This window comes from Petromyzon marinus, chromosome 75 (assembly GCF_048934315.1).
Source record: "Petromyzon marinus isolate PM22_M1 ecotype Great Lakes invasive population chromosome 75, UKy_Petmar_22M1.pri1.0, whole genome shotgun sequence".
In the NCBI taxonomy this organism is placed as follows: Eukaryota; Metazoa; Chordata; class Hyperoartia; order Petromyzontiformes; family Petromyzontidae; genus Petromyzon; species Petromyzon marinus.
Window position 1 is genome coordinate 1,831,212 of NC_133741.1, and position 144,179 is coordinate 1,975,390.

General features: G+C 45.5%; 2 protein-coding genes and 1 long non-coding RNA gene across 3 annotated transcripts; 1 reads left to right on the forward strand and 2 right to left on the reverse strand.

The window, feature by feature from the left end:
• Positions 1-8,647: 8,647 nt before the first annotated feature.
• Positions 8,648-70,153, reverse strand: LOC116957483 (P2X purinoceptor 4-like). The gene is made up of 13 exons (XM_076056257.1): positions 69,787-70,153; positions 66,194-66,309; positions 60,339-60,486; positions 56,365-56,436; positions 37,185-37,254; positions 36,093-36,189; positions 34,929-35,009; positions 29,304-29,445; positions 26,932-27,053; positions 24,529-24,619; positions 21,116-21,181; positions 18,082-18,153; positions 8,648-10,040 (listed from the first exon to the last, which is right to left on the reverse strand). Exons 1-13 carry the CDS (start codon positions 69,814-69,816, stop codon positions 9,978-9,980), a joined length of 1,170 nt encoding a protein of 389 aa, XP_075912372.1. The 5' UTR covers positions 69,817-70,153; the 3' UTR covers positions 8,648-9,977.
• A 27,124-nt stretch (positions 70,154-97,277) lies between these two features.
• Positions 97,278-115,065, reverse strand: LOC142907131 (deoxynucleoside triphosphate triphosphohydrolase SAMHD1-like). The gene is made up of 6 exons (XM_076056258.1): positions 112,280-115,065; positions 111,055-111,194; positions 110,779-110,811; positions 105,285-105,386; positions 102,969-103,073; positions 97,278-100,511 (listed from the first exon to the last, which is right to left on the reverse strand). The coding sequence occupies exons 1-6, from the start codon at positions 112,395-112,397 to the stop codon at positions 100,491-100,493; spliced, it is 519 nt and encodes a 172-aa protein (XP_075912373.1). The 5' UTR covers positions 112,398-115,065; the 3' UTR covers positions 97,278-100,490.
• On the forward strand, positions 107,283-140,403 carry LOC142907132 (uncharacterized). The gene is made up of 3 exons (XR_012930820.1): positions 107,283-107,955; positions 129,220-129,359; positions 136,900-140,403. It is a non-coding gene; the product is annotated as an uncharacterized LOC142907132 (long non-coding RNA).
• The last annotated feature ends 3,776 nt before the right edge of the window (positions 140,404-144,179 follow it).

Consider the following 144,179-nt stretch of genomic DNA (forward strand, 5'->3'; position numbering starts at 1 on the left):
GCCTCCTCCGCCCTCGTCTCAGCACACACCGCGGGTCGCCGTGATAATGCGTCCGCGTTTGCATGCGTCCGCCCCGCCCGGTACTCGATCTGCAGGTTGTACTCCTGCAGCTGCGCCAGCCATCGGGTCATCTGCCCCCGCGGTTCCTTGAAGGTGAGGAGGAACTGCAGAGCATAATGGTCCGTGCGCACCCGACATTTCCTGCCGTACAAATACGGCCGAAACTGTTTACACGCGAAGATCACTGCGTACAATTCCTGACGGGTCACACAGTAGTTCAGCTCGGCCCCGCTCAGGGTCCGGCTGGCGTACGCAATCACCCGTTCCATCCCTTCCTGCACCTGCGACAACACCGCACCCAGCCCGCTGCTGCAGGCGTCGGTGTCCAAAATAAAGTTGGTGGTAAAATCGGGGAAAGCCAGTGTGGGGGTGTGTGTGAGGTGGTCTTTGAGGGTGGTGAAGGCCGTCTGGCAGGCCTCCGTCCACTGATAGCGGTTCTTGGGGGAAGTGAGTTGGGTGAGGGGGCGTGCAATCTCGCTGAATCCCTTTACAAATCGACGATAATAGGTGGCGAGCCCCAAAAATGATCTTATCTCCGTCAAGTTTCTTGGCTGTGGCCAATCCACTACGGCGCGTACCTTGTCCGGATCGGTGCGCACCCCCGCCTCGCTGACGCGATGTCCGAGGTACCCCACCTCGCGCTGTGCGATGTAACACTTATGCGGCTTGAGCTTGAGATGAGCCGCTCGCAGTCGCTGGAACACCTCCCGTAACCTGGACCAGTGCTCAGACAGAGATCTACTGAACACGATCACATCATCCAGGTAAATCAGGCATTGCTCCCACTGCAAGCCCCGCATCACCAACTCCATCAGCCGCTGGAACGTCGCGGGCGCGTTGGTGAGCCCGAACGGGAGTACTCGAAACTCGAATAGTCCCATCGGGGTGGTGAATGCGGTTTTTGGCCGATCCTCCTCCGTCATCTCCACCTGCCAGTACCCGGACGCGAGATCGAGGGTGGAAAAATACCGCGCTCCGGCGAGGCTGTCAAAGGTGTCGTCGATACGCGGTATGGGAAAGGCGTCGCCGAGGGTGACTGCGTTTAGTTTGCGGTAATCGACGCAAAAACGGGTTGACCCGTCCTTTTTCGTTACTAGTACCACCGGGGCAGACCAGGGGCTCGCCGAGGGCTGAATTATGTTATCGCGGAGCATGTCCCTGACCGCCTCTTTGATCTGGGCACGTTCGGGTGCGCCCACGCGGTACGCGGGGAGCTTTATGGGTCGGGCGGCCCCGGTGTCGATTTGGTGCTTAACGAGATCTGTGCGACCCACGTCTGAATCGTGTTCGCTGAACACGTCGGCGTACTCCCGCAGTAACCCGCGTAGCTGATCGGCCTCTCCCTTGGGGAAATCTGCCCAAGGTACGTGTACCGCGTCAAGAAGGGGGACGACCTCGGCGTGGGGAGTCGGGCCGACTCGCCAGGCCAGGTCCTGGTGGTCCTCGGGGCGACCGGGGTCCTCCGCCCAGAGTGCGAATACCGAGTCGCTGGAGTGGCGCGCGTGTAGGGGGTGCACGGTGGCTACTGTGGTGTGCCGTCGTAGTATTGCTGGGGTGCCGTGGGGGTTAAACACACGCATAAACAATCGGCCCCCATCGGCGTTTACCAACGTGGCTGACCCCACAACCCCGTATCGTTTTGCCAACTCCGGGTGAGGAGTTAGCATTACGTCCCCCGATGGTCGGTGCGCGGGGTCGGTCGAGGGTGTTGCCACAGGCACCAGCATCTCGGCGAGCGGCCCGATGGTGACGGCCGTCGTCAGGGTAGCGGCCATGGATGTGAAGCGGGGGCGATTCGGCTCCCGTCCCAGGAATGGAATCCGTTCCCCGCTGCCTTCCACGGTGGCGCACCGCTGTCGGGGCTGCACGTTGAGCCCCAGCTTTTCCAGGAGGTCGGTACCTGCGATACACTCGTGGCACAGCACACTCGAGACGTAGAACTCCTGAGTGCACACCTGGTTTCCGAGACGGACCTCGAGGGAGATCCTTCCCAGCAACCCCATCCCGGCTCCGCTCGCTGTGTGCAGCGCGCAATCCGGGGCCTGCAGGCGGCTCACGTCAACCCCGAGCACGCTGCAGTGCATGGTGCTCACGAGTGAGGCTACGGCCCCCGTGTCCAGTAAGATCCGGGTGCGCTGCCCGTTCACCTGTCCTTCCACCAGTGACGTGGCCCCCGTGATTCCTGCTACCAGCTCCCGTAGCCAGTCGCCCGTCCTCACCGCATCCTTGGGTGTTGTGGCCGGGACCTGTGTGGGTGTCACTTGCTTACCATTATTATTATCGTCGTTTTGTTTCGGGACCTCGTTGATTGCACCCCTAGGTGGTCCACCCTCTAGGGGGCGTTGGCGTTTAACCCCGGCGCCTTTCTAGCGCGGGCGATCTGGGGACAGTCCCTCACCAGGTGCCCTCGCTGGTCGCACAGGTAGCATGCTCGGGGAAGGGCGGCGGCCCCGTAGGAGCCTCCCCGCCCGCTCCCTCTTTCCCCTCCCGTACGCCGCTGCCCAGACTCCGCCTCTATTCGGGCTACCCTCCCGGCCAGCCCTCCCAACTCGGTCTGAACCGTCTCTACCGTAGTCTGCAGCATAGTCATATGTGCCCGTACTTGGGTTACCTTGTTGTCCACTTGGGTGACCTTGTTGTCGATCCCCCCGATGCCCGCCTGTATCCCCGCTACCCATCCCGGGGTGGTCTCGCGGGATACCGGAAGCTCCCTTCCCCGACCCCCTACCGTCCTGGCGAGCTCTTGTTCCTCCTCTTCCTCCTCGGTGGACAGACTTGCGATGGTGCGCTCCCGTCCCAGTCCTCGGAGCTGTGCGCGTTCGCTAGAAATTCTTTCACATTTGCGCGCGCGCTCGACAAGGGCATCAAAGGGGAGGCGCGTACAGTTCACGTCTGGCTGCCACCACGCCGTGCGTGTTAAGTATCGCTGGATTTTCTCTGCGGCCAGCTCCTCAATCGCTTCCGTGGTGTACCTCGGGCGTGCGATCTTTGTTAGCTCACGCACATCCTCGGCATAATCGCGCAGGTCCTCGCCGGGTTGGCGACGGCGTGCCTCTAAGGCCGCTTTTGCCTCCTCCTCATCGCGCGTACCGAAACGCAGATCAAGTCGGCGCATCAGCTCCTCTAGCTGTGTCTGCGCGCTTGCGGGTAGGGCTTCCACAAAATCGGCTGCCCGCCCATCCAGATTCATATTAAGTTGACGTAGCGTCTGCGCGTCCGTCCACCCATTAATTTCCTTAGCCCCTAGGACGTTGCGGGCAAATGCTTTCCACGAAGGTGTACCCCGGCCAGTGAATATATGCCTTATTTTCGCGTGGGGTAACGCGGGGGTTCGTACCGCTTCTGACGCCAAACTGTTAGGGTCGCCGGCCCCCGGGATCTCTCCCGCCTGCGACCCTGTCCGCGAAGGACCAACGCTCCCAGACTCCCCACTAGTGTGGGAGCTGCCGCCGCTGCACTCCTCACCGGGCGGGGAAAGGTCGCCGCGCTCCTGTTCCCCCCCCCTGTGCTGTCCCCCCCCGAGTCCGGGTTTCCTGCCGGTGAGGCATCGCCCTCGACCGCCCTGGGGCCCGCTAGCGCTTCGCCGGCACCCGAACGCGACGCTCCACGCCCGCGCAGTCCCACGCACCAATCACACGCGGGTAACCGGGGGTTAGAGGTCGGAGGGTAAGCGACGTCGTTCGTACCCACTCCGGCGATTGGGGGGATTGGGTTAAACGCGTTTAAAGGGCTATGCGATGGGCATGCGTGCGAGATGGGTATCCGCTCGCAACGGGGGAGTCCGCCGCCGACGGTTTGTAGCGCCCACACCCCACGCGGCGCCGCTCCACACACGCGGCGACCACCGCGAACAGCGAGCGCACCCACGCTTCCACTCTCTTTCCACACCCTCGCAAAAACCACACCAGTCCGTTATGTAATCGCCGACGATTTATTCCACCGGGTCGGCGAGCCCTTATTTAACCGAGTCAGTCGGGATCGGCGGGGCAGGACCAATCTATCTCTCGATAGTCGGCACTATACTCTACCTGTCCTTCTCCCCTTTACCCTCTCCGGTTTTCTTCTTAAGCTAAGTCCCAACTCCCTCTTTCTCTCCCTCCCTTACTCACGGTTCGCCGTCACTGCCGGCTGGTCCTCGCGGCGCGTCGATACGTCCCACGGACGTTCGCGCGGCTGGACTCGGGAGTTGACGGGCCTGGGGTTGACTCGAGTAGCCAGAGAGCCTTTTTCCTTCGCCCTGACCCGCTTTATTCTTTCTACATCAAAGGGGCTACCTGGTGCCGACTCGCGGGCCAATCAGCTCGTTGGGATCACCCGCCAATCGGTAGGCCCATCTGTATCCCAGCATCCCCCGGGCCGTTGCTTTCAGCGACGTCCGCATCTAAATTTACCTGCTCAGCGGCCATCCAGCCAGAGGGCGACCCTGCTTTCCCGCCGCTCGTGGCTCTGCCCTCCTCCTTACCTGCCCTGCCGACCCGTGTGCGTGAGGTGCGTACTAACCGCGGTGGCGGGGCAGCCCCGCCGTGAACATGTCATTTCTACTCAAGTCACGGCGCCACGGTGTGTGTTAGCGTCGGAGGAGACCGTCCAATTCCCTGGCCGCAGGAAACCGTGAAGATTATCCCTTTACGAGGGCTTCTGGGTGAAAACCTGTCGGCCAGGGTGTCTCCCCACGCGCTCTAATGGTGAGGGGAGTGCGTGCGTGTGTGTTCCGGTGGGGGGGGGGGTGGGGAGGTGGTGGGGTGGAGCAATGTCGGCCTCGTCGCTCGGGGCGGCGAGATCGCAGGTGGGCCACCCGCCGATCGGCTCCGTGGCGGCGGCATCACAGAACTATCTGGCTTTTTTACTAGTACAACTGGTGCTCCCCAGGGGTTGGTTGATGGAGAAACGATAACCGCTCTCAACATCTCATCTGTAGCTCTAAGGATCTGCTCTTTTTCTGCTGGTCCCACTCTATATGAATTCTGTCTAACAGGTTGAGCATTCCCTGTTTCAATATGGTGCTGCATCAAGCCCGTAAAACCAAGATCATGTGGGCCATTACTGAAAACGTCTTCAAATTCTAGAAGGAGACTTTTAAAACAGTTTATTTGACCTTGAGTCAATTCAGGGTTCCGTTGAACGATTTTCTCTGCCCAGGGAGACCCTATCCCATCCTTCTCTCCCTGTATCCCCGCTACTACTGCATCTCATGAATCTCAATCGCTGGGGAAATCTGCGCAATTACCGTCCCTTCTCGCAATATAATTGCCAGCTCTGACGTTTTTAAAACTTGCATACATACTGTAGCTGCTGGTTCCATATTAAAATGGTGTCCACCGCCGCTAGCAAATATCGACTGATTCTTGGCCCCAATGGTGCAATTATAATTGCTGTCTGCGCTTTAGGTGATTAATGGTGATCGATATCACAAGAGAATTAACACCTGTGCTAGCGGCGGAATCGTCATCGACTCTCCCACCAGGGCGTGTACTCTGGCGGCCTTTCCTGTATCCACATCAGGCTGCAAAAAATATATCATTTTTCCTGATGGCATCTCAAAATAGCCCTGGTCCATGGTTATCTTAATGGGTAGCCGACTTTAAATAATCAGTACCCATTAGACATGGTACTGCTAGGGAAGAGAGACCAAAACAGCGTCCGTAAAACATATTCCTCCGATATGGATGTCTGTGTTAACGTTTCCCACAATCCTAGACTACAGCCATTAGCCTCCACAAATATATTGTCAACTGGTTCAAGCCAATGTTTTTTTATGCTGGTAACATATCAAACACGAGTGGAGAAATTATGGTTACTGATGCTCCCGTGTCCACCAACACCCTCACGGGATTTCCCTCAATCGCTCCCGCCAAAACTGATGTTCCCGTAGGTTGCTGCTATGACCCGTCACGCTAACTTTTTTCCACTTCACCCTAGATGTTGGCTCAATTTGCCCTGCTTTGTCACTCCAGATCGCCGTGATAGAGTGGTATGCTGGTGATGATGGTGATGAAGGTATTGGAAATGAGGTGCATGTGTGTCTGGCCGGGTGTATGGGGAGTCGTGACTTGCCTGGCTCTTGGAAAGTCCCGCGATGTTGTCCGGAGCTGCCTTGGTTGTCTCGGATCAACTTCCCCTTGGCATCCTCTCGCGATGTGGCCCGGCCATCCACAGTGGTAGCAGTAGATCACCGCTTGGTCCCGGATTCCTCCGCAGTTCTGCTATGGTCACTGCTGCTGTAGTTGGCGCCTTGGATTGTTTAACCCCCGGATGGCCGCTGCCATCTCTTCCAAGGTCACCTGCAGATCACCCTCCATGCTGGGCTTTGCGGCGGTCCTTGTTGTCGCTGTCCCCGTCGGCTCCGCTGGTCCTCCTGCTCATCCATTCTCCATCACTCTTGTCACCTGTGTCACTACTTCACATGGCGCCCTGGGTTCTTCATGTGCACAGAGAAATTTAGCAAATCGCATTGAAGTTTGTTTGCTCTCTGGCATAATCAGCAATGTAATGCCGCTTTGGTCGAGGAGAGTTTGCAGCCGCTCCGCCACCAGCACATCCCGGGCCACCTCGTCCATCCTCGGGAACGCCACACCTGCAAGCACTAGCAAGGTGCTTCTGTAAACCAACGGCGGCTCGCTCTCTCCCCTTCTCAAGGCCGAAAATCGCTGCCTTGCACTGGACGGAGGACATCCCTTCACAAGCTTGTTGGAGTGTGGTGCGTTGATTTTCCGGGATCGTAATGAAGGCTGTTAGCATTCCATCATCCAACACCATAGTCAGTGCTTGTAGCGCTTCTTCATCACTCCATTAGCTGACTCTTGATAGCTGCTTCAAATCTTTTGATAAACGTCATCCAATCGCTTCCCATTGCCTTAAATAATTTTAAGGGTCCCAGCCTTTTCGTATTCTCCTTCACGGTAATCGAAGTCTGTAGCACAGCTTCCAGTTGCGGTTGAACCAGTTGATCGGTTCTCTTGCTCCTCGCCGCGTGGTCAATGGTGGTGGCGGCTCTGGCTCAAGCCACACAGCACCTGCTCCCTCCTCCTCTCTTCTCTTCATCGTCATCACCAGTCGATCCACCACTGAGGTAAAGTGGTCTAATCTCTCTGACATCTGCGGCTAATTTTCCTTTTCTGGCGATGCTGGTTCTTGGGTCTTTGGCAGGGCCTCTACCTCCGTCGGAAACTTGGCCATCAATGGGGTCCGGCTCTCGCTCTTATTTTCCGGGTCTCGAAAACCTGGGGCACTTGGGATTGATGACTCATCTTCATTAGGAGCTCCTTGGCGAGTCTTTCTCCTTAGACTTGTTGACGAAATCCCACCACTGCCACCAATGTATAGAAGCTCCTTCACAGGTTCCATTTTTTGGACAATTTGTTTTACAGTAACGTATTTACAATGTGAGAGTATAACTAACACGTTTCACAAGACTATGACTATCTGCAGCCCTGCTGGTTTCCACTAGTTTAACTTGGACAGTCTTTCTTGATATTTTCCACCATGTAGGTCTCGAACAGTCGGCTCGGTGTTTCCACGATGTCAATCTGCAACATTCAGTCCCAATGTTGCCCCTTATATACCCGCTCGGCCACGCGCTGGTAACTTCTAGCATTTTCCCCCGGTAGATTCTTCCAGCAGACACAACCATCTTCTACTTCCCTTCTCGTACCTTCCCTCGTACAGTACCCTGCACCTGTCTCCACTGACCCCACTATAACCCTTACCATGTGCAGTACCCTACATATGTGTAAAGTTGCCGACACAAGTTGCTACTCTGAGCCTTTGTATTTGGACCACAGCACGAACACTCGGCCCGGGCTTCTTTTCTTGATGCTTGAGACTCGTACTATCCCCGAACGTCCCCTCCCCGTGTGCTGTCCCCTTTTTATACTCCCTGAGCCCTCTTTCTGGAGGCTTAGTTCACTCCACTTCCTTCATCCAATCCTCCCCCTCCTCCTCTAACGGTTGTCAACCATCACCCCTCTACTGTCCACCCTCGCTTCCTGCCTTTTAGGTTCCAATCAATCCTCCAATCCCTTTAAACCTCGCCTCCCAACCAATCACTCCGGAGGCCTCTCTGCACCAACTGGAGGCCTTGGTTGACTTCGTTACTGTCCGTTTGCATGTATGCTTGTTTTAGGTAAGTGGTCTGTTGCGTCGGTCATTACATATGTATGAAGGAAAGTCCTTACGTTCTATCTCACTGGACAAACATCGAGAGAGAAGAAATAAAATCCTGTGGCGATGAGCCAAAAATCACACACATTGTTTAAAAACCCGTGGTTTAAACAGTTTTGGAAGCTATTTTAGGATGCGTTTTTATTGAGCATTTAAATACAGCATTACAACTCACTCCTGTTAAGAGAAATGGGTACCCCTCGTGATCTGTTGAGGAAGGGCTTTAACACTTTGTTTTTATAGGTTTGAGGGCACGGCTGTAGAGCTTGTAAGAAATTTTACACGTTACAGTAGAGCAGTGATTTTTCTTTAGGTGGGGTGCATCACGCACCCACTGGGAGTGCGGGATGCCCTATATGTGGGTACAATACATTGGCAGATTTATTTAGAAAGGTAAATAATCGAAAACAGACATTAAGCACGGACATGGAAGTCAACATTTTATTTGTTTAATCGAACTCTATGTATGTATTAACATTGTAAATTTGTGTACAATTGAGAACCAAAGGGGTGCAGGCTGCAGTAAACGTTAACAACCACTGCTGTAGAGCATGTGTGAAAATGTGTAAGATTCTTCAACCTTTACAATCAATAGATTATCTTACAAAACTAAGACCATGGAAGTATTTCAGGAGAAAGAGGCAAATGCCTTAGGGCAATGTTTTTTCCAAGGACTGGGAGAGTGGCTCAAAGAAGGACGGCCACCTTTTAAAAATGCTTTGCCGCTCTGAAAAATGAGCTACGTAATGCTTTAATTCTCATTAAAAAATACATTTACAGGGACTCCTCTACTTACAAACATTCGACTTACGAACTTCCAGAGATATGAACAAACCCGTCTAGTTTTATGTTCGGACCGAGGGAAGTAAGTTCAACTGCCGTGCAATAGATGGTGGTGGTGGCATCTTTATCTGCAGAACATGAAGGACCAGTGGCATCTACGTCTACAGGAGAGTATACAACTTTAAAAGTCATTCCCCGTGTTTAGTGTACATGCCGTACAAGATGTTTCGAATCGAAAAGAGTAAAGTTCAACTTACGAACACATCGACTTACGAACAGATCTCTGGAGCCTAATTCGTTCGTAAGTAGAGGAGTACCGGTACTTTCTTACAGGTACCTGGACATTTTATAGTGTATGGTGTATGTGCGTTTATTGTTTCCTTTGGTGGTTAGGAGCAGTCTGCACTAATATAGAGCATTTCTAATTCTGTTAAATTGAATACTTGTTTGTGTCTGTTATGTCGTTAAGGAGTATATAACTCACGTACATATGCAACTGTAACTGATATGAAAAGTACAAGGCAGTATATACAAGCTTTAGATTGCAAAACAACCCCGAATGTGCCAGCTCTTCTTATATATCTAAAGATAAGCAATATTTAGCCTGGATAAGTGCTTGGATAGGCAACACACGCAAACAGCAGGTGACGATAGTCTGCTGCTGGCATAAGCGGTGGGCAGCAGCGTACAATTCATTGGAAATCCATTATTGTACTGTACGGACCCCAAGATATATGCTCCTCACCTTCAACCTGCACTGACCAGCGTGGTGAGGGATGATGGGCATGGGCATTCTTTGATCCAGCAATGGATTAACAAAAAAAGCTATCCTGATGCATAGCAAAAATAAACATGCAATATATAGAGTACGTTATATGTATTAGGCTTGTGCTGCAAGACGTTGCTAGAGTCGACTATATGAATGGATAAGATCGTCTCGGCATTTGAGAAGTTAGACGTCTGACTGAGGATCTCTAAATGGCATTTTGCAGGCGTTCAATCTCTGGACCTTTGCCATTGCTTGCTTTGGGGTCAACCTGCAAAGCAACAGAACAAATCTACGTTTAAACGAATGTGAATATGATAACAACATACAAATTATAATTTCAAAATCATAATCTGTATTTATACTGAAGGAATACGATTATCTATCATGCTCTTTTTCACAGATGTCAAGTACGGGCACAGGGTCAGAACGTTGCAACAACAAACACACATACACGATAGGAGAGAAAAGTATAGGAAAGGTAAGCACATCACTTAAGACATACAAATACAACTAAACTATGTTACCTTACCAGGAAAGGCCCATCACTTAAAACATACAAATAAAACTAAACTATGTTATCTTACCAGGAAAGGCCCACTGAGCTATTAGCTTCTTTTTCAGAAGTGACCTGGCCACAAATGATAGCTCAATGAAGTGGCTTATCACGTGGAAATGTATACCGCCAAATAATCTCATTCATCTCAATGCATGTTTCTAAATTTACAGGGAAAACCCGGAGGAATAGGAGAAAAACATCCATGCGTCCAAGGGGAGAGAGACACGCAGACTCCAAAAATACAGCAGGTGTCAGAGTTAGGATACAACCCCCGACTTCCTGCATACCAGGCGGCGAGGAAGATAACATCTCCTAGCCACCGTGGCGACCCTTAGATAAATAAAGTACATAAGTTCAAATTCCAGAAGTGCATCAACACCGTGCGAGTCGTGGGGATTATATAATCACACTTCACCACTCTGGTTAATGAGGGTTGGTGAAGCAAGTTGGGGTGGTGTGATAGTTAGCACACTGCACAATGAACCCAGCGACCCAAGTTCGATTTCCACTCACAACCCAAAACACCGGTGATAGCGATGATCTGAACTGGTCCTGGGCCTCCTCCGCTAGGTTGACTCTGCTTCAAATGAGTACTTAGTGCGGTGTATAGACAACATTGTCACTGAGGAGACAAAGGCGGCCGGTCGCGGTGCTGGCCACCCACCCCCTTGTGTCTCACAGTGCCAGCCTTCATATGTGCTGCTCGCTAACAGCACTTGCCCCGACAGCCTGTTGAGGCAACAGGGGGGACCTTTGTCAAAGGGGAAGGGGTTGGCGGTGCGGGGACAAGAGCAAAATAAATTATCACTCGCCACTGCGTTTTCTGTCACCAGGAACTGAACTCAGGTCACTGGGTTCATAGCACAATGCATCATCTACTGTGCCAACGCTCTACAACATGCTAATGAGTTATTAATACGCATCTAATTAGACCATTGTTAATGATTAACTTTTGAAGGGTGCCTTGGTATTGCAAAGTATTAAAAAAAATGTTGATAGATTTGCTGAATAATAGTTAGGCACATTGTTAATGGACAGGTTGGTCCAGATGTCTTGTGACGACCCCCCCCCCCCCCCCCCCCCGGGGGTGCGAGGCATGGCCATAATTTTTGAGAAGGTAAATCATCGAAACACAAATTAACATTATACAGTATATATATTTTTTACGATGAGAACCAAAGGGGTGCAAGGCTGTTCTAAAACGTAGTATGTTTGTATACCAATGGGTGTGAAAAAACAACACCCTACCTCCTTGTTGGTGCCGGACGGCAAAGCTGTGGCGAGCATTGCCGTGGGGGGAGGGCCAATTTAGTTTGGCCATCCCTCTCATGGCGTTTGTAACCACTACAGTGGCCAAATAGGGGCTCTGGATGGGTGTGAGGGGCTGGTAACCTCTCCACCTTCAATTGTTTACCACTAAACCACGTGAAAAATATGGAACAAAGCTTGTGCCGGAGGCCCGGGAGGACAGGCGCCCATGACGTCTCCTGGCCAAACCCCATTTGACGGAGCCAGGAGATTGAATGCTTACCCTCGGGGCTCCTCCAGAAACTGCAAAAACTACTGCGGGTGGCCACGTGGAATGTTCGAAGGCTCACTGCAGAAGAGAAGCTGCTACTCCTCTGTCGGGAACTAGACCGGTACTGCCTGGATCTCTGTAGTATTCAGGAGGTCCTGTGGTCTGGCTCTGGCTCGTGCCACCATGAGGGGTGGACAGTCCTCTACTTGGGGCAGGAGACTGCCAAACAACAGGGAGTGGCTCTTCTTCTAACGAGGGGTAGAAAAAAAGAGAATGAAGGGGGCGTGGGAGCGTGGCGGTGAGATGTGGGAAGCTGTAAGCCCAAGGCTACTTTAGGCTCGCCTTCCCATCAACCAGAGGCGAGGAGTCATGGTCGTGGTTACTTATGCCCCCACCGAAGACGAACATCCATGGAGGGATGCAGGCAAGGCCGATGAGTCAGATGCCTTCTATGACCTCCTGTCACAGGTGCTAGCTAAAGTGGCTCCTCGGGATAAAGTCATCCTGTTAGGTGATTTTAATGCCCGAGTTGGTCATGATGCGGGCATCTGGTCTGGAGTGATTGGAAGGCATGGGCCAGATCAGCTCAGTAACAACGGGCGGAGGTTGCTAGATTGTTGTGCAGCCCATGGGCGTTTTAAATAGCAACACGCTGTTCTGGCATTGGCGCATCCACACAACATCATGGATGCATGCCGGGTCCAAGCAAGAACATCTGCGGGACTACATAGTGACAGAACAGCAGATGCGAGCCCATGTCCTTGACACCAGGACCTACCGTGGAGCTGATATGCCCACTGACAATCGACTTGTCATCTGTAAGATGCACCTGCAATTCTTCCACTCTGGGGGTGGGTGTATACCCAGGACCCCATTCAATCCCATAGTGGTCTGCTCTTAGCTAGCTGATGAAAGTTGCAAGCGAGAAATTCATCATCACTTGCAGCTGGGGTTGGCATCGCCCCCCACTCCTCCTGATGTCGAGGGGAAATAGGCAAGGTTTAGGACTGTGGCTCATGCAGCTGCAATGGCTATGTTGGGTACATGGTCCAGACCTCCCCAGAGAACATGGCTGATAGAGGTGTTCAGGCTGGCTGAAAAAAAGCGACAGGCCCACTCTCATCGTCGACAGCATCCCACTTCAGAGAATGAGGAGGCTTACTGCAGTCTTCGCTCGGAGCTTCAGAGAGCCGTGAGGCGCAGCAAGGATGGGTGGTGGTCATGGTTTGCAGATTTGATGAGCATTTCTGTGAGGTCCTGTGGGAGGGGAAATCCCTCAGAGTGGAAAACATCATGGGGCAAAGTGGGAATGACCCTGCTGAGGCTGCGGTGCCTCAAATATTGGAGGAAGAAGTCACCCCCTATGAGTGGCTGGCTGAGGTTCTATCTGTTAAGGAAGTACTGAAGGCAATCCAGAGTCTGAGACCAGGAAAGGCACCGGGCAGAGATGATCTCCAAAGCGAAATGCTGACGGAGTGTGGCGTTTGTGCACAGACAGCCCTACATGACATTATAATAACAGTCTGAACCACTGTACGGGTTCCGCAGGATTTGAAAGATGCCCTGGTGGTCCCCCTCTTTAAGAAGGGGGGCCACACAGACTCCTCAGTGTGCTGGGAAAGGTCCTGGCAAGGATTATTCCAGGCACGCTGAGAAGAGGCTTGTGGAACCCCAATGTGGTTTCAGGAAAGGGCGGTCCTGCACAGATGCCATATTTTCTGTCCATCTGCTACAGCAGAGGTGTAGGGAATTCCAATAAGACTTACGTCTCTGCTTTATTGAGCTGGTCAAGGCCTATGATACCATCAGTAGGCCTGGGCTCTGGGTTGTTCTTTGTGCTTTTGGAGTCCCTGTCTCTCTTCTTACGATCATTAAGAACCTTCATGATGGTGAGCGGGCCCGGGTAAAACTACGTGGCCGGGAGTCAGAGCCATTCCCTGTACACCTTGGGGTGCGACAGGGATGTCCTCTGGCTACCACATCATTTAACATCTATTTCGAAGCCTTCAATTGCTGTACCGAAGCAATTTACATCTGGTACAAATACAATGGGAGGCTGATCAATGCCCGGGTGTGGTCAAGGGATGGCTCCCTATTGGTCAACCATGTTACGTATGCCGATGATATGATAATTGCTGCTCACTCAGAGGAGGAATTGGAGGTGCTGTTGCTGAACCTGGAGCTTGCCACTAAGAGGTGGGCCTTACCATCAGCTTCACCAAAACTAAGCACCTGCCTGGGTATTTTGTACCATGGGCCACTCGACCCCAACAACTCCCAATTGGTGATGGGGCAGTTGTGGAGAGAGTGGAGAGCTTCCAATACCTGGGCAGTGTGCACATGAGCGGCTCTGGTTTGACAGCAGATGTTTTACTCCGAATCAGTTGAGCGGCATTATCTTTTCATCGGTTGTGTAATGCTATGTGGAAGCTACCTGGTCTGTCGCTCCACACAAAACTTCAGGTCATCTCGGCCACAATCATGCCCTCTGTTCTTTACGCTTCCGAAACGTGGACCCCCCTAATGGAACATCTTTGCCGATTAGAAACATTTAGCCTGGCCTGCTTAAGATCCATCGTGGGTTTAACCAGGCTGGATTGTGTGAGTAGCTATCAAATCTCAAATCCTTGAAAGATCTGGACAAAGTCCCATCGGTGAGCTCCTCTGGCAGGCAAGGCTGCATTGGCTGGGTCATGTAGTCCGCATGCCCAGCCACCGCATGCCTAAACAGCTTTTGTTCGGCCGGATTGAGGGGGCTAAACGGGCGCGGCATGGGCTATAGAAGAGATGGAGTGATGCGGTATGGGATGATGTGGAGCTAAGCGGACTTGCCCATGACTGGTGCCAGCGGTGTCAAGATCGGCCTCTGTGGAGGAGGCTTGTGAAGGACGCTACTGGGCAGTTAGAGGTAGTCGCCCTCCAACAACAACGGGGAGCGAACGAGTGGTGCTTACAACAACGACCGGAGTGCCAGGTGGCTAAAGCACAGCAAGGTGGCACAGTAGGGGGCACAAGAGTGGATCGGTCATTCATCTCAGTCAGTCGACCCGTGGCATCTGAGTCTGCCCCGTGACCTGTCAGCGGGCATTCGACACTTCACGTGGCCTCAACGTGCACATAACCTGGCACAAGTGCTGTGGTGACATCACCGCCACTTAGTGGTGAATGGCAGTTGTTGTTGTGAAAACAGAAATGAGGAAGCAAATGGAAAAACAATTAGGGGTCAATTAATTGGTGGGGTCAGACGACATCTGGACCACCACCCTATACTGTGCAACTCGTAGATGCGGCAAGCAGGCAAGGCTGCGTTGGCTGGGTCATGTAGCCCGTATGCCCATCCCGCAAAACTTTTGGCTCAACAGGACAAATGCTATGGCATTTTTTGGAGGACATGAGTCATATTTCCAATCTTGCAGAACGTGTTTTTGGTTTCAAGCTGGAGCGATGATGTTGGGTATGTTAGTCCAGAATCACCATCCTCGCTCAGCAGTTCCCTTGGAAGGTCATTCCTGCACTTGACTAGATCTGATCTCAAAGGCCATGTCACTCTCTGGACTTCCTCAACACGTGGCATGATGTTGATTGAGTTAATGGGTTTTTAATCGGCGAAAACATCACCTAAAGGATCAGAAAGTAAGCTGATCAGATCACAAGGGGTAATAAATCGCATCTACATTCTTCACCATAATGGTAGTGCTGAGACTAACTTGTTGATGGCATTCAACTGTTTTTGTGACCTTTTAAAGAAGTAATTGAAGGCATTAGACGGATCATCTTTGCAACAAACCTCCATAGATTTTTTACTTTGATGGGGACATAACCACGACAGCCCGGAACTCACAGCCTCCAATATCTCCAAATGTCTACCCCTCATGAGAACAGGATCTGGGAGATATTCACCAAGGGGCCGAGTACCAAACTCCTAAAACTATTCAACAAATTGCGTCAGCTGACATAAATTCCGTGAGACCATATGGGTGGTCGATATCACCCCTTACGTCTGATATTACTCACGTCCACACAACAGATGCTCTGGGCTTCCACTCCACATTTATAAATATGCGTTTGGGCTATTTGGATCATTTTGCTGCTATAAATGTCCAAATGATGAGCCACTTTGTTGAGCTACCATTTGTGGCCAGGTCGCTTTTGAAAAATAAGTTAATACCTCAGTGGGCTTTGTCTGGTAGGATGGGGATGGTTTAGTTGTTTGTGTATGTGTTTGGGTGATGTGTTTACCTTTCTTATACTTTATACTCCTATCGTGTGTATATTGTTTGTTATTTTTGTTATTGTAATGTTATTACTCAGTCCCCCTAGTAGACATCTGTGAAAAAAGAGCTTTACAGCTCATCGGATTCTTCCAGCCGGATAAATAAATATTCTGATTCTGAAATAAAACACACTTACACAGACAAAGATTCCCCATATAGCCTAAACACGTTGTTGGGGCAAGTGCTGTTAACAAGCACCTTCGTGACGATGTTGACACACCGTACCAGAACTGGTTCAGATATATTTCACTGGTGTTGGACGTGAGTGGGAATCTAACTTGGGTCGCCAGGTTCATAATGCAGTGCAGTAACCGCTCCCCACTATCACAAACAAAGACAACAATACCCCATATAGCCTTTAACAGCATATCATGCTTGCGGGCACCTATGAAGGTCGGCACACAAATACAAAGATCCCTCTTATAGCCTTAACAGACTGTTGGGGCAAGTGCTGTTAGCGAGCACCTATGAAGGCCGGAATGGCACACGAGGAGGTGGGTGGCCAGTACCACGCCCGGTCGGCTTTGTCTCCCCAGTGACGATGTTTACACATCGCACCAGATACTCGTCTGAGGCCGAGTTGACCTAGGGGAGGCCCAGGACCGGTTCAGAGAATCGGCACTGGTGTTGGCCGTGAGCGGGAATCAAACTCGGGTCCCCGAGTTCATAGTGCAGTGCACTAACCGCTACACTACCGCTCCTCCCACACACTCACGCAGAGCCAAACACTCTCACAAACATGCACACACTCAAATTCATGAAGATATGCACGCCTAATCACGTACAAATGCTCTTTTTGCACAAATACGCACTATCATGAAAACATACAAAACAACTTATCTTCGACCCATATCGCCTTTTAACACACTGTTAGCAAGCTAGCATGGCATCCGATAAATAGATACATTCAAAAAGTATCTCTCTAACATACGCACACAAAGATATTCCCATTCAAAGCAACACACTCGAACAATTACACCTGTGCACTCTCACGCATCCACAGATGGGAATTCGCACACACATTCTCTCACATTGCTATTTTAAATAAACCATACAACATAAATATACAACTTGCCTCGGTCATAGACCAGCCGCACGGATCAAGCGATGTCACAGTGGCCAGGTTGGGCCAGGGATTTCAATGCGGTCACGTTACGGCGATTGGCTGGTATGATTTTTAGTGATGCTGCAATCCTACAAACGACTTGACCCGCGTCCATATTTACGATCTAGGTGGGACCTGCAATTGCTACCTGGCAGATACATACCTTTAAATTCCTCATCAGTGCCTACCTTATTACAGGCCAATTAACACCTTATTGGTCACCCCTTTTCCCTTATAAATCTCAACGTTCATCCGACAAAGTCATATCACAAGGGAGAAACACAAACAAAAAATGCTGCCCGTATTGAAACGGCTGTATGCGGTATGGACATGAAAACTCAATTGTACGGTGCAAGAATACGGAGTAAACCGTATGGGTTGACAGGTATGCAGCTGTTGCATGTGTTCCTTTTACTCAGATGCTCAAACAAAGACAATGATTCTCCACATTTGCCTTTGAAGACTGTTGAGGCAAGTGGTACAAGCTCAACAATGATGGGAATAATAATAATACAATTGATAAGAGCGGGTTTTCATCAAGGATCTCAAAGCGCTGTACAGGACACAACAGCAGCACTCGGCATAAAAATAATACAAATATATTTTAATAATCATTTACTAGATCAATTAAAAATGTAATAAGCAGAAGCATCTAAATAGGTTTACACACCACACCAGGTACTTATTTGAAGCTGAGTCGGCTTTAAATATTTGGAGGGCTCAAGACCGGTTCAGATGTTCACCACTGATGTTATCCATGGCTGGGAATTTAACTTGGGGCAGGAATGTTGTAATACAGTGCTGCTATCCACTTTACCAAATCTTTTGCACATGCACGCAAACATACAAACTTACCGATTTATCCACGACGTTGCAGTTGTTTTTCTTCAAGTACCAGATGGCAAATAAGTTGAAAAAGATGACAAACTGGAAATATATGAATGGAATTATAAACAGTACTTTTCTCAAGATTTACAGTGAGTGGGAAGACAGACTAAGACCCCCCGTATAGCCTTAACAGACTGTTGGGGCAAGTGCTGTTAGCGAGCACAAATTAAGGCCAGAACGGCACACGAGAGGGTGGGTGGCCAGCACCACGCCCAGCCGCCTTTGTTTCCCCAGTGGCGATGTTTTTTTACGTACCGCACCAGGTACTCATTTGAGGCTGAGTCAACCTAGCAGAGGCCCAGGGGCGGTTCAGATAATTGTCACTGATGTTGGCCGTGAGCGGGAATCGAACTCGGGTCGGCAGGTTCGTAGCGCAGTGTGCTACGGCTCCCCACTCACTGTATATGTGTGTGTGGCAGCAGTATGTTGACAACAGGGTACGTAGCAAAATAATATGAAGAATATATATGATAATGAGCATACGACTTATGGCAGGCTCATGACGAGTGAACTGAAGCTTCAGTTTCATTTATTTGATATAGCTCTGTGAGCCATTCGGCTCTTGAATCGGGTGCAACCGCAACAAACAAAAACATGAACAAGAACATATTAAAGTAACTAACGCGCAAACAGAAAAATCCAGGAAAAAAACAGCTAAATCTTCCTGAAAAAGCATTGTCTATCAATGCTGTGTGAAAAAATTCCAGTGGGATGCAAGTCAAACAATAACAACCATAAGACAATTTAGGTTATAGTTATCAGTCTAACTCTGTACTACAACAAACAAATATGGCTAAACCAAAACGTTTTCGAATTCACCAAAATAAAGCTATAAAAGCAATGTAACAGTGATCATAGGAACTGTGATTGAAATTTTAAAATAAACGATAAACATTACATGTACTACCAAACTTTGCAGCCATATCTGGCTGCATGAGTCACTCCATAACAGCAGGAGTATCAGTAGGAGTATCCAAATTTTTCAATGCACCTTTAAGAACAGAACACTATAATCAAAACACAAGATCATACTTTGCAGCGGTCATCCGGAGAAAAACATGTGATTTCAGGCCACTGAATAGCAGTGGCAGCTAGGGGTGTACAACTCCTCTAGAGCAGTTTTGAGTGAAGATATCACAGATAGTAATCCAAGTTGCAGTTTATTGGCGATAGCATTCCAGACCCTGGGGGCATCAATAGTAAAGGCCCTTCCTCCAGTATTTGTATGGCAATAAGGAATTATGAAGCTGGTAAATGAGCGAAGACCTAAGGTCACATTTGTTGAAGAACGTTTAGGAAATATTCACACATCCTGGAATTACAGCCGTGCACAACTGAAATGCTAAATACAAAAATGTAAAAAGTTAAGTGAAATTGATATGGCAATAGCCGTAACAACATAGAAATGTGTAAGTCACAATATCATTCCAATATTGTAGCATGCTAATAGAGAATGGCAAAGTGACTGATATCAAGAAATGTACCCACATAAATATAAAATGGAGGTCAGTCAAGGTGACCTACTATTTGCAAAGTTATTCTGAGGTGTGAGAATATATTTTCCGAAAATTTGATCGTGTCAATGAAGGCGTAAATACTAATGGAGGTCCAATGGCAATCAACTGCAGGATATTTTAGAAGTGCTAAATCATGCGGGGTGCATAGTTCAAGAGATCAAGATAAATATGAGCAAAATCAAAGGTCTTATGCGAGAATTTTGCCAAACCACTGGAGATATTTGTCGAAGGGACAGAACGTGGATACAGTGAATCCATATATATGTATACCGAAAACAATGAATAAATTAGACGAACGATGAAACAATGAGGCAGACAAGAGGAGGCTGTCGTGGTTTGTGAAGCTGAACTTGACTATATATTTTATTATTTTATTGTTTCCCTTCAACGTGACTTTACCGAAAGAACCAAGAATAAGAATATGAAAATCAATGTTCGGATGTGCCTAAACTGCGTGCATACATGCACTTACCTACACACACAGTGGCGGTGATGTCGGTGATGTTTCAGTGAAGGTGACGTCTCTACGATGCCTGTACCAGGCCAATTTACTTTGAGGCCACGTAATTTGTGGAAGGCTTACTGGCTGGAGGTAACTCTACAGACCCAGGCGATGTATGGGCTAACTCATTGAGATGACTGATAGAGACACTGCATGTGCTCCCCGATATGCAAACCTGCTGCGTTTCAGCCGCAAGGTGCTCTGCTCACTGATGTAAATCAGAATTAGAATATGTATTTATAGTGGAGGATTCCGATGAGCTATAAAGCTCTTTTTCATAGATGTCCAGTATAAATGATCGCCGCTTTGCCCTCCATGGATGGTAACTTTGTTTTCCGCAGCCATAGACACGGATGATCACCCCACACTCCGTTCCACCCTGTCCAGTCTCGGTATCTGCAGCACGCTCCTCTCCTGGCTCCAGTCTCTCTCTCTCTCTGCATGCATTTCCTCTGTTGCTTCCAACCACTCCCCCAGAGGTCTGTCTGTGGACCCTTGCTAGTCTCCCTCTGTATGTCACCCCTGGGAGCTGTCACTTCTTAATTTACCTTTCCCCATCACTTCTTTGCCGAAGACACCAGGGCACCCCGGTGGCTAGTAGATATTACCTATCTCCGTCTGGTGTGCAGGAGGGTTGTGTGTTCGATCCCGACCGCTGACGTCTGGTATATTTGGAGTTTGCATGTTCTCTCTCCCCGTGGATTTTTCTCCAGGTCCTCCGATTTTTCCCTCCACATTTAAAATCAACGTCACGTTTAACGTATTTGGCTGCTATACATTTCCACGTGATGATAAGCCACTTCGTTGAGCTATCATTTGTGGCCAGGTGGCTTCTAACAAACGTTATATAGCTCAGTGCGGCCTTACCTGGTAAAATAAAACAGTTTTAAATAGCTTATTTGATTTTCCCTGACCTATAGTTCAGTTCGATCAGCAAATCTTCACACCCCTTACAGTACGCGTGTTGCGGAAAGCCACTCACCATGGAGCAAAAGGTGAACGCCGAGCTTAAGTAAAGCAACGTCGGTAAAGGGCTGACCTTCCAACCCTACGGAAGAGAAGAACAATGTGTCGACAGTTTGAGATAGGTGACTTGGCAGGACGGATGGTAAAAGTTCCACAGATGCAACTCACGCGTTAGTTGTATGCTGATGTTACATTGAAGCTAAAGCAGCACATGAGGTGCATGGATGAAACGAAACAGAATTGTCTCTTGAATGACCTCGAAACATGCCGTTCACTCCATTCATTTTGCTGGTCTGTGGCTGGGGTGAGTATATTTACGGGACCTTTTTGGCCAGTATAAAAGTACGAAAAATAATGATTCCTTGCGAAAGCTATATTTTTTGTGTTAACATTTTAAAACCCGTTTTATTGCCATACGAAGTATGGCAATAAAGCGGGTTTTTTTATTATTTTTATTTTAAAGTCATGCGAGTGTGATTTTGCATGCATTAATTTTTTCGAGTGTGTGAGAGTCCATTTTTGTCAATGTGCGAGTAAGTAACTTTGCACGGAAGATCTTTATGCGTGTGCGTGAAAGTATTTTTGCGTGGGTTTGTGTATGGTCCTCATTTAACGCGTAGTAGATTATGGTTACCCCGAGCCCTCATTACTTTGATAGAGCATTGTCTTTGAGCTGTACGCCTTTTGGTGTCCTCTGGTCTAGCACCAATTGAGACGAGGCTCAAAAGAAAGCCATATCTGGTGTGGACCAATCAGTTTCAAGGACAATACATATATTATCAGTGTTTTTTTTTTATTTAAAGCTTTCGTGACTGCAGCAATTCATATTCTTAGCTCTTTCGGTAAAGTCACGTTGAAGGGAAACAATAAAATAATAAAATATGTATAAAACAATAAAAAATTCTCACGACGTTTCGACCATAACACAAACGGTCGTCATCAGGTGTGAAAAACCAAAGGCAAGAAACATTTGAAAGAAGTGGCGGTTTGCATTTATTTATTTTTAAACGGTGTATTCATTTATATAAAAAACGTTAGCGCCATGGGCACCGATTTGGCAGTTTATTTAGAAGGACGAGTCCATATATGTTCTGAAAAGAGGAAGTCGAAAAAGATGGCAAGCTACCTTTTTTGGATGTCCTAATAAAAAAGAGACCTGATGGTTCAATGAGCCACTCTGTCTACAGGAAAGCTACCCATATGGATGCTTATCTGAAATCGGATTCCCACCACCATCCATCACAGAAGAATTCTCTCATCAAGACTCTGTACCATAGAGCCCAATGCATATCCGACCAGGAACACATAGGCAGTGAACTCAAGCACATACACCAAGCTCTTAAGGCTAATGGTTACTCCGACTATACAATCTGCAAAGCTATCACTCAAACCATGAAGAATGACCCTCTTGAGGAGCCTTTCAAAACCATCACTTTACCCTACATTGCGGGGATCACAAAAAACATCTCCAAAATCTTGAATAAACACAAGATCCAGGTCCGTTTCAACACATTACATAAAATCCGTGATCTGGTTCCATCTGTAAAAGATGTGATACTGGACATACAGTACCCTGGTGTCTACAAACTAAGTTGCCTCTGTGGTAGTAGTTACATTGGAGAAACCAAACGCCATGTCTCGGACCGCATTCGTGAACACAAAGCAGACCTTAAACACGGTAGGACCAACACCTCGGCCGTGGCAGATCATTGTTATAATTCTGTAGGCTCACATGACATTGACTTTTCCAAGACAGAGGTTCTTTGTAAGCCATCTGGCTACCATGAGAGATTCGTTCATGAGGCTATCCACATATACAAGCACAGAGACAATTTCAACCGAGAAGATGGATTCTGGCTTAGAAATCATTGGAAGGATTTGATAAACCATCTCAGGTTTTAATTGATTGTTCACGCTTATAGTGGCTTTTAGACAGCATAAAAAAAATTCGTCTCCCCCCTCCTCTTTTCAGAATATAGATGGACTAGTCCTAAATAAACTGCCAAATCGCTGCACGTGGCGCTAACGTTTTTTATAAATAAATAAATGCACCGTTTAAAAATAAATTTATGCAAACCAACACACCTGAAGACGACCGTTTGTGTTATGGTCGAAACGTCGTGAGAATTTTTCTTGTTTTATATATATTTTATTATTTTTTTGTTTCCCTTCAACGTGACTTTACCGAAAGAACTAAGATTATGTTTTATTGTTTTATATATATTTTATTATTTTATTGTTTCCCTTCAACGTGACTTTACCGAAAGAGCTAAGGATATAGTGTGTTTTTTTGCATTCTGACCACAAGTAATGTGGTTAATGCAGACATGATTCCTCGTAAAAAAAAGTTTCAGTTTTGGTGCCAGAAAAAAAGGGAAAAACTCTATTATCCTAGTAGATTAGTTCCTGAAAAGTGCCACGATAAGCGAACAACAATTTCCCCATAAATGATGTGATGGTAAAGTTTGGCGACATACAATGTACTATTACTCCTCATACCACGCAGTAAGATCGCAGGACAATGAACCGAAGGTACACCACTGTATCACTCTGCATCGCTGTCCTGCTCAGGCACACTGAGAATATAAAGTAATTCGTCACACTGACCGCTCAGAAGCCGCGTTATAAGCGGGCGCATTCCGCATTATAACAGGGCGCGTTATAATGGTGTGCGTTTCGTGTTATATAATGATGCGCGTTCCGCGTTATAATAGAACGCATTCCGTGTTATAATGGGCACGTTTTGCGTTATAACGGTGAGTGTTCTGCATCATAACGGTGCCCGTTCCGTATTATAATGTGCGCATTTCATGGTATAATGGTGCAGTTCTGCGTTCTGCAAAAGTGTTCCCGAATATAAGAAGTGCATTACAGGCAGGTTATGGAAGACCCGAATTAGGGAAATCCGACTTTATGGAAATGTTCCCATGAATCATAAAAAAAAATTCAACATCCATAAATGTTTGCTTTAGTTACGTAAGTGCAAATAGTGCAGCGCGGTGAGTTTGCAGATGAGTGCCACAGAGCGAGGCGTAACATGGCCTCTCTCAAGGTTCAATACTAGTATGGTCAGTATTTAACAGAATGTACACGTGACATCATCTCGCGCATATATAGATGCAGATCGCGTAGCCGTTGTTCCACAGGGCACAAACCTCGGGGACATTGCCAATATTCTAACAGCTGATCTCACTTTGACCATAATATAGATTTTTGTGGGTTAGCTCGCTTAAATATAAATGTGTCGTTAAACCTGCCACCACCCACAACACAGCCAATGAGTAAGGTTTGTCAAAAACGTGTCAATTCGTTACTTGTTCAGCACGAACTAAATGTTGTGGATTAACTCTCGAAAAAATGTACACATCACGAATGGCAGTAATGGGAGCGAGTGGGAGCAGGTCTAAAATTGTGGATTTGTATACTCACTTGGCCAGTCACCAAAATGTTGAAACGGATTCCAAAGGCCTTGACCAGCGTGCGCGTTTGAACATCTGTCTCCATTGACTTCACAGAATATCTGCCGGTGGAAGATTGTCAAGAGATCACGCAAATTGTGAAGGGGTGAGGAGGGCAAGCCAGTCGTTGTGGCAGTATGAGGGCCGTGATGAAATGTTTACAGAGTGGTCGCTATCTTGTGTCCACTTCCATGCCGATGGAACTTGCCACGCTCAGACCAACCCAACTTGCCTCCCGAACAAGCAGGTTGTAGAATCGATCATAGCTGCTGAGGACGGAGCGTTGCCTTCATTCCAACCTCATTTAAACTGGTTTCCAGAATACTACTGCTGTTTAATCAAATTCCTCACCCTTGTTAACAAATCGCTCCATGGTTCTGCCCCACCCTGTCTCACTTCTCTTATGTCTTACGCTATCCCATCTAGGCCCCTGCGTTCACAATCTCTACTATCCCCGCCCCCCCCCATCTGCTCAGTCACGCCTCTGCTCCTTTTCCCTCCTGCCCCCCCCCCCCCCCCCACTGGAATAAACTCCCACATTAAACAGGCAACCTCACTCAACAGTTTTCGTTCCTCCCTTAAGACTCATATTCTTTCAATAGAGTATCCCTCTACTACTTTCTGTCCTCATCCTAAAAACCTCAATCATCCTCCCCCTTCCCATTCATAACCTCGCTCCTCCCTTTATCACCACCCTCCCTTGCTATCTCTTCCCTTCCATGTGAACAATCGTGCAATCACACATCCCTATGTGCTATGACCTCACTCCAAGACATCTAGGGGTTATCACTGAAATAATCACTGGCCTCAAACCTCACATAATCCACATCTTTGTAAAGGCCAAGCAAAGAATCGCCCTGCTACAGCAATGTGCAGGGCCGACCTGGACCACCTCCGCTGATGCGCTGCAAACGGCTGCCCGAGCGCTGATCTACACAGCGGCACCGTATCCTGCTCCAGCCTGGCTCGGGAGCTTGTACACTAAACTCCTAGAGGCAGTGGTTCTTCTTAACCTGAGGTGCACGTCGCACCCCCTGGGGGTGCGAGATGCCCTTTCTGGGGGTGCGAGACATGGCCAGATTTTTTTTAAGGTTAATAATCGAAACACAAATTAAGCACGGGTACGTAAGTACACCGACTTTGTTTCATCAAACCTATGCGTTTATTAACATGATCGTTTTGTTTACGATTGAGAACCAAAGGGGTGTAAGGCTACAGTAAAGGTTAAAACCCACTGCTCAAGATGAACAATTTAATAACGCAATGTGCTTCATAACCAGAGCACTGAAAGCAACAGCAATCTCTGGGAGCTCCCTGTTATGACGAATATGACGTCACACCATATCTGAAGAGACACGCAAACTGCAAAGGAATTTCCACATTTTCTTCTCAGTGACAAGCTAACGACTATTCATCCACCAAGCCCTGAACAGTGTCGCTCACCACCGACTCAAGTCCCGATGCCCCTTCTGTGATCGTGCTGTCATCATCCTAGAATTTCACCAGAATCCAGTAAAATTCTGGCAATCGGAGTGGAAAAACGTGGACGTCAAGAATCAACACCACCTCAGTCAAGGCCCAAACATCACACCTCCTGGCTTTGCCATTTCTCGAATACACTAGTTAACCATCGATCACGTAAAAACATCATCACACCTCTGTGCACATCTTCTTCATGAATGGAACATGAAATACAAGCCACAGAGCGATTGTGGCCACGCAACCCAAACTATGGACCATAGAATAAACAAACCGCTGTAGTTTGTGCTTCTTCAATGGAGGAATAGCAAAAATACACACAAACTCTCCACTGAAGCCCTCTCATAGCGAACGGATCTTGGCATTGGCATTTCGCTCACGAACATATTGCCATACGCAAGAACAGAATATAGTTCGTCCAATAAACTCAACCTTCCCTGTGTCGTATTACATTTGCTAAGTTCCTCCATCCCACGTTGATGCCGCTGCTGATTGTTTCTCCGACTTGACATCCGTGGAATACCCCGAGTGCAGCCACCGATCCCCCTCAAATCCACTTACTCTTCACCCCCCTTGTCCTCACACGATCTCTCCACATGTTAAACGCTGGCATAAACCCGTGCATTATGTACGCTCTCTATGTGAACCACCAACCCTTGTCTGATGACGATACTGATGGTAATGATTATCATTAGCAAGTACCTGGGATTTACAGGATGATAACAGTGGATTGTATGGTAATATTTATGGTCATAATGGTGAAGATAACAGTAATAGTTTCAATGTCAGATTGATAAGGTATAAGAGAGATCTCAGCTTTATAACTCATTGGATTCCCCCAGTAAAAATAAGTATTCTGAGTCTGATTGCTGTGGGAGTGTAAGAGTGAACGCACCGGAAGTTGTATCCACGCTTGGTGGTGTAGTTTCTATCGAGGCGATGGAAGGAATATGCAGGGAAACACTCTACTTCGGACAGCTTGCAGTCCCAGGAGATGACAATGGCAATGATCCCACCCTGCAGGTGAGGTTAAACAATGCACGTATTAATTTATACTGCGCTTTAGATTCCTGTGAGGAAGCGTGGGTGAACGTTATTTCTTATGACTTACTATATCTTTCTGTAAAAACTCCATTCTTACATATGAGTGAAAAGTCATCATCATCGAGCATTATGAGTCAACTCTCTTGTCCAGCAATGCACTATTCACCCAGCACTTGTACTTGATCTTATCACATGGCTACAACTCCATTGGTGGACATCGCCTTTAGTGCATTCCCTTCTTGGCTACTACTCCAGTTATTCTCACACACCGGCCATTGTCTCTTTTACCAACCTATTCTCTCCAAAACCCACTTACCTTTCTTGACAGCCAAAATCATATATTTAACCTGCTTTAATTAATTTTTCTTCTTTGGTTCTTTCGGTAAAGTCACGTAGAATGAGAATAAAATAATAAATTGATAAAATAAAATAACACAATAATATTCTCAAGACGTTTCGGCCACAACACAAGCGTCCTTCATCAGGTCGCTTGTGTTGTGGCCGAAACGTCGTGCGAATATTATTGTGTTATTTTATTTTATCAATTTATTATTTTATTCTCATTCTACGTGACTTTACCGAAAGAACCAAAGAAGATGAATCCTTGCAGTCACGGAAGCTTTAAATCGAAATTTAATTTATTTTATTCATACATTGCTCTTTCTCTCTCAGTGTAATTGGAAGCATGCATATTTCCATTCTTTTTTGTGTACTATTCAGTTTGTTGTCATATCCTCTTCATCAATGTCCATTTGTTTCTGATCCATATATCATGACAAAATAAACGCTGATTGAACACTTTCTTTAGAGGCACATTGGTATGTTTGCTTCAATATTCAGTTTAGTTTTGACGATATGCACATCCTGGCTGACTTGCTTAGAGGCACTATGCATAGTAATTGTCATGACAAAAAGTACAGAGGCAATGCAGCAATGAATGTTCCTAACTGCCCTGTGTTGCTCACTACGTAGCCCAACAGCGGTGTTATACAGGTTGTTTAACAAAATAGACCCAATTTCAAAGCAGTATATTTCACGATGGCAACATGTTACAATTACAGAAAAAGTTACAAACGGTTTAATGAGTTATCACGTTTTACTAACCATGTTATAAAAGCTCTATGTGCCCTCCACTTGCTGTACGGACAACATCGAGACGATAGTTGAATTAGTCACAAACGCCTCTCTTCTCAAGTTTGCCTCTGAGGTGCGTGGTCGCCCTGTGCTCTTCCCCTTACATAAACAGCCTGTTTCTTCTAATTGTCGGTACTAATGACGAATGCTCTTTGACATTGGCGGATCAATGCCAAAACGCCTTTGAAACGCACGCTGCACCGAAATTACGGATTCAGTCTTGCTTAACTACAGAACGCAAAACACCTTGTGTTGCGGGGTCACCATCTTGCGAATGACTGAGGCTAGGGGCTGTTTGTGCGCTGTGAGAGGCATCTAGCGGTAATCATTTTAAACTCTATGCCCTGTCCTTTCAAGTGTTAAGAGTTTAATTAATGGGCGGTTCGTTGCTGCAGAGATATAGCGATTTCAAATCGGGTCCATCTTGGAGCTTTGGAGATCCGATGAGATTGGGGAATGGGGACATTCTAAATTCGATCATTGGTTTTTTACCCTTTTATCTGGCAACAAAACTGACACCTTTTTTTACAAGGAGTCATGTTTGCATTGACCACAATACCTGCGGTCCGAATGCAAACAAAAAACATAACTCTGATAATGTATGCACTGTCCTTGAAACTGATTGGTCCACACCCGATACAGTTTTCCTTAGAGCCTAGTCTCACATGGTGTTGGGACCAGATGACTCCAAAAGGCGCACAACTCAAAGACAACGCACCATCAGAGTATGAGAGCTCGGGGTAAGCATTTACACCATTGGAACCTCCTCTGCCAGTAGCAAAATATGATAATTGTTTTTTTAGCCTTTTATCTGGAAACAATATGTACACATTTTTATATTTTTTTACATTATCAGAGTTATGTTTTTTGTTTGCATTCCGACCGCAGGTATTGTGGTCAATGCAAATATGACTCCTTGTAAAAAAGGTGTCAGTTTTGTTGCCAGATAAAAGGGTAAAAAAACAATTATCATATTTTGCTCCTGGCAAAGGAGGTTCCAATGGTGTACATTCTAAATTCATTTGTCATCAGCATTCAATACGTTTCTCTTTTGACATAAACAAGTGTTGATGAATTATCATCGTTCACCTGGACAGACATGCTCGAGAAGCTGTGCCCTGCCATGGCAGTGATGTCACCGAGGCGGAAGATGGGGCATGAGGGGTCGTCACGAGGGTGATAACGGCACGAGGATAAGTCTTTGCCCTCCAAGTTGAGAGGGAAGTTTTCGCTGAGGAGTAAACACGAGGAGGCATGAATACACGCGCAGAACCTCAATTTACCTAGTATCTTATCATACATTTATAAAGCGTCTGAAACAAGGCACTGTACATTGAACTAACCATGGTACAAGATGGTTGGCGAGATGAAACAAGTTGAGTAGATGGACTATATGTGTCAAACGAGGTGGTGGTGACAATGCGTGGAATAAATGAAGATGGAAATGAGATGACTGGATTGATGGTGAGTGACCATGGGGAGTAGGGGGCATTGCTGAAATAAACTTCACATAATTTATTTGGATCGTATTGTGCATAAAACCTATTTTAAAGTAACCTAGGATGTTCTTGATTTTGTTAGATCATCCTTATAATGCATTACCTTAATATTGCACCTTACACTAGTGTACAATACATTCTGAAATCCCACCATTTAAGAAGTACAATTGAAGAGAGCACATCCAGTGAACGGAGTCTCCGGTATTTAAGCCCTCTACTGCTGCTGACAAATATCGAGCTCCACTCCACTCAGTGAAGTTGAGACTGTTGAACGTGAGATCACGTCGGGAATAAGTAAACAAACGTATTCTGTTTGATCGACTAGGCACACGATGACATTTTTCTTCTCACAGAGATGTGGATCTCCATCGTTGTTGGGTTCCGCCGGGCTATGTCTGTCTCACTCGACACGCCGCATCCGACCATCGCCAAAGGGAGGACCAACAGGCATGGTGGAGTTGCAGCCATTATATATATCATCATTTGGGCATTTATAGCAGCAAAATAATCTAAACAGCCCAAACGCAAATTTAGAAATGTCGAGTGGAAGCCCAGAGGATCTGTTGTGTGGATGTGAGTAATATCAGACCTCCCATACGGTCTCACAAAAGTTATGTCAGCTGACGCAATTTGTTGAATAGTTTTAGGAGTTTGGTACTCAGCCCCTTGGTGAAAATCTCCCAGATACTGTTCTCACGAGGGGTAGACATTTGGAGATATTGGAGGTTGTGAGTTCCGGGCTGTCATGGGCGCACCTCCCCTCAATCAACCATGGCGGAGTTGCAGCCATTACATATCACTACGTAACACAATTTTTGTTCCTGGGTACTGAGTGTTATTTTTTAATTGCTTATGTCTAAAAAGTATAGAAAATGGCTATTATTCCCCACAAACTTTGCTTTTGTGACCAGGACTTTATGTGAATGAAAGACAAAAATGCACACGTTTTCTCATTGAAAATAGGTAAATTTCAAAATATCACTGTCCTGGTCACAAAAGCAAAGTTTGTGGGGAATAATATCTATTTTCTGTACTTTTGAGGCATACGCAATTAGGAAATAACACTTACTACCCAGAAACCAAACACATTTTTCTTACAGTGTTATTAATGGAATAGATTATTAACTTTGATTTTTTGTCCTGGTCACAAAAGCAAAGTTTGTGGGGAATAATATCCATTTTCTGTACTTTTCAGGCATAAGCAATGAGGAAATAACACTTACTACCAAGGAACACTTTGTTTTGTTACATAGTGAATCATCAAAGACCCACTCACAAACAAGTTCGTCCCCCTACCTACAAGGCCGACTACATTAAAATCCATTCGTTTTTTCACCACCATACAGGTACTATTACTGTACCAGCTGGCTTCAGTGGTTGTCACTGATGCTTTCTTTTCAGAATTGACCATGTAGCTGGAAGTTCTGTCACTTTACAATTGCCACATTGTCATCACTGGAGACTTCAACATCCATTCGAAAAGATTGGATGACAGTGATGTAACAGGTCTACAAGGTATTCTTAGCAGCTTTCGACTGCATTCAACATGTGCCACTGATCCGAACACATAACGATGGTGAGACACTTCACCTCGTTATCACACCATCAGATCAGACCGTTGATTTAGTAAGAGTCGAGCCACCAGATGTCATCTCTGATCATGGTGTGGTCAGCTGGCCCTTACCTCGACACCAGTAGCCTCCAATTGCACTGAACAGTGAAGTGAGAGGCTAGAGCAAGCTGGATTCCTCCAGTAAAAATTAAAAGTGAATTTGATTCTGGATTGGGATAAGTTTCGGACTTATTTTTTCAATTCTGAGTTGTGCAGCATTTACCACTTGTCAGATTCCGCCAATGGACATTTTGACATGTATTATCATGTTCTACAGTGTCAGGCAGAGCAGTTTACCACAATTATAAGTCACCATCTGCCACCAGCAACTTCCTCCGTGAATGGACCAAGAGTTGTTGGGAATGTAGTTGCTTGGATTGATTGTGAATGCTTTGTGACATCGGATCTACCGTGAGAAGGAGAGGGCCTTCTCACTCAGCAGGCAGGAAACCCAAGGAATAATTGAGAATGGTAAATTGCCCAAAAATATATATATTAGTTGCAGTGAATCAAAAGCCTTCAGGGAGTTGAGAGCAAATTAAGATATCCAAATTCCTCCTGCTGATAAAAAAGCCAATCAACTTTTGTGATACCTTGTGAGGATTATGATGATAAAATGAGATATTTACTGGATGAAGGTACCTACCTGAAAATGAAACGAGACCCAACCAACGCCTTGGAATGTAAGACTATTGCAATAATTCCAAAGTTATTACCGGTCATTCCCAAGCAAGAGCAATACCTGAACAAACCAAGGGCGTCAAAGCCACCCAAGAATTTATGGGCTGCAAATGTTCACAGACCTGATGTTGGCCATTAAGACCCACGGTTAGTACAATAGGCTCTGCCTCATGCAAATTAGCACAATGCGTAACGAAAACAAATACAGCCATTCATCGGCAGTTTCCTCTTCATTCATTGAAAACTCAAAACTTCTTGTAAATATAATGAAATATATGTACAGGGTGTTTTTAAATTGATGGACCCGATTTAAAATCGCTATATCTCTGCAACCACGAACCGCCCATTAATGAAACTGTTACCACTTGAATTGGCGGGGCATAGAGTTTTAAATTATTACCGCTAGATGCCTCTCCCAGTGCACAAACAGCCCATAGCCTCAGTCATTCGCAAGATGGTGACCCCACAACACAAGGCATTTTGCATTCTGTAGTTCAGCAAGACTGAATCCGTAATTGCGGTACAGCGTGCATTTCAACGGCGTTTTGGCATTGATCCGCCAATGTCAAAGAGCATTCGTCATTGGTAGCGACAATTTGAGGAAACAGGCTGTTTATGTAAGGGGAAGAGCACAGGGCGACCACGCACCTCAGAGGAAAATGTGAGAAGAGAGGCGTTTGGGACGAATTCAACTATCGTCTCGATGCTGTCCGTACAGCAGGTGGAGGGCCCATATAATTTATAAAATGGTTTGTAAAACATATTAACTCATTAAACCGTGTATAACTTTTTGTGTAATTGTAACATGTTGCCATCGTGAAATATACTGCTTTAAAATTGAGTCCAACCATTTAAAACACCCTGTATTAAGCTTAAGCCGAACGATATTCTGGTAAGTTTTGATGTGACTTCTCTGTTCACGAGGATTCCAGTGAAAGAGTGAATTAAGTTACTCGACACTGGTAATGAACACAAGTTTACCCAAAGCTATCCCACGACTAGCTGAGCACTGTCTAAAGAACACCTATTTCTTGTAGAAATGTTATTTCTATCAACAAAAGGAAGAAGCAGCAATGGGCTCTCCTTTGTCTCCTGCAATTAAGAATCTCTACGGTGCGTGCGGTGTAGCGACATCGCAGATACCACAATGATGTGGGTGTAGTACCGGCCCGAGAGGGGCCCAGTACTCGCTGAATAATAGCACTAGATGGCACCACGCTTTGCGTGCAGTGCCGACCCTACAGGACAGGGTGTGTGAGTGCCGGCTGAATGATGAGGTTATGTGAGGCCATGGCACCCTGGTTGACCCGGGAGGACACGTGATCGGGTAAGTTGACAAAGGGGCCCCAAGAGGGGGCTGGGGGTGGTCACATGATTGGAACCCAGATCCTTCCCGAGGATTCTGGAAGGTGGACGTGGCCAAGGGCGGATCCGGCCATGCCACAGAGAATATAAGCCGGGTCCCGAGAGGTGGCAGGGTTGTTGTTCATCCTGGAAGAAACCCTTCGTCTACGTTCTCCGTTCAACGAGTCTCCAACACGTGCACCCGAGCCGAAGCTGTTGGTCCCGATCCATAGTAGCAGTTACGTTGTAATTAGTGTAGTTAGCCTGGTGGTCACTACCATAGGTTGTTATTCTGTTAAGGGGAAAGTTATCCCGTGTGTTGGAACTGAAGAAATGTGTTGCCTTCAAGTCTACGTCTACGACTCAGTTGAACCCATTACACATGGACAACTTTGAAGCAAAAGCAATAGCTCAAGTACACTAAAACCTTTTTAGTTGGTTTAGATATGTTGTCTGGCCACACGAGAAAGATGCACTCAATTAATTTATATATAAAAAAACTCTCATTTCTAGAAATGCTGCTCGAGTGGCTGAAACGGAAATATAACACATAGCGTTTACTTAAAGAAAATACACACTGACGCCTATCTGAATTCAGTCACACCATCACCCCGCACAGAAATTATATCTCAATACTCTCAAACACAACTGTTGGCAGTGCCAGAACACGCGTGCCAACAAGGACACTCCATTTGTTTTGGTATTGTTGAGGTTTTGTGCAAAACTAGTTACTACTGGTCAAGATTAATTAGGGCATGTATTGAAATTTAGAGAAACAAAAATGATATTAACTGTTCTGATAGCTACAGGCTGAGTGCAGCTTGGAAGTGTATTACCAAGTAATACGTACACTGTTTAATTGCATGCCTATACAGGTCACCATTGATTACCTGTGAGAAGCCAATAACAGGCAATGCAATTTTTGCACACAAAAATAGCAGGATGTACATATATAATATATACATAATACATAAAAATAATAATATGGATTAATAATGTGATTGCGTGATGTACATACATTACGTATATTTATTAACTGTTAATAACCCAACCAATGCTATATATCCATTGTAATTTATATGAATACATTAGCCCACGCCTTGGCTAATAAATTATGACATCACATTTACCCCTCTATTTAAGACCAAAACTGTAGGAAGATTTCTCCATAATTATGGCTGTTGCTCGATGATGCTGGTTGTAATTACCCATGAAACGTCATGCTACTCGAATTGTAAATGTTGTAGTGGGTTTACTCCCCAATAAAACAATGCAATGCAATGTTTAAATACAATTACAACATTAGGGGAACTAAAGCAAGTTGTACCAGGAAAGGCCCACCGAGCTATGTACCTCTTTTCAGAAGCAACATCGCCACATATGATAGCTCGACGACGTGGCTTATTGTACGTGAAAATGTATAGCATCCACGCAGCCACGGCGAGAAGATGCAAACTCCAAATCATGAGCCATCAGGGTCGGGATCGAACCCACGCCCTCCTGCGAGCTAGTTTACATAACGCATCGTATTGTGGAAATTGTATCGTCTTGAAATGTGCGCATGTGATTAAATCTCACCGTTCCTTGTTGTTCTTAATGAAATACACGTGGTTCTGAATGTAGACTGTGGCGTTCTCAGTGGCAGGCAGCAATGGTGGCCTGCATACAAGAACACACAACGGCCCTTTCAGACAAGGGTAGACACTTCTGTGGAAAAATTCTCACAGTGATCATCTGATAAGACAAATGCGAAACATGATACGGTGCTGTAATGATCATAAGCCATGATTAATCCACTGCTAGATGAAGGCCTTCCCAAGCAGAAGCCATCTCTCACATTCTTGCTATTTAAAATTCTATTTCACAACTGCAGATGAGCTGATTCTATCGCTTCTTCGCCCTGGTGGACATCCTCCCAAGCCCGTTCCCTCCCTTGACTTCCATTCTAACAGCCTCCATGACTTCCGAGCATGAACTTCTTAACGCTTCTTTGTTCACTCGTTAGGTTTTGCTCCATATGTGCCCACATTTATTTTTTAACTCGTACGTGACTTTTGCTTTGCTCGTTTAGCTGAAACCCAACTTTTAAGCATTCTGTGATGATGTACTCGAACATTTCCTGTTTGTTTTAACCGTGTGTATGTATGCATATGTTTATCCAATTCTATTATTATAAATAATCTTCCATCACTGAATAATTGTGTTGAAGACATTTGAAGCAAAAGACTAGAGCAGTGACTTTCAGTGCAGTACAGTAGAACCCCTCTGAATGACCACCCCGGTGAATGACTAATCTCTTAACAACGGGCCTCCATAGAGCCCAATGTGTTCGCTTACCCACCGTTCCCCTGTTAAAGACTGGCTGTGGTAGGTACAGAAAATATGAATTAATGCATTTATTAACCATGTTCTTTTAATTTTAAGTCTTTATAATGTTGTTAGTATCTTTATGTATTAATATCCATTGTTTAAATATTATAAAGTACGTGTTTTGGGTGAAAAGGGGTAACTTTCAATGATATACTAACGAATTAAGCCTTTAGCTTATATTTCCTATATTGGCTTAATGACCAAAATCGCTTATCGACCGTTTTTGTGGAACCAATTACCATCATGAAGTGGATGGGTTCGACTGTATTTGGACAAGGGACTGCCAAACCAATTTCAAACGGATCTTTGAACAGCATAAATGGCAGACTGGCCTCCCCTCTGCTAAGAAAGACAGCATGAGATTGTGCTCACTGGGGAGGGCTGGTGCGGCGTTCCACGGGGCACCAGCCCATCACCTCGCACGATTTGCACGTGGCGTCATAGCGTATGCACCGGCCTGTCTGAATTCCTATACTCGTCACACACAATAGAGACAGACCCATACACCACAACCATCAGAGAAACCTTCCAAGTTGTAAAACGAAAAATGGGGGTTTACTTAACGATTCATGTGGAACTCTCAACTTGTTCAATGCCAGGCTCAAGACCTCCCATTTTCCACTGCATGACGTAATAAATGTCTGAACTGTATTTGTGCAGCATCTTGAAAATGCATTGCATTTAGATGTTATGCATTGCAAATTATAGTGCATAATCTTTGACAGAAAATACAAGTCTATGAGCACCCATGAATAGCATTGTTCCCCTGTAGGTGATATTTTTTTATTACTTAACTAGGAAATTCTGGACAGGTGTCAACATCACGGAGTCTCACCACCGAGTAACTTCCTCAGAAATATATATTGCGAAATAACAATTTTTCAGTGGAAGTCTTTCCTCGATAGTGGCGAGATAATACTGAGATTTGGAGTGTGGTCGTAATGGAAAAAAATCATACTATAAGGTGAGTATCCATTTCATTGGGTCTGTAATTTCATTCAGTGTATTCCAGCTAAAAGATTTAAAGAAACATGATTGCCATGTTTGAGACATTGTAGAGCCCTGTGAAAATTCGGTGCATATGATACAACCTAATGAAAATGAGTCGTTCAGTTTTATTATCTAGCAGGGTTTGTACTCGAACGCAAAATAACCGACTAGTTTTGAAACGCACTTATTTATCTTCTGACGTGAAGCCAAGAGCACAATTGTAAAATAATGAAAATATGATATACATGCCAATAAGGTATAATGCTGGTATTTGAATTATGATACCCTGGGACCAGTTTCAAATTTACTTGAGTATCATCAGGTTTAATCATTAGGTCTAATCCCTGGTTCCATGTAGATCAAGTTTTATGCAATGCCTGTCTGTCTGAAATATTTGCACTGGATACCAAAAGCATGTCACGTTCATAAATGTCAGCCATAGTAGTGCAATAACCACGCAGTTCCCAGAATTACCGCTTCCCAGATGCTTTGAGGCGTCTCGAGTGCAGTCACCGTCATTCTGACACGGGCTCACACTGAATTTCTGCATGGGAAAATAAAAAGACAAATCATCCATGAAAATTCACGATAAACTAACGCTTGTGTTCACGTTGTTGATTTGTGGTCATTGTTTATTGCTCTTGCTTGCAGAGGGCGCATGCCTGTAATATAGCACTTTGGAGGAGAATGCTGGTCGATCACACACACACACTTGTCACATTCTTTGAGCCTAATGCTTTTAGCGTTGGCCAGGAGATAAGGATTGCAGCAAATGGATTTAATGCATGAGATTTAGCAGTCTATCGCATTGCTAAACACTTAAACATAGAGCTGGTGTTCCTGGTGGTCTACAAGGCTACTTACATGGGGTCCAGGGAAAATAATTAAAATTACAGCATTCTCATCAAGGAAACATACAATTTCGAATAACTGGTAGCATGCGCAAAATATAAGAGGTCCTCACACTCAGAAAGGTTGCTTTTAGTGGTTCGTTTGTTGTGCTTCCCACGCATCTCCGATTATCGCGGTGGGCTATGTACGGTGGTGCGAAAGAAGTTCAACATACACACATATGTAACGACTCAAACGACGAAGTACTAGGAGCCACTTTATTTAACACAGAATAATCTAGGTCCGGGCTTCGTGCTTGGAGTTGAAGCTGTATTTTCCCTCGAACGTCCCCTCCCCTTGTGCTCTGCCCTTTAATATAATTCCAGTTCCCTTTCTGGAATATTCCCCCACTGTATTTCCCTTAGCCAATCCTTGTCCTTCCCCTCTAATGGATTCCAACCATCGCCTCTGGGTTACACTTTCTTTCCTGCCTATTCTCATTCAAACTCTTTCCTCCAATCACTTTAAAAGCCAGCCTCCCGACCAAGTCTGGGCCTACACCAATCCCTGTGGAGGCCTATTTCGGTCAATTGGAGTCCTTGGTTTATTTTGAGTAACTGATAGGCTGTACATTGGCTTGGGGCAATTTTTCGGTAATTACACATACATACAGGATCAGTAGCAGCAGCACCTACAACTAGCACGGTTGGCTATGTACGGTGCGAACTAAGTTCAACATACATACTCCCCATAGACTCAACACTGTCCATAGACTCAACACTGCTCATAGACTCTACACTGCACTGTAGACTCAACACTGTACCTCCAATTAGCGCGGTTGGCTACGTGTGGTGTGAAAAAGTTCAACATACGAACATAGACAATGCAAATAATCGACATACTGCTTTGAATGACAAATGCAAGGTGAGGAGTTCAAATTCGAAAATTATGAGGAAATCTAATTTCTGATTCGAGGTGAGGGAGTGGGACAAGAGGCGGGTGCATGGCAGTGTGATGCGGCTGGATGTCACGGTTGAAGATGTGGCCTGCAGATGCAAAGTGTGGGTTAAACAGATTCATAATTGCATATTGATTGGAAAGGCAATGGCTATCGATCAAACGCCTTGGCGATATTTTACCCTCATTGCTTTTTATTGGCCCACCAGAAGAGTTTGGGATCATATTTTGAATCCAAGAAGGGATCCTGAAAGTGACATTATTTGCTTTGCTGAACTAATTTGATGCAGCGGTTCCACAAGACAAGAATAATTGGTCCAATTTGAGTCCAAACCCATTTGCTTAGCGAGTTAACAAGCTACGTTTTGAAGCAGATGAGCTGAGACATTTCTGAGTTAAACCTATCGGCTTGATTTCCCCTGACTCCAAACTTTTTTTTATAAAGGGCAAGTTTGTCAACTATAGAAGGGGAGGTATTTTGGGAGAAAGACCAAGTTGTGTCCAATATGGAAATTTTACAGATGGAGGTCGGTCAAAATTGGCAATGTTGCAGATGAAGGGTCGACGGTCAAAATTACTTAAGAGAGCTCTTAAATATACTGCATGTGAAACGTTAAACAGTTTTATTTGTAGAATGCCAAATATCGTTGAGCGGTCACTAAAATGATATCCAAGGATACCCACTTTTACAAACATGTCTGGATCATTATGATAATGGGGACATCAAGGGTGATATTAGGACACATCAGCGAAGAGATGAGTCGCGGGGTTCGTTTACATTAATATTTTAAGGCAACAGCCTCAGTCGGAGGATTGACTCAGTTCCAGTTCAAGACACCAGTGATAATCACTTCCTCTTTAGGTAACAGCAGAGATGGCATTCCGCAGAAGTAACAACGACATGGAAGCATGGCTTTTTGGTGGCGAGTAGCAGCACAAAAGGATGGCACATACAGGATTCTGGGGAGAGTTTATCTTCTGTGAGAGGGCATCGAGGTGATCCTGGACCATGGTCGAATGGATGGAAGAACATGTGATGTCGCAGCATACGCAGATTAGAATACCACCACCTTAATTCGAGAGTTTGTCGAGTCTAAAATAGTTGAAGTTATAAATACAAAGTCACATTGTGTTCTTCCCAGACGAGAGGCAAGTTTCGGTGATGCATACAATATCCAGTGAAGATTGTCCAGCATGTTAGAGGATACCATGTGTGGTCATATGTAGGATACCCAAGCCGGAACAATGTGCAAAGTCGGAAGCACTAAATTAAGAAGAGGGAGGAAGAAATGGTGTAGGCCCAGACTTGCATTATATCCCACCTATGAACAGGAGGAGCAAGACTCACAGCTTACTAATGCTTTTTCGATTACATAAAGTGGGCCTCCATCGCAGGGGTTTAGTAGAAGAGGGAGGACAGGTTAGGAGCGCAGACATTTTGGGGAAGTAACATTTAGAATCGTGAGATAGAGGGAATTCCCCAGGATGAGCTAGAGTCTGTCGCCAGTGAAAGGGAGGTCTGGACCACCCTACTCAACATGCTGCCGCCGCGACCATCACCAGGACAAGCGGATTGAGAAATGAATGAACGAACGAGATAGAGGTGTGGAAGCAAAGATTGTTTTCCGAAGGGAGAAAGGGACCTGCGTGGGGAGGAGTGGGAAGCTGGGTAGAGGGAATAAACAGGGAGAGAATGAAGAGGATCATGAGAAAAAGGCAAAGGAGGAGGGGTGAAGTGGAGGAAGGAATTGATAAGGGAGGAGCGGGAAGGAGATATGAGGGGCAGAGGGTTGGGGAAGGGTTTGACGGAATAAGGGGAGGAGATGATGAGAGCGATATTAATGTGGAGGAGGGAGGGGGTGAGTATGCAGAACAGAAATATATAGAACCAGGTGGGAGGACAAGGAGCAGAGAGATGGGTGGGGTCAAGTTATGATGAGGAGTGAGACAGGAGAAATTAAATAAGTGGAGTGAGGAGAACGAGAAAAACTGAGACTGGGCCCGAACAAGGCCTAGTCGCCACGAAGCATTTTGGGGGGCCCATGCGGATGAGGGCAAGAGGGGGGCACCTGACGTGGTGGGAAGGGCACGAGTAGGAAAGAAGCGGGTGAAAGAAGGGGGCGAAGAGCTGGTGGAGATGCCTGTGGCGCAGCTGGACAGAGAGAACCAGAGGAGCGGCGTAGTCAGGCGTCCACGGCAGTGATGGGTGGTGAATCGGTCATAATGCGTTACAAATAAAGCACGACATCGTGGATATTGCTCATTGTGAAGGTATACCCGGGTTTGAGGATGGCACTTAATACTCTGCACACGTTTTGCATTCTCCTTACACGCACTTGCCCCACTTCAGCATAATTGCAATCGTTATCATAATTCGCGTACTGCCTATGCACTCGTTTACACCCCTTTTTCCTGAACGCCATTTGCATTATCAGTTATATTATCATCATTAAATTAATATACAGCAATGCCTCGCCAAACGCAGAATTCATGTATACACGTTTTTTTTCATTTGTATACCAATTTACCATCCACTGGGCCTGGAAATGTGAGTATCCACGGGTAAGCACGGATCTGTTGCTGCAGTTCAACGCAGCGGTGTATACCGAATCGCAACCACATCGTTTGCTTGTTTGTTGGTTAAGTCACAGTGATGTTACTGCTTTTTACATTACATGCTTTCATTTAACTCACTGTCTGTTGTTGTATCCTCAAATATTGTAACTCAATTTTAACCCACGTCTCAATGTGGTATCGACTGCAAACTTGGTATAATTATGTCATTCTGATGACAATACTATATTATATCATAAAAAATATATTTAAAGAATCTTGTTTATATATTATGTTTTGGCTTGGGTCTAATTGTCCACGCTCAACTGACGTTGGCTGTAATTGGCCACGGTCCCTTACGTTATGGCAAGCTTCAGAGGTTGAACACGAAATTTAACACTCTTCTGAATTCGTGGTCCGCCAGGTAAGTGTGTAACTGTGTTGTTGACCTGACTGGTTGTGCATCACATATTTTTTCTTGGGTTTGTTGAATTCTCTTCTCTCATCTTCTTGTTGTATTTACCTCCGTGATTTGTTTTTTACACCTGATGAAAATCGCTTGTGTTGCGGTCGAAACGTCGTGATTGATTTGTTTTAATATAATTTTATGGTTTTCCTACATACGTGACTTTACCAAAAAAAACCAATAAGTACCTCCCAAAGTGTTAATTCTTTTCCTCCAGTTTACAAAACTTCTACAATGACATTGTTGGCGCCATAAGGTCTGCACCTGTCACCTGTAGCATAAAGATAACTCTTAGACATTTATCTCTACATGTCAGCAAAAACGGCGTTTGGGACAGCACTCCATTAGAAAAAAAAATACCTTGTAAAACTATTATTATTGCCGCTCCTACCCCATTATCGTTTTATCTTTGTCCTTTAGCTTCACATATTTCAATTACTTAATGAAACTATCCGTTATCGTTTGAAAGTCGCCGTCTAGTTCCCGAGTTGTACATTTTATAGAGTACTACCGTTATTTGTAGATTAATCACAGAGCAGCTGAGGAATCTTCACTGAATGCGACCACAGCCTTCGCGGCTCACAGTGCAGCCTGGCTGAAGGTGCTGCTCCCTGGGGCTTGTCAGATATGGACAGCTGCCTGATCAGCGGTCTTCGAGCTGTACACCCCGGACACAGCACACAGGAGCAGCCGACCTCGTCTCCCCGCCTCGTCTCCCACCGCTACCTTAGGCCTGCTATTTCAGCGCACCTGTGCTGGTGAGATGAACCTGCTGTTCAGCACACCCGTGCTGCTGAGAGAGGCCTACTGTTCAGCGCAGCTGTGCTGCTGAGAGAGGCCTGCTGTTCAGCACACCCGTGCTGGTGAGAGGGGCCTGCTGTTCAGCGCACCTGTGCTGGTGAGAGGGGCCTGCTGTTCAGCACACCTGTGCTGCTGAGAGGGGGCTGCTGTTCAGCACACCTGTGCTGCTGAGAGGGGCCTGCTGTTCAGCACACCTGTGCTGCTGAGAGGGGCCTGCTGTTCAGCACACCTGTGCTGCTGAGAGGGGCCTGCTGTTCAGCACACCTGTGCTGCTGAGAGGGGCCTGCTGTTCAGCACACCTGTGCTGCTGAGAGGGGCCTGCTGTTCAGCACACCTGTGCTACTGAGAGGGGCCTGCTGTTCAGCACACCTGTGCTGCTAAGAGGGGCCTGTTGTTCAGCACACCTGTGCTGCTGAGAGGGGCCTGCTATTCAGCACACCTGTGCTGATGGGAGGGGCCTGCTGTTCAGCGCACCTGTGCTGATGAGAGGGGCCTGCTGTTAAGCGCACCTGTGCTGATGAGAGGGGCCTGCTGTTCAGCGCACCTGTGCTGATGAGAGGGGCCTGCTGTTCAGCACACCTGTGCTGCTGAGAGAGGCCTGCTATTCAGCACACCTGTGCTGCTGAGGGGCCTGCTGTTCAGCACACCTGTGCTGCTAAGAGGGGCCTGTTGTTCAGCACACCTGTGCTGCTGAGAGGGGCCTGCTGTTCAGCACACCTGTGCTGATGAGAGGGGCCTGCTGTTCAGCGCACCTGTGATGATGAGAGGGGCCTGCTGTTCAGCACACCTGTGCTGCTGAGAGAGGCCTGCTATTCAGCGCAGCTGTGCTGGTGAGAGGGGCCTGCTGTTCAGCACACCTGTGCTGGTTAGAGGTGGCCTGCTGTTCATTGTTGTCCTCCACCAAGAGACACAGGCTCATACTCATTGTGGTCCGCCAGGCAAGTGTCTGTGTTGTTGGCCGACTGGTTGTGCATCACGTAATTTTTTCTTAGGTTTGTTGAATTCTCGTCTCTCTTCTTGTTGTGTTTACCTCCGTGCAGTTTGGCGCTCTCTATGTGTTGCGTTGATGTCACCCTATGTGCTCCCTCGCTATTTGTTTTTTACACCTGATGAAGATTGCTTGTGTTGCGGTCGAAACGTCGTGATTTATTTTAATATAATTTTATTGTATTTCTACATATGTGACTTTACCGAAAAAACCAATGAGTAATTTATGCAGTCACGAAAGCTTTAATTCTTTATTAACACAGGCTCATAGTCTGCCATTCTTGTACTTTATTTGATATTGTTATTGTCATAGTTAACAGACTTATCTCTGCTTTTATTAAGTTTGACATTTAGTACCTTTGTCAGCAGCATCCCCTTTCAAACTACCAATGCTATTAGCAAACTTGGTCTCTTACCCAGACTCAAGTATGTCCATAGGGGCTCTGGTCGTGGTTCTATTGAGTGGGCGCCATTCAGATGATTCAGCGCGTCACCTTTCGTAGACCGCTCCCCAGGTACAGAAAACCATCAGGATTATTACGACCATCAGGATTATTCCTATTGAGCGATGTAGAGAATTCCATCAGTTTTTTTTTTCCCGCTAAGATTGATCTCATCCGCAATACAATCTGCCGCTGATCAGGCAGCTGTCCATATCTGACAAGCCCAGGGAGTAGCAGCTTCAGGCAGGCTGCAATGTGACCCACGCAGGCTGTGGTCGCATTCAGTGAAGATCCCTCAGCTGTTCTGTGATTAATCTAAAAATAACGACAGAACTCTGCATAATGTACAACTCGAAAACTAGACGGAGACTTTCAAACGATAATGGGTAGTTTCATTACGTAATTGAAATGTGAAGCTAAAAGACAAAGATAAAACGATAATGGGGTAGGAGCGGCAATAATAATAATAGTTTTACAAAGTATTTTTTTTCTAAGAGTGCTGTCCCAAACGCCGTTTTTGCTGACATGTAGAAAGACATGTTTAAGAGTTATATTTATGCTACAGGTGACAGGTGCAGAACTTATGACGCCAACAATATGAAATTGTCCCATGGTCAGCCTCACAGCAAAGACTCCTTTAGTTCTGGATAGCTTTGCCCCAATTTCTTCCTCAGCCCTCTTGGAACTTGCTTCTAGGTTGAATTTGACCGCCTTCGATTAGGATCCCTGCGTTTCGTGGCTCCTAAACGCGTCATTGGAGACAGCAGTCCCAATGCTTACATCAATCATCAATTCCTCCTTTTCGAACGGCGAGGTCCCCGTGTCCTTTAAAAAGGCCCTGATGTGACCACTTCTGAGGAAGTCAGGACTGGATGTTGATGTATTAGCAAACTTCGGCCCAATATCTAACCTACGATTTCTTGGAAAGTTGTTGGAGAAGGTGGTCTCAACCCAGTTGGAACATTGGCTTGAGTCTGGTAATTTTTATGATATTACCCAGTCTGGCTTTCGAGCTAGTCACAGCACAGAGACGACACTAATTTGTGTGGATGATGACCTTCTTCAGTCCATGGATAGGGGACAGATATCTGCCCTTGTCTTGCTTGATCTCTCAGTGGTTTTCGACACAGTTGACCATGCAGTTCTACTACAGTGCCTGAGAACTATGGCAGAAATTGGTGGAACCACCTTGAATTGGATTGCCTATTTCTTGTCAGGTAGATCCTAATGACTGTCCATGGGTGCCCATGTGTTACCTGAAGGGTCCGTCCTGTTTACTGCTTTTCAACGTGTATGTTCAGCCCCTGGTGGATATTATCTAGAGGCATGACCTATGTTGTCACCAGTATGCCGATGACATGCAGATATGTCTTGCTTATGTGTAAACCTGCGTTGCATGTCTCTGCATTGTCAAAATGTCTGTCCGAGGTAGCAACATGGCTAGAACAAAATTGGCTAAGTCCAGACAAGACCAAGGTAATGATCGTTGCCTCTGATGCTCGATTCAGGGTGGGCCAGTGCAAGATCGAACTCCACTTATTAACTGGGATCAGTGTCACCCCTTGCCAAAGTACGCAGCCTAGGGGTTCTACTTGATCGCAGCCTAAACATGTGTAGAGGTGTTAACTACGCGCTGTTGCGTAACCTGCATTGCCACCAGGGCAGTGCAGCATTATCCATGGGTACAACGGTTGGGGTCAGCCGAGGTGAAACGGATCGTGGCCAGGGTTTGGTGCGAACCAATCAGACGGTTCCATGTGGGAATGTATGATTGGTTCTACCTGGCCACGAAGGGGTATAAGACGGGTGACCCAACGGACCTCGGGGAGTTCTCTCCCTGCACGAAGATAGAAGACTGGGCTGAAGCCTAGCTAGGACCCTGGACCAGCCTTTCAGCCCTTCTAAGGGCTAAGGCTCGGCATACCCAGTGGTCAGGACCCACCGGGCCAGCGGTGGGTCAGATAGCCTCCCCTAGGTCCTAGCCGGAGGACTAGGATAGCGGTAGACGTGTGAGTCCCGCCAAGTCCGGAGGTTGTACCTCCTTAGGTATCAAGGAGGTTAGCGGTAGACGTGTGAGTCCCGCCAGGTCCGGAGGCTGTACCTCCCTAGGGTATCGGGTGAGGGGGCCGAATATCCCTCTGTGTGTGTTAAGCGTTGTATAAGGAAATAATACAATAAACAGAGTGTGCCTCCTAAAGAAGTCTGCTCGTCCTTACAACACTACACATGTGTAGGGGTGCTATGGGGAATAAACACATGGCACGGGAAGGTGTGGTTCACCCACACCTTGGTGGCTACAACAACGTCCGCTAAGGCTCCAGTGGGTATAAAGTGCGGGGAGCCAGGGAGCTCGGGGCAGAGTGTGGGGCCCGAGGCTGAAGCAACCAGTGAAGAAAGAAGGCCAGCTAGGTGAGACCCTGGAACTCCTGTGACCGCTGCCCTTTTCAGGGCCGGCACAGCAAGCCAGTGGTGCGGCCCCAGAGCCCCAGAGTCAGAGTCCTTCTAAGGGCCGGTCTGGTCGGCGGGGTGCCGAGATCTGTGCCTAACCAGGGCCGGATCTGATAGCCTCCCTTAGAGCCCTACCAGGAGGAACTGGGAGCCTAGAGCTTAGGCTAGAGAGCCTGGGGTGTGTTCCTGGGTTATACGGGTGGAGGGGCCGCTACCCCTTCTAGTGTAACCCTTGTTAAGGTTTAAATAAATAGTGCTGCTTCTATTCTGCCGTCTCCGTGTCCTGGAACCCACTACAACTGGTGTCAGAAGTGGTCTTAAAATGGACACAAGGAGTACAAACCGATCACAGGAACCCCAGGAGGGGGACGGCTCGCCTGGGATTGCGCCAGAGGCCGCGGCCGACGATCCTGGGATGTCCCAGACGCCCCAACAGCAGCCGCCGCTGGAGGAGTGACCGCCGATGGAGGACGGGTTGCAGGCGGCTCACTCTCGACTGGCTGAGCTGCTGTATGCCGCGGCTTCCACGCTGGAGGAAATCAACCGCGCGGGGCTGCGGGCGCAAAGGCGGCAGAGAGACGAACGCCGTTCAACGGCCATTCCCGCCGAAACACAGCCACCAGATTTCGGATTTTCCGCCATGACAGTGTCCGCCACGGCGATTGGAGGGTCGCAGCTCCACGTGGACGCTGTGGGCCAATCAGCGGTGGTGACGTCATCACCAACGGACGTCCGCTGTCAGGACCAATCGGCGGGCGCATCGTCATCACCTGCGCGACCGCCGATGGGTGTCCCCAACCCCTCAAACACCGGTGGAGAGGCCGGAAATGGCGCGCGGCACCTCTCAGAGACGAAGCCATCGTTTCAACAACGCCTGCCGGTGTTGAAGGAGTTCGTTTCAGACGGCGGCGACTGGGGGGCCTTTCAACGCCGCTTTCTCGCTCATCAAGAGATGGCCGGCTGGACGGACAACGAGGCGTTGAGTGCGCTACCGGCCATGCTGGACGATGACGCCCTTGCTACGCTCATCACAGCTCCCAGATCAACGCGATCTACGCTACAGTCGGCGCTCCAGGTCCTCACCATAGTCTACGGGCCATCGTCGGACTGCCGCAAACTCTTCCACGAGCGGTGCAGGGGCCAGAAGGAGCCACCACTGGCGTATCGCACGGCTCTCCTGGCCCTCGCAAAGGCGGCTTTCCCGCGGATGGACGGCGAAGGGGTGGACACGATGGTGACGGAGAAGCTCCTGGCGTTGGCCCAGGAGCTACAGATCGTCATCGTCGCAGAGGACGACGCGGACATGTGCTCCTTGCGGGCAGCAAGACACATCCACGCGCACCTGATAGCGCAGCGTCGATCACCTCTCGTCCCCAAGGGCGCAGCTGCGGTGTGCGCTGGGACGCCGACCATCCCCCCCTCCGAGGAGGTCTTCGCGGCGGGTCGCCCGGTGGAGTGGAGATCCGGAGGGAGGCCGGCTCGGACCACACCGGATCGCCAGGAGCACCCCAAGGCGCTCATCACGTGCTACAACTGTGGCCGCAAGGGCCACGTGGCTGCGGAATGCCGGGCGCCTCGTCAACGACAGCCGGGACGGTCGGACGGCGCTCCAGCCTACAGGCCTCCGCATCGCAACCCGGCAAGTCGCGGCACCCCACATGCTCGGCCTGTGCACACACCTGTCCCCACCTCGCGCGTTTCGGTGTACGGGCCTCGGGGTACGCCCATTGGTTTGTTGGGTGGCGGCGGGGTCGAGAGGGTGCTCGGGCCGGGGCAGTGGACGGAATTGGCCCACCGCATTGTTGCTGCGTCGGCAGGCTCGTCCGTGGTCGCGGGTCGCATTGACGGGGTCGAGGTGCGTATCCTCGTCGATACGGGAGCTTCGGCGACCATTGTGTCAGACTTGATTTATAATATTCTTCCCGTTCAAAGCCGCCCCTTGCTCCCAGTCACCGTTCCGTGTTACGCAGCGAACGGGGGTTCGCTGGGTATCATAGGCCAAATTCGAGCACAAATTTGCATTGGCAATATCAAACTCTCCGGGCCGATATTAGTCTCGTCCTCGCTGGCGGTTCCGTGCTTGTTGGGGACGGACTTTTTGGGCAAAATGCCGATTAAAATTCTAATTGATCAGGGTTGCATCGAGCTTCCCTCGGGCCGACGGGTAACATTCCTGCCTTCCCCTGTCACCTCAAGGGCAGCGTGCGCGTCGATACAAGCGTTCGTCACTCGGACGGTGCGTGTACCTCCCGGGGCGCAAATGCTCGTGCCCCTTCGCTTGCATCGGCCTTTCGTGCCCGGTGTTCTGGACCAGGGAATTCTGTTAGGGCCCTCGAGGGCTGGGGAAAACGGGCCGGATCTGGTGGCCGCTCAAACGCTCGTTAAGGGGAGCGATGACCCGTTTATCCTCGTCCTTAACGTTGGCGTACAGACGGCCGTCGTTCCTCAAGGAACTGTGCTCGCACACGCGACACCGGTCCCCGTGGTAGACACGGTTATGGGTAATGTGGGGACCGATCCTCTGGCTCAACCGCATTCTGAGGGGGACGATAGTTGGATGGACACACTATGTTCGGGCACGAGTGATCTGTCCGACTCCCAGCGTGCCGGCCTACGCACCCTTCTGACGGAATTTTCCGATGTTTTTAGTAAACACAAATATGACATTGGGTGCACGAAATTGTTGCGTCACCACATTGACACGGGTGACAATGCCCCGGTACGCCAGAATCCTTTTCGGTTAAGTCCGGCCGAAAAAGATCATGTCAAATTGGCAGTGGATGACATGCTGGCTGCAGACATTATAGCCCCTTCCACCAGTCCATGGGGAGCACCCATAGTGCTTGTCAAAAAGCACGATGGGTCCTTGCGATTCTGTGTGGATTTTCGCCGCCTTAATAAGATCTCCGTGGCCGACGCGTATCCACTTCCCCGGATGGACGAATCTCTGGATGCTCTGGCTGGCGCACGTTTTTTTTCTACGTTGGACTTGTTATCCGGATTCTGGCAACTCCCATTGGATGATGAGTCCAAGCCAAAGACTGTGTTTCGCACACCACACGGCCTATTCCAATTTAACCGGTTACCTATGGGATTACACTCCGCTCCGGCGACATTTCAGCGCCTTATGGAACTGTTTTTGGCTGGCTTACAGTGGAACGTCTGTTTGATCTATCTGGATGACGTCATCGTGTTCAGCAAGACATTTGACGAACACCTTTTGCGCTTGCGCGCCGTGTTCCTCAAAATGCGTGCTGCGAATTTGAAATTTAAGCCGCAAAAGTGCCACCTGCTACGGGAATCCGTACACTATTTGGGGCACATCGTCAGCCGCTCGGGCATATCCACCGATCCCGCAAAGACGCAGTGTGTCAACTCCTGGCCAACCCCCACCTCGGTGGCTGAGGTCAGGAGTTTCATTGGATTTGCGTCTTATTACCGGCGGTTCGTCGCGGATTTCGCGACCATTGCTAAGCCCTTACACGCTCTGACGGCGAAGGGAGTGAAATTTCACTGGGGCCAGGAGGAGGAGGTCGCTTTTTGTTCCCTTCGCGACGCTCTCGTGCGGGCCCCTCCATTGAGCTACCCCGATTTTTCGGAACCCTTCCTGCTCGATACAGACGCCAGCAATACGGGCATTGGGGGTGTGCTCTCACAGGTGATCTGTGGTGTGGAACGCGTCGTGGCTTATGGCAGTAGGGTTTTGTCTCCGGCGGAACAGAGATACTGCGTCACGCGTCGGGAACTCTTGGCTATTGTATTTTTTATGCAACAGTATCGCCCATACCTGTACGGTCGGCATTTCACTGTCCGTACGGACCATGCGGCATTACAATATGCCTTGCGGGTGACACAGCCTTCGGGGCAATTGTCCCGATGGCTCGAAATCCTTCAGGATTATGATTTCACGACCACATATCGGAAGGGTGCTCGGCACACTAATGCGGATGCGCTGTCTCGCCTGCCGCCCGCCTCAGATTGCGCTTGTCTCAGGGGATCGGGGCGTTGTAAGCCGCCAGAGGATAGCCCCCCCTTAGATATCCCGGTTCTCGCTGCTGCCACTGAGGACCCCTTGCCTGAGGGTCCTGTCGGGGAGGGAGGTGCGGACTCCTTGCTGGGGTTGTCCGTTGCGGAATGGGGGCGCCTCCAGATGGAGGACGCATCCCTCCTCGCGTTGCGTCGTCGCGCAGGGGGTTCCGTGCGGGGGGTCGCGGGGATTGATTCGTACGGGCTGCTCCAGGGGCTCCTAATGCATTGGGATGGAAGGGCCTGCCGTCACAGGCTTGTGGTGCCATCCGCTTTGCGGGGTAAGGCCGTTTGGGCCGCACACGAGCGACTTTTGCACCTGGGGACCCACAAGACCCTTGCCGTGCTCCAGCTGGATTTCTTCTGGCCGGGTATGGCAAGGGATGTGGATGACCTCCTGGGTGCATGCACTCAGTGCGCCCAACGACAACCACCAGCGAAAGGCGCCTGCCCACCGCTACAATCTATCACGGTCTCTCGGGTTAACAAACTCGTCGCACTCGATATATTGGGGCCCTTCCCTGCGACCCCTAGGGGTAACAAGTACCTGCTGGTTGGCGTGGAATATTTCACCCGATGGCCTATGGCATGGCCTCTTGCTAACCAGTCAGCAGCAGCCGTTGCCGAGGCCTTTGTCCAGGGCTATGTCCTCGACAAGGGTGCTCCCGAACGGCTGCTGACTGACCAAGGGAAGAACTTCTCTGGCGTCCTTCTGCACGAGGTGTGTGCGCTTCTTGGTACGAAAAAGATTCGCACTTCCCCCTATCACCCACAAACCGATGGCATGGTGGAGCGGCTGCATAGGACGCTCACATCTATGTTGTGTCACCAGGTGTGTGACTCCCAGACCGATTGGGACCTTCACATTCCGGGGGTTTTGGCCGCCTATAGAATGGCTCCTCACGCGGCAACCGGCTTCTCGCCGTTCTTTTTGATGTACGGTCGCGACGTTGACCCACCAATTGCGAATCAGCTCCGCGTCTCGGAAACCAGCAGAAAATCGAAATTGGCCGACCACGTTAAATTTAATATCCTGAGGTTGACCGAGGCGCGGGAGGCAGCGGCCCAAAACTCTTCCTCTCGGCAGAAGGCCAACGAGAGGTTGCGATCGCGCCAATCACGCACACATGCGTGGAAGCCAGGCGATCAAGCCTGGCTGCACTGCCCTCAGGTGCCGTTGGCGACCTCGGCGAAATTGTTGCGGCCTTGGAGGGGCCCTGTGGTTATTGTGAAGGTTATGCGGCCGCAGTGCGTTCGTATCCAGTGGGGGAAACGCCGCTGGTACGTACACCCCTCGCGTCTGAAGCCGTTTGTGGCGCCGCGCGTCCCTCCACCACATTACACAGGCCGAGCATGTGATGTCTCCGCTGACTCCCGGACGGCGTCTTCGTCACCTGCCCTTGATGCTTCGCTAACTGTTCCACCTTCAGGCGCCTCAAGAATGACGGCTTCCAGCGCGCCTGCGCCACCCGGTGGGGACGGAGTTTGCCCTTCCGGGGTGACGGAAGACGGTGCACCTGCACAGCCGGTGCCCACTGCCAGGCCGACCGGACCCTCCCCCTACGATGGACCCGCAAATCGGACTCGCGCCAAAATGCGCCGCTTGTTGTAAAAATGGTTCTTGTTACTCTTGTTGTTCACTGTTAAGTTTTCTTGCTGCGTTGATGGGGGGGGGGGGGGTACAATGTATATGTGTATATAGTGTAATTTTGTATAGGTGGGTTGGGTTATTTATTGGGGTGTTCGTTCTTATGAGGCACGCACGGGTGGGGGTTTGTTGTGTTTATTGTTCGAGTATTGTTGCAGCCGGGACGGCTGCGGGTTACACGGGAGGGGGTGATGTAGGGGTGCTATGGGGAATAAACACATGGCACGGGAAGGTGTGGTTCACCCACACCTTGGTGGCTACAACAACGTCCGCTAAGGCTCCAGTGGGTATAAAGTGCGGGGAGCCAGGGAGCTCGGGGCAGAGTGTGGGGCCCGAGGCTGAAGCAACCAGTGAAGAAAGAAGGCCAGCTAGGTGAGACCCTGGAACTCCTGTGACCGCTGCCCTTTTCAGGGCCGGCACAGCAAGCCAGTGGTGCGGCCCCAGAGCCCCAGAGTCAGAGTCCTTCTAAGGGCCGGTCTGGTCGGCGGGGTGCCGAGATCTGTGCCTAACCAGGGCCGGATCTGATAGCCTCCCTTAGAGCCCTACCAGGAGGAACTGGGAGCCTAGAGCTTAGGCTAGAGAGCCTGGGGTGTGTTCCTGGGTTATACGGGTGGAGGGGCCGCTACCCCTTCTAGTGTAACCCTTGTTAAGGTTTAAATAAATAGTGCTGCTTCTATTCTGCCGTCTCCGTGTCCTGGAACCCACTACACATGTATGCGCAGGTGGTGACTGTGGTCAAGTCTGGTTTATTTAAACTCCACCAACGCCGTGGTTTGTTACCTTTCATTTCAGCTTGTGCCCTTAAGTCATTATCTCATGCATTTGTATCGACTCGTCTTTTACGCAGGGCTTCCACGTGTCTTGTTGAGGCGGTTTCAGTTAGTGATAAATGTGGCAGCCCAAATTCTGAGGCATGTCGCCTGTTTCGAGCACATTACTCCCATTATCCATGATCTGCATTAGCTTCAAGTAAGCCTTCACATCCAGAATAAGTTAGCTATGATGGTCTATAAAGCGCTGCATGGTCTTGGACCAATGTACCTGCGGGCCCGACTGATCAGTCATAGGACTGGGGTTGATACACTATGTTCTTGAGAGCATGACCTACTCTCCCAGCCTTGGTTCTTGCGCTCAACGCAGGGGGGTCTGGCATTCTCAAGTGTTGCCCCAAGATTCTGGAATGCCTTGCCAGTGGTGATCTGGCATGCTACGAGCCTCAGTATGTTTAGGAGGGAGTGCAAGAGTTAACATTTTCTCATGGCTGTTACTTAAATATGATTTCATTGTTTTTGCATTTTTACTTTAGTGTACGATATTTAGATACCCATTCAGTGGAGGTCATATTACATTTAAAATAAATACGGTTATATGGTTATAATTATGAATAACCCAACCAATAATGCGTATGGTATATTTTCAGATTAACATGATCCCTTGTAACGGATATGACGACATTTACCCCTCGTCAGATTTTTTCACCCGAAAGGCCCACAGTGATGACATCACCTTCACTCTATTTCAGACCAAAACAGGAGGAATTCCTCACAATTCTGGCTATCGCTTGATGAACCTGATTATAATCACCAGCGAAACGATATACTTGAATTGTAGATGGTTGTGGGTTTACTCTCCAACACACCTGTGTGCTGATCTAGTCAATAATTACCACGTTTTGTTTGCATGACAGCCCTTACTAATTGGCTGTGCCAGGCGGTGGTGGGTTTAATGACGCACTTATATTTACACGATCTAACACAAAAACCTTTATTTGGGGTGTACATAATAATTTGGCACATGTCATGACGGGAACTGCAAGATCCGACCATGTCCGTCCAGTATTCGCTGATTTGCATTGGCTTCTGGTTGCCGAACGAATACATTATAAGAGCACTCATTACACACATCGTGCTTGTTACAAATTAACCACTTTTTCTTGCTGATCTCGTCAAGGAGCATAAACCATCACATGACCTCCGGTCATACCCGCAGCAGCGACTTTTGATTGGCCATCCAACAAATACAGTCACTGCATCGCACGCTTTCAGATGCGCTTATGCGGGCATCTGAAACACTTCCTTCCGATATTAGGAAGCTACTGGAGCTATGCACTTTAACATTAATATTGAAAACGCATTCCTTTAGAACTGCTTTGTGTTGTTTGCTGTCCTTCCTCCACACCTCCGATCAGCACGGTTGGCTACGTACGGTGCAAAGAAGTTCTATACACATAAATACAAGACTGCCAGCTGAAGCATGAGTGCTGGCCTCCCAGCTGAAGTTCATTGGAGCGGATGTGCTGTGCAGACATCGAATCGGTGGACTTAGTGTAACAGGATTATGCAGGGCCATAGGCATGAGTGAAGTTCTGACTTACACCTCATGCATGTGGCTTTGTGTGTGGCACCATTTGAGGTGCTGCTTACATCTCCATTTTTGTGTTTGTCATTGTTTGCACTCACTGAAGTATAACACAAACTTTGACACAGAATCAAGTTTAAGATGAAGTAGGACATCGGAATACACTGAATCGCGGCTATGAAAAAATTGGACGTTAGCATAATATTGATTTATAAGTATAAAGGACAAGTTTTAAGAGCGATTTAACACAACAGTCTTATCGACTATATAAAGAAATGAATGTAACATTTTACGTAAAAATCGCACATCAATACCATTGTTTTGTATGATCTGTGAACCGAAAAATGTAATTATGGATAAAATCGTATATTTTCAAGATGGCTGCCCAATAGACTTTGAGCATGGTGCCTGATTGACTGAGCAGAATCAATACAATTAGTCTCGATTCACGATCCACAGGACCATATGTGGCCAAAGATATGCCCATTCGGCCAACGCCACGCCTACTTTCTTCCATATATGGGCAAATATCTGATGGGCGATTTCATTGGGTGTATTTTATAGCGCCACTGTACCTACCTCCTTGTCTGTGCCCGCCTCTATGCCTACCTCCTCTCCTGCCCACTCATCTGTCATTGGTGACCCAGAATAAAAGGGTGGAGTGGACTGAGCCCTCCACCTCCTAACCACCCCTTCCCTCATCTCAATGTTGTCATCATCATCATTAAGACTCTTTGGGTCTTTCGGTAAAGTCACGTAGATAGATATTTATTATTATTTTACTATCTACGTGACTTTACCGAAATACCCAAAGAGTATGAATCCCTGCAGTCACGAAAGCTTTAAGTCATCATCGTTAATGTTACAGGTGTAGTGTTTGACTTTACGCGGACAACTTCTGTCTTTCTTCAAACACCACTTTATTTACATCATTCAACATGTCCTCCACACTCCACAGTATCCTGGTCACAACGGCTCGCTCGCCGTACTCCGCTCGTCCCGCTCACCACCTTTGTCTCCCCACTATCACTTCACTTCTCCGCACACAGCGTCTTCGCACACAGCGAGTCTCCGTTCAGCAGCTCCGCACACAGCGTCTTCAGCTCCGCTATTGCTACGCTCTCTCCACTGCTAGATATTCTCCACAGCTCCTCCGCACACAGCGTCTTCGCACACAGCGAGTCTCCGTTCAGCAACTCGCACACAGCATCTTCGCTCCGCTACGCTCTGTCCACTGTTAACTATTCTCCTCAGCTCCTCCGCACACAGCGGGTCTCCGTTCAGCAACTCGCACACAGCGTCTTCGCTCCGCTATCGCTATGCTCTCTCCACTGCTAACTACTTCGTCTTGCTTCAGCTCCGCTAACGCTACACTCACTCCACTGCTAACTACTTCGTCTTGCTTCAGCTCCGCTAATGCTACTCCAACTCCGTTTCTCACTATGTCTCCAGCTCTGTCCCGAACTCTGTTTCTACTCCCGACGCCTCCTCGCCCTTGACAACAGCCACAGCCAATCACCGCCGTTGCTGATCCTCTGTCTAAATTGGCCCAACCGTTACCTCATCATTTCAGCCTTTGCACCTGGCTGTCCTAAGACGACCCACACTGTTTACGCTTTCTCCATAGGCTGACCCCAGATAAACCCACACTGTCCGTGTGATCATGCAATCGCGCAGTTTCCACAACACACCTTCATACTCCACTACACAGGTATGTAAAGGTAATGTAATTTTTACTTGTTTTATTTTTGTCACTGCGTAAGTACTGCATTTTTTCGGTGTTTAGTTAATAAACAGGCAACTTAATTAAGCTATGCTGAGTCTGACCATGCCCGTGGTTCCCATAACCCCTTATTTCCTCTGGGACCCCCGTACCAACCACGGATTTGCCTACCATGGCCTTTTCCAGGAATCTAACCCCCGCGGTTGGCAAGGGATTGCTGGATTTTATTTAGTCCCACCCCATTCATCTTGTTACACACAAAACTGCTTTCAATTATTACTTAATTTCCACTTAATCTATCCTCACACTGTTGATAATTATCCCAATGTGTTGCTCAATAATAATTTGGAGGAAGGGGGGGTTCACAGAAAGAGTACAGCACATAGGGACACACAGTGTGAGTGATCGCTTACCTCTGCACACTTCCCTTGTGTCTGGTTCTTGGTGACAATGAAGTTTGTCATCACAAAAAACGTATTGGGCTCCTGTAGGACATGTGACGAGGCAACACATTAATAGAGATGGCGTCATCCTTACTTCACAGTGACCACAAAACGTATTAATTAAAGTGCACTCTTACACTTAAAGGACACCTATCCAAACAGTAGCTCTTATTTTTGTAACTATGTACCGAGATTGTGCATCCCAGGATGTTTTATAGAAGTTAAGCTTGATTAATGAGAAAAAAACACATGTAAAAAAATATATTTCTGAGCAACAGACACGACACTCATTGATGCTTTAAAAAGTACAGCAGTCACAATACAATGACATCACTTCTCCATCAATGTGGACAAATGACACCAGTGACATTTAGGCATATGCCTGTTGATGAGGCCTGTGTGTCTCGGGAGACAATTATTTCGTGCCTTACGAGGTCAGCTGTGGGATTTGTAGTGCCTAGAATTACTTAGTAGGCCAATTCTTGAGTGGGAATCCTTACCACAACCATTGCAAGTGAATGCGGTGGCAGCTCTAGAAATGGTCGTTGCTTTACGTATATTTACGTAACTCTCTGTTGGTCTGCCATGCAGTGTCTTTTGCAGACATCTTTGAAGCACAGTACTGGGAAACCAGTGGGTTGTGTGCCTGATGCCAGCTCGCCATACAAGACATCCTTGTGTATTCTGCCATCTTGCATGCAGTGCACGTGTCCATGCCATCTAAGGTGACTTTGACTGAGTAGAGAGTACATGCTGGGAATGTTGGCCATGTTGAGGACTGAGGTGTTGGGAATGCAGTCTTGCCATCTGACACCGAGGATGCGCCTGAGACAGCGGTGGTGGAATGTGTTTAGTCGATGTTCTTGACAGGCATATGTTGTCTAGGACTAAGACCCATAGAGGAGGATGCTGAGGAGGACACAGGCCCAGTACACCTGTACTTTGGTGTTGAGAGTTAGGGAATTGTTCTCCCAAGCTATTTTTGTCAATCTGAACATAGCTGTAGACGTCTTCTCAATGTGCTTGTCAATCTCTGTGACACGGTAAAAAGTTGCAGGTGATGGTGGAGCCCAAGTTACGACCAATAAAGTTATTGTGTGCATTACCAATAACAGTTTTTGGTAATAATTGTGTGCATGTTATGAAAGTTTACAATTTATAGAAGCAAATATCAAAAATATATCAAAATTGACAAACCGAACAAAAATTATATTTTTGCCTGTAGTACCTGGCCTTAACTAATAATCTTAACAGGTACATTAACAATAAATTGAGGGTAAAGTTAGCACTTTAGATATCTTTACTGAACCGAAATACAAAACCACCAGTACTTGCCTCACCTGCCAGTAAATTATCATGAGCAAACAAGCTGCTAGAAACAGAGGAAAAACAGATAGCACCAATCTATTCCAGACTTAACTAAGTCACGTAAATTGAAGAACAAGCGTGAATAAATGCAAGAATATGTATGAAATACATGCCTTGGGGACAAACATACATTTTGTAGATTATTTATTGTATTAATTAACAGCCGAGGTGTTGGAATGTTTTATTTGTAACGTCCAGATAGGTTTAAAGAAAATAAAAAAACTACATTTCCATCGCAATACAAGCGACTGCTTGTGTTGTGATCGAAACAAATGACTGCTTGTGTTGCGATTGAAACGTCATTTTTTTCTTTGAACCTACAGTATATACGTGACTTTACCGAAAGTCCCAACGAATATGAATTCCTGCAGTCACAAAAGCTTTAACTCAAGATTTAGCTTCCAATGTTTATGGATGGGGTGTCTCTGACATCCAGGCCCATGACATTGGTCTTTTTCACGCTGATTGTCAGGCCAAGGTTGTTGCAGGCATTGACAAGCTGGTTGATGAGTGTCTGCAGACCTTGTTTTGTGAGCTGTCAGTGCGGCATCATCAGCGAATATGAGTTCTCTGATGAGGACTTTTCGGACTTTGGCTTTGGATCTGACGCGGAAAAGGTTGAAGAGTTTGCTATCAGATCTTGTATGGAGAAAGACTCCCTGTGTGAGCAGAAGTGAGGAAAATATGGCAAACAGTGTAGGGGCAAGCACGAACCAGTGCTGAGCACAGGAAATGCCTCTGAGGTCGTGCCGCTGTGCTGTATCGTTCCTTTCATGTGGTCATGGAAAGAGTAGATGACTGCCAGCAGCTTGCGTGGGCAGATGATCACTTTCAGGAGTTTGCTGATGAGGTCAAAGGCCTTTGTTAGATCGATAAATGCAGGGGCATTCTCTGTTCACGACACTTATCCTGTTGCTGATGCAAGGAGGAGAGCATGACGATGGTGGACCTTCCTGCTCTGAAGTCACACTGTGCCTCAGGATACGTCTTCTCAGCTAGTATCTGCAACCTGCTGAGGACCACATGGGCAAAGGTTTGTCCCCCGATGCTCAATAGAGAGATGCCGCGGTAGTTATTCCAGCCCCCATTGTCACCCTGATTTTTGTATCGGGTGAAGATGTTGGAGTCTCTCATGCCTTGAGGCACTTCACCTTCTTTCCAGCACTGGCAGGGACGTTTGTGGAGTTTCATGAGGATGGCAGATTTCGCATGTTTCAGTACATCAGTTGTGATGACATCCTGTCCCGTGGACTAGCTGCTGGCTTGTGAGTTGACGGAGTTGTCAAGTTCCTTCAAGGTTGGAACATTGTCCAGTTCGTGCATGGTTTGGTCGGGGCTTTACAGCAGCAAGGGCAGCCTCTGGCACACTGTTGCCTCGTCAGTAGAGCTCTGAGTAGTGTTCGACCCATCCGGCCATTTGCTCGTGTTTATCAGTGATGGTGGCCCCTGTGCTAGATTTCAGGGAGGCAGTCCTCCTGATGTTTGGACCAAAAGCTGTCTTGAAGCCTTCATACATGGCACGGATAAAGGCGAGTTGGATCCTACTGCTGAGGTTCAGCCAGTAGTTGGCACAGCGTCTGGCGGTCGTTTGAGCTGCACTGCGGGCAGCTTTCAGAGTGCTTCATTATTCTGCACTTGGGGTTTGCTTGTTCTTCAGGAGTGCCGTGCACTTGGCTTGGAGGATGGGTTCCAATACAGTCAGGTGTTCCTCAAACCAGTCTGTGTTCTGTCTTTGTCTGCTTTTCCAAAGGTGTTGATGGCTGCATTGAAGATGGCGTCTCTGATGCATTCCCACTTTGTCTCCATGCTTCCATCTGTTGTTTTGTGTAGGGGCTGCTCAAGGCTATGTTGGAATCCTCTGGAACACTAAACCGCAAGGCTTCTTCTTCTTCCCCCCTCGCACGTCTGAACTTTAAAACCTTCTCCCATCTATATTCCCCAAGCTCTTTTCGCCTTGCTCACTTGCATTAGCGACTGAACTCATATCTACGATACCTCCAATAATATTGCTTGCTGCTGGCGCCTTGGTACTTTGAGGCTATGGGACTGCACTTAGCAATCATCATTTAAAAATTACTGATGTTATTAATTTCTGCCATTACTTGAAATTATATATTACTATTTTACGTAACAAAATAGTTTTTGTCACTTAGAAAATGTTAATCTGGCGTGTATACAATCACTGTTGGAACCACTGAGACCTGTGGTTCAAATCCTTGTGATTAAGCCATCAGATTGGTATGAGTTCAGTCACTAATAACTGCGCAAAAGCCATATTTGTATTTGGATAAAAAATATTTTCGACAGATTCAGCTCTGAGAATGACATATTCGGTTGTTTTGCTATGTGAATAACTCTTTGCAGAAGCTATAAATAGATGCGCCACAGTGTCGATTACGGGCTCAGATGTACTTGTGCAATGCCCCCTTCCATAGGCCATTCTCAAACATGGAATGATGTCACACTGCTTTCTGTGACAATGCTCAAGGTGTTGGGGTTACATAACATGTCAATATAGAAAATCACAGATTGAATATACTGTAAATGGAAAAGCTAAATAAAAAAATAATACATACCTGGTCAGGCACGACGTAGTCGGCCGAGTCGAACGTTCTCACTCCCTCATTGGGGATATCGACTTTAGCCGTGCCTTTCACTTTCACACGGACAGCGCTGGTCACATCCTCATACTCTCGATAAGCATGTTCAAAACCCACTACATATCTGCAAGCACGAAATAAACACCATACTTATTAACATAATAATTAAGTATTATAAATATCCGGTACACTCTCAAACCATTTTTCACAAGTGTCCTGCATTGGATGTTTGATGGTATTACCAAATTACGACATCAAAACAGTGATTACTAACTCACCAATAGCTCATGCCTGCATCTGCTTGTTCCTCTCCTCCATACAAAAAAACAATTACTCTTCTCTAGCACCATACCCTGAATAACACATCACGTTATTATTACCTGACTCTCCCTCCTACATTATCTTCTCTGACCTAATTCTGATTTAATTTTGCGAGCACCGAAGTAAATTATACCCCCAGATTATTGGTGCCGCAGTGGCTAGGATATGTTTTCTCCCTTGCCAGATATACAGGAGGCCATGGGTTCAATCCCGACCCAGAAGCCTGCTGTATATTTGGAGTTTGAATGTCTCTCTCTCCCCATGGTCACGTGGAATTTTCTCTGGTCCTCCGGTTTTTCCCTCCACATTTAGAAACACACGTTTCGAGTATTTGGCCGCTATACATTTCCACATGATAAAACACTTCGTTGTGCTATCATTTATGGCCAGGTTGTTTCTCAAAAAGCTTCATAGCTCAGTGGGCCTTACCTGAAAAAATTAAATCGTAATAGTTTTGTCACACAGGAAAACACGATTAATGATGATCATGTGACCAAGTATACAGTAAATTATCTCTGCCCAGTACCCCCTTATGATTATCGCTGACACAATCATAACATATGTGCCTCCAATCTCCATATTCCTCCCATTCCCTAGGTTTTGGAGTACTTGCTTGAATCGCAGGCATAGAACATATCTAATCTGTCAAGTCATAGTGCTTTGCATTAGTTTTGTGTTTTTCGACTGTGTACTGCCATGTTGTCTCATGGTTGACTGGTTGTTGGTGTTCAGGCTCACTCAATGGTCATGGTATCGTGTATGCTTGGGAGTGATGTATTTTGTACTATTAGTCTCAGTCTGGTGCTGGTTGTTACTTTATTCAGAAGAATAGTTTTGCATGGAAGGGTTGTGCTTTGCGTCAACTTGATTCGGCATATTCATATCTAAAATAACAATCCCAAAATCAATTGGAGGTTGCCAAAGCCAATCTTAATTACTGACGCGGACAAATAGGCTTTGTCACCTTACAACCATATGAATCGGTCCGCGATATTTGTTTTCAATGCTTTGGAATTGATGATGCAGTTTCAACTTATATACTTTATTTATTTAAGGGGAACCACAGTTGGTGAGATGTTACCTTCCTCGCCTGGTATGCAAGAGGTCAGGGGTTCTATCCCAACCCTGACACCTGCTGTATATTTGGAGTTTGCGTGTTCTCCCCATGGTCGCGTGGATTTTTTTTTCTCTGGGTCCTCCGGTTTATCCCTTCAGATTTAGAAACGTGCATTTAGACTATTTAATTTGTTATGCTACTAGGAATGTCCAAATAATGGGTCACTTTGTTAAGCTATCAATTGTGGCCAGGTTGCTTTTGAACAACAAGGTTATCCATACCTCGATGGGCTTGTCTGGTACGATGGGGATGGTTTAGTTTTATTTGTATGTTTGGGTCATTTGTTTACCTTTCTTGTACTGTGCACTACTGTCGTGTTTGTATATTGATTGTTGTTGTAGTGTTCTTACCCGTTGCCCCTACTGAGCTTTATAGCTCATCAGATTCCTCCTGCAGGCTTAATAAATATTCTTATTGTGATTTGATAGTGTCGTTTAGGTCCTCAGTGGACATGTAGATATTCTTGACACATTTCCACCTGCATTTATCCAATTACCAATTCCCTTGGGTAAAAAAAAATATTGCATGGCAAACCCCGTCGTTTTGTTTGACACATCTCAATATGATAGTTTATTGAACTGTTTCACCATTAGTTATGTTTTGTAATATTCTTGAAACAAAATTAGTGTAACGGTTTTTAAACTAGGGCCAATTTAAATGAGTGGACAAACATATTGACCAATGTAGTTCTCTAAAAAGAAGGTTGCCGTTTCTGGCGTCATGTCTGTGAATGGCTATACTTCAACCCACTTAGAAAAAGCTACGCAACATTATTTTCCTCCGTTGTTTCCCATGGCAGGCCCAACATATCACAATATTTTGCATCGGTGAAAATTTTTGGTGTATTTAGTAAAACTATTGGTATAGTTAGGGGGCAATTGATGCTAAAAATCTTCAGCGGTTTTCTAAACGTCTGCACATCTCTATACATGTGTGACACAATACGCTTTGCACGTAACCAATGCAATGTCTAGGCTGTTTATACTGCCCTGTTATCCCCTTTTTAATGGGTCCCGAATGGTGTCAACCAAGTGAAGCGTCACTCTGAGGTGCTGGGCATTATTCTGCTACAAGAAGAGCTCTATCCACCCCTCATAGTCACAAGCTGTGAGCAGTTCACCAGCGTCTGTTAGTACTTGTTCACTCGGGATCTTGAATACCCAGTACCATAACTATATTTTGCAGGTAGGACGATGGCAAAAGTGAGGACTTCTGGGGACTTACAATATATCTTCCTAAGCAGGGTGGACACGGCACAGGGCAATAGATGAGGTGGGTGCACTACCATAGAATGTAGACGATGCTTCCTGCCAGTTCATTTTTTTTCCTTGTAACTCTAAAATTTGGACCTGTCCAAGTAGTTTGCAATCCATCTAAGCACTTAGGTATACATGAGGTTATCTCACCTGACTTTGTTCATAATAATCTAAAAAGAAAAAACAAATTGCTTAAGTTATCACATCGGCTTTTGTGACAAATATCATCCATAATACAGGTTTTTTTTCAGGTTAGATTGCGTAAATATAAAAATATGACACATCAATGATCTGGCCACATGGCAAAGATACACTTAACAAATTTCTAAATAATCTCAACTCGGAAAACCAATCCATTCAGTTCACCATGGAAGTGGAAGCTGACAGAACTCTTACCATTTCTGGATATTCTGCTTGGACGGGTAGAAATGGTAAAATAACACAGCGTTTACCGAAAGAAAACTCACACTGACGCCTATCTGAATGCAGTCACACCATCACCCCACACAGAAATCATCTCTCATCAAGACGCTTATACATCTGGTTTAGAAAGTGTCAGATGGTGATAGTCTGAGAAGTGATATGAAACATGTTAAAGAAGGGCTGCAATTGAACGGTTACAATTAATGCACAAATCAACAGGACATTGAATGCCAAAACCAAATCAAATAACACGACTGTTGAAACTGACCAAGTAATTACAATTATTAAAATACTGTACATTGCGGGAGTAACTGATAAACTAGCTAGATGTTTGGAAAAACAACAGATCCGAGTCAGATTTGGCATGGTACATAAAATACAGAAATTCATATATAGTACAAAAGATGTATTACTGAAGCTATCAATAGAAGGTGTGTACCAGATTAAGTGCACCTGTGGCAAATGCTATTTTGGGCAAACAGGACTAATGATCAGCACGAGCCTAAAAGAACACCAAACAAATATTAAATTATCCCAAATACAACTGTTGAGGAGTTCCCGACGACGACTCGGAGACGGTTTGAAGGCAAGGACTTTCGCCAAAGGTTTATTATAGTATATTACAATTACACAAAGGGTGTGACAACTTCCCAGGGGTTAGGGGTCCTACACTAAGTCCTGGTCCAGCCCGGCTAGCTCCGGTCTCTCTCCCTCGAGTCGGATGGGGGCACTAGCCAACCCCACCGACCGGGAAGAGCAGCACCTCCTACGGTTACCACCGGCTTGACTCCTGACTCTTCGTCGATCCCTCTCTACCCCTGGTTCCCTCTCCACCCTTCTCACTCTACCCGTTCCCATGGTGACCCCGTTTTCGTCACGGAGTCCCCCTTAAATACTAGAGACATGACGTCATCGAGCCGCCCAGCGCGCATGACGCCACGTTCCGTGACGTCATCGCACTGGACGACACACATGACGTCACGTCCCCATTTTACTCCTCTACACAACTGTCAGCAGTGGCAGAACACGCGTTCCAACAGACGCGCTCAATTGATTTTAATAATGTTGAATTTCTCTGCAAAACTAGTTACTAATGGCCTAGACTAATTAGATAATCTATCGAAATTGAGAGAAATAAAAATAATCGTAACCGTTCGGATAGCTACAGACTTAAAGATGCTTGGAAGCGAATCATTAAAAAATACATCGTTTAAATGCATACCTTAAACAGGTCATTATACTTCGATAGGTATTACCGTTGGTACAGCTATTTAAGTGTACACATGACAATGGACATGCATTGTCATTTATATGCATTCATTAATACCCCCCCCCCCCAACACACATTGCTCAAGAAGTGCTCACAATTGATGTCATGACATCTACCCCTCTATATAAGGAACGAAACAGGATAATGTATCCACCAATCTGGCTGTTGCCTGATTAAAATAGTTGTAATTACTGGCAAAACGTCGTAGTCAGATTGTAAATGTTGCAGCTTTGCTCTACAACACATTGGTGTGCTGTACCCGTAACGAATTGGCATGTTCTGTTTGCATGACAAACCTTACTAATTGACTGTGTCGGTAGGTGGCGGGTTTAACGATACATTTATATATTTAAGTCATCTAACCCCAAAAAAACCTGTATTATAAATTGCCTAATATATGTGGTGTGCTGGTAGTAGCATCCGCCAATTTCTGTGTGAAGTAATATCACATCTCTGCAAAGCAATCTCGTGTAAAAATAGGATGCCAAAGGTGACGTCAACTATGTGTTCAAACAGAATTGTACAATAATGTTTTTGATAAAAGAAAATGTAAAGTAGCTGAATTTTATAGGTGGCTAGCTGTGCAGTTTTGGTGATAGATGTATCTCATACAATAATGTGAATGGTTCAACATCGTTTATGGAGTCAGTGAAACATATTAGGATGTGAAGTAGATATCCGATAATGGCTGTATACATATTCCAAAAAAATGTTCTGGTTCCTGTAAAGGGTATTTACAGCACCAATAATAAACATGTTTATCAGGAAGAAAGAGGTATTCTTGAAAGGGGGTACATTTCTTTAAATCACTACTTTCAAATCGTCTAGACCAGTGGTTCTTCTTAACCTGGGTGCACGCCGCAAGCCCTGGGGGTGTGAAATGCCATTTCTGGAGGTGTGCAAGACATGGGCGGATTTTTTTAAAAGGTAAATAATCTAAAACACAAATTAAGCACGTGCACGTGAGTAAAACTACTTGGTTTAATTAAACCTATGTATTTGTTAACATTATACAGTTTTATTACTATGGCAGATGTAAATTATTTTTGTTGTTATAGATACAGCGTGATATTTGATGATTATAATTAACTAAATTGTTGCTTCTTAAAAGGATTATTTTTACGTTGCGATTATGATTTGCCCGCAATTTTTGTCTCGTATCTGTTATTTATTATCGATTTATTTTACTGACTTCTTGCGTACGTTGGAGAAGCGGCGGTATTGTTTTTGTTGATGAAGCCCTGTTTTTAGAGCTTCTTGGGCTCACAGGGTACTTCAACATAAACTGAACCGAATTTTAACGATTGAGAACCAAAAGGGTGCAAGGCTGCAGTAAAGGTGAAGAACCACTGCGTCTAGAATGATATAAAAACAGTTTAGCTTGCCTCGCACCATTCTCGTATCTGGGGTAGACGATAATGAAAAATGTATGTTGGAAACTTACATGAAATAGTATGCGATGATGATGACAGCCAATGCTACATACTTTGCAGGCTTCAACCAGGAGCACTCATATTCTACAGTTTGAACTATATCGTAACGGATGAAGACATTCTTGACCTGGAACAAAAAATGACAATTCAACGTTCACAATCGTTATTTCTCACTGAGGCTGAATGTAGAAGTGTCCAACAGGGTAGTTTGAGACCCTGGGATATCTGTTTACTTAAAAAATGCAGATGAGCCTCTCGGAGGCCAATGACACCCACAAGTACTGGGAAGGGGTGACTACACCTCGAGTGTTTTTTTTTATTACAAACACCAATCACCACACAATGACAACATAATCCCACAAATTAGATACATTAGAATAACACGATTTGCACAGACTGCTCCGGTACTGTGAAAGCTGTGAAAGTTGCCTCCCGAGATCAAGAATCAGGGTTTGATGACAGAACAGCTACTAAAAATAGACAGATAATATAAGGAAATCATATTCCAAGAAAAAGAGTGGAGATCAACACCAAGAGAAGAACCAGGATAGGGTCATTGGAAGAGCAGTATACAATTCAAAAAGGGCAACTTGTAATTGAGCTAAATGAAACATCAACACATTTCGATTTAAGTTCAAATAGATGGATTGAAACAGGTCGGGTCCAGATTTAGAATTATATTCTGTGGTAGAGAGGGTAGAAAGATTGTCATTAGCAACAGGAAAGCAACGCTCCATGACCAAGTTTGTATGAGTGAATGAGCAGATATTTACGTCAACCTACATCCATTTTAGAGATTGCAACTTTTCAGTTGTATCAGTAGTGGAACATTATGCAGTTACTGAGACAACAGAAGAGGATATCAAAGGGGAATTATTATCAAATGCAACAGTCGCGTTTATGCATGGTGCCCAAGTAGGACATCCTTCTACTCTTAGGGGACATCAATGCCGAGGTGAGAGGCAAGTATAATGAGTAGGGACGTTTACTCGGGTGGCATTATATCAGTGGGGGCGAATACTATTGCAATCAGGTTTGTTAAGTTTTGCAGCATAATTAGGTGAAGTATTTAGAACACCTTTTAAACAGAAGTCACGCAACCTTACATACAAAAAAATTAATGATGGTAATATGGAGACTAATGAATATATTGAAACCAAGGAACAACATGGGCCATCTAACCTTAGGACCAGAGATAAAAGTGCTGCAGATATTAATACAGAACACAAACTAGTGGTTGCAGAATTAAGACTGAAGCTAGGGAGTAAGTGCCCTATGTGACATATTACTAAGCATCTTAGGCATGCTTGCTGTACTTGCGTACTTGATAAACGTGTAGTGGGTCCCCATGGAGACTGGAGACGAAGCTTTTAGAGGCAACACGTTTATTTCAATAACTGTTACAATAATGCTATCGGTCCCTAACACAAGGGGTGATGGCCCCTTTACCCGCTACCTGGGGAGATATGGCCACCGGGCTTACGTGCCCTATCACTGGGACCACGGGCTCTCAGCCCTCCACAGCGTTGGTGTATGTGGCTTTTTCAGTAATATTTTGCTGTTTTTTTCCTGGATTTTCTGTTTGCACAGTCACATAGTCACTTTAAGATGTTTTCTTGTTCATGTTTTTGTTTTTTGTTTGTTGCAGTTGCACTCAATTCAAGAGCCAAATGGCTCACAGGGCTATACCAAAGAAATTGAACTGAAAACTGACCTAGGGGAGGCTACGCTGACTCGACCTAGCCAGGGTACGGGTCTCGACCACTGGCCCACGCTCGGCCCCAGCCCTTAAAAGGACGTCGGGTCCCGGGGGTCTCCAGGGTCCTAGCCAAGCTGGTCTTCAGTCCTTTTCTTCAGAGCACTGCCCCGAGTTGTCCTGAGGTCCGTCTTTTATATCCACCTCGGGGTCTCTCTGCCCTTGGTACCGCCCCTTTCTGGAACCTTCTAGGGGGCTCTGGAATAACCCCCCAAACCTTCACCTGGGGTCGGGGGAACTCGGCATCTCAATGGCCCGGCTCTCTCTCCCTATCTCAGGGTGGCACCCCCTACAGACTCATGCCCGCAACTACAGGTAAGTGTACATAGGGCGGCGTGTGCTATGTATTTCCGACGCTACAAAAGAATGGGAGTCAGCCAGTAGCTGAGACATACTGGGAAGGCTTTGAGGAAGTTGTAGTTGAGTCAATAGAAAGTAAGTAAGTATAATTGTGGATAAGTGTTCAAACCAAGGAAGCCATGAATAGGGCAGGGAAGTAGCAGATGTTGCTTTGTGAGGTCAATAGGGAAGAGCAGGGGAGGATGTATTCCAATATTCTTAGCTCTTTCGGTAAAGTCACGTTGAAGGGAAACAATAAAATAATAAAATATATATAAAACAATAAAAATTCTTACGACGTTTCGATCATAACACAAACGGTCGTCTAATGACGACTAATGACAACCGTTTGTGTTATGGGTTTGATGTCATGGCATCCTGGCAAAGGTTTGCTGGCATAATGTTGGACAGAACCAGTAGTTACTCAGTGGGAGCACGTTTCAGATGTGCCTGTTATTGTGCAAAGGATGTTGTTGATCTGGACGTCCAATGTCTGTGTGTGGGCGCTTAATGCCCAGACTGGCGGACAGTACTCAGTGCTGGAGTAGACCATTGCGACGGGCAGGTGTTGCGCGATGCGTGTGAGCAGCCGTGTGCACTCTATCAATGTGTATAATGCCAATAGCAGTTAGATGGGCCTATAACCTTAAGCATTATGTTTTGGTTTTCCAGGTTTAAGCAAGGTGATGACGTCTGCTGTCTTCCAGGCCCTGGGGATTGTGCCACTTAAATCGCCAGTCTTGGCCAATAGGTCTCAAATTCTTGAGAAATTCATGATAGATATTTTCCTTGCCTGCGACTTTTTTGGCTTTGCTGGCCCGTAGTGCGTCAATTGTCTGTTCGCTTGAGTACAGATGGGAGAATGGAGTTTGTTGGTAGGCTTCTCACGATTTCAGGGAGATCTTTGTGTACATATTGTTTGCGCCGCTTTATTATTGTGACTTTTGTACAGGCAAGAAATCGAGAGGTGATTTGGATGGCCATCACTTGCGGCGCCTTTTTTCTGGGCAATATGTCTTGTGGTACCATTTTCCCCGTGAAAGAAAAGTGCACGTATCTGTTCCAGTAATTGTATAAGGTAGTGCCATACATTTATGAAACTCTGTGCCTTTTCATGTTTTCATGGTCAACTCCGTGCCTTTTTATGGCCAACTCCAAGCAGTCATGTTTCAGCATCACGTGATTTCCTCGGCATACATTAATATGCACACACCCTGCAGTGAAATGCTAATGAATCAATATGCTTAATTAGTAGTGATCCATAAGTATCCATGTCAATCTGTCTGTCTTCTCGTGTATCTCTATCAACGTTTATTTCTCCCCAATCTATTTGTCTGTTTTTATGGCGTATTCTCTGTCTCACTTTTTTTTCATTTTGTCCTGTGTATGACTTTCTCAATATGTCACGCCCTCCTCAGCACTCCACGATGCTTCCACATCCGTTTTTTTTTTCACACTACCACTGGATAGAACATACACAAAAGCACCCTTTACCTCATCCAATACTACCTTTGGTCTTCCATTGCGTATCCACTCCATTTCCACTGGCTGTTGATGTCCTTAAGTGTTTCTAGAGATAACTTTGGCTCCAATATGATTGCACGCCCAGCTTCTTTGCAATCTAGGGGTGAAAATAAACATTGCATGTAAAAGACTTGCTCAAAATGCCATTGAATCAGAATCTCTATTTAGACTGAAAGAATAATCAAATGAGCGATGAAGCTCTTTTTCACGGATGTTCAGTATAGGCGGGTCAGCAAGTTACAATAACAAACAATACAAAAAAACTATAGGAGTTCAAAATAGAGAGCAAGGTAAGCAAGTCACGAAATCAATAAAAATATGTATAAAGTTAGATTTTTCAACACTAAATGCAAGCTTGGGCAAAGCAGCAAACAACGACAAAAAGGTCCCAGATCACACCAAGACAATATACAACCCCTCAATAAAATCGAACATTAAAATGTAACTATCGATGTACAGGATCAAAGTTACGAATCACATTCGCAAATGTGGTTGTATCCAGAACTTTTCCTATCATATGGCTGCTGATGTAGATACAGAGCAACAACTACAATTTCACAATCAGGTAGTCAAGCCAAATAACCGCATCAGGAGCAGCAGAGTGAATCGCTGTGATGTCTCCGTATTTGTTGATTGGGCATTGCGTCGTAATATGTTGTACAGTCTGTTCTGGATAACCACAGTCACACACTTAAGTATTATTTTTAATTTTACATTTTGGCATCAGGTATCCGCATCTACTGCCATGGTTTGTGCGGATGTGGCTTAGGGAGGACCATGAGCTTCGTGGAAGATCAAACCAAGGAATCTTCTACACTTGGTCTTTCACGAGGTGTTTGTGAGTTCTTTTGAACTCCATTCAGCTCTCCAAGCTTCATTGGGGTCGAATTTGCATTGTTTAAGGTGAAGTTCATGGGTTCAAAAGGGCTTACGTGACTTTCAGCGATGACGATGAACGTTATTGAGGTCCTGATGAATGGGAAGGTGACTGTATTCCTCGATTTTCAGGACTTTCCGGAGGGTTGCAGCATTGTGGTGGATGGGTGGGGGAGAGATTTGTGATAGCATGAGCAACCAGGGTGTTGGGGTCGACTTGAGGGTTCCACCGCATTGCTGTGTTCGGTTGGGCATAAACAAGTCGAGTGTGACGACTTCTGGTCCATACTGATGCACCTTATTTGGCTGCACAGCACACAAGGGCCATCGTTGATGTCCATAGCACTGGTGCTGATCCTCCTCAGCTTGTGCTTACCAGTTTCTGGACCAAGTTGACTCTTGTTTTTATCTCGACAGCTACTTTTTTACGTGGTCGTGAAAGGTTAGCATACGGTCCAGCTTCACTTATAGATAGGATGGAGTGGGGTTGTGTTGCACAGTGTTGCCACAGACGGTCACTTTCAGGGTGTGCTTGGTGCTCCTATGATAAAGAAATGCAGTTACTTGTTTACGGGGATTTGGCTTGAGCCTCTGATGCCGCAGTGGCGAGATGTTATCTGCCTCGCCTGATATTCAGGAGGTCGTGGGTTCGATCAAGACCCTGACATCTGTATATTTTGAAACTAGTTGTTCGGGGGCGCCAATGGCGCTCCCTCACAAAAGCATCTCACTGTACGGATACAGAATCGCGTATGTCATGGGATCCATGTTGGGACTCAAGATATTGAGGTTGATGAACTGCTGATTGGGATTCTGTGGATTCCTTGGGTAGATGCGAATGTCACGCTGGAACGGCGGTTCGCCATCCTCATTGACGAAGACCATCACAACTTCATTTGATGTTGGTGCGTTGTATCATCGTTGATCCGACTGACGATCACGTCTGAGCACCATACTGACTAACGGAATTTCTTCTCCCGCATGAAGTGCACGGTCAACTTCTCGTGCTTCGACTTCGCGCATATCGACTCACACATACATACATAGACTGGACAACAACAACCGAAATTCGCCACTAAGTGGCAGTGACGTCACCACAAGGCTTGTGGCAGGCTATGTGCACCTTGAGGCCACGTGAATTGTCAAACACCTGCTGGCAGGAGGTCACGGGGCAGACCCAGATGGCACAGGTCGACTGAGATGACTGGCAGATGCACCACCTATGCCCTGTACCCTGCTAACTTGCTGTGCTTTAGCCACACGGTGCACCGCTCGTTCTTGTGAGTGTCGCTCCTCCGCCCTCCATTGTTGTTGGAGGCCGACTGCCTCTAACTGGCCTGTAGCATCCTTCACGAGGCTCCTCCACAGATACCGACCTTGACATCGCTGGTACCAGTCATCGACAAGTCCACTCAGCTGCACATCGTCCTGTAGCACATCACTCCATCTCTTCTCTAGCCTGTGCCGCGCCCGTTTAGAGACCTCGATCCGGCGGAACAAAAGGTTTTTAGGCATGCGGTGGCTGGGCATGCAGGCTACATGGCCCAGCCAACGCAGCCTTGCCTGGCCATGCAGGCTACATGGCCCAGCCAACGCAGCCTTGCCTGGCATAGGTCACCAATGGGACTTTGTCCAGATCTTTCAAATATTTGTGAGCTCATCACACAATCCAGCCTGGTGAAACCCAGGATGGATCGTAGGCAGGCCAGCGTAAATGTTTGTAACCGGCGAAAATGTTGCATTAGGGGGGTCCAAGTTTCGCAAGTGCAGAGAAGGGAGGGAATGACCGTGGGCGAGACGACGTGGAGCTTCGTGCGGCGCGAGAGACCAGGTAGTTTCAACACAGTGTTACACAGCCGATGAAAAGATAATGCCGCTCAACTAATTTAGAGTGAGACCTCTGGTGTTAAACCGGAGCTGGTCATGAGTACACTGGGCAGGTATGGGAAACTCTGCACTCTCCACAACTGGCCCATCAACAATTGTGAGTTATGGGGGTGGATTTTCCGATGGTACAAAATACCCAGGCAGGTGCTTAGTTTTGGTGGGCTGATGGTAAGGCCCCACCTCTTAGTGGCAAGCTCCAGGTTGAGCAGCAGCGCGTCCAACTCCTCTTCTGAGTGAGCGGCAATTACCAGATCATCGGCATACATAACGTGGTTGACCAATAGGGAGCCATCCCTTGACCACACCCGGGCATTGATCAGCCTCCCATTGTATCTGTACCAGATGTGAATTCTTCCGGTAGAGGCATTGAAGGCTTAACGAAGTACGTGGTCCAAATATATGTAAAAGAATGTGGGAGGCAGTGGACATCCCTGTCACACCACAAGATGTACAGGGAGTGGCTCTGATTCACGGTCACGTAGTTTGATGTGGGGCCACTCACCATCATGAAGGTCCTTAAGGATCGTGAGCAGAGGGTCAGGGACTCGAAAAGTACGAGGAGCAACCCAGAGCCCAGGCATAATGATGGTATCATAGGCCCTGAGCAAGTGAATAAAGCACACATATGGACTAACACGCACACATGGACCTACAGGCACGCAACGAAATGGACTAACACTGACTAACATGGAGCCACACACACACAGCGACGAACACACATGCACATGGAATGACACACACACATATCAAGTCACACACACACACACACATTGACTTACACACACACATCAAGTGAACACACATACATAGACTTACAGACACATTGACCTACACACACACATGGACTTACAGACACACACAGGGACTTACACACACACATGGACCCACGCACACACATGGACTGACAGCCACACATCGACTCACACATACATAGACTCACACACAGAGACATGAACTTACACACACACATACATATCGACGCACACACACACATGGACTGTCACACATAGACACATTGCCATACACACATCGACTGACACACATAGACTCCCACACAAACATACATGGACTGACACACGCACATAGAGGCACACAAACATGGACTGAGACACACACATGGACGTATGCACACACACACACATGTACGTACAGACACACACACATGGACTCACACGCACACATGGACAAAAAAACACACAAATAGAAAGAAATGTACTTACACTGACTGACATGGAGCGACGCACACACACACATTGACTCACCACACACATGGCCGCAGACATGCACATCGACCCACACACACACATGGACTTAGACGCAGGCATTATTACTGTGAAAGAAGTAACTTAATTAAAAAAGAGAAGTTTTCTACACACACACACCACGCACACACATTGACTCACACACACACACACCAGGACGCGGTATGCACTATGACTACAGCAGTGCATACCGACTGTGGTGGTACCTGCTGTCACTACAGCAGTGCACACGGCCTGTGGTGGTACCTGCTTGAACTACAGCAGTGCAAACCGACTGTGGTGGTTTGTGGTATCACTACAGCAGTGCCTAGTGACTGTGGTGGAACCTGCTATCACAAAGGCAGTGCATACTGACAGTGGTGGTAGCGGCTATTACAAAAGCAGTGCATACTAACTGTGGTGGTAGCTATGATAACAGCAGTGCATACTGTGGTGGTACATGGTTTAGCAACAGCAGTGCATACTGAATGTGCTGGTACCTGGTATGATTACAGCAGTGCATATTGTGGTGGTACCTGCTTTCCCTGCAGCAGTGCATGCATACTGTTGTGGTAGCTGGTATGATTACAATAGTGCATACAGTGGTGGTACCTGCTTTCCCTGCAACAGTGCATGTATACTGTGGTGTAAGCTATGATTACAGCAGGGCAAGCGACAGTGGTGGTACCTGCTATGAGTAGAGTAGTACATGCTGACTCTATAGCAGTATATATCGACTGTACAGTAGTACATGCTTACCGTATAGCAGTATTTATGGACTGTACAGTAGTACATACTGACTCCATAGCAGTATTAATGGACTGTACAGTAGTACATGCTGACTCTATAGCAGTATTTATGGACTGTTCAGTAGTACAGGCTGACTCTATAGCAGTATTTATGGACTGTACAGTAGTACATGCTGACTGTATATCAGTATATTTAGTGACTCTATAGCACAAAGTACTCACGTGACAGACTGCCGTGGTGAGGCCGTGAGCTCGACTGAACGCGCATCACGTGACAGGGTCCGCCCCCCCTTCCCCACTTGGCAGGGTCCGCCCCCCCCCCCACGCAATTGGCGTCAGTTGGTACGGTCGAGCTCCTGCTGTAAGTAAAAATTAAAGTAAGAATGGCACTAAATCGCTAATTAAACTAATTTAAAGTTGACGGCTGGGAAAACGGAATAGGCGATACCAAGCAGGGGGCTCGGGGCGTGCCACCCGGCAATTTTTTTCGGACTTGAACCCCACTGTTTGAGAGCCAAACCCCCCGCAAGCGCGTGCACGCGGAGACTTTTATATATAAGAGAAGAAGATTCCATGTTCTCCCCGTAGTCGCATGGATTTTTCTCTGGGTCCTCCAGTTTTTCCCTCCGCATTTAAAAAACATGCATTTTAGTGTATGCTGCCATATATTTTCACATAAGCTACTTTGTTGAGCTATCATTTGTGGCCAGGTCACTGCTGAAAAATTGATATATAGTTCAATGGGCCGTAACTGGTAAATTAATAATCGTTTTTTTTGCTTTGGTTTAGACTGGATTCGATGTTGTTGAAAGTGACTGCCAGAGCAACGTCAGCCACATATACAACATGTACATGAACCGTTTGGTGGTATGTCACTTGTATAGACATTGAAGAGCATGTTGCACGAGTACCGAAGCTGTGGCAATCCATTGTTGAGGAACCGGGGTGAGTTGGATCTGTTGACCATATAGACATGCAGTCGCCTATGGCTCAGAATCGTCCATATCAGGTATAGTGTTTGGAGGCAGGGAATGGTCCTTGCGAGCTTCAACATCAAGTCCTTAATCCAGACTGTGTCATAGGCCGATGACAAGATCACAAAGGCCGTGTCGTTCTTGGATTTCTTCTGGAATCCGGCCTCAATGTGTCGCAAGGGCCCAAATTTGTTAACAGCAGCTGTTTTCAGGCCGGAATCATCACTTGTTCTTCAGGGATCACTGACTCAACGAGGGGACCAATTCTGAGGATGATGCATTCCAGGAGCTGATTGTGCACAGGTGTGATATCGGCCTGTAGCTTCCTAGGTCGTTGGTTGGCTTGCCCTGTTTGGTACGGCATTGACCATCACCTCACGGTATGCTTTTGGAGCGGCAAAACATCAACGTGTTACGTGTGCTCATAATTTTCACGAGCAACTCGCACTTTGTCCGGGAGAGTCCCTCGTTTTTTGTGGGGTGGGCTTGTGGGGTAAGGGTGTGTGGTATGGAATGTGGGGTGTGAGATGGACGTGTGTGGTGGTTTGGAGACAGGGGGTGGGGAGATGGGGGCGATGGGTTGGGAGAGGGGGGGTTTGGCGGTGTGGAGGTTGGGGGATTATCCAGGTCTCGGCCTCTGTTTCGCATGGCTTCACATCCTGGGGGTCTGGCACCACCTCTGGGAGGTCGGTGTGAGCTGCCATGGCCCTGCCTCTCACCACTGTGTTTCTCGTGGGAGCAGTCCCACAGTCAAGCCTCCCAATTGGTCTCCAAGGAGACTGTGCCAGCTATGGCGTCGAGATAGCAGCTCCGAGGGAGTGGCTCCTGGTTGTTGAGAAGAACCCGATGAGACATCTCCAATGCATGGTATCCAGGCAAGGGCAGGCTGGCCACGCGGCGAGCAGATCACAGCACATTTGACGATTTTCCTGGGAGGTTCGGTCAAACACCTGGCCTTCTTGGTTAGTGGTGTGGATTGCCCCTCACTATTTTTTACAGCTATCTTCAGGCACCTTCCTCTCTGGTGAGTATTTTAGCTTGATTTCTTCCAGGTTCTGCAGCCCAGAGAGCAACGTATTTTTTTATGTGCAGGCAGATAATTTAATATTTATTTTAAACTGTAATGAAAAAAAATATATAGCTGTACAAAAATGACTAAGTTTACAAAATAACTAAGAAAATATGTGTTGTATGCAAAATGTTATATATACACACAGACACACAACTCATACCCGCACCAAGCCCCGCCCTCGCACTGTCAAACCATGGCCCTCTCCTGATAACATTGATGCTACTGGGGCACTATTGTTGAGTCTATAACAGACAGCACCCATGGGTATTTCCAGACAAAATAAAGTCTTCCATAGTACAGGTTTTTTGGATTAGATCACAAATATAAATGTGTCTTTTAACCCGCTACCACCCTGCACAGCCAATTAGTAAGGTTTGTGACGTAATCAGAACATGCCAATTCGTTTACGTAACAAACCTTACTAATTGGCTGTGTCGGGTGGTGGCGTGTTGAACGACACATTTCTATTTACGCGATCTAACCCAAAAACCTGTATTATGGATGATAATGGTCTCGAAAGCCTACGTGTTAAACCAAAATAAAGTTTGATGCCTTATGCAATTGAAACATTGAACCTGTGTAAACGTGTTCATGTGTATGTTGACTACTGTAGGTTGTGCAGTCAGTAGTGTTTAAAGCAATCATGAATATTTGCACTCGGTAAGTCAATGTCTAGTGATAATAACAATTACACGATGGCGACCTGTATTTGGTTTTGTAAAAAATATATAACTGCATTGCACCACTTACTACCGATGCCAAACTAAAACGTAATGGAAAAGTTGAACGCTCACAGCTCAGCTTATAAAATGTGATGCAAGTTCTAAGTTGACCTGTAGAAATATTTAAGCTTGTTCACTCAAATTCCTTGTATTTGAAAACAATAGGAACAAGTACATTTATGCAGAAGTAAGCTTACTGTATTAAATGAATGCGTAGCCTCTTCTATTTGTACCATGGAAAAGCAGATTTTTTAAATAGATGGGATAACTGTGGACATCATAAAATATGCGAGATCAGCTGAAGAAACAAGTGGTGAGATTTTTACATGAACTGAGTCATTGAACAATGCTTCATATATTAATATTCAAAGGTAGTCTGAATCTGACTTGAATAATTCCCAACCCATCATTCTCCTAAAACCTGTATCTATATTGCTCACGAAGATCATTGGGAACATAATGATGTAATATTTCTGGGAGAACCAAATTAGTGTGCAAACCAGATTTAATAAAGGTATTTTAGTATCAATCACAATCTGGTGCAAAGCAAATTTCACTTAAACATAGCCCACGAGTGTAAAATTAAAGCAAACATTAAAATATCACATTAAATTGCTTAGAGGAATCAAAATGATCAAAAAGATGTCACTACATTAAATGATGTAATAGCTAGCATTTGTAGTTGTAATTTTAAAGCATGGATGTGGGGTTTGGGGGTTGATTGAAAAGTGTAATCAGTGTGGCTATGTTACGAATAAATTGTGCATATATTCACACTAAAGTGTTAGAGAAGGGTGTAATTAGTGGGTGTTAATGCTAATTTTTACGCTAATTCCTTTGTTAAGTCACCTTAATCCCTCTCACACAGCTTAAAGGTGCACTGCCACGTGCTACACCTTTCATCATGCTAAGTCCACCAATCAAATGCTATTTTTTAAGCTAATTCCTTTGTCGAGGCACCTTAATCCTTCTCACACAGCTTAAAGGTCGTAGTCTGAGCTTGGCTCTGTTTCACTCCAGCGCAGTCTTCGAGACAGGCTGGTCCCTTCACCTGATGAAGGCCGCTTGTGTTGTGGCCGAAACGTCGTGATTTTTGTTGTTTTATTTTTTTTACCTACGTGACTTTACCGAATAGAACCAAAGAGTATGATGTAATTGTGTTCGGATGATCCTTCCAAGAACACTTACACCGGTTGAGGCTGGTTTTCTCACGAATCGGGGAAGCACATTTTAAACTCAAGCCTTATAAATGCCATCTTGCATGGCCCTTCGTCAAATATTTAAGCGACATAATCAGCACAACGGATCCATAAAAAAACGTGGTGTGTTAGGGAATGGACCACACCATATCCGTGACAGATGTTAGAAGATGTATGAGCTTTGTTTCATATTACCTCAGATTCGTACTGGATTTTGCGGCCATCGCGAAACCCCTACATATACTTAAAGCGCTTCCCAGTGCAAGGGAGAGTCCCCCCATACCGGGACATAGCTCGCGTGATCCGGTCCATAGCACCGGTCACCCCCGTCTCAGCGGGATCTTGCACCTCTGGAACCCATTGGGCCAAGAGATGATGGAGACGGAGTCCTCGGCTCAAAGGGCATTGTGCTTCACCACTCGGCAGCACCCGCTCGGATCCAGTACCCGAGACCTCGCACTTGGCGGTCTCGCTGGCCTCAGGGACCTGGGTCCGGTGGGGCTTGAGTTGACTTTGCCAGTGGGCTGGAGGGTGCGGGTGACTCCGCTGGTGGTCACTTGTCACCCTGACACTCCGCAGCGATGTGGCCAGATCGACCACACAAAGTACTTGAGCATGGGTCCCCAGGGCAGGGGAAGCTGTCCCCTCCCCAGCCCCCCACCACTGCCATAATATCTTCCATGCTCCATGTTGCAGCCTCCCACCTTGCCCGCTGCTGCTTCTCCTCGAAGACCTGTATCTTCCAGGTCACCGTTGAGGATTACATTTTTTTGCCGACGGCAGAGGGCAGGGCAACCCTCAGCTTTCTTGCCAGCTCCCACAGCCTTTCCGCCACTCGAAGGTTGAGCGCCCCTTCACCCAAAAGTGAGTATGCCTCCTGTCCCAGCGCCAGCAGCCCTGCCCGGAAGGCATAGGGAGTCTCGTCCTCCATCTGCTCCCTCTGGAGAAATCTTGTGCAAGCCTCCTACACCAGATCAGAAGCAGCTTCTTGCAGCTTCGTCGCTCTTCGCACATCCTCTGTGCGCTCCCGCGCTCGCCTCAAAATGGTGCCTGCTGGCCATGGGAGGGCCTCTAGAGACAAAATGGTGCCCACCACGTGCGCGGTCCCCCATCCGGAGCCCCTTTCTCCCACTCCGACGGAAGCTCCCGCATGGTTTTCCCCACTCTCCTCTACGCCATCCCCTGGGGTATGCGCCTCGTGCCGACCCGCGCCCCTCTCCCCATGGCGGTCCTCCGCCATGCTGCTTGGTCGGCACGTGACCATGGGAAATCTCAGCCGCTCTCCCCTGTCGACGTGCAGCTCCCGCTCTCTCCATTGACGTGCAGCCCCTGCTCTCTCTCCGTCGACATGCAGTCGCGCTCTCTCGATTGATGTGCAGTCGCTCTCTCTCGATCGACGTGCAGCCTCTCTTGCCGACGACTCGCAGCCGCTCCCGCCACCTGGCATAGCCATTGTCGCCGTCGATGCTCAGCAGCTCTCTCTCTGTCGACGTATAGCCGTTCTTGCCGTCGACGCGCAGCCACTCCCGCTGTCTTGCGTTGCCACCCTCGCCGTCAACGCCCAGCTGCTCTCACCGTTTACGCTCAGGCGCTCTCCCTCCATGGATGCGTAGCCGCTCGCCCGCAAATTTGCATAGCAGCTGTCCCGCTGATCCATGGCGACTCCTCTGCTGCCCAGCAGCCCACAGGCTTCGTAACCAGGACCCCGGGCCTGGGGCTGTCAGAAGGATGACCGTCTCGCCATCCTCATTGACCTGTATCTTCCGATTTCTAATCGGTGACAATAGGCTTTTATTAATTATCTTCGGGAGTATCGCTGTTCATTACAAAGTTGTAGTGTTAAAGTTTTTTTGTGATTCGAGTAAAGCGTTAATTGGTTAATGTTTAATTCAATGAGCAGTATGGGGGTGCTCACAATGAGCAATTAGTGATATAAATTGATTGTAAAGATTATTGGTGTTAGATTTTTTATTCATCATTATTTTATTTCACCTTAATGGCTCGTGTTATTTCATGGTATGTATTTAATTAAGCGTCATTTAAGAGGATTGGTTAAATTAGCTCCGAGTAGTAAGCTCGGTTTTCGTTTGCCCCTACATTTTGACAAGTTCCCAATAAGCAATCAACCTTACCATTCCCTAAGTTTGGTTACTCCAGCTCAGAGTAGGTTATCCATAGCTTCTCAAGCTTCCTCGCAGAAAGCCTTTCAGTCTTTCGCTCTCTCTTTGCCGCATTTCCGTTATGGACAGCTCGCCCGTCTGTTTCATGTGCCCTCTCTCTCTCGACACCAGCGTCTACTCAGTGCGTGGCTCACCCATCTCTCATTCTTGGGCTCTTTCTTGGGCAATTGGTGATGTCTTAAGGACCCCAGATACGCACACTCCCGAGCCCCGCTCTTCATCTGGGATGCCGTGGTGGCTAGGAGATGTTAACTACCTCGAATGGGATACAAGGAGTTCGTGGGTTCGATCCCCACCCTGACGCCTGCTGCATATTTGGAGCTTGCGTGTCTCTCTCACCATGGTCGGTTGGATTTTTCTCTGGGTTTTCTGGTTTTTCCCTCTACATTTAGAAACATGCGTTTACAGCATTTGGCTGCTATAAATTTCCACACGATAAGCCACTTCATTGAGCTATCATTTGTAGCCAGGTCATTTCTGAAAAAGGGCTACACAGCTCAGTGGGGCTTACCTGTACATTTTAAAATAATTTACCATCATATCATCATGTGGAATGTATAGCGCGCGAGTAGTAATAAATTATCAAGCTTTGTTCACGTCACAATCGTAATAATTGGCTGTGTCAGATGGAGGTGGGGTGTACGACACATTTACACAGTCTAACCAACGATATAAATAAAGCCGTAATCTCTATATCTCAAAAACATCTAGGGTACTTCCCGACAAGGTATAAAGCTCACATTTTGAACATAGGTACCTGTTATGACACATACAACAGGAAAAGTCACAAAATCCGAGATTTTCCATTTTATAGCCCCCGAATCTTGATTTTAAGTGCCCCATAAACGTGTTTATGCGTATCATTCACAAATCGTTTAAAATCTTAGTTTGCGTTTTTTTCGTTTGTTCGAGCGTTAAATACAATTAAAGCGAGAACCATTGTTCTATTTTATATATATGTATTTCGGATTTAAGCGGTTTTGAACGAAAAAAAATCCGCATTTTATGATGTTAAAATCTGAATAATTTGAAAATGGTAAAAGATAGGAGCTTCTCATAGAGTATTAAGTGCATTTTTTTGTTATTTCTATTAAAAAAGAACGCAATTTAAATTGAGCAGTTTCCGATAGGTACGTCTTTAAATATAAGAAGATTAATGAAGCCGTCAACAATTTGTGTGTTTTTAGCGGAAAATTCAATTGTATTTGTAGTTTTTAAGTGTCTGATCGTAGATAAAATTGTAGAAAAAAATCAGATGAGGTTAATTATTATATTTATTGAAAACTTTTGCCTGATGAAGACAGGCTTTATCAACTAGTTATTTTTTTTTATTTTAATAACAGTGCAATGCCCCAATTCAGGTTGTAGCGAAAAGGCTACAAAACATCACTTTTGCAAACATTTAGCAATTTTGCTCATGCACATTTATGCCGAAAGAAACTCATGAATGGGCCATGAATACATTTCTTCGAAAAGCGAGGAGTTGGTTGAATGGAAAGAGGTAACAAAATGCGAGATTAAAAAGTAAAACTTTCTGTTCTGTCCCTGATTAGCTCAATACATAAATATGAGTAAAACACATGGCATTTAATATTTGAACGGGATGATAACTCATGTTGGATTTACCATTTCTCTTTTTTTGTAAACTAGATTCGTCAGATTTTTTCACAACACATTTAAGCTAGTTAAGAGATATTCGCTTGGCTACGGCTGGCCGGCGTTTTTGGCAGGATAAATATTTACGTCCATGATCTCGTTATTCCTGGCTTGGCACAATCATTTAAAAGCAAAGTTAATCAAGGTGCATGTGTGCATGTGTGAGAGAAATAGAGCGAGATGCAGAGAAAGAGGGGATGTGTGCCGTGTGAGTGGGCGTGAGAGCAACTGTCGACTCTACCTGTTTAGTGTAGAGGCGTCCGTCTCTCCGCCACGACAATGCTCGTCTGAGAAAGCCAAACACAGAGGGGCAGCTTCTTAAAAGTGAGCGCACGGGGAAGTGAAACGTAAAAAGGAAGTCATTTTACAAACAATTCGTCCAAAGTAAATATTATTTAAACATAGAATAAGTCGCTCATGACCCTACATCACACACACGTGTTGGCTTGCCATAGGTGTTGGCATCAATTGTCACATTATTAATCTGTGTACAGCCCTTTGTAAATCTACTACTGCTGTTGGCTTGCAAACAAAAAAAAGAAAAAAATCATAGTATGTTTTTGTTTGAAGTTTGACTGCAGGTATTGTGGTTAATGCAGACATGAATCCTTGTAAAAAGGTTTCAGTTTTGTTGCCAGAAAAAATTGGAAAAACCCTATTATTAGCTGAACACTGTCTAAAGAACACTTACTTCTTGTGGCAAGGTGACTTCTATAAACAAAAGGAAGGAGCAGCAATGGGCTCTCCTATGTTTCCTGTGATAGCGAATTTGTACATGGAAGACTTTGAAACAAAAGCAATAGCTTCAAGCACACTAAAACCATCTGCTCGTTTTAGATATGTGGATGACACATTGGTGGTCTGGCCACACGGCAAAGATACACGGAACGCATTTCTAAATCATCTCAAATCACACAACCCATCCATCCAGTTCACCATGGAATTGTAAGCTGACAGAACTCTACCATTTCTGGATAGTCTGCTCAGACGGGGTAGAAATTGTAAAATAACACACAGTGTTTACCGAAAGAAAGTGCATACTGACGCCTATTTGAATGCAGACTCAGACCATCACCCCCGCACAGAAATCTGCTCTTATCAAGACGGTCATTCATCGAGCTAATAAAGTGTCAGATGGTGACAGTCTGAGAAGTGAAATTCAACACGTTAAAGAAGCGCTGCAAATGAACGGTTACAATGATGCACAAATTAACAGGGCATTGAATACCAAAACCAAATCAAATAACAAGAGTATTGAAACTGCCCAAGTAATTTAAACGATCAAAATACCGTACATGGTGGGAGTGACTGATACACTAGCCAGATGTTTGGAAAAACAAAACATCCGAGTCAGATTTGGCATGGTAAATAAAATACGGAATTTAATATCTGGTACAAAAGATGTATTACCGAAGCTATCAACAGAAGGTGTGCACAGGATTAACGGTACGTGTGGTAAATGTTATGTTGGGCAAACAGGACGAATGATCAGCACGAGACTAAAAGAACATCAGAGAAATATCAAATTATTCCAAACGCAACTGTCAGCAGTAGCAGAACACGCGTGTCGATTTTGATAATGTTGAAGTTTTGTGCAAAACTAGCTTCTACTGGCCAAGACGAATGAGAGAATCTAGCGAAATTGAAAGAAATCTAAATAACTTTAACCATTCGGATAGCCACCGTCTTAGTGCTGCGTGGAAGCGAATAATCAAATAATACATGATTTAAATGTATGCCTACAAAGGGAAGTGTACTTCAATAGGGATTACCGTTGGTTGGACTATTTTAATAAACACAATAGACAGGGAGGACAAGTTCAAAGGGCTCGCATAATGCACATGCATAATGTACTTTGCCTCAGTAATCCAACCCCACCCCCCCCCCCTTTGCTCAAGAGCGCAGAAATGTTGTCACCACATCTAGGCCTCTATATAAGGAACAAAACAGTTAGACTTCGCCACAAATCTGGCTGTCGTCTGATGAAGCTAGTTGTAATTACTGGTGAAACGTCGTACTAAGTTTGTAAATGTTGTGGCTTTGCTCTCCAACACACTGGTGTGCTGTTCTGTTTACGTGAAAACCCTTACTAGTTGGCTGTATCGGGTGGTGACGAATTTTAACGACACATTTTTATTTATTTACGCGATCTAACCCAAAAACCTCTATCATGGATGATATTGGTCGCGAAAGCCTACGTGTTAAACTGATTATACAACCATTGGGAATGAATCCTGTCCGCCGAAAACATATTTTGTCTGAAATTATCACCATTCATGGTCAGTCCACTCCTGTAAGAAATCCTCTCAAACTGCCACAATCCCTCATGATCCTGCACTGCCACATATCCACATATCACGTGATCTGATTTCATTACTCTATCTCCTCTGAAGACCACCTCTTGGATAGCCACGATTCTTTATCATGCGAGACCGCAACGTGGCATGCCAAAGACAAATTACGTTTTGAACAACTTAAACATTTCATTAACCTGCATATATTTGTTAATCCACAAGTTCCTTTTTTTGCATCTCATTGTAAATATAACTAACCATATGCAGCAGAACCCCTCTCAACGATGGTAATTAGTTCCACTAAACCGGTCGCTAAGTGATTTGGTCATTAAGCGAGTATAGGAAATACACGTTAAAGGCTGAATTCGTTCTGATAACATTGAAATTTACTGTTTCATCTAAAAAAACGTACTTTATAATATTTAAACAATGAATATGAATACAAAAAATATACTAATAACATTATAAACACATCATATTAAAATAAACATGGTTGCTTAATGCATTCATTAATATTTACTGTACCTACAACAGCCCGTAGTTAACAGGGGAATTGTCAGTAAGTGAACACATTGGGCTCTGTGGAGGCACGTCGTTAAGCGATTAGTCATTAACAGGGGTGGTCGTTAAGAGGGTTTCTACTGTATTCATGTTTCCTTGCGTATTCTTTTTTTATAACCGTGTGTCTAAACTACATGACATTGGCAAGAAGCACACATTGATGAAAATATTATTTGAAAATATTATTTGAAAATATTCTCAATTTCATATTTTGAAAAGCACCGGTCGCTACTCTCGTCGGTTCCATCACCGAATAGCTATATACCAGTCCGCCCATCAATAGTTGCTCTAGGTACACCTGCAGTGACATCCGACACAGCAGTCTTCAACAGTAAGGGTCTTTATTTCTTCCAGCACGAGACACGCGCGGTCTTCAAGGATTCCCTTCAACTCTCTCGTTTCCCCCCTCATATATCCCTCAAGCCCCTTTTCTGTGGGTTCCGTGACTTTCCACTTTCCGTCCAACCAATCACCTTCCCACTTTTCGTAACGGATTCCCAACCGACATCCCTATCAATCATCTTTTATTTTGTATTTCTCCTCCAATCCCTTCAATTCCCTGCCTCTAACGAATCCCCTTTCAGGCCCATTAAGTAACCAACCAGAGGGCTTGGTTTTACTTCCTGACTTCGTGTTATGCACGCCGTGTCCATAACGTCGTGTGAGTATTTTCGGTTGTGATTGAATCGTTACACACAAACACTGCTGTATTTGTGTCAGTATGTCACCTTGTTTGATTCAATTTCACCTACATATTTTGGTACTTTTTCATATAATCCTCTTTGGGGTTTTCTGTTCTTGTAAACGTATTATTTTGAATATGTATTTTGATTTCCCCTTGTTTTTCGAGAGCTTTGGAGGACTCTTAATTTATACGTGTTTAAATGCTGAAAATGGGTTTTACCCTTTTTTCTGGCAACAAAACAGGTGTTAAGATGTTAAAACACCAAACTGAAACCTTTTACAAGGAATCATGTCTGCATTAACCACAATACTTGTGGTCAGAATGCAAACAAAAAACATACTGATTAGTCCACACCAGAGACAGCTTATTTTGAGCCTAGTTTCAAAATGGTGTTAGACCAAAGGACGCCAAAAGGTGTACAGCACAAAGACAATGCACTATCAAAGTAATGAGGGCTAGGGGTTAGGAGCTACATCATGGGACCTCCTTTGCCAGTACCAACATATGAAAATAGGTTTTCCCATTTCTTACGAGATTTGGTGCTTTCGTGACTGCAGGAATTAATCTTTGTTTTTTTCGGTAAAGTCACGTAGAAATAAGAAAAAATAAAATTACTTCATCAGGTAGAGGAAACACATAACCGCAGATATATACAGTCCTTAAGTAGAGGGAATTAACACAGATATACCAGGGGATACAGGGAGACGGAGCATCACACTTAATCAAACAGAGTTTAGCAAAATTTGGAAACTATATAAAGCAACACAGACGGTCGGTTTGATTTAGTGTATAACAGTACTAAAAACGTTTTAAGATAGCGGGTTTTCTTCCCCTTTAGGTTTCACTTTGAATGTGTTATTCCTGTTTCTACAGCGATGTTTTATGATAATACGGAATGCCCCAGTATTTACTTTCAACTCAGCCCGCATTTTTCTCTATGCTGTTTTGTCCTCTGGGTTAAGAGGTCACTTCAGTCAACCATTACAGTTATACATGACTGGATATCTAACTCATGTTGCTCGGATTGCAGCTTTGCCTCCACCAATGTTGATAACATTATTCCCAATCAACCCATATCATTCAGATTTTGTGTAAAAATCGTTGCAATTTTTGTTACAGAGCAAAATGTACGTGTACGGTTCTTTGTACATCCACTGCTAGATGATGGCGTTCACACACCATGCTCGTTGTGATGCTTTGTTGTCTGATAAATAAGAAGAGGCTTTACTCTTTCTGGCAGTAAAACATGAGTTGTGTTCAGATTTTTAAACACCAAATAGATACCTTTTGCATGGAAACAAGTACTACATTAACCACACAGTGCTTGTGTAGTGTTCGATTTCACTCGGACAACTTCCGTCTTTCTCCGAACACCGCTTTATTTACAACTCTCAGCATGTCCTCCACATTCCACAGTATCCTGGTCGCCACGGCTCGCTCGCCGTGCTTCACTCGACTCGCTCGCCACCTTTGTCTCTCCACTCCCCACGATTACTTCGCTTACTCCGCCACTAACTTCTTCATCTCCGCTATCACCGTCGCTATGTTCTTTCCACTGCTACCTTTTTCGTCTTTGTTCACCGCTATCACCCTCACTATGCTCACTTCACTGCTAACTGCTTCATCTCTGTTCACCGCTATCATCGTCACTATGCTCACTCCACTGCTGGCTGTTCTCGTCTTCAGCTCCGCTATCGCTACGCTCTCTCCACTGCTGGCTATTCTCGTCTCCAGCTCCGCTATCGCTACGCTCTCTCCACTGTGGGCTATTCTCGTCTTCAGCTCCGCTATCGCTATGCTCTCTCCACCGCTAACTACTTCATCTTTGTTCAGCTTCGCTATCGCTACGCTCTCTCCACTGCTAACTACTTCATCTTTGTTCAGCTTCGTTATCGCTACGCTTTCTCCAAGCTCCGTCTCCAACTCCGTCTCCCTTCCACTCTGTCTTCCAAACTCTGTCTCTCAAACTCTGTCTCTCAAACTCTGTCTTCCAAACTCTGTCTCTCAAACTCTCCACACTTCAATTCTCCCTGTTGACTCCAAGCTCTCCAAACTCCAACTCCCGCTCCAATTGCCGACCCCCCAATTTATCCATGCTCTCATCACACCCCAATTAATTAACCCGCGTCCCAATGGCACTCCGTGTGATCCGTACATCTGTTTCTCGCCAGACTTCAAGACGCCTCTCCAGCCCCGGCAATAGCACCAACCAATCACAGCCGTCCTTGGCTCTCCCAACCTAATTGCCCTCACATAACCTGTACTGTATTTTTTATCATGTAATCACGCTGTTTCCACACCGCACCTTCGTACTCCACTACACTACACTTGTAGTGAACATGCAAACACATGCTCTGATAATATATGTATTGGTGTATGTTCACGACATGTACAGTGTGTGGTTAATGCAGACTTGATTCCTTCAAAAGCTATCTATTTGGTATTTAAACATCTTAACACAACTCCTGTTTTAGTGTCAAAAAGGGTAAAACCTATTTTTTTTCATACTTTGATACTGGCAAAATGGTCCCATAATAAACTTCACCTCGTTTCGTCCATGCGAGTTGAAGTGGGGACAGAAAGGCATTCGATTGTAGATAACTGTCCAGTGCAAGAACGGATTGTGTTCCAGGGCTCTCTGATGCCCATTAAATAGCCAACAAAACCTGGTGTACATGGTGGTCACCTATCGAAGTACTTTCTAGGTTCAATACTGTTCAGCTTCAGAGATCCGGAGAGATCAGGCACGTCGCAGTATGTTACATTATTTAATGTAAATCAAACAAGTGATCGATATTTTTTTCCAAAAATAAAAACAGATTACAACAATATGAATCGAGCAACCCGAATGCCTAAGATAACAGTCTGTTTCCCACGATTGCATAACATAGAAGTCACATCACGTGAAAGTACAAATGACTCGCATTCTCCAGTTTATCTTCAAAAATTATATATTTATATGTATATTGTATTGGAAAACACATTTCAAGAGTTTTACTTTAGGTTTAACTTTGAATGTGTTCTTTCTGGTTTTACATCAATGGGTTATCTTATGGAATGCCCTGTATTTACTTTAAACCCATAGCCCACATTGTCTCTATGCTCATTTTTCTTCTGGCTTAAGAGATCCCTTCAGTCAACCATGCATAAACATACCAGTTGACCTGAACGGGTGCTGCCGAAAGCGTCTGTCACATTGGGTACAGCGATTTGACTCTTACTGTGTGAGATATTGACACTTCATGCTAGAAGTCGATTTAGAGGCATGCTAGCATGTTGAAAAAAGGTTGAGCAGTCAACAACGGGAATAAAACGTTAAAGTGTAACTTAAGGACTTCATTATCTTTATAGATCCTCAATTTAGGCCAAGTTGACTTAGGACTGATTGTGATATCACTCCCTTGTCGTTAAAGTGGCTCAGATTGCAGGATTATCTCCACCAATTTTGACAACATTATTCCATAACAAACCATGTAATTTTGATGTTATGTAAAAATCATACAGGCAGTCCTCAATTTACTAACACCCTTACTTAAGAACCAACTTTAACGAAATATAAAAAAAGAAACTTAAAACACTAACACGCAATTGCAAACAGAACCACAGAACTATTTGTGCAGAGGAGTGATCCTCTGCGAGGTATGAGTCGGCCTCGCGCTGGGAGTGTTTGCGATTGTGTGTGTGCGCGGATGCGGTTGTGTGTGTGTGAAAGTGTGTAGGGAGCGGCTCGACTGATTCGAATCAGTCGAGCAGCATAATCTATTCATCTGTTGCATAACGCTGTGTGGAAGCTACCTGGTCTCTCGCTCCGCACGAAGGTTCGGCCACATCCATTCCCTCCCTTCTCTACGCTTGCGAAACGTGGACCCCCCTAATGGAACATCTTCGCCGGTTAGAAACATTTAGACTGGCCTGCCTACGATCCATCCTGGGTTTAATCAGGCTGGATTGTGTGAGGAGCTCAAAAATCCTTGAAAGATCTGGACAAAGTCCCATCGGTGAGCTCCTACGGCATGCCTAAACAGCTTTTGTTTATACTCTTTGGTTCTTTCAGTAAAGTCACGTAGGTAAAAAAATAAAATAAAAAATAATATATATTCTTGGTTCTTTCGGTAAAGTCACGTAGAAGGGAAACAATAAAATAAAAAATATAAAACAATACAATGAATCCCTGCAGTCACGAAAGCTTTAAATAAAAAAAAATATATATCATAACGTTTCGATTGCAACACAAGCGGTCGTCCTCAGGCGGAAAAAAATAATCCAGCAGTGGAACTGCTGAACCAGAAAGAAGACAGCGAGAGAGTTGTTACAACAAGGTTATATATGTTTGTGAAGGGCAAGCAGGCAGGGTCTAAGCTGGAAAGGAATTCCATTCCCGCACGCAAGCACGGCAGTTGTATTAATGGGGTAGATTAGGGAGAGAGAGATAAGGGAGAGAGATTAGCATGAAATGAGCTTCCATCGCCATATAAGAGTGTCGTCCCTGCATATGCGCACAACAGCAGTGTTAATGGGAGATTAGCACTATGTTGATGGGAGAGATTAGGCAGAGAGATTAGGGAGATTAACAAGTTAATGTCATGTCTATGTGTAACACAAGCTGTGGCACTGCCAACTGTGCTGTGGAAGGCAAGCACGTCAACGCAAGGGAACCACCGCAATGGTGGTCGCGCCAGTGAGACACACAGCCCATCACACAACCAGAACCATCGATACATCCAGGCTAAGCTGAGGTGGCCAGGTTAGTGAGACCCCAGCCCGTTAACGCAGAGGTACCTAACAGGGCAATGCAACTCAGCGAGTCGGAGATAACAGCCAAAATGCAGGGAAGAATGGAAGCACCACAGCAAGTTACGACTTTACTTGGTTAATAACGTCCTTCCAATGATTGCTCAGCTCATACCCATCTTCTAGGTTGAAATTGTCTCTGTGTATATATAAGGATGGCTTCGTGAACAAATCTTTGATGGTAGCCCGAAGGTTTGCAGAGTACCGTGTTCTCGGGAAAAAAAACAATATCGTGCGAGCCCACTGCGTTATAACAATGATCAGCCATGGCAGAGGTATTGGTTCTGCCGTGTTTCAAATCTGCCGTGTGTTCGCGAACATGGTCCGAGACATGTCGTTTCATTTCCTCAATGTAACTGTTGCTGCTGCAGACACAACTTAGTTTGTAGACACCAGGGTATTGCATGTCAGGAATGACATCCTTCACAGATGGGATCAAATCACGTCTTTTGTTTGGCCAGATCGAGGGGGCTAAACGGGTGTGGCACGGGCAAGAGAAGAGATGGAGTGATGTCGTACAGGAGGATGTGGAGTTAAGTGGACTTGCCAATGACTGGTACCAGCGGTGTCAAGATCGGCCTCTGTGGACGAGGCTCGTGAAGGACGCTACTGGGCAGTTGGAGACAGTCGCCCTCCAACAACAATGGAGGGCGGAGGAGCGACGTTCACAATGAGCGGAGTGCCGGGTGGCTAAAGCACAGCAAGTTGGCACAGTAGGGGGCACAGGTGGTGCATCAGCCAGTCATCTCAGTCAACCCGTGGCACCTGGGTCTGCCCCGTGACCTCCTGCCAGCGGGCGTTCAACACTTCACGTGGCCTCATCGTGCACATAGCCTGGCACAAGCGTCGTGGTGATGTCACCACCACTTAGTGGCAAATGGCGGTTGTGTGGAGCGGTAGTGTAGCAGTTAGCAAGCTGGGCTACGAACCCAGTGACCCAGGTTCGATTCCCGCTCACGGCCAACACCAGTGACGATTATCTGAACCTGTCCTGGGCCTCCCCTAGGTCAACTCAGGCTATACGGGGGATCTTTGCCTTTGTGTGCAAACGGTAGTATAGCGGTTATCGTGCTGCGTTATAAAGGCGGCGACCTGAGTTCGATTCTTGCTCACTGCCAACACCGGTACCTGGTGTGGTCTGTAAACACCACTTGGAAGACAGAGGCGGCCGGTCGTGGTGCTGACCACCCCCTCGTGTGCTGTACCGGCCTTAATAAGTGCTACACGCTGACAGCACTTGCTCCTACAGTCCATTAAGGCTATACGGGGGTCTTTGTGTGTGCGCGCGTGTGTGTGGGGGAGGGGCATGCAAGGGTTGCTCTTTTTTATTACTAAGGGAGAGTTCGGCTCTTTTATCTATCCCATGGACTTCCCTCAACATTGTCAGGCACCAATATTATGTTTTCAACATGCTGCAACGGCGACAACAATATTGACAATAACTCGATCCGGAATATGGCGAGTCTTAACGAGATTTAGAATTGATTAACTATACCTTGAGACTCTTTGTCCAAGGACGCGAATCAAACAGTGGCGGATAATAATTTCACACATCTCCGCAGCCCCCCCCCCCGCGCGTCAACAAAGACGAAACACCGAGTACAAACCTTCAGCAACATTAACAGCGCACATCAGCACAGCGCCCCCTCGTGTCGATTAATTACAGATCACCGAGTAATAACCGACTTTTCGCATAGCGCCCCCACCACGCATCGACAAATCACGGAACACCGAGCACTACCGACTCCTGGAAAGGGGCCGTCCATAAATGACGTCACGTGATTTTGGACGATTTTTGACCCCCCCCCCCTTCGTCACACGGCGTCACAAAAAGTCAGACCCCCCTCAAATGTGACGTCACAAAGCTCTACCCTCGCCCCCCTAAAAAAAAAATATAAAACATGCTTCAAATCGCTTTGAACCATGTTTGTCATTGTAGTGCGTATTTAATGTGGCGCTGCACTCTGATGTTGTAGGGGAAAACATTGATTTAAAAGTATATTTAATTAAGTCGGACGTGTTGTCTATATTTATTTCAAGTTGCGCATTTTGATGTGACGTCACATTTCCCAACCCCCCCCCCCCTCGTCACACATCGTCACAAATGTCTGACCCCCCCTCCCTTAGGTGCGTGACGTCATTTATGGATGGCCCCAAACTCGAACACACGGCTACAAAGCGCCCCCGTGCATTGACAATAACAGAGCACCGTGGTAATAAAACAGATACAGAAGATTGTGACGAAAGTTCGTAGCAACCTCCAGGCATGCTCCACTTTTGGGCGACGAGACAACGCAGCAGAAGTCCAGGGTACATCACGGCCTTCTCAGGACTTGGTTGGTGCTTCCAACGGCGCAGTGGCAGTCCCGGGTACCAGCTTGTACTCAGGGGCCGTCCATAAATGACATCACGCACCACATCAAAATGAGCAACTTTAAATAAATATAGACAACACGTTCTACTTAATTAAATCGACTTTTTAATAAATGTATTCTCCTACAACATCAGAGTGCAGCGTCACATTAATTACGCACTACAATGACAATATTCTTAGCTCTTTCGGTAAAGTCACGGTGAAGGGAAACAATAAAATATATATAAAACAATAAAAATTCTCACGACGTTTCGACCATAACAGAAATGGTCGTCATCAGGTGTGTCGGTTTGCATTAAATAATTTATTTTTAAACGGTGTATTTATTTATAAAAAACGTCAGCGCCACGCGCAGCGATTTGGCAGTTTATTTAGGAGGACTAGTCCATCTATGTTCTGAAAAGAGGAGGGGGGAGACGAAAAATTAATGTATGCTGTCTGAAAGCCACTGTAAGCGTGAACAATCAATTAAGACCTGAAATGGTTTATCAAATCTTTCCAATGATTGCTAAGCCAGAATGCATCTTCTCGGTTGAAATTGTCTCTGTGCTTGTATATGTGGATAGCCTCATGAACGAATCTCTCATGGTTGCCAGATGGCTTACAAAGAACCTCTGTCTTGGAAAAGTCAATGTCATGTGAGCCTACTGAATTATAACAATGATCTGCCACGGCCGAGGTGTTGGTGCTACCGTGTTTAAGGTCTGCTTTGTGTTCACGAATGCAGTCCGAGACATGGCGTTTGGTTTCTCCAATGTTACTGCTACCACAGAGGCAACTTAGTTTGTAGACACCAGGGTACTGTATGTCCGGAATCACATATTTTACAGACGGAACCAGATCACGGATTTTATGTAATGTGTTGAAACGGTCCTGGATCTTGTGTTTATTCAAGATTTTGGAGATCTTTTTGTGATCCCCGCATGACATTGACATTGACTTTTCCAAGACAGAGGTTCTTTGTAAGCCATCTGGCTACCATGAGAGATTCGTTCATGAGGCTATCCACATATACAAGCACAGAGACAATTTCAACCGAGAAGATGGATTCTGGCTTAGCAATCATTGGAAAGATTTGATAAACCATTTCAGGTCTTAATTGATTGTTCACACTTACAGTGGCTTTCAGACAGCATACATACATTTTTCGTCTCCCCCCTCCTCTTTTCAGAACATAGATGGACTAGTTTTTTAGAAATAAATAAAGACACCGTTTAAAAATACATTTATGCAAACCAACACACCTGAAGACGACCGTTTGTGTTATTGTCGAAACGTCGTGAGAATTTTTATTGTTTTATATATATTATTATTTTGTTGTTTCCCTTCAACGTGACCTTACCGAAAGAACTAAGGATTTGAAGCATGTTTTATTTTTGGGGGGGCAGAGCTTTGTGACGTCATATTTGAGGGGGGGTCTGACTTTTTGTGACGCCGTGTGACGAAGGCGGGGGGGGGGGTCAAAAATCGTCTAAACTCGCGTGACGTCATTTATGGACGCCCCCTCACCACAGCGCTCACAGCGACTCAGTGCAACAGCCATCTCGGCCACAGACCCACCCACCACGCAGCACTGCACACAGCGACTCCGTTCACCAGCAGCCCCATGCACCAGCCAGCCCACATGACTGCAGCAGTGCCCACACCCCAAGCCAGGTGGCCTTTCCTGACTGGCCAATTTGTGTTCTGCCAAGATTTATGACCAGATTGAGTAGAACCGTTGCTTCCAGACGGTGCTTACCCTGGCGCAACAGCACTCACCCACCCTGTTATAGGGTGGTAGTGCAACGGTTAGCGTGCTGCAGTGAAATTCCCGCTCACGAACAACACCAGTGACGATTACCTGAATGGGACCTGGGCCTCTTCTAGATCAACTCAGTCTCACAAAGGCGGCCGGGCGTGGTGATGGCCACCCACCCCCACGTGTGCTATGCTGGTCTTCATAGGCGCTTGTCGCCCTTCAGTCTGTAGGGCCAAGTGCTTTTCTTTGTGCAGAAGCACATTTGAAAGCACGTGCGATGTGGTGACCATCGTCTTTTTTCGATGGCACGCTGAGCAATGTGTCGTCTGGAGCATGGCGAGAAGAGGAGCTCACCCCAGCCAGCATGACGTCACAGGAAGTCCCCCGAATGTCTGCTTTGCTTTGTTTTCATTGTCTTGCCTCAGTTGTGTTTGAATGACCCAGGTCTCTTGCAAAGGAGACTAACCCCGGTCTCTTCAGTTATCGCCTGGTGAAAATGTCTAAACTTTATCTTGATACAGAAACGAACGACACTTGCAGGTGCCATACTTAAGATTAATGACCAGTTTTTATTCATCGTGGTTGTCAGCGTTTATTATTGATATTAAAACAATGAGATACCACTAGTACCGTGGTCATGCATTGTAGTGTTTGCAGCAGTGTGGACACAGAAACAAGAGTTTAATCTGCAGTAATGATCTTTATTTAAATCCACACGAATCATATATATAGTCTCTCCAGCCAGTGTTACCAAACACAAATAGCCATAACTGTCTGAATTATCGGAAGTGAGTTTTGAATAGGTTCTTCCAAAGTTTAGCCTCATTATTGAGAATACTGCCGATACTGATAGATATTGAATACAGACCATATGCAGAGCTAAACCGAAGTATGTGTATTTGTATACATTTGCAACATGTCATTAGGCAGAGCAATCTATACTGATAGTTGCATCTGGGATGTGGTATTGCAATAACATCCTCACATTTATTAATCGGTTGCTAAATTATAATATGCTTTATTTATCCACAAATAAGGTCTCAATGAGTCCGAAGAGGTTTTTTTTTTCTTCCCAAGATTGTACCGCCAATTGGAACGTTTAACCAATTCCATTTAATGAGATAATTTTTCACGCAAGCGAAAACCAGTGGCTAGAGAAAAGTCACACACGAGGCGATAATGCAGAGGTCTAGCACATGTGATCATACCAGCCCATTGTGTAGTGTATAGTTTAGTGTATAGTCGTGTAGTGTATAGTAATGTATAGAAGTGTTAGTAGTGTTTAGTGTAAAGTCGTGTAGTATATAGTAGTGTTGTGTATATTAGTGTAGAGTAGAACCCCTCTTCACGATCACCCCCGTTAACAACTAATTAGTTAACGACGGGCCTCCATAGAGTCTGTACGCTTATCGACCATTCCCCTGTTAACGACCGGCTGTTTTAGGTACAGTAAATATTTATTTTTGCATTGGTTAACCATGTTTCTTTAATTATTATGCGTTTATAATGTTGTTTGTATCTTTGTGTATTAATATCCATTTAAACATTATAAAGTACGTTTTTTGGGTGAAAAATTGTCACTTTCGATGCTATCAGAACATATTAAGAATTTAACTTGTATTTCCTATACTCGCTTAACGCACAGATCACGTAACGAGCGGTTTAGTGGAACTAATTACCGTCGTTAAGAGGGGTTCTACTGTATCTTGATTGGCCAATGTGCACTATCATCTGTCTGTCCCTTTCGACAAATTGGAGACTACTCGTAGAATTATTATCAGACTCAAAAGGAAATACAATCGTCCCACCGGTGCAGAGCTTTTCACTCAACTGCTCTACTCATCCTTCAGAGTTGCGTTTCAATTAGCAGCCACAGCTGACATTGTGAGCTTTCAGCATTGACACTGGAGTGGTATGGTCAAACAACACCCATGACCGACGTGGTATGGGAGGCCTTTATCCAGCAGCGGGTTAACAAAGAGTTGCAAGTCTTGACTGTGCATTATTTGTATGATCTCGGAATTCTGAGAGCCTGAATTCTCATGTGGCTATTATGTGTTTAGCTGTCCAATTGTACCGTACATTAACATTGATTTAACCTCGCGTATTATAATACACCTCTAAAAGATATAGAACAAAATCATGAAAAAAATCAACATCTAACGACAATATGTAAATTACCATATGTCAACTGATTAAACATAATCCCTCATCCTTACGTTGAAATTAACAAGCCGTTCTCGAGGATCAGAAATGCCTATTCCTGTTTACCAGTCGTGTATGTGTTAAACAGCCCACACCACGCTGATGAGACACAGTGTGGTCATAATCGGCCAGCGGTTCGTCTTGCTTAAGCAAACAGGACTGGAGAATATGTATTGGTGATCCACGATTCTATCTGACATTGATTTGAATCTTACGTATGTATATATAAAAATGTTCAAATATAATTAACACACAAACGGGAAAAAAAACATATGGATAAATATATTTTATAATATGTTAAAACAGTAGTAAATGAGTGTTAAGGTCACAGCAGTTAGCTGCAAAAATGTGATGTTACTCCAGTTTTATTAATGCTATGTTATAAGAAGCACTTTTTTCCCCTGGCTATTAAAGAAACGGTGGAGGTGGGGCGGGCGGTCTTAGAACAAATGTGTGTTTTCTGAACGACATGCTTAACCTAACGAAAAAATAATCGGCTTTACCCTTTCTGGAAATAACACAGGTGTTAAGATGTATATTCAAACATCAAATAGACACACCTCTTGCTAAGCATCAAGTCTGCATTAACCACACGTGCTCGTGGTAAAACATGCTTTGATAATGTCTGCATTATCTTGGAAACTGAGTGGCCTACACCAGAGACAGCCTTCTTTATGGCTTTGTCTCACTACCAGTGTTAGACCAGAGAACGCCAAAAGGCGATGCAAATGTCAAAGCATGAATAGCTCGGGTTTAGCAGTTTTTCCCTCCATATTTATAAACATGCGTTTAGACTATTGAGATTATTTTGCTGCTATGAATGTCCAAATTATAAGCCACTTTGTTGAACTATCATTTGTGGCCAGGTTACTTCTGAAAATAAGTTAATGTCTCACTGGGCTCTGTGGTAGGATGGGGATGGTTTAGTTTCATTTTTATGTGTTTGGGTGATTTTTTACCTTTCTTGTACTACTTTCGTGTTTTTATATTGTTTGTTGTAACGTTTTTATCCTGTGCACCGACTGGACATCTGTGAAAAAGAGCTTAATAGCTCATCTGCTTCACCCATTAGGTGTCTATTTGGCGTTTGATCATCTGAGCACCTACTGTATCATTGTCAAAAAGGGTTAAACCGATTATTTTCTTCATCATTTTGATACTGACAAAACATGGTCCCATAGGTATGTTAAACCTAGCTGTTCATATCATCTTCCAGAAGACAGCCATTCATAGTTAATGTGTCATCTTCCAAACAACATCTCGGAATCCAATTGGTCAGAATCATCTTTCATGTAATGTCACTACATTCATAATAATTTTCTGGAAAACCCATCTTATTTTTCTTATTAAAAAACACACAGACACTTTTATTTCACAGGTGCATCTTCCTTTCTGGAGCATCTCATAACACGGAAAATACTTGAAAAAGCACTGGGCATGATGTAATGAGCATAATTTTCAGTGGCAAATCTAGAGCGGTGATTAAACATGTAAGGTGTTCACCAGATGTTGTTTTGCTGACTCGGATAAACAGATAGAAGTGCGATCAATTAAAAAAAATACATTCTGTGTGAAGAGCTGGAAAGTTCATTGTAGGGATTGCCTTATTTTACTGTCGGGTAACCTCCTAAGAGGATATACTGGGAGACCCTTACTCTTTTACTGTAGATAAAACAAAATGTTACGTTATTTAAGGTTCCGAAATATTGTATTGATTTAATGCAGAATGTAAAGGTTCGCATGCGATACAAGCTGCCTTCAGAACACGCGTTGCAGAAGTGGTTTTCATTGAGTGTGCAACGGCTGCTGAATGTAAACAGCAGGGTTTTTCAACTGGTGGGAAAAAGACCCTTAGTTGGGAGCAAGCATCTGAGCTGTGGCCCACAGAGAAGGAGTGATACAGACGAGGAATATGAAACAGCAACACTTGAGCGATAAAGGTGAGAGTTGTATACAAGATATGATTTTTTTGATGATGTAGATAGAAGCAAGATAGATGAGCGACGTGGAAACACGAGTTACACATTGGTGGTTACTTATATAGATTTCATGACATCGTGGTACTACGTAACGTGTGACATCAAGCGGCCCTGCCAGCATGCACTATTTCTACATCACCAGTCATCAAATGTATTTGATGAAGACTTGTACAGGGACTCCTCTACTTACGAACATTTGACTTACAAACTTTCAGAGATACGAACAAACCTGTCTCGTATGTCCAGTTGCCTGTTCGGACCGAGAGTCGTAAATTCAACTGTCGCGCAACGGCGGTGGTTGTTCAGTATCATTACCCAGCATTCCCGGCATTTCTGCCTGGGACGCACCATTGGCTGTTGTTGTGTTGTCGCTGTGCGGTTCACTAGGACGTTCTCTGTGCCTTTCAAGAACATTATAAACCCCCATTATGTCTCAGAAGTGTGGAATCTCCATCTGCAGAACATGAAGAACCAGTGGCATCTCCATCTGCAGAACATAAAAAAACCAGTGGCATCTACATCTGCAGAACATGAATAACCACTGGCATTTACAGGAGATTATACAAAACTAGCCTTTTGCCCGTCCAAGGACGGGTGTATTGCAGTAAATCTGAAACTTGCAAACGAAAAGCAGACCACGACGTGATATTCATTGCATCAATTCGTGTGCAATTTGTAATGCCGTGGTGACAGACATTTCATTTAAAGGTTATAATCCCTTGTTCATCATGACGTCCTTTTTACTTCTATATCTCAATAGCGTTACGGAGATCGCGTGACGTGAGGGTTCTGCCTTTGTAGTGAGGGTTGTAAATTGATGCTGAGGAGGGGTGAGGAGGCGCCTCGCCCCCCCATGTGGAGTGATGTGACCCGCTAATTGTTAATGGGGGGGGAGGGGGTGTCCATTTGGAATAGTCACCTCTTCATTATTATTAATGAGGGGGGCTGTTTGATGTGGAGTGACGTCACCCGTACATGATTATTAATGGAGGGACTGGTCGACGTGGAGTGACGTCACGCGCATTACACACAAACATTCTTGGCTCATAATAGTAGTTAATGTAAAGCCATTCACCGTGTTTAGTGTGGATGCCGTACAACATGTTTGGAATCGACACGAGTAAAGTTGGACTTACAAACAAATAGACTTACGAACAGACCTGGAACCTAACTTGTTCGTATATAGAGGAGTCCTTGTATATCACATTCTCTACATCTTTAAGACCTAATACGTTGAATTATTTTTTGTTTGTCGCGGCAATGGTTCATTGGGGGGGTAGAGGCGAGACCGCACCTTGTTCATATGCGCATCTGGTTTAAAAATAAATCCCACTTAAGTGTCTGTGGATGCCTGCGCTTGGGTGAATGTTCTGAATGTGTTCATAAAGCATAACATAGATATGTAGGTGAATCAGGAATGTAGCAATTAGAAGAGGAAAGGACAAAAAGAAATAGGGACTTCATTCACTGGGGAGTCCATTCACTGCTGTGTCTTCTGGGAGTTCAGAAGACCGACTGTATCTGCTGAAAAAAAAGTGTCGAAATGTATATTAGCATGCGAGATAGTGGAGGAAGTGTCACACACATTACCTATCGATGGAGGGGCCAGCCTCTAAACAGTTTCGGACAATATTTGTGCTATTTACGTCATAGCATGTGATGAAGAAGGCATCCGTAGATATTTCAGAGCAGTGCAAGCCCTCATGTTAGAGAATGGCCACACGGAAGTGAATATCACACAGATCCCTCTGATATTCCTTCATGCGACCTTTGTTCCGCAGAGTAATGGGGAGCACACTCCCACCGAGAATGATGTTTGTAAAATTACAATGCAATTTTTGTTAAATCTCAGAGCCATTATTCAGAAAAATCAAGTGCAGAAGCCTGTACGTTATTTGTTTTGTGCAGGAAATCGTGGCCAGGCAGAAACCATCAACACACCGACTTGGGAGCAGAGTTTAATGGCAGACGACTGTTTGTATTCGAACCCAGGATTTCAGCGGTGCAAGCTCAGTGCTCTGACTTCTAATCCATCTGACCACCTTAAGGACAACTGTCGTGAAATTTCCACAAAGTTGAATTCAAGTTATTGTCCTCAAATGAATTATAGTTAACCCTGAATTAGAGTTTAACTTACGAGTTTGGAATTCTTAATCTATCATTATATACAGTAAATGTAGAACTTTTTTGGCAGAATATGTAGCCAACCGTGTTAGTCGGATGTGCGGGGGAAGAACAACAAACTATAACAAACTATCATCACATTACCACTTTGCCCAACAGACAATGTTGTCAAATCCAGTTCAAACGACATCATGTTTCCTTCCATGTGAGGACAGACCAGGGGTGATTTATGAACAGTGAGGAACGTGACATGTTTAAATGACATCGGCAGCAGCGTTTTAAGAGTCAAAACACATTTAGTTAAAATTCAGTAAGCGTTTTTCACATAGAATGTATGACAAAATTTATAAAAGTCTAATATGATGTATAGCGAAATATCTAGCCAAACGTGGAGGTATCTGACATACACATGTATAATGATTAGTTTATGTGTCTGAATTCAGTCTATGTAGGATATGATGGGTGTTTTTATCTTTCTGAAAGTTACTGAACGATTCTGAAAATCCAAATTTAGTCAGGAAAGTGCAGCTCCTAGACATTGTCAAGTCTCGTCTGCAAGTAACCGAGGACGTTCAACTGCTCCAGATGATCATGTGAGTCTGGTAATGATGGTGATGATAATGATCGGGGTCTGGCTGGGGAAAGTCCACATTAATTTTCAGGCACGTTGATGTGCATCACATACTCCCAGATGCTCTCTATGCACACCACGATTCCAATTGTGGAATGCTGTAATTGCTTAAGTGCAAATGCCACCTCACACATTGGGAAATTAATTATGTCATTTACGTTTGTAGGCCTAGTCAGACTGTGCCCGAATCCCACTCGCATCGGAAGGGTTCGTCAAGCGATGCAAAGTTTATTCTTTGACATGATCACATGGCTCGGAGGTCAGAGTGAAGAGTTGGCACTGCTGAGAGATCTGGGTTAGAGTCGGCTGCCGGTGCTTAAAAAACCCGGGTTCTGAAGTGTAGTTGGTGAGTTGGTGTCTGTCCGGTCTCCCAATGACTACATTAAAACCACCACGTTACATTTGTAGTCGGTTCCAGGAGATTTGAGACGTAACTTAGAGGCGACACTTTTATTTATAACAGGGTAACCCAACAACCCTTACCCCGCTCTCTAGGGAGGTACAGCCTCAGGGCTAAAGTGCCCTACCACTGGGACTACTCAGAGCCCTCCGGCTAAGGGTGACCAAGGGGAGGCTGACTGACCCGACCCAACCAAGGTGCGGGTCCCGACCACTGGTCGGTACTCGGCTCCGGCCCTTACAAGGACATCGGGTCCCGAAGTCCCAGGGTCCTAGCCTTGCTGGTCTTCAGTCTTCGTCTTCATAGCACTGCCTCGAGCCGACCTGAGAGCCGCCTTTTATATATCTCCCGGGAACTCTCCGCCTCCGGTACCGCCCCCTTTCTGGAACCTTCCAGGGGGCCCTGGAGAGGCCCCCCCAACCCCTCACCTGGGGTCGGGGAGGGAAACCCGGCCTCTCTATGGTCCGGCTCTCTCTCTATCCCCTTGTACAGGTCGGCACCCCCTATAGACCCTTGGCCGCAATTGCAGGTAAGTAAGCATAGGGCAGTGTGTGCAAACGTATTTCCGACGCTACACATTTGGCTAAATTCTAGTTAATTAACTTAATTTGGATTATAAATTATTAAAGCTTTCGTATTTCTACATACGTGACTTTACCGAAAAAAACAATGAGTTAATTTGGATTGTCATGTTAAGAAAATTACGTTACTATGGCAGGTGGGAAAGCACCAACCCCTATTGGGTGTGACTTTAACTTAACTCTGTGAGGCTTCTAAAATGTATGTATTAGATGTTACAAAACAGTGGCACATTACATGACCTTACCTCTTGAGCAACAGCATCGAAAATACGTTTTGCTTCTTCCATGTCACCCGTGGAATAAATGTACACAACATGCTCTTCAAACGTCTGTGGTAAGGACGTTGAATTCTGATGGGAGAAGTGCGATGTTATTAGATTGTCCGTCACGTAAGTCATTGGAGAAAAATAGAACTTCATCTGAACACTTTTCCACTAGGATTGAAAGAGTTAATGCATTAGCTCTGTTCATTTGTTTTTCAGTCCGTCTGCCTCTGATGGGGGTGGTCATGATAAATCTGGCACCTGGGAAATGTGACATCATCAGCGAGACCCGAATAACCAACAACATCAACATTGTTGCTGCTCGGGAGACCCATGCTGAACACAGCAAGCAGACCTCAAAAGTACAAGATCTTTGGATAAAATCTCATCGCAGCCATAAATAATGCAAAATATTTCCTTGCCACCTCATCAACGGACTTCAAAAGTCCTTGGATAGACCACCAAAAAAGGCATATCTGTCATCTCAAACCCGGCTCAGACAAGCCATGATGATCAATGTATACTAAGTAATCGGACATTGCCTGGCCCTTCCCAGGATTCTCACCAACCACCACAACACCGACTGGGGCTACATTAAACATTGAAAAGTCAGATGAAGATCTCGCATCTGGATGCGAGTTCTTTTGAACTGGACATCAGCCGGAGAGGTGCACATATTCTTCCACCCCAAACAGCCAGGGACTCTCTGTTCAACTAATCGCCTTCTCGTTTAGCTTCTGGGCAGGGTCTGTTAACTATTCACGCCCCTCGTGGGCACGGAATGACTGGCATCTGGTATCTAACAATAAGTGTGTGCATGGACCTCAAAGGGACTTTGATAATGGGACATCTTGTCTGTAGCCTTTGACCTGAGTCAATGGAATGTAAGCGTGTGAGTGTGCTGTGGAGCGTGTGAGTGTGTTGTAATAAAAGAGAAAGTGTTTGCCCTGTGGTGGCACGACAGCAACACCATTTTCCCACCGATAAGCTCCTTAGATGCGAAATCTGCAAGGAGATCACGGCCAAGTTCTATAATTTCCCCTCCTCATCCCCACTTGTAGCCTGCAATATAAGTTAAATGGAGGTTTTACCTTGATAATTTAGAGCAAACGTGCAAACTTGAACCGGTTGGAACCGTTTTTTTTGCGCGAACGGTAAACCAGAGCTCAATAGAACCATCATCAGTTAAAACACTTTTTGATGCACCCGAACCGTGCCGAAAACCAATTGGTTTGACTCTCCTATTAAAAGTCTCAGCTTTGTCAGTTGCGGAATAGTGATACACCATTCAAGACAACACGTGTTGATTTGTGAGACCAGCAGCTGATGGGTGAGACCGGTAGCTGCTGGGTAAGACCAGCAGCTGATGGGTGAGACAGGTAGCTGTTGGGTGAGACCAGCAGCTGATGGGTGAGACCAGCAGCTTATGGGTGAGACCAGCAGCTGATGGGTGAGACCGACAGCTGATGGTTGAGGCTAACAGCTGATGGGTGAGACCGACAGCTGATGGGTGAGGCCGACAACTGATGGGTGAGACCGATAGCTGATGGGTGAGACCGACAGCTAATTGGTGAGACCAGCAGCTGATTGGTGAGACTGACAGCTGATGGATGAGACCGACAGCTGATGGGTGAGACCGACAGCTGATGGGTGAGACTGACATCTGGTCTCGCACTGTGCTGCACCTTTCAGTTATTGCAAATGCTGTGATGAAGCCGGCTTTCCCTGATTGGCTTGGGGTTGTCAGCGTGCACAGGCAAATGCCCATTTTGTTAAGGGGAGTTGACATTTTCATATCTAGGCTTTCGCTATCAATATATTGCTCTTTTTTTAAGGCCGAAACAGGAGGAGGATTTCTCCACAACTCTGGCTGTCGCCTAATGATGCTTGTTATAATTACTGGCGAAACGTCACGGTACTCAAGTTGTAAAGGTTGTGGGTTTACTATCCAACACACTGGTCTACTTTACCAATAACGAATTGGCACGTTTTGTTTACGTGACAAACCTTACTGATTGGCTGTGTTGGGTGGTGGCAGGTTTAACGACATATTTATATTTACGTGATTTAACCCAAAAAAACCTCTAAGGGAGTTGACATTCAGAAAAATTGAAATGTCTGATGCAGGAAAATTCTTTATTTTTTTCTCCAAACACGAACATCTTAAAATAAATGCTCTTCAAACATGCATGTTTTTTGCACTTCCTATTTCCGCATAGACTATGCGTTCAAATAAGCAGAGAGTTAAGGCAAGTTCAATGATTTGAGAATTGTATTACGGAGTGTAGGCATTCATACCATTTTGATGAAATTTTTAGCAACATTGGTAGCATGCTTGGTGTAGAAACCAAAATAATCCAGAGGATTCTTATCCTTTTTGCCGTAGTTCCATGATGCTTCCTGTGGGTGGGGGGGGGGGGGAACTCATATTTGTACCTTTCAACGCCATGGTTTCCAGTTTTGAACTAATAACTGTGTGTATATTGTTGAATAAAGTTGAATTCCATACTTAATATTGCAGTTGACACAAATACATATATCGGGTTCATAGACATATACGTAGACTAGATGATAACTATAAAAAAATCCATCATATGTACTAGAAAATTCCAGGCCCTGTGGGCGCCCACATCCTAGGTCCTGCGAAGTGCTCGGGCACCTTCAGGCTTCCACTGTAACCTATTAAGGCTAAACTCATGTATTTGTATGTAATAGTAAAATGTAAATTACTGTAAGAAATGACAAATAACATTCAGAATTTTGTTGTTGCATTGCAAAATCAGCGTAATAAATGTACACTCTCTTCACTGTCCATGCATCTTCCTTATTTGTTCGCATACGAGCCCTTATGAGCCAGAATCTTGATGTATGTATGTTGAACTTCTTCTCACACTGTATGTAGACAATCGTGCTAATCGGAGGTGAGGTGTATGTACTAAGTTGAACTTCTTTTACACCGTACGTAGCCAACCGTGCTCATCGGATGTGCGGAACTTTTTTGGATCATGGCTTTGCTGGATCCAACGCGCGAGTTTGCCACCGAATATTAGGTGTGACTAAACATGCCAGAAGGGAGAAATATTCCAATGTTCTGCAGCGTTTGTCCTTGGCTCTTGTCGGTGGTGACTCGAAAAGTGGGACGAATTAGAAAAGGTTTTAGTGTCATCGGGAGTGAAAATGTTTGCGGCTTTGATGATGTGATGTTTCCTTGTCTAGATGGCGTGGCAAGCAATGCAGTGTCCATTGCTTAAATCGAAATTCTGGGGAAGCAAAATGCAGGAGGCCAACCTTCAGTTTGAGCAAGTGAGGTGGAAATCCAGAAGGGTTGTACTGGTTGATGAATTCACCATCCACTGGATCTGAGCTTTTGTAGACCAGGAAAATAGTAGATCATCGTTTAATTTATTGAATCAACAGCACTGTTTGTAGGAACAACGATGGCATGGTTTACCAGATATGTAGCATCTTTGGAAGTTATCCTTCGGGCCATGGAAGACGAAATCATAGAAATCGCTGAGGTTCTCAGATACCACAGTAGTGAGATGTTAACTACCTCGCTTGGTATACAGGAGGTCCTGGGTTCGATCCCGAGCCTGACCTCTGCTGTTTATTTGCAGTTCTCCCTGGGTGCGTGGATTTTTCTCTGGGTCCTCCGGTTGTTCCCTGCACATTTAGAAACGTGCATTTAAAGTATGGCTGCTATAAATTTCCACGTGATAAGCCACTTCGTTGAGCTAAATAGCTCAGTAGGCTTTACGTGGTAAAATAAAATAAACATAACGAATTTAAGAAGTAGGTAAATGCCACTGGTTTTGAAGTGTAGAAGCTTCCCGTTGTTATTTGTCCAAGCACATACAGTCTCAGACTCGAGGAAATATATATTCGAAGATTACCGCAAAACTCTGAAATATCTGTAAAGTCCCGAGATTGTCGTTAAAGTTTCAAGTCTTTCGCTAATTATACATTCAACAAACCGAGAAGAGTCCTACAGGTGGTCCCCACGTGTACGACGCAACGCGCGATTGGAAACCCCGTCGTAAATGAGATTGATATTTTTCGTAGATGAAACGTTACAAGTGGGGGCTACGTTACTGAAACTTAATTCTGTACAAAAAAGGCTAGAACCATGGGAATTAATTAGAGATATTAAACGATTGTTCATGCTGTAACATGTTACAAAACAGTTCCATAGTGCTATAAATGTGTAATGTAGCTCTCAGAGACGCTGCCTTGTCGTCTGTATATTTAGTAAGAATAAAGTCCAATGACAACTCAACAAGAAATCGCGAGTGATTCTGTACACTGGGGTAGTGAGAAAACTCTATTCTGAGACACACAGCTTCCTCTCTCAAGACAACTTGCAGACGATGGGGACGGCCCGATCCAAGATGACGACGACAGGTGCCCATACCAAGCGGTCCCAAGCCTCTGCTCGCGCTGCTATTTATCCTCGGCCGGTCCGGCCACGCCCTTATTCCAGAATTCTCCTCGCCGCACCTGGCCCTGCCGATCACTGCCCTTCTTGCACTCTCCCGCCATGGGATCACGTGCCTCCCCTCACGTGACCCTGTCAATGCTTGTCTCATAAATCATCATGAGCCCGTTCATTATTAACCATGGTCCCCGTAGCTCGTCCATTAGGAACCATTGTCCCAGGGAACCACACTGTCCTGCTATCGCTCCGCACTGTCATTACAAATGTACAGGCCGAGAGTGCTAAGTTTTCAGTGCAGTACTGAAAATTTCATTTTTTTTACTGAAATTGACACAATTCATTTTTTACGTAAAAAATTTTTTTTTTCTTATATTTTATTCCTTCCCGTGTAAGTGGCTTAACCTTGTGAGAAGAACAAACAATCTCGCTGACTTTCTACGATGTTGCACAGTCGAAGCATCGCTGTTCAAATGTGTTCAGCCGTGTTGGGAGATCGGGCGTTTATGAAGTATACGTGTCGGACATCAATCAGCGGTGGGCCTCATGCTGTACACACGTCGCATTACATCCGGTTTCGTATGTCGCACGTATTGTTTCCCACATTTTAAAGCGACATTTTTTTACCGACATTTAAAAAAATACACAATCACTACTTAATTGCATAACGATGTTTCATAAATGTTACAAGATAAAAAAGGGCTTTAAATAAAAGATCCAGACAGACAGACGGAGTAATACACTCACACTTGCTCCATTAGAGCACGATAATTTACACGTGCATTTTAGGTATACAGGCAATCCTCGGTTTATGCGCCTTTGTCGTACGCTATTTTGGAATCAAGCGCGCCTCGTATTTAGACCTTTTGTTGACATGCGCGATGTAATTATTACCATAACGTCATCCGCAACGCGGCGTACACCAACCCTAGACTGGCACCGTGACCCAACGGCGTTGCAAGCAGCGAGTGCGGTACGATGGCATCTTGCCGCATGTACACCGGCGCTCTTGTCTTTGTCTCCACAACTCCAGCATAAAATTTTGATTTAAAGCTTTCGTGACTGCAGTAATTCATATTCTTAGTTTTTTCGGTAAAGTCACGTTGAAGAGAAACAACAAAATAACAATATATATAAAACAATAAAAAATTCTCACGACGTTTCGACCATAACTCAAACGGTCATCATCAGGTGTGTCGGTTTGCATGACACACCTGATGATGACCGTTTGAGTTATGGTCGAAACGTCGTGAGAATTGTTTATTGTTTTATATATATTTTGTTATTTTGTTGTTTCTCTTCAACGTGACTTTACCGAAAAAACTAAGAATATGAACTCCAGCATAGTTACCAAGTAAGCAATACTGTATTATTTATAGGACGTATATTAGAGATTACGTGATTTTCTTTTGAATTTAACGTATTATATTGTGTGTACGTGTATTGTATTGATATAGGCTAGGATAATAAAGGCGATTATGTTTGCGAGTGTGAGTGAAATCTCCTAATCCCCTCCTTTGCCATTATTTCTGATGGGAAAATTGCTTTCGACGCAGCGCGATTTTGAGATACGCGCAACTTTTCCAGGAACGCATCTATCATCGCGTTTGTCAAGGAGTGCCTGGATATATTTTATTAACATTATCGCATACAATTAGTTATTAAGTTCTCTAAAATAAAATTCAGTTGTTGATGTAGTCTATATTCATGGAGAGCTCGTTGAATGTAATGCAAACAATCGCACGGGTGAGAAGGCATAGTAGCTAAAAAAAACATTCACACTCCAAATATCAATACCACGGATAACCTAACTTTAAAGTGATATTAATCAAACCAGTTTGTATGCGGGAAAACATCAAGACAAATTAAGGAATAGAATTATGATTGACCGAGCGCTGAAATAGCAGAATACGGATAGAGAGGACAGCCAATCGATTTAAAAGGTGCGCTCACTTTTTTAAGATTCGTAAAGTGCGACCGATGAAGCCACATTTAATCTACTACTAGTTTCACTGCATTTCATCGGCATGGTGAAGCACATCTTAGGTTGCTATGGCCTAACTCTGAGATAGGTAGCCACAAATATTATTGCAGTGACTTAGTATGTGCTTTAAAGTGCCGAATAAGTAAATGCTTCAAACAATACATACCTCTGTAGTGAGTGACAAGGAGGCAGTTTTAGTGGAGAGGTCGCAAGTATTAAAAGGGGGATCCTGACTTTGCAAAAAAGCACAATGCTGAATGAAATATGTGGTACAGACTTTTTCAAGTGTTGATTGTATAGATGTATAAATGACCTCACCATTATCAAACATACAGATCACTTCTGAAAAAGTAAGTCAATACCTCAGTGGGCTTTGCCTGGTAGGATGTGGATGGTTTAGATTTATCTGTATGTGTTTGGATGATTTGTTTACCTTTCTTGAACGTTGCAATCCTAGCGTGTAATTGTTTACTGTGTCGGTTGTAACGTCCTTACTCTGTATCCCTACTGGACATTTGTGAAAAAGAGCTTCATAGCTCATCGGATTCCTCCTGCAGTATAAATAACTATTCTGATTTTCTCGCATATGCAGAGCACCTCCCATCTCTCCTCATAAGGATGCTTAGTCACGCGTTTAATATTCATCTTGACCTTCCAGATCAATGAGTGCAGCGGCATTTGTTTAAACAAGCAAAAAGTAAATATCGTCTCCCCCCCATAGGCATTACATCTCTTTGTAAACATTGGCTCTCTGTTCGCGATTCAGCACGGTGTGTCAGCGGTATTTGTGTGATTTATACAATTATCTTCATGACATTTAAAATCAATGTATACATGTAAAATCTATATATATGTAAAAAAACGTAAATTTGATTGTAAGTTTAACTTTTTTTCTTTCGAATCTGTAAAACATCACTTTGTTGTCTGATTGTGATGTTTCAAGAGCTATCTTACGAGAACATTGTTGCAATAACAATAAACTACCATAGAAATGGCTCTACCCTAGTCGTGCCTCCCTTCTCGAATCCTCCAGAGGTTTCCAGGGGCTTCCACAAGGGTCTACCATGACCCTTGCCCCGGTTCCTCCGCCCTATAGGCATACCCGCGTATACACTCATCGGCGTGTGCGCTAAGTGCCTACCTGCAGTTGCAGCTGCTGCCCAACAGTTAGCGCTATGTCACTACGCATGCATAATGCAGATGTATTGGTAAAACAAAATAATTGCATGCACACGGTCGTCTGAAGAACAACCGTATACATTCTGTAGAATGGACAGGATATAGAGTGTAACATTTAAATTAGGTCTCAAATATATTTTATGGTTATGTTGACAATTGTCACCTGGTGGTGACTAAAACAAGACGTGCGCCCTTACCAGGTAGACAAAGTCGGGACCCTCTTTTAAGCGCTGCAAAAAAAAACATTTATCATGAGCACGTTAAATGGAATAGTTTCAGAGACGGCAGTCTTTTTTATCATGACTGGAAGCCGTTTTTAGATATTTTCTTGTATGGAAGTATCATTGAACATCAATGCGAAAAATACATTTTGCTGTTAAGTATTGTAACGTGAGTGTTCAATAATCGAAATATTTTCATAGAGAGTTGTATTTGATGAGTTAAGAAAAGTATAAACAATGTATTTACCATACCTTTTTAAATGCATCCACTTGTGAAATTGTGATTTCTCCAACGAATTTGGGTAAATTTCTTCTTTCGATGCCCATGATTATGTCCTTGGCTTTGCATAACTCTTCATCATCCGAATGCAAAATGGTCTCGTAGATGCTGTCTGAATACACAGACAAAGAGCAAAAATAACGGCACTTAAAGTACACCACATTAAAGATTTCAGGAAGCAACTCAACGTTTCAGTGGCATAATGAAACATGAATGAAAGACTTTGGATCATGAGCCATACACTGAATATGGCCACACGCACCAGTCGTATAATCAATGAGGGGCGAAGGTAATCTGCTCCCTTCACTAAGCTGAATGGACCAGCATGGTAAAGCAGTGGATCTCAACTCGGTGTACGTGCCATTATCCCCAGGGGATAACATGCGTGAGGTTATGTATAAATGTGTGAAATTATATTATACATTGAAGTCATTGGTGAATAATCATGTTGTATGAATCTGCCAATATTAAATAACTACGATAACATTTAAATCCATATGCTAACCTATAACAATATAAAAATACATCATGAGACCTCCTTTGCCAGTACCAAAATATAATAGGTTTTTCCCCTTTTTTCTGGCAACAGGACTGAAAACCCACTGCAATATTTACAATTCGAGTACCATGATGTTTTGGCAGTAATTACAACAACTAGCATCATCAGACGACAGCCAGAGTTGAGTTTACTCTCCAACACACCGTGTGCTGAGTTGGCTGATGCTCTTTGATAAGTCTTCAATATCTGGTAGTAGCTTGTAAAACTGGATTTTTTTTCCACATTTCCCAAGCCTTGTTCAACGATTGCAGTTGTTATGTGTCGGGGGATGAAGGAGATTGTCAAAGAGGGGCAGACCTTTATAGAGGCGCGAGATCGTTCAACACGATGAGACAACTGTGGCGTCGCAGCGCTCAGAGGAATCATGTTTGGGGCAATGCATCGGGGATCTGGAGGTGGAATGCAGACAGAGGGACGTTTCGGAGCCTGATTGGGATCATACTGATGGAATAGAAAGGAGCAAACGAGAGCAGATGGGAATGAGTTTGAAAAACCGAATGTTATCATGAACATAAAAATATCCGAAGAAAATGTTTTGAATGGCAGCTTGAGAGACAGAAAGCATAACAGAAGGAATGCGGAAACGCGATGTAATCTACGATCAAGAAAAAGTAAGTGGACTGAAGCAAATTACTTACCAGTTAGTGTGCTGTACGACTCCATCGAGTTCACTTTATCACCGATTAATTTGGAATAGCCCTCTTTTATGGCTTCTGCCACCCTGTTAGGAATTCGAATTTCACTATTTGAATACATTTTCCAGGAAGTTTCATGCAATCAGAGTTTTATTATTGAATGCAGTTTTTTTTTTAAATGTATCACATCATCAAATAACAATACACATTTCCATGATGGATTGTCTCAGTACGTATCAGGAGTATATGTAATAATAGCAATGACAATACAAATATGTAAGACTTTGTAACTTGTCACTTTGCGGTGGAATGTTGCCACATGTATGTTGAACTTCTTTGGCGCCATGCGAAGCCGACCACGCTCAATAGAGGTGCGGGAGGAGGTAAACTAAACGCAAAAAAACAGTTAGAAAGAAATTATTTTCAATTTAGGAAAGTGGTGTAGTGGAAAGCGTGTATTGTATTGTAGTGTATAGTAGTGTAGTATATCGCGTATATTGTAGTGTATTGTGTAGTATGTGTTCAACGCACCGTACGTAGCCAACTGGCTAATCGGAGGTGCGGGGGAAGGACAACAAACTTACCTACAAAAAAACTGTTCGAAAAAAATGAGTTTTCAATTTAGATCACATCACTCTCTCCCGTCACATCTTGGAAAATAAGCAGGTAGCCCCCTCTCTTCCATGCTCTCTCGGCTGGTGGCTGAGCTCCTCTCTGCCATCCTCTTTCTGCTGTTGGCTCCCTGTCTGCCATGCTCTCTCTGCTGTTCCATGACGTCCTCTCTGTCATGCTCTCTCTGCTGTTGGTTGACTCCCTCTCTGCCATGCTCTCTCTGCTGTTGGCTCCCTGTCTGCCATGCTCTCTCTGCTGTTGGCTGACCCCCTCTCTGCCATGCTCTCTCTGCTGTTGGATGACCACCTCTCTGACATTCTGTCTCTGCTGTTGATTGATCCCCTCTCTGCCATGCTCTCTCTGCTGTTGGCTGGCCCCCTCTCTGCCATCCTCTCTCTGCTGTTCCATGACGTCCTCTCTGCCATGCTCTCTCTGCTGTTGGCTGCCTGTCTACCATGCTTTCTCTGCTGTTGGCTGACCCCCTCTCTGCCATGCTCTCTCTGCTGTTGGCTGAACCCCTCTCTGTCATGCTCTCTCTGCTGTTGGCTGACCCCCTCTCTGCCATGCTCTCTCTGCTGTTGGCTCCCTGTCTGCCATGCTCTCTCTGCTGTTGGCTGACCCCCTCTCTGCCATGCTCTCTCTGCTGTTGGCTGACCCCCTCTCTGCCATGCTCTCTCTGCTGTTGGATGACCACCTCTCTGACATTCTGTCTCTGCTGTTGATTGATCCCCTCTCTGCCATGCTCTCTCTGCTGTTGGCTGGCCCCCTCTCTGCCATCCTCTCTCTGCTGTTCCATGACGTCCTCTCTGCCATGCTCTCTCTGCTGTTGGCTCCCTGTCTGCCATGCTCTCTCTGCTGTTGGCTAACCCCCTCTCTGCCATGCTCTCTCTGCTGTTGGCTGACCCCCTCTCTGCCATGCTCTCTCTGCTGTTAGATGACCACCTCTCTGCCATGTTCTCTCTGCTGTTGGATGACCTCCTCTCTGACATTCTGTCTCTGCTGTTGATTGATCCCCTCTCTGCCATGCTCTCTCTGCTGTTGGCTGACCCCCTCTCTGTCATGCTCTCTCTGCTGTTGGTTGACCCCTCTCTGCCATGCTCTCTCTGCTGTTGGCTGACCCCCTCTCTGCCATGCTCTCTCAACTGTTGGATGACTTCCTCTCTGTCATCCTCTCTCTGCTGTTGGCTGACTTCCCCTCTGCCATGCTCTCTCTGCTGTTGGCTGACCACCTCTCTGCCATGCTCTCTCTGCTGTTGGCTGACCCCCTCTCTGTCATGCTCTCTCTGCTGTTGGCTGATCTCCTCTCTGCCATACTCTCTCTGCTGTTGGCTGACCCCCTCTCTGCCATACTCTCTCTGCTGTTGGCTGACCTCCTCTCTGCCATCCTACTCTTCTGTTGGCTGACCTCCTCTCTGCCATACTCTCTCTGCTGTTGGCTGACCTCCTCTCTGCCATACTCTCTCTGCTGTTGGCTGACCTCCTCTCTGCCATACTCTCTCTGCTGTTGGCTGACCTCCTCTCTGCCATACTCTCTCTGCTGTTGGCTGACCTTATCTCTGCCATACTCTCTCTGCTGTTGGCTTATCCCCTCTCTGCCATGCTCTCTCTGCTGTTGGCTGACCACCTCTCTGCCATTCTCTCTCAACTGTTGGATGACTTCCTCTCTGCCATGCTCTCTCAACTGTTGGTTGACCTCCTCTCTGCAATGCTCTCTCTGATGTTGGCTGACCTCCTCTCTGTCATGCTACTCTTCTGTTGGCTGACCTCCTCTCTGCCATCCTCTCTCTGATGTTGGCTGACCTCCTCTCTGTCATGCTCTCTCAACTGTTGGCTGACCACCTCTCTGCCATGCTCTCTCTCTGCTGTTGGCTTATCCCCTCTCTGCCATACTCTCTCTGCTGTTGGCTGACGTCTTCTCTGCCATTCTCTCTCTGCTGTTGAATGACATTTGTCATTTCTCTCCACCATCAGCCACCACCACCTCTCTTCTACAGATATTCTGCCCAAGTGCTCTATTTTTTTCATAATCTGTGTACCCCTTTCCGTCATCAAGTGACCCTTAAATTCTGTACCTATTCGTGCTTTTTTTTGCACACTTTCAAAGCGTTTTATCCTCTTGTTTGCCTGCATTGAATATATTGGTCTACGTATTGCAACATTTTAACAGTTGATGATTGAAAAAAATTGAGGCACAATGTTACGCTGCTTTTTAATATCAACTTAATTATCAACTTCAGTTATCCCGATTGATTCATTATTTCGCTACTTCTTTCATTTCCCCGATTTAATTTCCCAAATTTTCAAAGAGTTATTAAATTCAACTTTACAATTAAACTTCTGTGCTTGCAGTCACAGTTAACCAGCCTTATATACGTGCTCATGTACAGTCTTATGCGATTAGAGCTAGCACAGCATTAGATAGATTATTCTGGCATGGCACGAGTAGCTAGAAAATTTGCATCATTCATAACCTGAAGGAGAAAAGTATGTCTATATTTAAGAATTGTAACTTTACCAATGGTGGATGTCATTGGAAACCAATGGTGATGTAATATGTAGTGTTGATAAATTACAATGGATGAGGGATTAATATATTGGTCCATTAATTTACTAACTTTTGAGTCTGCGTTTCAAACCTAAATCATTCTCTTAAGATGGATTTGTTATTATTTTTTGTATGCTTAAAGCGATGCTACTTTAGTCCCATAATGTTACCTAATTGTAGCTTTTGTAAGTAATGCCATCTGGCCACCTGTTCTGCAGTGGCAGACAGAATTAATCAGTGTAAAAGTGACAAGGTTCCACGTTTGATTGGTTTGTATTGAAAATAATGTGGACAAATCCATACCTGTCAACCAATAAGGTTGATCGGTATTCTTGAACAGGAAAATTGAGTTTTCAGGTCCATACGGTGTAGAATCGTTTCAATATGGGCATTTTTTTAAATATTTGTTTGTGTTTCTCCCTTGTGATGAGACTTTGTAGGATGAACATTGAGATTAATGAGGGCACTAACGTTGAACAATATAAAAAAATATTCTTCACAGTTCAGGATCACATTTGTAAAATGAGTCTCATGACCAAGAGTGTACCCAATCCATGTTTACGAAAATTACATAAAAAATAAGGGTCACACATCGTGCAGTAACGCAATCAGTATTATTTGTAATTCAATGCATTTTGATCATAAAAAAATCTAGAATGTGTTGCATTCGACAAAACGACGTTAAAGAATGGCAATATTTGTTCGTTAGTTACCACTACAATATCTTAGTGTAAAAATAACCCATCAATTTAGATACGAGATTAATTTAATAATTACATGATATTTACATTTGATATATTGGCCGAATAACTAAATGGGGAGACAGATAATGAAATCGTCTTCTCTTTGAAAACGGAATTGTTTGCAATCTTTGTACTTGCTTTTAAGGAAGACTACTGTAAGTGCATGACACGGACTGGGAATGTAATTATTTGTGGACATACAGAACGAAGAGTATCTTACTTATGTTCGATCAACTTGGTTACCCTGTGTTGATAAGCATTTCTATGCAGCCTCTCTCGAACGTGAAACAGCTCCAGGAGGTTGCTCCATTGCTGAAAGGCAAGGAATTACAAGTCTTCAAACATTTGTATGTATAGTTGAACTTCTTTTGCACTGCACGTAGCCAACCATGCTAATCAGAGGTGCGAGGTAAGAACAACAAAATAAACACAAAAAGCAGTTCTAAAGAAGTTAGTTTTCAATCTAGATGATTTAAAAGTGTACAGCTCCAGTGGCTTCCTAACATTAGAAGGAAGTGCATTACAGACGGCCACAGAAGCGCATCTGAAAGCGCCGTGCGATGCGGTGACCACCGTCTTTGTTCGATGGCCAGCCAGAAGCCACTGTGAGGATGACCGGAGTTTGCATGATGATGGTTTATGCTCCTTGACGAAATCAGCAAGGTATCGTGGTTCATTTGTTAGATGTGCCCTTAATCGCCCCACCACCCAACAAGGCCAATGAGTAAGGTTTGTCACGTAAACAAAACATGCTAATTTGTTACTAGTTCAGCATAGGTTGTGTGTTGGAGAGTAAAACCACAACATATCGGTTTAACGTCACATTTATATTTACGCGATCTAACCCCAAAACCCCCATTATGTATAATATTGGTCGTGAATGCCTCCTACATGTTACACGTATTTAATGGTTAATATACCCACAATTTTCAATAGTGGGTGGCCAGAGGTTCGCACCATGAATCTCTGTAAAAGCTTAAAACACTGCTGTTTGGCCATGTCACCATCAAATTGTCGTTTTCCAACTCTTCAAACCTTCCTTCATGGTTTCATCACCCATACGGTTTGAGGCAAGGCAAATCTACTGAAACCATCTTGTGCAACTCCCAACAACCTACTTCTCTCCATCAACTGTAGCTTTTTCCGCATCCCATCCCAGATTTCATTACCGTTTGGAAAACGGTGATAACGCCACCGTCCTTGAATCGTTAAGAGCAATGTTTTCTCGAAATGTTGAGGTCATTCGTGAAGACCAATTTCACCCCAATTGAGAGTTTATAAATGTGTAGTGAGTTCGACTGAGTTGCACACGTAAACTTGGAGGCAAACACATTTATTTAACTCCAACACACGGGGTACCTTCCCCTTAACAGAATAACAACCTATGGTGGTGACCACCAGGCTAATTACACTGATTACAACGTAACTGCTGCTATAGACCGGGACCACAGCTCGGGTCCAGGTCCACGTCTTGGAGACTCGTTGAATGTAGAACGTAGACGAAGGTTTCTTCCAGGATGAACAACAACGCCGGTCCCTCTGGCGACCCGACTTATATTCTCTGTAGCGTTGGCTGGCTCTGCCCTTGGCCACGACCACCTTCCAGAATCCTCAGGAAGGATCTGGATGCTAACCACGTGACCACCCCTAGCCCCCACTTGGGCCCCTTTGTAGACTTAACTGGTTACGTGTCCTCTCGGGTCAACCAGAGTGCCATGGCCTCTAATAACCTCATTCCTACGGCCGGCACTCCCACACCCTGTCCTGTAGGGTTGGCACTGCACGCCAAGCGTGGTACCATCTAGCGCTATCCATCAGTGCTCACATCCCGTGATGTCACTGAGTAATTTGCTCATAGGTGTAACAGTATAACCCCTATTATCGAGCACCCCTGTTAACGACTATTCGCTTAGCATTGGGCCTCCCATAAACTGCAATGTGTAGTGTATAGTAGCGTAGTGTATAGTATATAGTATTAGTGTATAGCAGTGTAGTCCATAAGAGGTTTTTGGGATAGATCACGTAAATAGCTGTGTAGTGTTTAGTAGTGTAGAGTAGAACCCCTTTAAACAACCACCCCTGTTAACGATTAATTGCTTAACGACGGGCCTCCATAAAGCCCAACGTGTTCGCTCACCGACCATTCCCCTTTCAACGATGGGCTGTTGCAGGTACAGTTGATTAACCATGTTTCTTTTAAAATGATTATAATAGTGTTCGTGTCTATGTATTAATAGCATTGTTTAAATATAATAAAGTACGTTTGCGGGGAAAAAATGGTAACTTTCGATGCTATCGGTCCTATATTATTAATGTAGATACGTAAAATCATTGATTCACTAGTACTCATTGATTCACTCCTATTACTTTCCAGCGGTTTACCTCCCCCTGGTTACACTTCTTTCGCTACTACTACATTTACTGTTCCCGTGAATGTCATTAATTAATTTACCAATGTGTAAATCTTGATTTAAAGCTTTCGTGACTGCAGTAATTCATACTCTATGGGTCTTTTGGTCAACTCACGTGGATAGAAAATAATAGATCACGACGTTTCGATAGCAACAAGCAATCGTCGTGAGACCTCCTTTGCCAGTAGCAAAATATGGTAATAGATTTTTACCCTTTTATCTGGCAACAAACCTGACACCTTTTTACAAGGGATCATTTTGCATTAACCACAAAACTTGCGGTCAAAATTCAAACAAAAAAACAGCACTCTGATAATGTATGCATTGTCCTTTTGGCGTTATCTGGTCGGACATCATATGCGACTGAGCTATAATAAAAGCTGTCTCTGGATAAAAGGGTAAAAACCTATTATCACAAGCAATCGTCTTCAGGTGAGAGTACTAAAGAAGAAACTCTCTCTCACCGGAAGACGATTGCTTGTGTTGCAATCAAAACGTCGTGATCTATTATTTTCTATCTACGTGACTTGAAAGAAAGACCCAAAGAGTATGAATTACCAATGTGTGGCGAGGACTAGATCTACCAGACTGAGTCTTGTCTCATGTGTACTGCGATCAACCATCACACTGCAGGTCACACGACTGCATCACTCTTACTGCTCGAATTAAAATGTATCTTCCATTGTCTATTTGCTCAAGCTATTAGAACTTTGCTGTGCTCAGAAACTGATTTATACATATAATATAGGCAACATATAATCATATATAATTACTCCAATGAAAAACAATGCCAGAAGAATTTCACTTGCCTTTTTTGGCTGGCAGATGTGAAAATCCCCATGGAATTCACAGACCCGTGCATTTTGAATGTAACGCTGATGCTCAAATCCAGTGTTAAAACCCAGATAGTAGGCGTCCCTGCGCACAAAGATGGCAATTACCATGAAACAAAATTAGTCAAATACATTTTTGTCCACACGCATAAGAAATAAATTAAGCAATAAAGGAACAATGTAACGTGTGACCCCTCTAGCTCGTGGGGATGTAGCCTGGACTTCCACACTGACCAAATGTCTTGGAAGAGATTGGCGTATTTCACACCTTACTCAACCACACACTACCTGCTAATCGAGAGAGGCATTTAAGAAACTCAGTATTACTAGTCCATGGTGCTAACCATTACAGACCATCAGCTCCCATGCTATTGTAGCGTTGTAAAGACGAGTAGACTTCTTAGGAGGCACACTATGTTTATTATACTATTTCCTTATACAATCCTTAACATACACAGAGGGATATACAGTCCCCTCACCCGATACCATAGGGAGGCACAGCCTCCTAGCTTGGCGGGACTTGCATGTCTACCGCTAACCTCCTAGCTTGGCGGGACTTGCACGTCTACCGCTAACCTCCTTGATACCTAAGGAGGTACAGCCTCCGGACTTGGCGGGACTTACACGTCTACCGCTATCTGAGCCTAGAGTCCTCCGGCTAGGACCTAGGGGAGGCTATCTGACCCACCGCTGGCCCGGTGGGTCCTGACCACTGGGTATGCCGAGCCTTAGCCCTCAAAAGGGCTGGAAGGCTGGTCCAGGGTCCTAGCTAGTCTTCAGCCCAGTATTCCGACTTCGTGTAGGGAGAGAACTCCCCTAGCTCTGTTTGGTCACCCTTATACTCGTTCGTGGCCAGGTAGAACCAATCACACATTCCCATGTGGAAGTCTGATTGGTTCTTACCAACCTATGGCTACGATCCACTTCACCTCGTCTGACCCCAACCATTGTACCCAGAGGTAACGCTGCACTGCCCTGGTGGCAATGCAGGTTACCCAACAGTGCATAGTTAACACCTCTACATCACCCCCTCCTTCGGAAGCTCCAGCCGTCCCGGCTGCAACAATGTGAAACACCGAAATTTTCACCGATGAAAGAATTGTGAGTGTGCCTCACGAACAACAGGAACAAGAACAATAAAAAAACCCATATAAATACCCCCTGAACAACATAACGTATATACAAGGCAATAAAGCAGGCAAGAAAACATCATAACAAACGGCGAAATTTCGCGCGCGTGTGTTTCGCGGGACCATTGTAGGGGATGGCAGGCTTTGTCGGTGGCACAAGAGAAGGAGGAGGATGAGCAACAACATCTGGTGGGTCTCGAGGCCTCTCCACGGGGACACCTGATGCTCCATGGTCCATTGAGGCCGAACGTGGCCTGCACGGAGCCGTCACTCCCGTGTCATCTGCAGGAGGAATGACACGCCTGCGCTGCGGGTTAGGCACCAACGGGGCAACATCTGGCTCGTCGGACGCGTCGCACACTCGGCCCCCGTGTCGTGTGTGCTGTGGAGGGGCACGCGGCATGACAAAGGGTTTCAACCAAGAGGGGTGAACGAACCAGCGACGCCGTCACCAGCGAATTTTAACACATTGGGGACGCAGGACCTCCACTACCTCAACCGGACCCCGCCATGGCCTGAGGAGTTTTGGCGATGTGGACACCGGCACCTGGGGGCAGTGAAGCCATGCCTTGTCTCCCGGTGCCCACCGATGTGTGGACGTTCGAGGGTCACGCAGTCTCAAATTTGCTCATTGGTGGGAAGCCGAATTCTCAATGCCAGCCTCCCGTGCCTCGGCCAACTTACGGAGGTTGAATCGCAAGTGGTGCACGAGCTTGGATTTCTGCGGTGGCTGTTCGATCTCCAGCTGAACGTCGGCGGGAGGAAAGGCATCCCTGCCGTACATTAAAAAGAACGAGGAAAATCCCGTCGCAGCGTGAGGCACCATGCGGTACGCGGCGAGGACCCCCGGAACCTGCAAGTCCCAATCGAGGTGGGATTCATCGACCTGATGGCATAACATAGCGGTGAGAGTTCTATGAAGGCGCTCCACCATGCCATCAGTTTGGGGATGGTAGGGCGAAGTGCCCACTTTCTTTGTGCCCAACAGGCGGCACACATCATTCAGCAGGACTCCTGAAAAATTTCTTCCCTGATCGGTCAGCAACCGTTCTGGTGCGCCCTTGTCCAGGACGTAGCCCTGAACAAAGGCGTCCACGATGGCCGCTGCCGACTGGTTGGGGAGGGCCCAGGCCATAGGCCACCGCATAAAATACTCCACCCCAACCAGAAGGTACTTATTGCCACGTGGCGTAGTAGGAAAAAGGCCCAAATTATCGAGAGCCGCCAACTCGTTTATACGAGACACCGAAATGGGTTGCAGGGGTGGACATGCCGGTTTAGTCGGCGGTTTACGTTGCGCGCAATGGGTGCACCCCAGCAGAATGTCGGTTACGTCGCGCAGCATGCCTGGCCAGGAAAATTGCAACCGCAACAACCCAATGGTTTTATGAACACCCAGGTGTAATAAACGCTCATGTGCTGCCCATACAGCTTTGCATCGCAAGGCGGACGGCACGACGATTTTATGTTGACATGAGTCAGCATCCCAATGCATCAACAAGCCGTGATTCATGACAAATGAATTAAATTTCCCCTGTCGTGGAGCCGCATTATTCACGTGACGACGCAACCGCAATAACGACATGTCATCGCTCAGGTACTGACACCATTCGGCCAAAGTCAGCCCCAGCAAATCATCACTGGCCATTGGATCTGCATGATCTGACATCGGCGCTGAAGCGGCGGGAAGCGCGGCTGACACCGTTTTGAGAGGTGCAACCTGCGCAGGCAGTGGACACTTACAATGGCCCGAGCCCAAAAAACACGCACACTTTTGAGCCGGCGGGAGGCGAGACAATGCATCGGCATTCGTGTGTTGTGCACCCTTATGGTAAGTGACATAGAAATCGTAGTCCTGAAGGACTTCGAGCCATTGAGAAAGCTGGCCGGACGGTTGGTCAACCAGTAGAGCGTACTGTAATGCCGAATGATCAGGTCGCACGGTAAAACGCTGACCATACAGGTACGGCCGGTATTGCTGAATGAAAAGACAATGGCCAGCAACTCACATCGGGTAACACAGTATCTTTGTTCAGCAGGAGACAAGACTCTGCTACCATAGGCAACGACCCTTTCAATGCCATCAACCTTTTGAGATAGAACACCCCCAATCCCCGTGTTGCTAGCATCGGTGTCCAACACAAATGGTACTGAAAAATTGGGGTATGCAAGGGACGGTGCCGTCACGAGTGCGTTCCGCAGAGAGTCAAACGCGGCCTGTTTTGCATCCCCCCAATGAAACACCACTCCTTTTGATGTAAGGGCATGGAGGGGCTTGGCAATCATCGCGAAGCCAGCAACAAAACGGCGGTAGTACGACGCAAAACCAATAAAACTGCGAACATCGCCCGCAGATGTAGGGGTCGGCCATTGGCGAACACATTTGGTTTTTTCAGGATCGGTAGAGATTCCCGAGCGGCTGACTATGTGGCCCAGATAGCGCACAGACTCACGCAGAAGGTGACACTTCTATGGCTTGAATTTTAAGTTAGCGGCCCGCATTTTCAAGAAGACAGCACGCAATCGTTCGATGTGTTCGCTGAACGTGCGGCTAAAAACTATGACGTCAAGATAAATGAGACATGAGTCCCACTGGAGCCCAGCGAGGACCAGCTCCATGAGCCTCTGGAACGTAGCTGGGGCCGAGTGGAGACCCATGGGCAATCTATTAAACTTGAAAAGGCCCTGTGGTGTCCGAAAAGCAGTCTTAGGTTTTGACGCTTCGTCGAGGGGGAGTTGTCAAAACCCCGACAGAAGGTCCAAAGTGGAGAAATAGTGCGCCCCTGCCATGGCATCCAATCACTCGTCCATACGAGGAAGAGGGTAGGCGTCAGCTACCGAGATTTTATTGAGGCGCCGAAAATCAACACAAAAACGACGACTGCCATCGTGCTTTTTAACCAGCACTATCAGAGCACCCCAGGGACTAGAGGAGGGAGAAATTATATCGGCCTCCAGCATGTCATCCACGTCCGATTTAACATGCTGTTTCTCCGCCGGGCTAAGCCGAAACGGGTTTTGTCTAATTGGGGCAGCGTCACCAGTATAAATGTGGTGACGCAGTAGCTTGGTGCAGCTAACATCAAATTTAGATTTACTGAATACATCAGAAAATTCTCGCAGAAGAGTGCACAATTTAATTTGCTGTGAACGAGACAGATCACCTGTGTCTGCGCAGAGCGCGTTCAACCATTCCTCATCCGATTTGGAAGGAGGTGGAACCTTTGGCATGTCGCGAGCGTGTCCCACGACTCCGGTCCCCAACGGCACCAGGGTCGCGTGAGCGAGCACAGTTCCTTGCGGAATGACGGTCGTGGACAATCCGACATTCAAAACCTGCAGGAACGGCTCCCTGTCAGCTGCTACGAGGGTCTCTGCAGCCACCGAATCCAACCCCTTAGCAGCTGTGTTTGAAGGTCCCAGCAAGATGCCATGTACAGAGGCATCCGGAGCGAGCGTTTTTTTTAGTCGCAAGGGCACAAGCATTTGTGTCCCTGGTGGAATGCGGACTGTGCTAGCGACGAACGCCTGCACGGAGACATTTGCCGTGCATGGATGTGAGGGTTTGAGCAAGAACCCCATCCATCGACCCGACGGGAGTTCGATGCAGCCTTGATCTACAAGGATCTTAATAGGCATTTTCGCGAGAAAATCAGTGCCTAACAAACACGGCATGGCGAGGGAAGAAGAGACTAAAATAGGCCTTGCCAATTTGATGTCACCAATCGAAATTTGCGCACAAATTTGCCCAATAATGCCCAGCGAACTTCCATTAGCGGCGAAACATGGGATAGAAACCCGTTCCAAGGGGCGGCATCGCATGGGCAGCATGTTATAAATCAAATCAGAGATGATCATAGCCGACGCACCAGTATCGACCAACACGCAAAATTCCACACCCTCGATTGATCCGACAACCACGGATGAACCTGCCATCGGGGCGACTACCCTATGGGCCAACTCAGACCACTGCCCAGGTCCAAGTGGCCGTGAAGAATCGCCAGAACACCCCCCATCACACGTCGAATCGCGAGGCTTTCTTATGGTGCGTTGCGGTGTGTATGGTGTGAATGAGGGCCGAGCGTGAGAGGCGTTGCGACTTGCCTGATTGTGCCGTGATGCCGTGGGCGCCCTGTAGTCCTGGCCCCGGGATGCGGAAGAGCGTCGTCGAGGCGCATGGCAGTCAGAGGAGATGTGGCCTCGTCGGCCACAGTTGAAACACATTACGTCGCCGCGTGGAGGAGGCCGTCCCTGCTGCTGGTCGTTGCGGCAACCAGCGTGGTCGGACGATCGCCGGCCCGTTGACCTGGTCGCCATGAAGGCCCGGTCGGGGGAGAACTCGGCGTCCCTGCTGGCAGGCTCCGACGTCGAAGCCGAGGCAGCGATGGTCGATTCCGTGTGGAGCAGCAGATGTGCGTGGATGCTCCGAGCGGCTCGTAGCGAGCACATACTGTCGTCGTCCACCGCTTGGATGACGATGCGCAGCTCGCGTGCCAGCTCCAGCATCTTCTGGAGAATGATGGCGTCGATGGCCTCGTCGTCCATGCGGGGGTAACCCGCTCTTGCCATTGCCAGTAGAGCGGTCCGGAATGCCAACGGAGACTCTTTAGGGCGGCGTCGCCTGTCGTAAAATCGGCTGCGGACATCGGATGGAGGCCCGTAGACGTCGGACATCCGTCGGAGGGCCGATTGAAGAGTTGCCCTTTGTTGCCTGGGGATGGTGAGGAGCGAGGCGAGAGCGTCGTCGTCCAGAGTGGCCGGTAGCGCTCGGAGCGCCTGTGCGTCCGACCACCCCACCATTTCTTGGTGGCTCAGGAAGCGACGCTGGAACGCCGCCCAGTCGCCCCCTTCAGACGCAAATTCCCGGAAGATTGGCAGGCGCTGTTGGAGGGCGCACGTCGTCTCCTCCTCAGCCTGCACCGTCTCGAGCCGGAGATCGGTGATTTCCCGGCCGATAGCGTCTACTGTACCCTGTCGGTACAGTGATGACACGGCGTCCGCTGAGTAACTTGAATTTGCAGCGTCGCGTGCTGATGACGCTGCGGGTCATGATTGGCCCCCCGCGTTCCCAGGATGCCCCTGGCTTCCGTTTCTGGCGGGATCACGTGGTTCCTCGGCGGGAAAGTCAAAATGTCTGCCTTGGCCGATGGCGGGAACATCTGCCGGAGGTTGACTCGGCCCGCCCGAGACCTCCGAGTTGATCTCTTCGAGAATGGAGGCCGCGGCGTGTAGAAGTTGGGCGAGATGGCTGTGTGCTGCCCTGAGTCCGTCCCCCATGGCAGGAGGAGTGACCAGCTGCTCAACCGGTGGCTGGGCGGCTGTCAACGCGGCAGCATTCTCAGCGGAGCTGGCGGTTCCCGCAGGTGAGGCAGAGTTATCTTCATTCTGGCTTCGTGCGTGGGCTGAACTTCTCATTTCTATTTTCAACCACTTCTGACTCCAGTTGTAGCGTTGTAAAGACGAGTAGACTTCTTAGGAGGCACACTCTGTTTATTGTACTATTTCAGGGGTGGGCAAATTTTTTGACTCGCGGGCCACAATGGATTCTATAATTTGACAGAGGGGCCGGGCCAGGAACAGATGGATGGAGTGTTTGTGTGAACTAATATAAATGATGTGTAAAAATCATTACATGAAAGGATTTGGCCTTTAACAGGTAGCAAAGCATTTATTTCCAAGGCAAAGTGCGCCATCTAATGGGGAAATAGGGCATTACAGGAGAAAGGTAAAATTTAATTGAATCATAATAATATTTGGACAAGTTCGACGGACCGGATTAAAAAGCCCAACGGGCTGTATACGGCCCGGGGGCCGTACTTTGCCCATGTCTGTACTATTTCCTTATACTATCCTTAACACACACAGAGGGATATACGGTCCCCTCATCCGATACCCTAGGGAGGTACAGCCTCCTAGCTTGGCGGGACTTGCACGTCTACCGCTAACCTCCTAGCTTGGTGGGACTTGCACGTCTACTGCTAACCTCCTTGATACCTAAGGAGGTACAGCCTCCGGACTTGGCGGGACTTACATGTCTACCGCTATCCTAGCCTAGAGTCAACAGGCTAGGACCTAGGGGAGGCTATCTGACCCACCGCTGGCCCGGTGGGTCCTGACCACTGGGTATGCCGAGCCTTAGTCTTCAAAAAGGCTGGAAGGCTGGTCCAGGGTCCTAGTTAGTCTTCAGCCCAGTCTTCCGTCATCGTGTAGGGAGAGAACTCCCCTAGCTCTGTTGGGTCACCCTTCTTATACTCGTTCGTGGCCAGGTAGAACCAATCACACATTCCCACTTGGAACAGTCTGATTGGTTCTTACCAACCCGTGGCTACGATCCACTTCACCTCGTCTGACCCCAACCGTTGTACCCAGCGGTAATGCTGCACTGCCCTGGTGGCAATGCAGGTTACCCAACAGTGCGTAGTTAACACCTCTACACTATTATGAATGACATGTACAGTATATGAGTGGAGTGGTGTGGTATGGATTCACACTGCACTATCAACTTGACAAGCTGGGTTCAACTCCCATTCAGTGTCTAACGCAAGTGTGAATAACTAATTCGGTCATTAACTTCACTTAAGCCTCTACTGCAAGCGTGGAATGGGAAGGTCCTTGGGCTAGCAGTGGTATGACAAAAGGGATATCCTTGTACACGTTATACATGAGATGTACAGGGACTCCTTTTCTTATGAACGAGTTTGGTTCCAGAGTTCTGTTCGTAAATCTATTTGTTCGCAAGTCCAACTTTACTCCTGTCGATTCCAAATATGTTGTACGGTGTGTACACTAACCACGGGGAATGGCGTTAAAAGTTGTATCATCTTCTGTAGATGTAGATGCCTCTGGTTCTTCATGTTCTGCAGATGTAGATGCCATTGGTTATTCATGTTCTGAAAATGCCTCTGGTTGTTCATGTTCTGCAGATTTATATGCCACTGCTTCTTCATGTTCTGCAGATATATATGCCAATTCCCTTTGGCGCTCATGTTTTCTCTCTACCCTCTTGAAAAACGTATAAAGATATCTGCACATTTGCTCTCTTCTATTTATCTTCATAAATCAACTTGTAACAGGCTATAGCATCGTAAACAGCTGCCGACACCTTGATAATACTTTCAGTGTTTGGGTGGTGCTGAGACTCAAAACAAGCCAGTGCTAGACACCAAACAACCACCGCCATTTATTGCACGGTGGTTGATATTACGACTCTCGGTCCGAATAGCTGCAACTGGATATACGGACGTGTTTGTTCCTATCTCTGAAACAAACTAATGATACACTATTTAGATTTTGATTTAAAGCTTTCGTGACTGCAGGGATTCATATTCTTGGTTATTTCGGTAAAGTCACGTAGAAGGGAAACAATTAAATAATAAAAAATATATAAAACAATAAAATTCTCACGACCTTTCGACTGCAACACAAGCAATCATCTTAAGGTGTGAAAACCACAGCAAGAAAAATAAAAAAACGCCACTTTTTTATTTTTTCTTCCTGTGGTTTTCACACATGATGATGATTGTTTGTGTTGCAGTTGAAACGTCGTGAGGATTTTATTGTTTTATATATTTTTTATTATGTTATTATTTCCCTTCTACGTGACTTTACCGAAAGAACCAAGAATATGATACACTATTTATCTATACCAGGTAAGGCTCCACTGAGCTATTAGCTTATTTTTCAGAAGCGACCTGGCAATCACAAATGATAGCTGAACGAATTGGCTCATCATGTGGACATTTATAGCTAGCAGCCAAATATCGTAACGCGTGATGTTGATTCTCAAAGTGGAGGGAATAACCGAAGCCGGAGAAAAATCCACACAACCACTTGGAGAGACACCCCCAAACTGCAAAATTACAGCAAGCGTCAGGGTCGGGGTCGAACCCACGATTCCCTGTATACCAGGCGAGGTAGATAACATCTTGCTACCAAGAAGTATTCTGGCAGATACTCAAAGGTGACTAGAATAAAAACTAATGAGCAGACATTGTAAAGTAAGCTTAAGGCGATCCTTAACGTGGAGAACAATGTTGCATGCTGCAGCAATTTTGTCTCCGAGAAAGGAAAAAAATAATTATGAAAAGTCTTGAAATGTGGTTTGTGGTAAAATCATTATTTTGATGCCAAAAGAGTGAATGACAGTTCTCGAGCAACGTTGAAGAGGACAGAACTTTGATAGAACAGTCAAGAAAAAGAAGTTCAATTGCAACAGTAAACAAAATATAATGTGCAGATCGAGTTTACAGTTGGATGAAGTTCTGGAAGAAAAAGATACCGCCAATTGATGACTTCATAACATTGCAATGAAGAAAACGTCTCAAGATCGGTCAGGAATGAGGAAATTTAAGCCAAATACATGTTCAGAGGCAGAGAACGAGAGAATAAAAATGATGTATACTTAAATCATCTGGGTAATTTTTATTCTTTGGGTCCTTCGGTAAAGTCACGTAGATAGGTTCAAAGAAAATTAGAAACCTATCTACGTGACTTTACAGAAAGACCCAAAGAATATGAATTGACGAAAGCTTTAAGTCAAGATTGAACCTCCTCTGGGTAACTTTAATTATTTTTTTATATTCATTGTTATTTTCCAGGAGTCTTCTTTGTGTACTGTTCTAAACTCGAGACACGAGTTGGAAGTACTCGCTCTTTCTCTTTATTTCCAGCCTTCACAGCCTTCGGGGATAACGCCATACCGGGCCGGTACAGCCAACATGCTGCCAGGCCTACGGCTTGCAGAGTGGAGACGATCACGCCGACGACGCCAGCATGACCAGTTCCATTCCCCATCGCAGCAGCCCCCACTGTGAGTCGGAGCTTGCCTTATATCCTGAATAGCGTGGCCAGGTTCCGCCCTCGGCCCCTCACCCCTCTGCATCCCCCAGATTGCTCCGTGCCTTGCCCACAGGTGCAACTGGTAGAACGGGCTGTTACCCCTTATTATATTGTCTACCAATCTCCCAGCGGCACCCGCTCCAGTGACTCATTGCACATCATTACATTTGTATGTCTGATGTTGATGTAAAGCAAAATCTACAATTGTACACTGCGGTGGTTGAGCCAGCTAGTTGCATTATAAGTAGTGGAGCATATTTCTTGCTGTCATGCCTCCTTTATAATTGTGAATCGGAAATTTGAGTCATTATATATTCCCTCGTCTGTTCTGGTAACCACAGTTGCACTGTTGAGTTTGTAATTTAGCATTTGAGCATCAAGTATCCGCATCTGCTGTGCTTTGTGGCAGATGCGGTTTATGGTTAGTTGATTAGCTTCGTTGCAACATTGAAGCCAGGGATCTTCAGCGCCGGGATTTTTCACGAGGCGTTTGTTTGCGACATCCCGTAAACTCCATTCGACTTTCCAGGCCTCGGCACGGTTGAAATTGCATTGTTGACAGTAAAGTGCATGGGTCCAAAAGTGGCTTTGGGAGACTTCAGGTCGTGGTGAGGGACATTATTGGGACCTGGGTGGATGGTGAGATGTACGTTTTTCCAATATTTACTTGAAACTCCTGGGAGGGTTTCGTTATTGTGGCGAATGATGTGGCAATGTGTGACGACACAGGAAGACAATGTTGGGGTTCACTTGAGGGTTCCAGTGATGCACCACCTTGTAGTGTTCAGTTGGACATCGACAAGTCGAGTGTGGCAGGTTATGGTCCATGTCGGTACGAGGTATTTGGCTATGTAGTACATTAAGGGCCATTGCTGATGGCCATAGCACTGATGCTTCCAAGCTTTTCTTTGCAGTTGCTGCCACTTGTCTTCATCTTAGTGGCTATCTTATCCAGGTGGCTGTGGAAGGTTAATGTGTACTCTAGATTCACTAATAGATTAGAGCACAGTTGGGTAATGTTGCACAGTGGTGCTGTAAAAGGACATTTTCAGCATGTCCTTATGATTCCTGTTTTCAAGATGGGATGCAGTGACCGTTGTATTGTGGGGGTTTGGTTTGAATCCATGTCCAAAGTGGACTCGATGTCAACATTTGGCCTGGTATTGGGGGCTCTGTACTTGTCAGTAATGTGCAGCTCATCGATCTTGATGGCGATCATGTAATGCAGTGGTTCTTAACCTAGGGCATCTCGCACCCCCTGGGGGTGCGAGATGCCCTTTCTGGTGGTGGTGTGAAACATGGTCAGATTTTTTTAGAATGTAAATAATCGAAAACACAAATTAAACACGGGGGGTGTACGTAAACTACTTTGTTTCATGAAGCCCTATATATTTCGTCACATATTTTTTCACAATTGAGAACCAAACGGTAGCAAGGCTCCAGTAAAGGTGAAGGACCACTGAGGTGGAAGGTGTCAAAGTCCAAGACAAATCGTGGGTGCTCGTAGTGAGTCATTGGGTTGTATCCATGTGAAGTGAGTTCAACTGAGTCACAGACGTAAACTTGGAGGCAACACATTTATTTAACACCAACACACGGGGTAACTTCCCTTTAACAGAATAGCAACCTATGGTGGTGACCACCAGGCTAACTACACTAATTACAACGGAACTAGCTACTTCGGACTGGGACCACAGCTCGGGTCCAGGTCCACGTGTTGTAGACTCGGTAGAACGTGGAAAGTAGACAAAGGTTTCTTCAGGATGAACAACAACGCCAGTCCCTCTGGGGGACCCGGCTTATATTCTCTGCGGCGTGGCTGGCTCCGCCCTTGGCCACGATCACCTTCCAGAATCCTCGAGCAGGATCTGGACCACCCCTAGCCCCCACTTGGGGCCTCTTTTTAGACTTAACTGGTCACGTGTCCTCTCGGGTCCACCAGAGTGCCATGGCCTTTAATAACCTCATTCCTACGGCCGGCACTCCCACACCCTATAGGGCTGGCACTGCACGCCAAGCGTGGTGCCATCCAGCGCTATCAATCAGCGCTCACCAAGCCCCTCTATGGCCGGTACTACACCCACACCATTGTGGTATCTGCGATGTCGTTACACCGCATGCCGTGCTTCTCTAGGGCCGGCACTGCACAGTTACATACCACGATGTCACTGCACATACAGTAGATAAGGTAGCGACTGGCCTGTTGGTCCTTGGAGGTGTGGGTTTCTTACAGCAATTCGCAATTTGATGAGGAAATTCGCTCAATGCTGAGTTGGATGATCCTTGTCCCGGGAGGACCTTTGTTTGCATGTCACTAAGCCCTGGTGGTGGCTCGACGTGCTACTCTGGAGATTGGGAGATTGATAGTCAATGTTTGGTCACTGGGTTGATGGTATTAGTCACTTTCTCATTCGACAGAATGGGCCACGTGACATCTGCCATGTTATGTATGTTGAACTTCGTTCGCACCATAGGTAGCCAACCGTGCTAATTAAATGTACCATCTTCCACTCAAGTGTTCTATTGGTATAAAATATTGGTAAAGGCGTTTTGTGCAGGATGTGTTGTGCTACCTTGTTAAAATTGCGTTTCTTATTCAATTCATGAAGTGAAACCTCACCTGCATTTGGAAAACTGAGGAATTACATGACACACTGAATATACGTTTATTAGCAATGTCTGCCTCACAATAGAAATGTTACATATTAGGTTGCTCTTTTGTAAATATTCAATATCGCTGCCCTTATGGCTATTCCATTGGTCACACTTCTGCAGGTTTGGTGGGCTAACGGGCATTTTTTTCCAGAAATATTAGAATTTCTGACATTTAGCTATGAAAAGAGGCTCAAGGCTTACCACCAGTTGGCCCTTAAATTTTGCCTTTACCACTTCCAATGGGAAAGATAACTTTATTAATATGTGTAAACCGACAGGGATTAGTGAGTTGGTTTTGATTAAACCTTCTTTCACCAAAACAGAAACTGCCCAAATTTGACAGATTTGAAAACAATATGACACATATGCATACCTATCATCCCATATGGTTGACCCATATTCTTGTACAGGTAAATTGAGTAACAATTGTTTTTCTCTATTTGTTTGTGTTTCTCCCTTTGATGGGACTTTGTGGGGGGAATGTTGAGATTTATTAGGGCACAGGGTGACCAATAAGGTCTGAATTGGTCTGTAATAAGGTAAGCACTGATAAGGGGTTGACAGGTATGCATGTGGAATGCCGTATTAAGATTTTAATAGCAAGTAATATCGATGCATCCATTGGGGATAACTTACCTGGCAAAGTAGTCAAACTTGTCTACGTCAATGCAATTCAAGTCGTTTGCCACAATCTCAAAGAGAAACATTTTGCATTTATATTCCTTTTCAATCTGATGTGGAATTTGCACAAACAAAAACATGAAAAGTTAACAAAACATGCGGCCTTAATAATGTCTCCTGCTATTATTTGAACAGGACAATTAATTCATTCAGGAATTTAGCAAAGAAGTGCAACCTCTTTCGTGCGAAGAAAACGGACCACGTAAACATATATCACAGAGCCACCTCCAAGATTCCTTCAAGTGACCTCTGACCCACGCAGTTTTGGCCAGAACTTTGTCATGCACTTTCACACTCGAGATAAATGAATCCTTGCATGGAAATCAACTTATTCCACGTGAAAATCTGGTCACATCACAGATGGATGCTTGGATTCAAACTCAGCATTTCAGCAATGCCAGCTCAGCCTGAGCTCAGCCTGAGCTGGCAAGCGATTACTTATATAAAGCTAAGGAAATGTTGATGGACATCGAGAAAAAAATAATTAATAATACAGATTTTTTTTTTTTTTTTATTATTAAATCACGTAAATATAAATGTGTCGTTAAACCCGCCACCACCCGACACAGCCAATTAGTAAGGTTTGTCACGTAAAAAGAACATATCAAGTCGTTACTAGTACAGCACACTGGTGTGTTGGAGAGCAAATCCACAACATTTAAAATTTGAGTACGATGTTTAGCCTGTAATTACAACTATCTTCATCAGACCCCATTTATGTCTGATGGTGGCGGGTTTAATGACACATTTATATTAACGCGATCTAATAAAAAAAATCCCTGTATTATAGATGATTTTGGTCGCGAAAGCCTACGTGTTAATCAAAAAAATAATTATCTGTACAGGAAATCCTCGGTTTACGCACTTTTGTGTTACGCTATTTTTGAATCACGCATACTTTGTATTTAGACCTTTTGTTGACATACGCGAGGTAATTCTCGGCATAACGTGGTGCTGGCCACCCACCCCCTCATGCACCATGCCGGCCTTCATAGGTGCTTGCTAACAGCACTTTATCCAAGTCTGTTAAGGCTATACGGGGGATCTTTGTCTTTATATTACTTAGAAAATGTCTAGTTACTCAAGGTTCTTAAATTTTTAAGAGTACACTTACATGTGTATTTGCAATACTGCATGCTGTCTGACACATATGTACTGGAGGTCTAATGAGAACATTGTCCATCCCAGCAGTTTTCCAGATGGCAATAGGCTTAGTAATGATTTTTGCATTGACTGTGCCTATGACCAAATTACCAGGAAAACACGCAATCTCGTCATATCTCAGAATTTAAGCTGGATTTATGGTGATGGTAAATTATAAAAAATATATATCCTTATTTTATACCAGAAATATATTTTGCAGCTGCAGAGAACTTTAATTAGTTTTTTTATTTGTGTTTGAGGGATTCTAACTTTAGAGTATTCTAAAGTGGATAAATATCAAGTAATAAAGACGTTAACCTAAAACAATCAACAACGGTGTATGTATCCTTTGAAAGCTAGGGGGGAATCACAGCCCCAGCACGATAGGTTGGGGAATCCCCATTCAAATAAAGTCGTGTGCTTTAAATTGAGAACTTTAAGTCAAGATTTAACTTACATTCTCTCTAGATAACACAATCTGGAGCCATGCAGCAGAGGAGGAATATCCCACGAAAGATTGACAACATTGAATGGGCATCTTATCCAGGGAGGGCTCAACAACCATACTTTAGACGGATTCTCGTCTTAACGCACTGCACTCCCATTTTAGGTATCAGTGAGTGAATACAACTGTGTGAAATACAATAGGGAATTGAAGCTGTATTTTATTTTAGACTTCAGGAGCCAGGTGGCAGAACACCATCGAGGGTCCGTGTCAAGTGACCAAGACGAGACCTATCATGGGAGAGCACAAGTTTACACGGAATCAGAATCAAAATATGTATTTATGCTGGAAGAATCTGATGAACTATGAAGCTCTTATGCAAACATGTTCAGTAGTTCACATATGTCCAGTAGACGGTCAAGAACGAGGGACAGGCACCCACGTAAAGTTAAGTCTTATCTCTGATGTTGCTAGTCTCTGGTGCAATGCCTAACTGTGTAGGACTTGTGATGTGTTGGTAAGGCAAAAGCATGTCACATATATATAAAACATTACATGTGTACTGGTGTTGAGACGGTGGAGAAAAAACATTCTATTCTGAAAACAACAATTCCCTATATCGACCGGTCTGAATCATTGTGCCACCTGTAAAACAAAAGTGTTCTTTTGATTTCGATTTAAAGCTTTCGTGACTGCAAGGATTCATCTTCTTTGGTTCTTGATGAAGGCCGCTTGTGTTGTGGCCGAAACGTCGTGAGAATATTATTGTGTTATTTTATTTTATCAATTTATTATTTTATTATCATTCTACGTGACTTTACCGAAAGAACCAAAGAAGATGTTCTTTTGATCCTTTTGAGTTTTATTGTTTGCAAGAATTGTTTATCGGGAAAGTTGCTGCTTTTATTGCTGGGTTATTCAATTGTGTGTCTCCTTAAACTGCCATATGTTGGAGTTTATTCTGACTGCACCCGCAGTTATAATCAACTATATTGTGGCAAGGTTGAAACTGGATAGTCCTTAAATTGACTACTACCATGCATATGTAGTGGGTCAATAACAAGAGGGGGGTAACGGCCCCTCACACCCGATAACTATGGAGGTTGTTCCTCCAGACTGAATACGCCTCACACTGGCTATTCTAACCCTTCTTGAGTGGACCTGGGTCTTCACTGGTATATAAGCTGGAGCCGACCCTTGCCAGGGGTACGGCTCTGCCCATTGGGCTCTTCTCTTCAGGAGGCTCTTTATCTTCAAATTTAGCACTCTTTGGAAGAACGTAATCAACCAGGTAGGGTGTTGACTGTTATGTTAGCCGACTCTCTGTGTTGTATTGCATTATATTTCTAAGTTTACTGGGTTTGTTTTTTCTCATTCATTTGTACCTGATGATGTTTTCTTGTGTTGCAATCGAAACGTCGTATTCTATTATTGAATTTCTTTCTTTCGACGTGACTTTACTGAAAGAACCAAAAAGTAATTTCTGTAGTCACGAAAGCTCCACATCAAGATTAAACCACCTCTACGTGTAAGATTTAAGTTCGTTGTCTCTCTCTCTCTCTGTGTCTCTGTGTTATCTCTCTCTGCTTGTGTGTCTGCTTTTGTGTCTCCGTGTCTGTGTCTTATTTCTCTCTCAAAAGTCACACTTACCTTATAATTTAGCAATCTTTGGAAGAACGTAATAAACCAGGCTATGTGTTAATTATGTGTTGATCAACTCTCTGTGTTGCGTTGCATTACTTTCACAAAATTTACTAAGTTTGTTTGAATTAAGTTTATTCTCTCTCTATGTCTCTGTGTTATCTCTCTAGTATTTCCTGCAGTCATGAAAGCTCCAAATCTCTCATTGACATGCTAATTTATCTACCCCCCCCCCCTCTCTCTGCCCCCTTCTCCCTCTATTTAAGGCCTCGACACAGAGGCATTGTTTCTCTGTGTGCCTATGTGTGTGTCTCTCTCTGAGTGTCTCTGTCTTGTATCTCTCTGCTTATGTGTCTGTCTATGTGTCTCCGTGTCTCTGTATTTTCTCTCTCTCAAATTTAGCACTCTTTGGAAGAACGTAATCAACCAGGTAGAGTGTTGACTTATGTTAGCCGACTCTCTGTGTTGGATTGCATTATATTTCTAAGTTTACTAGGTTTTTTTTCTCATTCATTTGTACCTAATCATGATTGCTTGTGTTGCAATCTAAACGTCGTATTCTATTATTTAATTTATTTTCTTTCTACGTGACTTTACCGAAATAACAAAAAAGTAATTCCTGCAGTCACAAAAGCTCCAAATCAAGTTTACACCACCCCTACAGGGAGGATTAAAGTTTGTTTTCTCTCTCTCTGTGTCTCTGTGTTGTGTCTCTCTGCATGTGTGTCTGTCTTTCTGTCTCCGTGTCTGTGTCTTGTTTCTCTCTCAAAAGTCACACTTAACTTCTAATTTAGCAATCTTTGGAAGAACGTAATAAACCAGGCTATGCGTTAATTGTGTGTTGACTGACTCTCTGTGTTGCATTGCATTACTTTCACAAATTTTACTAAATTTGTTTTATTAAGTTTATTTTCTCTCGCTGTGTCTCTGTGTTGTCTCTCTGTAGCAAACGGACAGAAGATATGGCATCTGTGCAGGACTGCCCTTTTCTGAAACCGCATTGGGGCTCCGAAAGACTCCCCTCAGCGTGCCTAGCAAGGCGATGTTCAATAATCCTTGCCAGGACCTTTCCCGGCACACTAAGGAGTGAGATGCCCCTGTAGTTGTTACATACAGTCTTGTGTGGTCCCCTGCACAATCCTGCAGAACACGTCCAGTGGTCCAGACTGTTGTTATGATGTCATGTAGGGCAGTCTGTGTACAAACGACACCCTCCCTCAGCGTTTCGCTTGGGAGATCATCTCTGCCCGGTGCCTTTCCTGCGCTCAGGCTCTGGATCGCCTTCAGTACTTCCTCAACAGATGGCACCTCAGCCAGCCACTTCCAATATTTGAGGCACCGCAGCCTCGGCAGGGTCATCCCCACTTTGTCCCACATTGTTTTCCAGGCTGAGGGATTTCCTCTCTATCAGGACCTCACAAAAATGCTCAGCAAATCTGAAAACCTATTCCTGGGGGTCGGAGATTGGATCACCATTCTTTCCCCTAATGATGGTAATTGGTGTGGTGCTGCAGGTTACTTTTTGATGGAATTAACAAGCGATTTGTGATCACAGGCCTTTGAGGCAGACTCCATCTCCTCAGCAACTCACGACCACCACCCATCCTTGCAGCACCTCACGGCTCCCCAAACCTCCGAGCGAAGGCTGCGGTATGCCTCCTCATTCTCCGACGTGGGATGCTGTAGCTGAAGAGAGTGGGCCTGCTTTTTCTCAGCCAGCTTGAACACCCTTTCTTTTTCAGCTAGGATATCTGGGGAGGTCTGGACCGTGTACCCAAAGTAGCCATTGCAGCTGCATGAGCCACAGTCCTAAACCTCGCCCATTTCCCCTCGATATCAGGAGGAGTGGGGGACGATGCCAACCACAGCCACAAGCAATGATTAAATCAGCTAGCTGAGACCATGTCACTAAGGGTTTGAATGGGGTCCTGGGTGTAAACCCACCACCGGAGTGGATTAATGGCAGGCGCATCTTACAGATGACAAGTCGATGATCAGAGGGCAGATCAGCTCCACGGTAGGTCCTGGCGTCAAGGACATGGGCCACATCCGCTGTTCCATCACTGTGTAGTCCAGCAGATGTTCTTGCGTAGACCCAGCATGCATCCATGATGTTGTGTGGATGCGCTGATGCCGGAACAGCGTGTTGGTAATTACAAGCCCATTGGCTGCACAAAAATCTAGCAGCCTCCTGCCATTGTTATTGAGCTGATCTGACCCATGCCTTCCAATCATTCCAGACCAGGTGCAAGCATCATGACCAACTCGGGCATTGAAGTCACCCAACAAGATGGCTCTATCCCGAGGGGCCACTTTAGCTATCACCTGTGACTGGAGGTGATAGTAGGCATCTGACTCATCGGCCTTGCCTGCATCCCTCCATGGATGTTCGTCTTCGGTGGGGGCATAAGTAACCACGACCACCACTCCTCGCCTCTGGTTAATGGGACAGCGAGCCCAAAGTAGCCTGGGGCTTACAGCTTCCCTCACCTTACCGCCATGCTCCCACACCCCCTTTATTATTTTGTTCAGAAGAAGAGCCACTCCCTGTTGTTTGGCAGTCTCTTGCCCCGAGAAAAGGACTGTCCACCCCTCATGATGGCAGGAGCCAGAGCCGGTCCACCGGACCTCCTAACTACCACAGAGATCCAGGCGGTACCGGTCCAGCTCCCGACAGAGGAGTGGCAGCCTCTCCTCCGCAGCGTTTGAACATTCCATATGGTCACACGTAGTGATTTTTTGTTGTTTCTGGAGGAGTCCCAAGGGTAATGATTCAGTCTTCTGGCTCTGCCAAATTGGGTTTGGCCAGGAGATGTCATATACACCTATCCCCCCGGGACCTCTGGCACAAGCTTAGTAATTAAAAATTTCCGTCATGGTTTTGTGGTAATTAATTGAAGGTGGAGGGGTTACCAGCCCCTTGCACCCATCCAGCGCCCCGATTTGGCTGATGTGATGGTTATAAACGCCATGAGGGGAAAAGGCAATTTAAATTGGCCCTCCCCCCCCACGGCAGTTCCCAACACAGTGTTGCCACCCGGCACCACGAGGAGGTAGGGCATTGTTTTTGCCGGATGTGTGTACACCAGCATGCGATACTGAGTCGGGCCTGTAGGTGACTGGCAGGGTTATTGAGTAATCTGACCTGTACCAGTCACGTGGTTAATGGCAACTCGTTTGAAAATTGCTGTGGTGACGTGAGGTTGCAATGTATAGGTAAAGGACCCTAATGTTCTAGATTTAAAGCTTTCGTGATTGCTAGGATTGCTAGGAGGACAGCGCTGTCCTCCAGACAGTCTCGTCCCTTCACCTGATGAAGGCCGCTTGTGTTGTGGCCGAAGCGTCGTGATTTTTTGTTATTTTATTTTCACCTACGTGACTTTACCCAATAGAACCAAAGAGTATGGACCCTAATGTTGTTTTTGATAGTAATAGAAAGGTTATAGTCTTTAAGCTTGGCTGTGAATTGGTAGTTTGTGATATGTTCAATAGGAGGGGGTTTATCACTGTACACTTTAAAGGATGACATACTGTAATTAATGCTGGTAATTCTCTAACAATAATACTGCGTATTCTATAACCATGTCCATGCACCTATATTATGACTAATTGCAATGCTATTAAGAATAGAACACATGTACAGTAGTAAGTTGTAAAATAGTGACAAATAAATGTGTTTGCCCTCTATTTGGAGCATCTGCCCACGTACTTCATTTCGAGTGTGCAACATGTATGCTAAACTTCTTTCGCACCGTATGTAGCCAACTGCGCTTATTGGAGGTGCGGTGGGAAGGACAATGAACTAAACACAATAAGCATTTCTAAATAAATGAGTTCGTCAATCTAGATGATTATTTAAAAGTGCATAGCTCTGTTGGCTTCCTAATATGGGAAGAACATTCCAGACGGCCACAAAAACAGTGGAAGTCTCCACCCGATTGTGTCATCTAATGATTATTTTAGTATTGTAATCATGTTTCCTTCTGTTATATAGGTTTACTCTTATATGAGTGTTTGTTTACAGCATGTCTTTGATTTTAATAATCTTCACTTATTTGAATTTCCTTGTGGTGTGAACGTTTCTTTATAAGTGAAGATTTGTATTGTGATAAGGCATTACAGGCTGCTTGGCAGGGCTGCAATGTATGCTGCATATGACAGTGTAGCTAAATATATTGATCGATGACCTCACTTACATGCTCTCTGCCTTGAGCAATATGCACTGTTCAGCATAGCGAAGTATAGGCAAATAAGCCTCATCGCAAGCACTCCATGGGAGGTTCCTCATTCAGCAGAATAATGAAATTAAAGATTCACCATACATGCATACCTCCATAGAAGACTCTTTTGCATCTTTGTACTTTTTTTTTATAATCTCTGTCAAGGCTCCATGGAATTTACCAACAATCAAACTTGCAATCAAGATTAAGTGGTGAGGGAATTGGAGACCACAATTTTCGAGATCTTTTTGCAGACTGTTTTTCTCAATCAAGTGACACAGCATCTCCACTGATTTTAATTCGTGCTGCGATGACAATGAAAAAGCAATGAGTGAAAATGTTTGGTTATTCGACAGTGGAATTCGCGCAAGCCACGAAACGACATGCTTTTACACGCGGGGGCATCATCGCTCATTCGTGTACAATTCTGTTGTTACGGGATGTCATTGATGATAACAATTATACTTACGTGACTATTTTGGCCATGGTTTATCAAAACATTTTACAGTGATTTTTTGTTATCCCACACAGCCAGTCCCTGTGTGGCATAAGTAAACGCAGCACCAGCCTGCGAGTGGGTATTCGTATGCGAGTAGAGGGTGATTTTGCCCTTTGGCTGTTCCATTTAAGTTATTCATAAGTCACTTTTCCAACTATGGACCACAAAGCCAGCAGACGTGACCTGGCGCTTTTCGAATAACGCAAATGGGATATTTCTTTACACTGTGATACAGAAGGTGCGTATCATATGGTTAATGCCCCTGCAGTATGAATCATATCTTATGGGGACTTTTTGCCAGTATCAAAAATGATGAAAAATAAGAATGGGTTTTACCCTTTCTGGCAATAAAAAAAAACAGGAGGTGTGTTCAGATCCTCAAACACCAAATACATGCCTTTTGGGAAGCATAATCAATTATGCATTAGCCACACACAGTACTTGTAGTGAACATGCAAACAAATATGCTCTGATAATTATTATATTATAATACATGCATTGTCTTTGAAACTGATTTGTGTCTGCCAACATATTGCATGTTTTACCACAAGTGGTTCCTTCCACTTTTGGCGATAATTAAAAGATAGTTTAGTTTATAGGATACTGACCATGGCACATGCGAACACCATTTGGTACTCCAGCTTGTACTGACAGACCCCTTTGACCCATGGACTATAAGTGGAAAGTGAAGCCCTATTATTGTCCCTGGTCATCTATTTTGCTGTGGAGAAATAGGGAGTGCGGTGGTGGTGTGTGTGTATGGTGTGGGTAATAGAACAAGTCTACAGGTGATGACTGACTCCAAATTGTGGGGAGAGAGGGGTTTTGTGGGTTCCGGGGTATTCGTGTTACCTCACATTTTCAGAAACGTGTTTTGGTCTTAATCCCGCTCATTGCCATCAGCGATGATCTGTCACACTGATGCTGGATTCAAGCTCCCAAATAACTGGGAGCTCTAAACTGTGCTGCATTGTAAAGGTCCAACTACTGTAGCGCCTGTACAAGAGGTAATTTTGCCACACCATGTTTTGGGCGTACTTCTCCGTCAGGTGTTTTCTCTGCCTTGGCCGTCATTAATCTACACACTGACATAATTCCTTCCATGGAAATGTCATCCCAAAACCACTTACTTTTATTAACAGTATGAATTTTAAATTTTGACTTAAAACTTTCGTGACTGCACGAATTCATATTCTATGGTTCTTTCAGTAAAGTCAGGTAGATAGAACAAATACAAATAAAATAATAAAATAAAGTGAATACAAATATCACGACGTTCCGATCGCAACACAAGCGGCCGTCATCAGGCAAAGGAGTCAGCCTCTAAAGGTATGCTTTTGATAAAGGTTTGGGGATGGGCGTAGCCGAAGTGTATCAACAGCATCGGAAGTATGGGCGGTGCACTAGAGCGCCGCAACAATGCCAATGCAGCTATCAACAGAACCAGGAGCATGGGCGGTCCACGAGTGCCAATGCAGCAACAATGCCAATGCAGCAGAATGCCAATACAGCAGCAAAAATCCCTGCATGCCGCATTGTACACCACACTGCTGATGGTGGAGGTTGATTGACAAGAAAACAAGTCAAATGATCCAAAGTGGTTGATGACATCTTTCCAATGATTGCTGAGTCTATAACCTTCCTCTCGGTTGAAATTGTCTCCGTGTATATATATGGATGGCTTCATGAATGAATCTTTGTTGATAGCCAGTAGGCTTGCAAAGTCCCATCGTCTTAGATACATCAATTTCGCGTGAGCCAGCCGCGTTAAAATAATTATCAGTCACGCCATACATAGCAGGGGTAAACAAACAGATTTCCAAAATCATTAACAAACATAAGATCCAGGTACGAGTTAACACAGTGCATACAATTCGTGATCTGATCTTATCTGTAAAAAACAACATTCCTGACATGCAATATCCCGGCGTCTACAAACTAAGCTGTATCTTCGGCAGCAGTTACATTGGGGAAACTAAGCGACATGTCTCGGACCGTGTCCATGAACACAAGGCAGATTTGAAACACGGTAGGACCAATACTTCTACCGTGGCTGATCATTATTTTAATGTGGCTGGCTCACACGAAATGTTTTTCGCCTACTGGCTGTCAACAAAGATTCGTTCATGAAGCCATCCATATATACAGACACAGAGACAATTTCAACTGCGAGGAAGGTTATTGACTCAGCAATCATTGGGAAGATATCATCAACCACTTTGGATCATGACTTGACTTGTGTTTTATTGTCAAGCAACCTCCACCGTCAGCAGTGCGGTGTGTGGAGCGGGGTGCAGGGATTTTTGCTGCTGCATTGGCATTCTGCTGCATTGGCATTGTTGCGGCGCACTAGTGCACCGCCCATACTTCCGGTTGTGTTGATACACTTGGGCTATGCCCATCCCCAAACCTTTATAAACAGCATACTGTACCTTTAGAGGCTGACTCCTTTGCCTGATGACGGCCGCTTGTGTTGCGATCTAAACGTCGTGATATTTTATTCACTTTATTTTTATTATGATTATTTTCTGTGTGACTTTACCGAAAGAACCATAGAGTATGAATATTGTCTTCACCTGCCTTTGTTCTCTAATTAATGTAATTCTATTTATGTATGGCATATAGTAATTCACGCATCTTTGGGCACTTCTAAATTGTTTTCCATTTTGTGAACGTTAATTTGTTCTGAACCATATATCAAAGCACTGCTTATCAACATCAACAATAGCATTGCATGCTTAATCACTTACCTTCCATTCTATTCCTTTCTTTTTCATGACAGTTTCGAATGCATGTGAGAAGGGCCCATGACCTTTAATGTGAAACAAAAAACAAGTTGCTAATCAGTACAGGTGTCATCACCAAAATAAGTAATAATAGAAAGAAGCAAGATTGTGAATGTAAAGGAATTTGTGTACAGGCAGTCCCCCGCATTACCGAGTGGTTAGGTTCTGCAGAACGATCCGTAGCCCGACATTTCCATACATCGTAAACTGAACAATTTTCACACAAAATCAAGATAAAATTCCATAGGCAGAAATAGATGTTCCTTCCCTACCCGATTACTAGGTTCGTTTTCTCTCAGTATCATATTGCGCTGTCGTCTGTTTTATATTGCTACCTGTGTCGTATCGCTGTACATACGCACTGCACTTCCTATTATTCTTTCATTTAATCGAATATCTACCTAACACTGCCCATAATTAAACTAATGGGACATATACTGTATCCAATTGTTTATGAATACCACGATTTTTTTCATATTAATCGTTGACAGAAAGCAGTTGCTTCCGAATGTTCATTTACCATGCATTAGTTTAGGCCTAGGCTTCTACGATCATTGTAGGCTGAGGCCATAAGCAATCTAAGTGTAATTGTGTAAAATAAAGTACATACAGTAAATGACTCATGAACTAAACTTAATATGAAGAAAACTAGCAATAAAAACATAGGCGAAAAAAGATAGTTCTAAGCCTAAAAAACAAACAATTACGTAATGCAACAAAA

Coding starts and splice junctions, on each gene's coding strand:
- LOC116957483 (XM_076056257.1), bottom strand. CDS start 69,816: ATGGAGTGGATACGCAATGGAAGACCAAAG. Junction 21,182..24,528: donor ACATTTTGGTGACTGGCCAA/GTGAGTATACAA, acceptor TCTCTTCCGTAG/GGTTGGAAGGTCAGCCCTTT. Junction 18,154..21,115: donor CGTTCACCTTTTGCTCCATG/GTGAGTGGCTTT, acceptor ATATATTTCCAG/TTTGTCATCTTTTTCAACTT.
- LOC142907131 (XM_076056258.1), bottom strand. CDS start 112,397: ATGTATTCAAATAGTGAAATTCGAATTCCTAACAGGGTGGCAGAAGCC. Junction 111,195..112,279: donor GTCGTACAGCACACTAACTG/GTAAGTAATTTG, acceptor CTGTGTATTCAG/ACAGCATCTACGAGACCATT. Junction 103,074..105,284: donor CTAAAAATTTCATCAAAATG/GTATGAATGCCT, acceptor TTCTCCCATCAG/AATTCAACGTCCTTACCACA.